Consider the following 144,179-nt stretch of genomic DNA (forward strand, 5'->3'; position numbering starts at 1 on the left):
TCTATTGTAAAGGGCCAATACAGCAAGTAAGACCTGACACTTAACTGCTAAGTGAGGTACTACAGTATCAAACAAAATTATTAAGGACTTTGCTGGGTCTAACAAAACACATGGGCAATTAAGGCTTTTACTAGTAAAAGACTAGCAATAGTTTATTTGATTCATCCCCAGCACAGCAGCCTAACAATGTGTTTGTCCGTTCCAGGGCCTGACAGCTTACAGGACATCGGCTCTCCTGTGCATGAAGATGTGGTTTTGTTCACCCACAGTTCCTCCAAGGAGTCAGCAGCTCATGGGTTGTAGTTAAAAAAGTTTGGGTTGAGGACTTAGATCCCAACAACTGAAAAATGGGATCATTAGAAGAATAAATCAGGAACATTTTGGAAAAAAGGTCACAATATAGAAAGTGCATATATCGCATCATAACTGGATTGCTGGTGATCAGACATGGCATAGCCAGCAATGAAAAACTCAAGGTTTCAGCTGAGAGATCAAGTCTGGAATTAAAATAGAGTTAAATTTAAACTCCAGAGTTCACTGGATGCTGGAGTAAAAGAAAATCCGTCCTATGAATTGAAGCAGCCTAGAAAGAAAGCTAGACTATTTGTTGCCATCATACTGCAAAAGTTCCATACATTCTTGGTGATTTCTTATGGGCATCTCCTCACAGCACTGACTCCTCCTTCTTCACAGCACAGCCAAAAAACTCCAGCTCTCCCCACCATCAGCTAACCCCCCTCTTTTGTAGCACTCAGCTTCTCATTGGACACAGCTGTGGCCTGTTAAGGGCAGGCCTGTTCCTAATCTTTGGTAATTAGTGCAGCTGCAACTCCTCAGGGGTGAGATTGCCTTCTGCACTATCTTTTTCTTCTTACATTCTATCCCTCCACAACTCTTATACTTGGAAAAAAGCGCATCTCTCCACATTTTCATCCTTCAGTCTCTAGCTGAGCACCATTACAAGCAAACAATTCAAACCTGTCACAGCCCCTCAAGCTTTAGAACTTCCAACCTGCTCTAAAACCACACTTGAGCCAAGCCTTTCTTGGAGCTTGCTGGAGCCGCTGATGGGATTCCAGCTCCAAAGTGTCCTTTCTGCCTCCTGCTGGAGCACAAGAGAATTTGAAACATCACAAACTCATTTTCCACATGGAAGATTATTTTCAGATTAATTTTTCTCTTCATGTTTATCCTTAAGGTAGTTTTCCACCCAGAGCTCTGAGGAAGAAAAGGGGGGCAGAGGGTGTGGTGAATTCTGGCTCATGTGCAGCCTACATCAAAAGTTACCAGGGCAACAAACCAGTTCGGAAGCCAAGCTGACAGACCTAACCAAGAGTCTGCTGGGCCCCCTGAAGGAAAAAAAGAAATGACTGAAAGACATCAGAGGAGGGAAAATAAAAAATTAAAGTCCATCCTGTTGTGCTAAGCTGGTCAGAGCATGCCCATTTCATCCTATTTAGGGTGAAAGTGTCTAATATTGTACTTGACTGGAAAAAAAATTATAAAGCAAGGAACTTAATTCAAAAGTTCTGAGCATTTTCCAGGCTTTTCCCCCGAGCCTTGGTGCTGCTGAGGGCCCCTTTTGGGCAGGGCAGGGCACAGGCCAGGGCAGGCAGAGCTGGTGCAGGGATGGCAGCCCCGAGCCGGGCTGGGAGTGCTCCCGCGGCAGCCAGGCACAAACCAAGCGGTTATTGTCACCAAAGTGAGGAAACTGAGCTGAGCAAAACAAGCAGAAGGCCCTGTTCTGTTTGGGCTGTACACTCTGTACGCTGCCACTTGGGAACTTAATTAGCCCACATGCTTCATGCTGCTATCTTTAGTCTGATGGCATACAGCTGTTGTGCTCAGCATCGCTGCCGCTGCCCTTGCCCTGCTCTTGGGGTCCAGAGCAGGAAAGGAGGGATTGCCTCGAGATTAATCCTCTGCCAGCCCTTGCTGGTTGCCTAAAACAAAACATTTTAGGCAAATTGTTTCATTAGCTCATGGGAGTTTTCCAGATGGCCAGGGATGGGGAGGAACCCCACAGTCTCAGGGTGCTGATCACATCACAGGGCCACCCTTCAGAGCCAAAAAAACCCCAAAAGCCAACTCTTTTCAGGGCAGTCTTACCTGCTGGGGTGAGGGGGAAGCATTTTTGAGTCATTGTCAGCATGAGGTGAGGAGAGCTGGTTCTGCTTCCCACCTCTGCTGAGGTACAAGAAAAATGAGCCCTGGACACAAAGTATGAAGGGATATAGATTATTTCAGGATATGGCACTTTTCCAACAGCCTGCCATGGCACACAGTGATCAAGATTGTGCAAGGATTTAGGAATTAAAAAAATACTCCAGGAGATCGTGCTGAGATTGTGGTGATCCATTCATACTAAAATGCAGGAAAAAATACCTTCTGAAGATGCCCAGCTGGCCAATGAAGCCAAAACTGGGGAAAGACTCAGGAATGGGGCATGAGCTCCCACTCCTGGTTGCCTCTGTGTTCAGCACCAGGTTAAGCCTGAGCCCCCCCATTCAACAGCACAGGACAAAGCTGCTCTATGGCCCGAGTTTGCGGAGGGAGGAAGGGAATGCCCCTGTGCTCTGCATCTAATAAATGAAGGTCTTCAAACTCCCTTGGCTGATGTCACTTCTTGCGCAGGGTGCCACAGCCTTGGCCTTTCACTGGGACATTCCTATCTCCCAGCTGGAATGCAGCTGGCATCCCCAGGCCTGGCTGTAACCTCCCAGCTCAGGGAACAGCTAATTTCTCTGAGCAGTTCACAAGTTCCACATTCATCTACTCCCGGGCTTTATCCATATCAGTATCCTCCACCTCCTGCCTCCCCCCATTAGTTTTTGTCTCTTGTAATCATTTTTTTCCTCATATTCCAGAAATCCCTGCTTTGCTACCTTGACAGTGATGTTAATGTCAGGTGCTGCACATCATGCCACACTCATGAGTTTTACATTCCTGTGACATGCCAGACTTTGATACAATTACAGCTTGGCTACATATCTTAATTTATGTTACAATATTGCTGCAGTAGTATCAGAGACAAATGTTTAATTCACAGAAACTCAGTTTCAAACTGCCGTCCCTGAATGCAAACAGCAGACTTCAATATTTTTTCATCAATTTCTTAGTTCATAAAAATCAATTTTTGTAGAGTTTTTACACTGTACATAAAAGACTGTGGCATCAATTAGCCTTAATTCTTTTTTTTTTTTCTTTTTTGGAAACCTCTTTGTAGGAAAATCTCATATTTCAGCAATTTGCATTATCCACACAATCTGCTTTGAAGTTCTAAGTTATGGTAAGAAAAGGATCCACTTATCTGCACATAAAAAATGTTCAAAGCTTATAAATTCCCTGAAACAGATGTACATTATCATTGGATTTGCCTTTCTCTCTTTGCTGTTGCATGGCTAATAGAGTTTCATGTGCCCCCTCACATCCTCCCCATTTAGCATCTTTTCTCTACAGAAGCATGCACCCTACTGTGCCAATCCACACTTCAAAGATTTCTGTCTATCTATTAGAAACAAAGCACAAAGTGAGAACATATGGCCCCTTTTAAATTTCCCACATTTAAGTCAATATCGTTTCTTTTCTCCTTTGGCAAAGAAACATAATAAGGTTTATCTTCTCCCTTCCTAAATCTGCTGGCTCTCTCAAACTGCTTGTGCCAATTCAGCAGTTACTTTGCAGTATCAGACTTGGCAGCACATATGAAAACAAAATCTCTAATTTTTAAATTGCTTTTATTTCTTCAGATCAAGAAGATGCATTTAAATGATGAAAAAGGACAAAATGTAACTGCACACTTTCAGATAAGTGGATTTTAAACCCATGAAAGGGCACAACAGAAAGTCAACAGCAAAAAAATTGTCTTGTTGGAGTTCTTTTCATGGTGACATCTTTCTAAAGTGACTAAAGGGATGGAAGAGTATTGTGGAATGTAAGGGCTTGCTGCACCTGCTTGTCACACGTGCCAGAGCCTCCAGAGAACGCAGTCCTGGGGCTGAGGGGGTGATCAGACACCAGGCAATGACACCAGGCACTGACACCCTCCTGAGGACAAGGGGCAGCCACTGCCTCAATGGCTTTGGCTCCTCAGCTTTCCCTGAGGGTGTCGCAGACATAGTGACCATACCTCTCGTGTGCCAGGAAGAAGCAATTCTGGACCATTCCTCTGGAGTGGCTCCATCCCCACACCCTTGGGGAGGTGAGTGAGAGGGCAGGCAGGACGCTCCTGGTGAGAGCTGCTGTGCAGGGGATTTCCTTTGCAGGCTACAGCAGCAATATCCAAAGGAGCACCGGCTCCAAGTAAAACAAACTTCATTAACTATTGTTAGAAAGATCAGCAGACACATAATATCCTGTGAATGCTGAATTCCTGATTCAGTTATAGCAAAAGGGGCTGCAATGATGATGTTTTTAGCAGAGAAAGGAATTAAAGTCTTGCCCTGCTCCTGAAAACACAATGACTTGCTCTAATTCACAGTTACCAGCTCAAATGACTCCGTGTTTCAGGCTTGTAAGATATCAAGATTGTAATTTTTAAATTATTTTATTTCAGCATCCATTTATTAGACCAGGAAAGTTCTAATAAAAACCTGTCCCTGACCAGTGCAAGCTCTGAGTGTCCCAGGGCCCTGATAACATGAGAGTTTAAATTGAAGGACTTCTGTTGATCCAGTGAAGCTGCACAATATTTCTAGTGAAACCTATGGAGGTCACATGCTCAGAGCCACTGAGGGTTGTGGCCCTAGCAGATGGCACACTCAAACAGCAAGTTATGATTACAGACATCAGAAGTAAAAAATATTCCCTGAAAAGGCTGTAAAGAGACCAGAGGAATGTGAGGCCCACAGTGCTGCCTTATTGCTTCCCTTCATACTTCTGCACTTACTGGAAACTCAGAGTCTCTGTAATTGGGCTTTTCCTCCCCTCCACTCCTCGCAGGGTGAGAGGGTTAATTGCTTTGGACTGAAACATTACAGCTTTTGTACTCCTGCTTCCTACTGGCACATTGAGTATGCAGAGATGCTGAGTGCACACACCAACAGGAGCCCCAGCACTGGGAGCAGGGATGAGAGCAGCCCCAGAGCTCCAGCCATGGGATGAGAGCAGCCCCATCCATGGGATGAGAGCAGTTCCAGACCCACAGCCATGGGATGAGAGCAGCTCCAGAGCTCCAGCCATGGGATGAGAGCAACTCCAGGCCTCCATCCATGGGATGAGAGCAGCTCCAGCCATGGGATGAGAGCAGCTCCAGACCCACAGCCATGGGATGAGAGCAGCTCCAGACCTCCCAGCCCTGGGTATCTGTAGAGCTCCTATCTCTGGCTTTGAAAATCAGCACTGGCCAAGTGAGACCTTAATGCTAATTGCTGTAGCATTTCACTGTTTATCTTAGGCGAACTAGCATTACCAGTCATGGTTGTTAACAACCTCAAGTGGCACTTTATTCATCTATCAACAGCCTTACCCTGTGAACAAGCAAGCAAAGAACTATAAACACCCACTCCAAAGCCACTCTGTAGGTTTAAGCTGAAGCCCAAAGAAAAAAGGCTATTCACAGATCATCAGAGAGCAGACAAAATACAACCTCCAAACCAATGTTTTAATCTACAAAGTTTTATTTGTCTTTTTAAACTTGTAAACCATAAAAAGAGCTTATCAAATATCTGAAATTAGTACAAGAAAAAATGATGAATCATAGCAAACTGCATTTGTAAGGTCCAAATTCCAAGACATGCATGGGGCTCTTCTGCTTCCATTTATGAAGCTGAAAACAAATTTGGCCCAGTTTGTTAGGTGCTTTATTAGAAAATTCACAAAGCCTCAGCATGCTATACTTCGTGAATAGAACAGAATGGGAAGGATTAATGCAAGAATAAGCACTCAGCACCAGACGGATCTGAACCCCAAATCTTCACCCACAAAATACAACACCAAAGGAGTACATACATCCCTTAGCTGGTAGCCATTAGAGGCAGCTTTGTCTCTATGGACTAGGCACTCAAAGGAAGACACACACCCCACCTCACAGACATGTCCTAGAAACCAGAAAGAACAATGCTCACCATTACCACTGTGCCTGCTATTGTTAATGTTTGCCCACTGCCAAATTTATGAAGCCCCTTAACATTATGTCTTCCACATCCTTGAAAATCTTCTGGAACTTTTGACTCTCAGACCCCAGAACACCAGCCTGATGAGACAACCAACAAAGCCTGTCTGTAACTGTTTGTGGTATGAAGATTATCCTGTGTCAGTAGATTTCACAGGCACAGTTAGAACTTAGTGTTTAGAAAAATCAGGACAGATACGGAAACTTTGGGTAACATTTGACCAATTTCTGTGTGATTGTAATCAAAAAGAACTGATGTCACTGTTCAAAATGTGTTCTAAGGAATATCTAAAACATCTGTAGAAACACCTCTGCTTCCAAAACCATTTCCCTCAGCTTGGACAGGGACTTGGGGATCCTTCCTTATTCTGCCACAGCCCCAGTGATTATCTGCACCTTTACTGCCTTGTGCCTCACCCTGCACGCTGGAGATTCACCTCTTAAAGAAAGTCTTTCAAGTTTTCCCAGTGAAAAGCATTCTACAAACTACTGCTGCTGTTTTATGAGCAAAAACTGTACCAGAAGAGATTCATAAAAGCAACATGAATAAGAATTTCTCCATACAGGATTTTCCTGCCTCTGGTGTGTCTCCCCCAGCCCCTCTGTTGGACAGTTCTGTGCTATCCCTACACTTCTCAAATCCTTCCATCCTTCCCTTGCCAGTCTTTCTCCACAGCTCTAACCCTCACAGTAATCTGGTGAATAGTCCTTAAATCCTGGTAGGTTAAACCAAAGAAATTAGAAGACTTCCTCCATGTGACTCCTATCATTTCAGCTCATTTAGGATTGAGTTGTCTAGAAATATATAGAAATATAAAAGCAAATTAAAGCATCATTGAAAACATCATTATTTAATAACTACAATCCAAGCTCCAAATAGGATGCATTTCAACGCATATTGAATAATTTCAATATAATTTGGTTTTCTCTATCTGTTCCTTTTAGACCATTTTAAGCACATTTTAAATGTGCACAGAACAACACAAAACCCCAAAGCAGACCCTTCCAAATCAAATCAACTCAACATCTGTTCAAATATGCAAACAAAATACATTATTATGTCATAAATAGAGGCTGGTTTTGCTGGTAAGTGCATTAGGAAAGATATCTTCTTCCAGAAGCTATTTAGAAAACACATTAAGTTCAATTTTCAGTTTATGGATTTTCAAACATGTTTCTGCTGGTATATTAAAAAAAAAACCAAAACCAAAACCAAAGAAATCTGACAATTAATAGGATGCTGAATAAGACTTGGTTCCCAGCAAAGCCATGAATAAGTCATGTTTGAAAATGTATTTTCAGATCTTGATGAATTGCATCAAGGTAATTAAAGGTGAGACTTGATTAGCTGACATGTTTCCAAACATGAACATTCTTGCCTGTACTCCAGGCAAAAATTATGGTGAATGTTTTTGCAAATTTTCTAGCATGATGAATTTTTCGCAAGTATAATCTAGGCCCAAAGGGGCCCAACTTTCCTGTTAATTGGAATACAAATGAAATCTGTCATTCAGTAATTGAGGTACACGATGACATATGGAGAACAGTATGCATTCATCAGAGCTCTGTGTTTATGTGGCAACTTGTGGGCTGCTGAGCACACACAGTGCTCATCCCTTTAGAGAAAATCACCTCTGTCAGAGTCCATCTTGTTCCACTCACTAACTTCTGCCAGAGGACACACACACTCACACACACACATACATATATATATACACACATATTCACACACAAAGCACACACCTTTAAAGTACTTCTCAGCTGAACATTGCTGTTCTATCCTCACAATGACTAGAGTAGAAAAACCAAAATAGAGGTCACGTATTTGGTGATATATTTGGGGCTGCTCTGCCAGTATGCCAGGAGATTCTGTACCTCATCATCCAAGGGCAGAACTGGGTCTCCATTTCTAACAATGACTAAATGATATGAGGCTGTTTCAAAGACTTTTGCAAGTGCCTTGAGGGCTTCCAATGACATCAGTGTAAAGAGTATTTGCTGCTAATCTTAATTAATTTACCAGCTTGATCTCTTACAGCAAAACTTCCATTTACTATTAGCAAACCCATCAGCAGTAAGATGCAGAAGAAATAAATACTGGAGTTACTGGATGCACATTATGTAGATTTCAAACCCACCTTCCTGGAATGAAATTATAGGCACCCTGCAGCCAGCGGGAACCTGGCAGCCTTGCCAGAGATTTCACTGGGACAGAGATTTTACTTCACAGCCTTAGCTTAGGTTAATTTGTATTGTGAGAAGATCTTAGCAACCTTTCTTTTCAAAACACTGCCCTACCCAGAACTGCAGCTGGTAGAGATGAGCAAAAGTTTTCAATTTAATTTTTTCAGCAAATAGTGCAAACTTCAGGATTGACTTCATTTTGCTGAACTGCCTTATGTAAAAACAGAAGAAGGAAGTGAAAAGTCTGGAGTTTTCATCTGAAATTACTTAATGCCACTCCATTTTCCTTTTCAAAATTAACAATATACTCAACTCTGGTATGTTTTTCTTTGGAAGTAAATGTTTTGATCAACCAGAAACTAAACTCTGTCAAATTTTGATTCAGCTATGGTTTTGAACAACCTAAACCAATATTTTTATTTTTTTTAAGGAAAAGTTTTCAGAATTAATAGCAAGATGAAATATCAGTTACTCAACACAGGTCCAACAGCAGGGGACAAGAAATTTAACTTTGAAACTTGATATTTTAAATATTAGACCAAAGCATACCCAGCCCATACGTAATTTCCTGATCCTGTTCCCAAAAATGTTAATGCAAGCTCTTTCATCAGTGGGATCTGCAAGCACTGACAGCAATTGCAACAGGCCCCTGAAATCCACAACAAGAAGAAAGAAATATACTTTCTGAACTAGTAAAACTTTAATTAACAGGGGGTTCTCTTGGCACAGTTTTTGCTGTTAAATAAATAAAGCATTTAGTCAAAACCATCTATATTTACTATACAAAATACTGAAAAGCAAACATATTTAAAAGGTACAGAAATTTAAGGTTTTGTGAAAAGAAACTGTGCTACATGTTATTCACACTTATAATGCACATAACACAACTGCAACACAGTATTTAGATACTGTATATTCATACATGGCTGGTGTAAGGTTTTCATAAGGGGATGCCATGTTATTAAGATGCATTTGTGTTTCACAGACTGTGAGCAAGGCAGAATTTGTTTTTTGAACGTCCAAATATAATAACCCAAACCAAAGCAACGCCAGGCAGTAACAAATGGTCAGTTGTGTTCCACATCAGAGGCCACCTGGCACAGCCAGCACTGCACACCTCTCACTCAGATGGATTTTGGTAGTGGTGCTGTTTTCTTTCCCACCAAAATATCTTTGGGTGAAGAAGCAGTTTTACCCCTTTGCTGCCCTTTTGTAGAAAACCCCACAATTCTGAAAGCACTCGAGTTTTCCACAATGCTTTCTGGTTTTCAGTAACAATCTGCATTTAAAAAAATTGACAAAGAACAATTTCCACCTCTCAGTCTTTGTGGCATATGCTCTGCTGAAAAGAGAACAGCTTTAATTACTTCTTCAAAGCAAATAGCATGGCATCCCTTCTGAGATGGAATGTACACTGTGTGTTTGCATGCGGTATAATGTAAGTCACTTGAATACATCAGACTTTTTTAACACTATAATATAAATAAGCTTATTCCTTCTACTAGACATATAAATGCCTTTTTTTTTTCTTTTTGCAGTCCATAATTATATATACATTGAAAAAGAATGATACACAAGCAGCAAAAAAAGGCTTAGACTAGAACAACTCAGTGGTAACTAACCAAATTTGTGGCCTTTTCATATTCTCAACACAGAAAATTCTGCATATAAATATTTTTGGACTTTAAGAATTTTAAAATAAACAGAACAGTATAGTTGTCACACAGATCAAACACATTTTAAAAACATTTTGTTAGATTTTACAGAACACGCTGTTGACAGCTAAAAAAAGTAAAATAAAATAAACCAGATTTTTTCAAGGGGACAATAAGTCTAAACATCTGCTGATTCAGGGAGACAAGAGACGGACCTAATTACCATGAAGCAGTGATTCCATTCCAATTCCATGAGAAGGCAAAGCTTCCCCTGTTCTTTACAAGGTGATGTCTCTGTGTTCTCAGAAAGGACGACATCCCCCTAAACCTGGTCAGCAGTAAGGTAAGACCCCATTTTGGACTGATCAAAACTCTAGTCAGAAAACAAAAAATACCCCAATCATAAAGGGCTTATAACAATGTTGGATAGTTACATTTTACAATATATACTATTGACAAAATACCACAACATTAAAAAATAATTAAAACCAAAAGCAAATACATTTATAGAACAATTATGTCTTTATGTAGGAGTTCTCTAATGTTCCAAAAGAAATGTAGGTGTTTTCCAGTCACTTTCTACCTGCAAAATGGTGATCTGTACAAAACCCAACTGAATCTATTTTAAATCTGGGCTCCACAGAAAGCAAAACTTCAATGCACTGACCCTTTTTCTTTTTTTTTCACTTTTCCAATTTTCTTTTGACCTTCAAATTTCTCAGCAACCATTAAGGTCTTGTGAGTGTGGTCTGATTCTCCTTCATGGAATGGAAGCCCTTTGATATGGAAAAAGTAGAAGAATCTAGGAAGATTTTGAATGATATTTTTATACATGTCTCTAAAATGGGAGAAGCACAAATTGATAGGTGCTTGGGAAATTCAAACTGGAGGCACCAAGAAAATGCCATGGCATATGTTTCTAAAAAGTCACTGTTGTGGAAAAAACAAATATAATGTTAATATTCAAACCACAGATTTCTAAAACACAACAAAATGTACCTGAGAGTGTGCATATTTATATATATATATTTATATTTATATTTTATATATATTTGCCAACATTTAAAGTGAGAAAGTATATTTTCCTCAATTCTTTCTCAAAACAAAGAACTGTGGATTTAAACAAAACAAACCCCCCCAATCAACCCCTCTCCTTCTCAAAGCCCCATGAATGATACTTATGGCCCAAGCACTAAAGTCTAGTGCTGCTCTGGAAAGCCCCATTTCACATCCTTCTCTTTTCAAATAGTACCCCAAACAGAGTGGAGAATAAGCAAAATAAAAACCAAAAATAAAAGAAGTATATTTAAATATTACCCAGTATATAACAGACTGTACTTGTGTCAATGAAGAATCTCCAAGAAAATAAAGTGTAAGTCATACAAATGTAGCCCTGTTGACAAGTTTAGCTAATATTTCCTTGCAATTAAGATGATTTGAAAGGATGTGAACACAAACAGGCTACACAAACACAGTATATTAAAATTCCCCCCGTAGCACATTACAATCAATAAAAAGAAAATAAAATCTGAATAATACTAGAGGTAGCAGCTGTTTGTATTTTCCATTATCTGAGTATCTCTGGAGTCCAACCCTTCGAACATTGCTCCCCTGATGAAAGGCTTGTGTGCGATCAGCCGGCGTACAGCAGAGTGGAAAGCTGGATGTCTGCAGGAGTGTTTGAAGTATCTTTCTGAGTACACTGGAAGTAGTACTTGTACAGAAGTGCGTTGACGACCTGTATTAAATCACAGCTCAAAAAGCTATGGCTGTTTGCTGTTTTACAAGCCACTTAAAACAAAAAAAAAAATATCCACAAGGTGTTTGAGTAAGCTATGCGGTTCCACAACATATAAATAGGGTGAGTTTCAAGAGTTCCATATAACCTCTAAAATATATGCTAGCTGAATATTAATGGAGTAATGATAACATTAATAATAGTAATGCCTTAGTTCTGGTATCACAAGAACGCATTTCCTTCATTTGGGATGATTCCTGGAGGGTGTTGGTGGGATCTCTTCTATGTCTGGTAGAAGTGGTGGTAGTGGTGGTGGTGCTCGTGGTGGTGGTGGTGCTCATGTCTTTGTATCATCTGTCCCACTTGGCCTTCATATAAAATGACTGTGGGCAGGTCTCTCACATGCTCCTTTTCCACAACCGTCCCCGGAGACTGGAAGGTTTTGCACATTTGGTGATTCTCCTTCGCCCTCTGCTTATGCTTCTTGTGGATCTGTTGGGACTGCAAGGGAAGGTACGGGAGGGTCTGGCCCACCCGTGCACTTGGGGAAGCCATGGGCAAGGGCACCCCTTGGAAAGGTTTATTCCTAACTGCCCTTCCAGGATGCACAGGGGCGACGTTTTTGCCCTGGGCTTTGGGAGACCTCACAAAGTGCTTGTTGGAGTCCTGGTTCCGGAGCCTCTGCTGGATTTCTGCAATCTTGGCATAGGAACTTTCAGCCAGATTGACGTGGTTTGGATCCACCACTTGAGATTTCCTATGGTGAGCATGGAAGGTCTCAGGCTCATGAGAACGGGATCTAGTTTGATTCACAATTCTGCCTGGTGGGTCATGTTTTTGAGCTGCTGGAGGAGATCCTAGGAAATAACAAGCTGAGTTAGTCATCTAGTATTTCAAAGTTCTAATTAGTAGCATGCAGTTGGCAGGGATAGCATTATCGGCAGAACAAATTTTTCCTAAGGAAGTGAATGCAATTATAGCTGTCTAGTTTAATTACACTTAATAATTCTGGCCAGTAAATAATACACAAATATGAATACCTATCTAGAGAAGGCTGAACACACACTGTATGTGTATGTGTATAAAAATCTTTATGTTACCAACTCTTGGTCATCAAATTAACTGTCAGGGGAATAGTAAAACCCTGGCAGAGGGCAGGGAAATGAAGGAAATCCAAGTCTCTTTGATGTGGGGACTAGAGCCAAAATTCCAGGTACAAACACACATTCTCCTATTTTTGGGTCAGTAGTGAGTATAAAATATGTGCTGGTCTCATCTTGGGAACAACCTCCAACATCCAAAAGTCAATCCTTACCTCACCCGTAGACTAAACTTAATAATTTAGATGTAAAGATTGTTCTCCTAGGCTCAGCTCCAAGTTTAGCTACACAAACAAGTACATCAAAGCAGCCTTGCAGCACATTACCCACTCTGTAGTGATACCACCTTCACCAGTAATTATCTTGCAGTATTCACAGTCCTATTTCTGAGTCACTACAGACAAATCACACAGCTTCACAATTCACTGTCCCTGGCATGGAACATGCAACTGAAGGAACAAAAGATTACGAGGTTACAACATAAATTACCTGGCCCAAACTTTGATGTGTAGTTTTCTATTCCTGCAAGATCCAAATAGTGGTTTCTCCTTTCAATGTTCTCATCAACACAATGACGATAGCACCCACTTTGCTCTGGATTGTTCTCACTCTGGTGGTATCTGTCAGCAGGAAGCAAAATTACCATTCAGCAGAACTTCTTTAAAGTTCTTATCACCATCTGCAAACCAACAACTCATGGACCCTTTGAAGTGACAGGAAGTGCTCACAAAGAAACAACAAACGCTTGAAATGTGGATGACCAGACCTGCTATGACGATGGGCCCAAACTGACTGTTCCTTCCCCTCACATAAATCAACCCTGGTGTTGCAAAGCAAAGGAGGCTTTCCAATTGCATCACATGTGCAAAGGCAAATAAAACCACTCCTAGCATTTATTACTTTCTGTCTTAGGGCCAAATCATTCAACCGATTCTTCAATTAGGACACGCCAAAGAAAATCTGCTGTTTGATTCATGACCATTCCCAGCACTGTGAGGAAGTGCTGGGGTAATCCAGATCAATGTCCATGTGCTCCTGCTTCAGAAAGACAGGCAACAGCACAGGTGTAGCAACCAGAGAGAGCCTGGGAAGAGAAGGTGTTGGCAGGACACTCAGAGGTAACTGCTGCTTTCCAAAATATAATTAATAAGGTCAGATCAGACGCTGGCTTTAGAATCTCAACTCCTTTTCCTGCTCAGCTTTGCAATTTTATTTATAGCAGAACTATTTCCTGAGAATGAATATCTGAAATACCATTCATTTATGAGACAGAAAAAAATCAGGCAGAAGTTTACAGTATTGTAGCCCATAATGCCAAACAATTTTATTCAGCAATTTAAATGAGAAGTCTGCAAAGATGAACAATATTTTCAATATAACAAACAGTATAAGCAGAAAACCCTTGATTAAGTTGCTGTCATTTAGACAATTCAGTCTCCAAGACCATGAGACTGGCTTTGCTATTTCTCTGTGCAAGTGCACTGATGTCAGCCCAACACCAGAATTTGGCCTTGTATCCTACACCAGTTACTAAATATGGGCTCTGTCCTGTATGGTGCCCAGTACTCTGTTTTTAGCCTATTAACACATTTCTAAGTTTCCAGAGGCTGCTGATCCCCTGAGCTTTGGCACAAATGGCTTTCCTGGTCTAGCTTGTACTGTTCAGGGACATTACAGAACTGAGGCCCCTCGTGTCTCTGTCACGCCTGCAGTGTCTTTTATCAAAGTCACAAGACTTGACCTAACTGGAAGATCATTTCTGCTCTACTTTGATAGAGGTAGAGTCTCCTGAATGGAGGAGAGTCTGCCTGGAAAGCAGGTAAGGTTTAAAGATTCTAGTCAGCTTTGAAAAGTGACATGGGCTACTCTCAAAAAATAAAAAAAAAGGAATGTCCAGATATTCTCTACATTTTGGATACCTAACCAACTCAGCACCTTTCCTGTATCAGACACAACTTTATAGGTTGTTACACTTTAGCATGTCAACATAAAAGATCTCTGGGGCTAGAACTTGCCTAACTGCAGTTGCCAGGCATGAATCACCTACACAAACCACTGGAACTTGAACCCATGTGCTAAAGACAATTCACAGTTAACCCAGAAAAAACATCATTGAGTTTGATCCAACACAATTAAGCAACACTGCATACAGCACTGCTCTTGGAAATGAAGCTAACAGGGAACCTGTTATTTTGTTACTGTAATAAATTAAATCTCTCATCAAGACAGAGGAAAAAAATTATGCCAGTAGTGCCACAGCCCTACACTCTAATAACTTTCTTGCATGCAAGATGACGTTCAGCAATATTCATGCAAATACACACAGCAAAGCAATTATCCACTGATGAGAGATGTGCTCAGTGTCAAAGGAACTCCAAGCACTTCTGAGAGCTGCAGTGTCTGGCCCCCAGGCCCTCAGTGCTGCCCTGCAAACACATGGGAGCCCTTGGGCAGCCACCAACCATGCATCGAGGACTGTGTAAAAATGCAGGGCTGTTACTGGGCTTGGGCTTGGTAAGGCTCTGGTTTTAATAAAAAAAGGGCATCTGCTGGAGTGTTTGCGGGGTGGATGGAAGTCCTTTCTAAAATCCCCACGCTGATGTGTCATCCTGATGGCACACAACAACACAGCAGGAAGGGGGAATGGAGCACAGGGCAGAAAAAGCAGGGACAGCCCCTGAGAGCCTCACTCACTGAGAACACAGAGTTTAAGTCAGCCAGGGAGAGCCAGGCTATCTAGCCATGAATCTAGCTACTTATCTAGATACTCATATTAGCCCTACAGGTGAAAACTCCTGCCTGGAGCCTTCAGCAAATGAAAAATCCAACCCATCTATCTCCCAACCTTCAGGACAAAAACATTTCTATCCATTTTATCTTGAATATTAATCACATCTTGCCTAGAATTCCCTAAGTGACTGAACATGTGAAATGTGTGCGCTTCTCACAAGCTCCCATTGCTGCTTTCAAAGGGGAAGCAACTGCATTATATTGTGAGATTCTGACCTGAGCCTCAGCAGCTTTCCTGAGGGTTGTCAGCCTGGGCAGAGTGCACAAACACCCCCGAAACGCACACAGTGTGAACAGCACACTCTTCATCCTGTCTACATTTAGTGGGATCCAACACAAACTGGCAGCTGCTGACCATTGTCTGATGCTGATCTACTCAGCTCAAAACACAGATTTTTCTGGGAGGAAGCCTATCACCAAAGGAAGGAGAAGGACAAACATTTTGGTCCAACTTTTGATACTTCCATGACTGTGGATTTAATTGGAAATGCCTGCTGTTCATAAAAACACTACATTTGCAGAGCCAGGACTTGAAGATGGATAAGAAGGGGACTTCAAACTGAAAAGGGATTTTTGCACTAGATTATCAAACAAAACCAATCTATTGAATTCACACAGGGCAAAACTTTGCTAATGGGCAGAGGGAATCTGCACACCACATCTAGGCCAGCAAGTAAAACCACAGAGTATTCTTCAGTTCATAGAAGATTCTGTGCAGAGTTGCTGACACAACATTAATAGTAATTTTATTCTTCTTTTAATCTGAAATTTGATTGTACTGGGATTTGCTGACTGGGATAACTCACTAGCATTTTTTCTCCATCCAAAAAAGGGAGGTACTGTTCTCTTGTCAGTTTCAATAAGACTGAATGCTCCTTCTCCTGATGAATTTGCTATGTATCCAGACAAATATCCCTAAATCTAAGGAAAGCCAAAAGTTTGTTGTTTTTTTTCTTTTTAAAATTTGCAGCTGAAGAAACAAACATAACTAATGAGTCAATGTCATCGCTGTAACATTTCAGCACACACCTCCCTCTGCCTTATGAGCAGTTTCTGTTATGAAATGTAAAATCCTAAAATATATCAAATACGCACCAGGATGACCTGTTAGCATTCTGCTTGGGTTATGAGCTGGTAACCAAGTTAGCCCATGCAAAGCTTGGCACTATTTGAGTTGATGAGTGAAAAAGATGTGCTGGAAGGAGGACAGAGAAAGGCAGGAGATGGCCTCTAAGGAGTGGAAAAGGTTTTAGGACACTTTTAGCCAAAAAGCTCTGCTATTAACCTCACTTATTTGGAGATGGCATCTAAAAAGACAATTCAGATCCTCCAAAGAGCTCATAGAAAAAGAAAATTCCAGGATTTCTTTTTCTGTTTTGTTTGTTTTAATATAAGTATCCAGCTATGGAATGTGCTCTTAAGTCCACAATGAAAACTTCTGTATTTCTTCTATTTAAAAATAATTTTAAAAAGTAAAACATGCAAGCAAGGAAGGAATGGTTGAGGTTTCCTCAAAGCGCCTGTCAGGAGCCAGGGTTCATTCCCCTTACCTGAGGGAAGCTCTCTGCTTCTTCTCAGAGCTTCTTGCTTCTTCATTAGCTTTGTTTTCAGCTCTGTGCTTGGCACTCTGAAAATCTGCCAGCAGAAAGTACATTATTGTCATACTGCTGTCCTTGCTGATCAGCACAACCAACATTCCACATTCAAACACCTCTGTTTGTGTCAGCAGATCAGATGCAATGCAGCATTTCCTGTAACCTCCCCAGTCCTGCTTTGCCCAAAGGACAGATTTTATTCAGAGGTGGCCTGGACTGCAGGATCTCAGCCAGGGCACTCCATGGGCAGCCCAGGTGGAGCCACACTCACCCTGAGGGCTCAGAGCTGCCCTAATGCACCACAGAGCTCCCCAGCAGTGAGAATTTGCCTGTGTCTGCTCCTGAGAGAGTGATTGTTTTATCAAAATTGAGGTGACCAGGCTTTCCTTTTAGATCTGATGCGTACATTTTCTATTAAATATTATTTTAAATACTTCTAAGTATTTCAATTTATTACTACTCTACCTACTGAAGTAATTATGCTGATACAATTATTATAACAGTGAAGATAAGTTAGATGAGCCATCATGGTACAAACACTCTTATAAGGGCAGACTATGCCAGCACAGAAAATGTACAATTTTTATGCACAGATTATTTAAGTTTCCTTATGCTTAATTGTTTATTTTACCCAGCAGCACTGGTAGCTATGCACTGGCAAGAAACATTTTATACCCCTACAGCTCCTCCCACACAAACCAAGGGCTGCGATATCAGCAGAGATAGAGTGGTGCAAGTCAAGATGTGCCTTGCAGTGCACAAAGACAATTACACTACATTTGGGTTACTGCTGCTTCCAAAAGAAGCCATCCATCAGAAGGGGGAACCCTCATTTGCTAATGAGACTCTGAAAGGAGGGCAGGTACTTTTACAGTCAAGATCATAAAGCAGGCTCATGGGATTTAAAAGACCCACATAATTATTTGCCTTTAAGTATATATGTATTTGTATTAACAAAGCGTAGAGATGGATTTTCAAGGGACTCTGGAAGCTTTTGTATTTTTCCAATGGCTGATTGCACATCCTTACCAGTATGATTTAACAAGATACTCTTTTTCTTCTGGCTGCTGTCTGGTGCCACAGTAAGTTTCACTCTCAGAGTTTTGCTGGAACTAGGAGAATGGTTTACTGATGCATCAACTACCTCATAGATGGTATGAAGCAAGCTGGTAATGTCCTGGAGAAGGATTGAAACACAGAAGAACACAGCACTGTGAAAATGGCATGAAACCCACAGCTCCAATGCTTACAATTGTTTTTGGTTTGGCACTATTAAATGCTGAGCTATCCTCAGAAGTCCCTGAATTAGAAGACTTCAACTTGCACAGTTACAATCAGGAGTGTTACAATCTTCATCAAATGGGTTTATGAATTGGGGCAAAGCAGATAAAACAGTAACAACAGCACAAGATCTGCAGTTTTCCCAAGCTCTGAATCTGCAAAATGGTATTCTGCCTTCTTTTTTCTTCAATTTACACAGAACCCAGGGATAATCATTCATACTCCACTAAAAATTGAGTTAATGTGGCCAATACATCGATCAAAGAAAATCTTGGGCATCACAGTCTTCCTATTTGTTTGGTTTTGTTTTGGTGGGTTTTTTTCACTTGGTATAGTTAAATGGTTGATTATTTAGAGGAAAATCAGTAAGAAAAGTGGCAGAACTGTAAACCTCAGGCTTGGAAAGAAATTATGTCTGTCTGAAAGTCACCCTACCATCTGTGTTTAGGGGTTTAGGTAATTTTGCAAAATTCAACAGTTTTAAACACACATTTTGAACTGCAAATATTATCCACTCAGGCCTTTTACAGAACCTTCTTCACAGATCTCTTTGAAGGCAATGGGATGTGATCAGAGGCTTACATGTCTGGCTATATTGGAAAGAACACCAGCCAATTTTAACAAGGCAATGGTTTTAAACAGGAGAAACACTGTTTGGTAGCTGGTGATGCTCAGAGGTCTCCCAGATTGATTTACTCCAGCCAGGCTCAAACAGGGCACTACCTTAAATTGCCACAATGAAAAAGGGATCTCTTGGCTCACTGCTTTTCCACAAAGGGATTTTACCCAAACTGGTCTTGGGCACCGAACTAAGGCCAAAGCATTCTGATAAATCATTCTGATCATTGCAGGCTATAAAGAGCCCATTGTATGCATATCTGAGAAATCCCCCCTGCTGGTCTTCCTTTTCCTTGATCTATCCTACTACCTAAGCTCTTTCCAGATGCCTGCAAGCACAAAGGAAGTAGCTAAATCACCTTTTATTAAGTATAACTGGTTCTGAGGATTAAGAGTCAGGTCTATAAAAATTCAAAACCTCTACAACTTTTCCTTTGCTCAGGAGTCACACCTGTAACATGGGCAGCTCAAAGTTTAGTATGCCCTAATGGAGCCTCCCACCACTTTAGAAGTCAATACACCACACAGTCCTCATTATGGAACCAGTTTGATGACATAGAAACACTAATTTCTACTCACACAGAATTTCGGGAAATATTGACCTTATGGCCAGGACCAATGATATTATGATGAGTGATTTTCCAGCTCATCATTAGGAAGAATGAATAACTAAATCCTAGAGCGCCCAGTTAACGTGTAACCTCTCTAACTTTTCTGCACTCCAGAGAATTTCTCCAGACCTGTAGGTTCAAGACAATATTCATAAAAAGAGAACAGAATATGAATTTTTTTCTGTCATTGCTGCAAAAATCTGTATGGGCTGTTATCAGTAGCTGCTTTCCATGCTCTTGACAATCCCTGTCTAAAGCTTGAGTGTGGGACAGAATACTCTGTGTCAATCTGGTGGGCACCTCACAGCTCTTTAACGTCTCCATTCTCACATGTCCACCCTAATTTGAAACCTAGCCAGATCTCTAAATGTGGCCAGACAGAGCCACATCCAACAGCCAGCTTGAAGGGCTGAATTTTTATTTCATCTAAGAGGAAAAACCCAGGCAAGCACATAAACAGACAAACAAGCCATATCTGTTATTTTATACACCCTCCGTAAGTCATGTTCCAGGAACATTGTGCTATAATCCCACACTTTGATAAACCTTCTCCTTCAGCAAAACACTTAAGCACAGTATTTACTCTTAAATGGGCTCCATACACGCAGCACATGGGTGAGTGGGGCTTTTCCCACACATTCATGGACAAGTGTTGGTTAGCCAACATGTCATCTTTCCACACAAGGCTGCTATCAAGAGGTTATTATCAACTCTTTCACCCACAATAATCTGCCCTTCTTCCTTTTTTCAGCTATGCCAGATAGTTGTAAAGCCAGATGTTTGTACATCCAGTCTATTTTAGCTTCAAAAACCAAAGACAGAAAATCCCCCACTGCCCTTTTACATGATTTTTTTCAGGGTTGAGGTCTAACTTGCTAACTCACTGACAATCTGCCTCTTGTGTTCTGTGAGGGTCTTTCTCAACAAGCTGCTTGACTCAGCAGTTTAAAAACTACTCCCAAAGGCTTTCAGGGAAGGCAAAATGTGGCATTTGTGTGACACATACTTGGCAAATCACAAATATGGGCACATGCATGTCACATCAGGACAAGTTGCATGTCTCAGCCAAACAGGCCCATATTAACCCAAATTAATGTCCAGGCTGTGAAATGACTGCACAGAGGACTCAGCACCCTTGTGGACTGACACAGTGCTGCCTCTGCATTTTGTTATGTGTTTGAGATGCAGCCCTGAAGTTTCTGCATTCTGGTGCTCACACTGGATGTGTCCCAAGATCAAGGTTAGGGACAGCCATGAGCAACCACTCAGTGCTTATGCTGATCTCCTAAATACTGACAACAATGTTTTCATTACAGGATTCATATACTTGTGGTCCTAATTTGGGGTTGGGAATTTCAGCAAATTGGTAGCTCTGATTTGGTCAAATAAGGCTGCTAGGGTCATTCTGTCTCATGTATACCACGGTCCTGGCTGAGCAGGTACCAGCCTCAACAAGGCAGCCTGAGCCTCCTGTTGCTTCACAATCATTGTTTCACAATGATAACACAAGAATTTCTGAGGCACTGATCTTCTGAGAATGGTCTTTGTCAATGAAATCTGAACTGCCACTAAAATTCCTTTCTCACAGCCCTGTTTTGGCAGCTAATATGGTAATGCTTTCTTGTCAAATTGGTAGCAATAGACCATTGAGGTATATGTTACACATTCTGTATTTTATAGCTACATCTATATTTACCCCAAAAGTATTTTCATCTTCCAGTAGCCTGCCAGCAGAACTTGTTTCCCTTGAAAGCTGTCCCACTGAACATTATCTGTATTTAAATTCATTAAAAACTGCCTAAATCCATTGAGACAGCTGTACCTTCTACACCCCAGCCTGTGCATTTCACCATCCTCAAGAAATTTAGCATCAAAGATCAAGAATAAAACCTAGCTAAATGTTCCTCTTGTCTGATACATAAACCAGCATGGCTCAGAGCCCACCTACCAAAGAATCAAACTTTTATGCACAATGAATGATGAGTTTTACAAATCATGGCATTTTGCAACTGTTTTGCTTTAGACTACTTGGCCCTTCCCCCATAAAAAGTGTATTTTTAGACTACTATATTAAATGGGTAAGGAGAAGCAAGAATGAACAAAAATATTTCTCTCCTTCATAGCAAATGGAATATATTTAGAGGGCAGTATTCTGCATGATTCTAACTTCTGAGGGGCTTCTGGTATGCAGAATTTCTGCTGGGATCTCTAGGTTAATCAAATACAAAAACTGAAACTAGGACATTTTTCCACAGAGAGGAAAACAAATGCTCATTGAGTAGTACCCAAACAGCCAGCACATGCCATACCCAGATTTACTTGTTTTTTGCTTATTGAACACCACAGTTGGTTTTTCCATCCTTTTTTATCAAGCAGCCAATGCAACAAAATATATTGACAAGAGAAAATTTAATATATTGCCTAAAATATTTCCATTTGTTAAGTCCACACATGTATGCTGCTCTCACACATCCATCTGCAGAATACTTTATGGATCTCCAGTAGGAGATTACCAGCAATTTATAATGTTCAGAGAAATTTGTAACATTCAGAGGAACTAATGGGTCTGAAAAAGAATGAGAGCACCAAAGCATTGCTCATTCCTTACAGAACATATGTGAGACTGAGAAAGTCCCTATTCCAAGTATTATTTTCTGGTTTTAAGGAATATTTGTAGTACAGGGATGACCTTATTTTTCCCATATTAGCATAGATTATCATCACAAGACTAGTGAGCAAATTAGGGTTTTTTATAGAAGACACTAACAGATTTTTCCATTAGAATTAATTTAACAGAACGAGACATTTGTACCCAAAAAAAGCCAACCAATAAACAACGTCCAAAAACCCCTAAACTACCAGCCTCCCCTCAGACAAAAAAAACCCCAAAAAACCAAAATACCAAACAAACAAAACAAAAAATACCCCAGAGAACACCCCCTAAACCAAAGAGTTCAATAAAATGGAAAAATTCAGTTTGAGTCTTTGTAGCTTGCCTGAGAGAGAATTCTTTGACTCTCCTTAAAACCAAGACAGAAAGTTATATTTTTTCTTAATATTTCTATCAAACATGAAGTCATAATTTCTAATGACTGAAGTGATAGCCACAGATACAAAGAGGCACTGCTACTCTGTCCATTGGTTTCATTGTTCTTTCTATATCCTGAGTCAGCACAAACACAGTGAAAACCAACAGATTTCAAGATAAGGGTCAGGCTAATAAATGGTTGACCCAAAAAAGCCAATATCCTTCCCCAAGTCAATGACTTGGTGCTGAGCTCTGGATGCAGATATAACCTCAACCCTTTTATTCATCACAGTAAAGGAGTAAAACAATCTAAAAAGGGAAAGAACAAGTCACAAAGGAAACATAAGAGGAAAAACTGGGTATTTAATGTAAGATACAAAGAACAATTTTAGCATTAAAAATGCATGAAGAGAAACATCAATATCAGTTCATTACTTTTCCCTTGGAAAAACATAAATACAAATGTCTCATTTGTACTTTGTTTGTAGTCTGATTTCTACATACAGCAGGATGCTTTTATTGCAACATCAGCTCTGTTTGATCACATACATTTTTGAATCATTCTTATTTGGAACACAAAAGGAACTTCACTTGCTATCTGCTCAAAAGCTGCTCTAGAAGAAATTTCCTTTTTTTTTTTGGTCCTGACAAGCAACTTTTTTTTGTGCTTATTCCTGTGCAGTCACTCACCAAAGAAACTCAATATTACCAGGAAGAACTGGTTACAAAAAAAAAAAAAAAAAAAAAAAAAAGCTAGTGTTTATGAAGCATAATTACATTCAGAGAGCTCAATATAAAACCTCATGGATCAAAACACATTAGTTCAATTATCCAAGTTTCAAGTCCGATTACAAATATTCATGTGAAGATAATTACAGCGCAGCTGTCAGTTCTAAAAAGCCCTGCTGTACATAATGAATTGTCCTCTTATGGCTTATGGAATGAAGGGAAGTGGTATTAGCCAAGTTTTGTAATATACATATTACAGCAGGAAAAGTTATCTCTCACTAAACCAAAAAGGACTGAGAACTGGTCATCTTTATGACAGAAAAAGCAGAAGTTTAATAACATACAGTAATGTTAATTTACAATTTGCCATCCCAGTAATTATGCTTTCATAACGGGTCTATCTCTTCAAGAAGCATGACTAGATGTGAATTTCTAAGGACTATAGAATAAGCCATGCAGACTCTAGGAGGAAATCAAAGCAGCATTAAGTTCTGAAGATGTTGTTAGATCCAGGAGAAATTTCACTAAAATGGAATTTGAATGCTTTAGCAGTGATCTGTCATTCTGTAGAACCCAAGGGAAGTTGTATCAACAAAGTACACACCTTATTTACAATTTTTATACATTTGAATGAAAAAGCCAATTCAATCCATCAGTAAAATTGCTCCCCATCTATGTGTGTCTTACAAACTTAATTAAACACTAGATTCCTTTAGAAACTCTCTGGCCATGAGGTACAATGTTTTAAACACAATGACTTGGAATCAAATGAAATAGATGTGGGTGGGCAAGCTACTTCTTTTCCACTGTCTCACTTTTACAACGTGGTGAAAAGCAAGAATAATGCTACTGACTTCTTTTTGCAAAGCACCTCCAGGTCTACAGGTAAAAACTAACTAAAAAAATCTCTCTGTTAAATCCAGATATAAATCCAGGAGACATTAAAGGGAAATCCTCCAAGAAGGAGAAAAGGTCCATATTAAGCTTTTCTCACCAGAACACTGGACCTTTGTTAAGAAAAGCTGACTGGTTCTGAATGCATTTTCATCAGCTCACTAAAGGGCACTGGTACAGATCTGCCTTTTCCTCAGACTGCCCATTCTGTCCCTGCTCCAGCTATGTACTTCACATACTTTTGACTGAAAACATGTCTCTTATTAATTTTAATTGAAACTATTCAAATGTTTAATGTTCCCCCTGGTTAAGTCATTTGCAGGAACAGGAGCAGAGTTGCTTAGCGAAGGACAGTATCAGGCACACTATGTCTGCCCATCTCCAGGGGCCAAGAGAACAAGAAATTCTATGTCATATTAAGAGACTAAAATTCCTCTTTTGTGGCCAGGATAATCTGTGAGCTGCTATTGTTGGTCATTCTTGCACAAAAAACCCCCTCATAAATTGCACCTGGATTCAACAGAAGATAACCAAGAAGATGGCTTATACAAATGGCCCCGGAACCATTTGCAAACGAAGTGTGTGACATAAAGGGGAATATTTGGAATGGTGCATACTTCTCGTTTCTATCTTTGGTCACATGTAAAGAGCTGAAAATTATCAACCTATTTGGTCCCTTGGTTGAAAGAATTTTTTTTGGCACAGGTTTAAGCCTGAATGTAGTAACCTCCAGACCTCAGAGCAGTATAATATTCAATCCCTGCACAGATTTGGTTTCAGTTAAGCTGTAGTCCGCTCTTGTAGCAGGGAGAGGTAGAATTTGGCTGTAACATATTCTCAAAGTACAGTCAAATTAAGCTCTTTGGTGTACCACATAATCACAAGTAATTATTGTATACATACTTGAAAGCATATTCTCGTTATGTTCAGCACATGGAACCCCCACTGACATTAATGGGAATTCCATGCCTGAATGTAAAAGACACCCATGTTTGTGGGTTTGGGTTTTGTGTGTTTTTCCCCTATTTTTGAGAGTCACAATAATCTTGTAATGAAGACTCAGCCTTGGGTCTTGAAAGACCTGGGTTCAATCTGCCACTAGGTTCTTGTGAGACTTCAAGCAAGTTATTTCATTTTTCTAGTCTCTGTTCCACAAACATTAACAACTACAGTACTACTTCCTCACCTCACCCATCCTTCCTGCCCTCTCTATCTCATCTTCCTATTTGAAACTCTGGACTTAGCCTGCAACTTTTCATCTGCTTGTTCTTGTGCACGAGGGGCACAGATTTCACTTCACTACTCAAAGCACTATCAGAGTAGAGACAATAAAAATAGCCTTGTAATGATGTTCAAATACATGTTAAAAACCCTGAACAACCACCACCTTTGGCAATGTCAAAAGAAATTTGCTTCAGACTTTTTGGTGTCTAAGGCCACTACACTTTTAGTATTTGCCCTATTGCTTTCAAACAGTTTTTAGTAATTGTCACAGGCACCAGCATCAGATCTAAGAGAGAAAAAAGCCTTTGATTTTCAGCTGATTATCTAAAGACATGGGAGTCAGTAAACACACATCGCAAAAATCAATGACAGCAGACGGCATAAATCCCTAGTAAAAGACATCCTTCTAGAAGAAATATTATTAAATTTGGGCAGAAATAGTTCTCAGAAAGATCTATAACCTAATCTATACATCCTCTTATTTGGCTTGAAGACATCCTGATAATAAAAAATACACACAGGTATGCTTTGACAGCCATTCTTTATCCAGAAAACATCATCAGTGTTATTTATACTTGGAGGGAAAAGGCAGAGATCAGCCCAATATTCATAAAAACAATAGAAGAGTATAGTTAGTACTGTTGGAAAGAATGTCAGCAAGCAACCTTGCTATTTGGTTAGCTTAACTCTGAAAAGCAGGAGAGAAGCCAGAACAATATACATTTGCAGGGGTTTATTTTGACAATGTGTTTAGCTGTTCACTTGTTTCAGATATTTTTCCTCCTCAAATGCCAGTACTACTTTTTAAAGGCTGATCTCAGGTATTAAACAACAACCAGCTTAAAAAATGGTACAGTAGATCTGAAAACAGCAAACTACTGGTGGGATTGTTCCTAGGAGGGAAGGGTCCATGGAAACTGCTGTTTAAGTTGGCAGGACACCTCTACTTCATAGTAGAAAAAATGTTCCTGTTATAAAACACTTCTCTCGTCAGCAAGTGCTGCACATAGAGGGGCAGCTGTGCTTTGCTTACCTCACGTGTGACTCTTCCGTTGTTATCAAAGTCATACAGAGTGAAGGTCCATTCTTGCCTGTTATCTTCCTCTACAGACACATCACATTGCAATTCCTAAGAAACATGCAAAGAGCAGCTGATTACCTACAGCAAAAGGCCTGTTTGCAGAGGAGACCCTGTGAGATGCTGCTTTCTTCCTTCCTCCTTCCCTCCCTTGTGGGAGGAAGCTCCCAGGGTATGTCCTGGAGACGTCTCTGTCCACCACAACAAAGAGGTCCCATCATAATCACACAACACTCCTAACCCTCTGGGCTACACCTCAGAGATTTTACATCTTTCTACTACATTGTAGAAAACAGGAAAAGGTACAAGACTGTTCCCTGAAGCTCTTGAAACATGGTAAGAATCCCCACTAAAATGTGAGAAGGAAAACTACACTTAACTCAGGAGGAAGAAGACAACAGAAGCAGAGGTGGCACACCACAGGGCCAGGAGCAAGGATTGATGCAGTGTGGAACAGATCCCCACCAGAGAGACCTGTCCTCAACACAGGTATTTGACAGGAAAAGGTTGTCAGAGTTAGTGCAGTACAACATCACTGAAGCTCCAAAACAGAGCCTGCCTTGGAGCTGGCAAGAACAACCTGGGAGTAGAGCCTGCTCCTTGTTTTAACAATGCTTCTGTTAGTGAGAGTGTGATCTGTGGAAACCTGAAAGAATCAATTTGTTAAAGGGGGAAAAAGTCCCCAAACCAAAACCAAGAACAAAGGATGCACTTTGACTGACTCCAGTCACCTGGGTGCAAATCGTTTGCTGCCTCTCAAGGCCTGTGCAATCAGAATTATCCAGAGCCACAAAAAGGCAAAACAGAGAAGTTACAGTGTAATTAAAATGAAAGTCACTGTATGCAAGTAAAATAAACAGCCCCAAATAGCTTCAGCACGATAGACCTCAAAACACCTGGTTGATCTTCCGACTTGAAACCAATTCCCTGCAGCAGCTATGGGCACCCGTCCCCTGCCGAGTTCAAAGGCAGCTCCTCTCACTCCTCTCAGTCTTAACAAGCCCGGCCCAGAGCTGCCAAGTGCCCCACACTCCGCTGTGGAAACACAGTCTCGTATTACATAAACATTCCTGGCACCTTTAAAAGCCAAATCACTTTCACCTCAGGTTTAGACCCCTTGTCCCAACACTGCGTTTCTGATTCTTTTATACCTTTGAAGCATTTACCAGTCTCTCAGCTCCCAGCTTACACTGCTGGAAAACTTTCATTTGTAGAACAAGGGAAAAAAATATCAATACTTGGTTTCTTGCCACATATTAATACTTCCCTGTCCCACATTGCCTAACATAACATCTTTATGTGAGGATGTGCTCTGCTTAGTTAAGAGCCATGGAAACCTTCCGTGCATTAGTCACGGTGCCTAGAACCAAGTGCTAACCTTTATGGCATGCCAAGAACTACTTGGGAACAAGCACAGACTTTGCTGGTACAGTGGAGCTCCAGCTACTCTGGCACCAACCATGTTGACAGGTGTCCTCCAACGTTCAAATGTCAAGGCACTGTTAATTGCAATTTATCATGCCTTTCCTGTCTGCAAATGTCTGCTACTTGAGGTAGAATATAAAATAGGCCTGGAAAAAGAGTTATAGCTGTGGGGGGAAAAAAAAACAACTAGGAAAAAAGAAAAGTCACCTCCCCAGAAGGCACAAAAGCAACACCTGAACTACCCATGGGAAACCGACCTCCCTCTAATCTGCTTTAAAACAATAAAATATAAAATTGTGCCAGAGTGAGATGGAAAAGAACACTCTAGCCATGCTGCAAGGTGCCTGCATGGTCTTTGAAACATCAACTGAGGAAACACAAAGCTCATTACTCACAGAGGCTGACAGCACCAAAAGGCTGGAGTGCAGAGAAGAATATTTGTGCTATTTTTTGCTGGTGCCAGAATATCTTCCTCCTCACCAAGACAGACAACCTACTAGCTGGGTGACTGCATGTTTCCATACTCACATTAATGAAAACATTCCTACAGAAACAAAATCTGCCAACTGCACACAATGTCTGACAGTTATATGATGTTCTACAGATGCAAGCCTACCAGGAATTAGCCCATAGGACTCATCACCCTCCTCCTTCTGCCATGTGAGCAGATGGGTTTCCTAAGTAGCAGGTCAGGGTTATTTCACTTTGGAGACCTGGGCACTGAAGATCAATCACTGCAGAAGCTGTCACAGGCATTTTTTACATCAGGCAGATTTAACCATATGCAATAGCACATTAAAGTCAATCTAAATATTTGATAATATGGTAGCTGGCCTAATAAATAAAGGGTTAAACTGAAAACTTCCTCTTATGATGCATTTCAGATCCTGCAGAGAAATAACCATCATTTGATTCTCTCCAAACCTGGAAATAAGTGTCACTAATCACCTCATATGGAGCACTGACAGTAAGGCACTGATTTGTGCCACTTCTGCTGCCTCCTGTACCACTACAAACACTGGGAGCAATAAACATGCATCAGATGACACTATTTGGTCCACAGGTTATTTTTCTACCATAATTATGTCAGTACAGTGGAACTTTAAAATACAAAGGACTTACTTCAAATTTCAGTTGCTTCTTGGAACCTGTGCGTGTGTCACTTTCTTTTTCTGCTTTCTTTTCATCTCCACTGCAAACTCCATCTGTCTTCTCTGGAGGCAAAGCCACTGCGAAAAGCATATTTAAGAAAAATGATTATAAGGAAATGTCAAAGCAGGCTCATATTTGCAAATCTGTCTTTATATTTAGGGTGAAATTGATATCAGCACACTTGTATGAGAGGATCATTATACTTGATTTGCTTTTGTGTTCACTACACATCTGGGATAATTTCAGCAGACAATCTACCAACAGCTTTTGGTACACAGCCTCTCCTACAAACATCAGTAGAGTCACAGGAAGTTCAAACACAGTATTATGAGAATATAAAATAGCAGAACTGTTACTGCAAATAAGTTGAATAATTTGCAAAATATTGAAAGTTTTTGACATATTGCAAAAACCCATCACATTCACCAGCAGTGAGTGAAGTAATGAAGCTGAAATAAAGCCCTCATTCTGTTCCAGTTTCACTCTTCAAACACACACAAAGGTTAGTACCTTCCAAGAAGGCAACACTACCTGCCAAATAGGTTAAGCTGCATTTTTTCAATGCATGAAATAGCATATTTCACTCAAGTTTCAAGTTAAAACATCAGGCACTTGCATAAATCAATAGCACTCATAAAGAGCATCAATATTAATATCTCTCACAATATATATCAGATATACAACAGAAAGATATATGCTTCTCATGTGGATTAAAAGACAAAGGTCTAGAACTTAATAGCTGTTCCTTTGGCTTCTGCAGGGGCATTCAGCCTTGCACATGATGAAACCCTACATCTGAAGAAAACTAATCCTATCTTCATTAGCATTATGAAAATATATACAAACTTTTTAACCCTACCCTCAGACTTTTAGACATGATTTTTTACAGATCCACACACCTCTGCTAACATTATGCCCTCACTCCATTACATATAGCAGCAATCCTTTCAACTCCCCAAAACCCAGCAAACCTGCAAAAACACAGGTCCTAAAGTCAGCCTTTTCGTCTACCCAAAGCCTTCATCCCAATGCCATGTTAGGAACAGTTTCTTGGGGATGCCTTTGGCAGCAGCATCTCATTCAGTGCCAGTTCGAACAAGTCAGATTCCTTACAAAAAAGGTGACATGATGATCCCCTCCAGTTCAGGGTGGCCCATTTCAGATTGGGTTTACTGGCTCTCCTGGTGTCCCACACTGCTGAGCTGCCTCCCAACCATTCTCACAGGAAAGCAAGTCACTAACATGCTAGAAGTTAAGATACTTGATTAGCCATTTTCCTGGGCTTACTTTCATGTTTAAAATAGAAAAATTAGCTTCAAGAAACCAACCAACCAACAACACCAATAAAAAACCAAAAGCAAACCACCAAAACACAAACCAAAATAAAACTCTTACAACTCCCATTACCATAGCCACATACTCCCAGAAATTCCAGAAGATTTCTGCCCCAACATTCACATTGTCACACTGCACTACATTTGTTTGTTTAAATTTAACATTATTGTATTACTTTTGTTTGTTTGTTTTCAAAACTGTGGTATGCAATATAAGATGGATGTACAGTAAAGAAAAGGGAATAAATTTGAAATGCAGACCTTGGGAATTTCCTGTCTTGTGATACTTACTGGTGGTTTTGAGGTTATACTAACACCAGCTTCCCAATACATGTAATTTGCATTATACCAATGTGATGGTGTTTATTGTACACATAATGACATGTTGATATGCTTTGATTTCTACTTTAAGTCATGTTAGGATTCCTTACACCAAACATAAGCCTAGTAGGAAGGTCAGACAAAGGAAGACAAAGCTGCTTCACAGCAGTTTCTTCCCTGATTTTTTTAAGCTGGTGTTATTGGTTGAGCAGGGATTGTTTCTTAGGAGGCTTTTGCATAGTGTTTATCACAGGTAAGACAGGTGTTAAAATAAATATTATTTCCAATACATAACTGAAGTATATCTGACAAAGTGCTGTTTGCTTTATACTCACTTTGCCCGTTGAATAAAACTCTACATTCCCAGAAGTTCAAAGCTAAGGTGACAAAAAACCCCCATACAACAAAAGACAACATTTGCTTGTCTACTTCAGTCCACTTTGTTGCTACATTCTAAAATCAACAAGAAATGAAAAAGTAACCTGGGCCTTCATTACAAGGACAGTTATACTGACAGTGGTTCTTCACAGCTATTAGACACACCCCCAGATGTTCAGTGCCTCATCTGCACCAGTGACTGGTTTTCCACAAGCACAATTATAACCTGATTAAAACTTCTGTAAAAGAGGCTTTTGCAATCCCTCCCAGTCCTGCTCTAAGAATGTGAAATAAATGAAAGCCGGGCTGGTATGACCCCTAGCTTCTTTGGGACAGTGAAACATCCACTCCCATTATCACACATTTTTTAAATGTTTAGAAGTACACGAGGGCCATAAGACTTCTACAGTTGTCTTTCTTCTGTTGAGAGTCAGCATCCCAAATGACAATCCCAAATGACAATGGCATGGCAGAGTGCATTGGGCACAGCACTGTGAGGCAGATCCTGCAGGAGGTGGCTGTTCCTGCCCCAGTGTCCTTTGTTGGGTTTTCTGTCAAAACAAAGTTGTCTAACAGAGCATTCCCTCCTTCCCAGCACCACATTCCTGCACTGAGCAGCCACTGGCATTAGAGCACCCAGCAGGTGCCTCAGAGAGGAAGAGCACAGAGTCACCTTATGCTGAAGGAGCAGCCCTTCCTTCCCCTGGCATGGTTAAAAACCTTTCTGGATGTACAGTTTGTGTGTTCAGATAGGAAGCTTTCACTTTAATGTATAATTTATGTAACAGAGGAAAAAATGTGCACTGACAAATTAGTCTTCTCAAAAAACAAGGGTTCAACTATTGGAGAAGGAGGGGATACATCTTGCAGTACACTCCTTGGGAGAGTTTAAATACTGTATGCCAGAAATTATCCTCTTTGAGCCTCACTGACCTTTGATCTGAAGAACTTATTGGCCTTGCTGCTCCAGGGAATTATCCTTTGAAATCAGTTACTCATTTTGGAGCTCAAATGAAACGGGGAAATCTGGTGATCTCATCCTGATGTCAAGTTTCGTTCAGCAAAGAAAAATGAAATCTAACTGAAGAAACTTTAAAGGGCAATACAGAGATACTAAAATAATATTAACAAGAGATCAAATAATGTGTCTGTGCATATATCCCCATATGCCTCATCCAAACCCAATGAACATTTAAAAATACATACTGTTTTGTCTGAGAACAGAAGAAGTGTTTGGTATCTTGCTGCTATACTTAGTTTTGACTATTGACATGCGCTCAATTTCATGAGGGATACAAACACATGCAGAGCCTACTTATAAATAAATGAGAATGTCTGCTTGGGACAGTTAAAACTGGCAGCCTGTAAACAGAGATCCACCAGTGAGCCACATGCCAAGGTTTCAGATATATTCACAATGTGAACTTCCTTTCAGCTCTGCCAATGATATTAAACCAGACCAGACAAGATAGCTATCTCAAAGGACTGTGGAGAATTAATAGACTTGTGTTTCCAAAGTCTAGGCCATCAGAAATAGGTCTGCATACAATACATCATCTGTGCAAAAATACTTACTTACCTCCCTGCTCAGATAACAAGTCCTGACAAAAAGAACGTGCTACATAGACAAATACACAGAGAAACATACCCTTGTTGTGGGAATCCACAACTGGAGGGGGAAAAAATAATATGTATTGCTTCTCATGGGAATAACCATATGCTCTCAAAAACAATGTTCCCTAACAGAATGTTTCATGAATTGAAATATTGCATATGTTTTCTTTATTATGTTCTTTTCTTGTTCATTATTAATGGTCTTGTATTCACTTCTATAACCTTAAGACACTATAAAAATGGGTCTGGACAATATTTGAAATTGGAAAGACAATAAAGGAAAAATATTAACTTGGAAAAATTGTGAAATACCATTCTTTCACGAAAAACAAACTGACTGGCTTAAGTGTATTAGCAGATGTTTCTCTCTACAATTGTTAATTACTACCACCCAATTGCTCATAATTGAAGTGGGGGAGGAAAAGAGTAAGAGAATGAGCACTAGTTTAAAGATATTAAGACTCATCCCAGAAGAATTAAGCCTTTTTTTTAGGGTTTTTTTTATTTTATTTTTTTTTCATTCCTAAGGAAAGGGGGTAATAATTCAAAAGGCTGCTTAGGAATCACCAAAATATCCCAGAAATGAGGTAAACCGATTGCTGCGCTCTGTGTATTGAATGAAGTCAGAATAGTAAGCTTCAGGCAGAAAACAAAATCTTGCTCTTGCCTCCATCCTGCATCTGACAATAAGGGAGAAAAAACAAAACACCAAAATAGAGCTGCAATATAGAGCAATTCCTTAAAACTACTACCAGAAGCAAAGGGACAGAATTACCTGTACATGGGGAAAAGAACAAAAAAACACACACTACAACCTGAGACGTGGGGGGGGAGAAGGATAAAAGTAAAATTTAAAAAATTACATATTAAGACAAGGAGGGAAAGTCATAAGTACTTCTATAATAGTCAAATTGAACTTCATCAGCAGAATTTGACTGGTGGGATTGAGCACCCAAGAGCTGGCCAAGCTCAGTAGTGAAATTCCTATAGACATCAACGGGGTCAGGGCTTCCCTTCCAATTTACAGACCTAGCAGATGCAGCAAGACTTAGAGACTATGAGAACCAAAGGGACAGAAAGAGAATTCATTTCATTGTTTTATCTGAGGTCTCTGATGTCTAAGTTATCTGCCAACATTTTTCTCATTGCAAACATAATAAACATTCATTCATAACTGACATTCCTTACTAACTGCACAACAACCAGAGCAGTAACAACCATCTTTGAAAGTCTAAATTGAGGAGAAGTCCTTTAATTAACAATTACATTCACATTCAGATTTCACTTTTAAGTTCTCCTGGAGGCCATGGATTAGGAAACATCACTCCCATCATTAAGCACACTTTGTTTTATTCCACTGATTTGATTGAAATTTACCCCTGATGGAGATAACTTTGCTTGAGCAGAGGCCCCCTTCTCCAGTGGCAAATGAACACAGGGAGAACGGGATCAGGGAGGAACATTCCTGTTCCACAGCCACCAGAACAAGCCCATAGAAAAACAGGCTCATCCTGGGGCAGTGCCAGAAGCATGTATTTAGCTCTCCCTGACTGAAAGCTGAAGCTGATGAATTAGACACACCCTCCAAAACAACAAAGATCAAGCTGCCTTCTCTGAAACTTGCTGTAGGGAAATTAATTGTCCATTTTACGTCCAGTGGGACAAGTCAAAACCAACTCAGAGGGAGCTGTACTAGCAGTGCCTCCTACCAATGTGGGATGGGTATTTCAACCTGAAAATACGGAGAGAACCCATGTTCTATTTCATGGTTTCTTGTTGACAGTCAGAACACAAATTGAAGACTCAACTGCAAACCATAGGGGAAAAGAAATCACAATGTCACAAGACCTATTGCCAGCACCTGACCAGGAGCAGACAGAGCAGAGGGACAGTGACTCAGACTCAGACCTTGTGACAGCTTAAAAAAAAAAAAGTAAAAAAGAAAACCCAACCAAACCAAACCAAACCCTAACAAAAATAGACAACCAAAATATGTTTTAAATATTCAGGCATGGTTCTAACTGACAAGACGCTACTAGGACAGTGAGGAATGGCTACACTGAAATTCACTCAGAAATTCAGAGAACAGTTTCTCTTCCGAATAATATGTAGTCAAACTCACAGGTCTGTGCAACATCACCTTCCTTAAAGGTTCAATTCCTTTTGCCAATCCAAATAATTTGACATTTCTAAGTAAAAGTACTTCCAAACATTGATGCAGATTCACAGGTTTCTATCTAAGTCTGGCTTTTTTGGTTTGGTCGTTTTGGGGTTTTTTTCCCTATTATGTTGGGGGGGGGGGGGTGCATTTTTTACTATTTCCTTACAAGAAGGGTTTTGTACTAAAGATGCAGATACAAAAGACCATATGGTTTCTTTCTGCTAGCTAGGGTAACTCATACCTGCATAAACACTAAACCTAGATTTCCCACACTCTATTTGGAGTGAGTTTGCTAAAAGGAAGGAGTTTGCTGAATTTTGCCAGATTATGATTCCCTCTTCCAATTAGTTCCCCAGCTGGCTGTATTTCATCAACAGAAACTGCCAGATTAAATGCCTTACTTGACCATCTTCACCCAAAACACTTTCATGTTCAGTTCTCAAGCTTCAAAATACCTTTTGGATGAAGATCAGACAGCACTAAACAGAATTACTAATTAATTAAGCAAAGTTAAATTTTAAACACTGTTTGTTGTGTTAGCCAAAAGCCTGAACAGAACAGTCCTTTTTTTTCCTTCCTCATTGGAGATCAAAGAAGATAATTTCTCATTCCCCACCCCTAGTTAAAAAAAAAAAAAAAGAAGATGAAAGCAGGGAAGAATCTCCATAAGCTTTGGTCAGAATAGCTCAGGATGATACCTGTAGAAGCAAGATTTTGTTTGATCAGTGGACATATCCAAACCCACATGAACAGAATGCAATCTGTTGTATCATTTACATGGTAAGTGTTCCTTAAGTGAAAACTGTCAGTGTCATATGGACCACTTACCACTTCCTTACAGTGCTGTGTGTCCCAGGGCTCTGAATGGGGCTGTGAAGTGTTGAATTCAGCGACTGAACATGGACAGATGGGGACATCAACTGATCACTTGCAACTTAAAAGAAAAAAGATCTCTCTTCTTCTCCTAAGCTGGTCCTACACTGATTTTAGTTAGAAACTGGTAACAATTTTGCTTTTTAAAAATCCATTCTCATTGTAAGTTGCAGACATGCACATTCATATAGAATTTTCTATCTTACATTTCCTTTGCCTTTGTCTCTTTGGATTTTTTCCCCCTGAGATTCACAAGGAAAGGAAAAGAAGAAAAGAACCCAGCCCCTGCATAACCCTTTATTCAAATGAAGACTGAGTAGGTAATGTTATTAATAATGCAGTCTTTGATATTAACTTGCTCCCATCTAACTTGGTTGCTCAATAAGTACAATGTGTTTCCACCACCTTTGCTGTGATAACAGGGCCTCTAAAGGTATCTGAACTGTAATTTTCAATTCCTCAGAATTGCTTCCCATGAGGATGAATGTCACTCTGACCCTCACAGCACTAACCTATTACAGAGAGCAGTGTTGTCGACCTATGTCTGTAACATTATTTTGGTTGTGATGAATTGTTACAGATCTGACAACTCTTTAATAGTTAATAGTTAAAATTCAGTAGCAGGTTCAGTATTCCCATCCTCACAGCCATTCCCATATTACTCTAGGTGGGGGGAGGAGAATGGAGACAGATCCACAAACAAGAGAAAAGCATTACTGTGATTAATATTAGTAGTCCAGCATATACATGTGCACATGTCTCTTTCCCTTTTCATATTTCTGCATGGGTGAGGAATAGTACTGAGATAATACATCACATACTGCTAAACATGCAGAGAAATTTTATCAAGGCTTGACCCAACCACCTGAAGTCTGAAGAGTACACAGGATCTCATCAGAGAAACAATTCCCACAGAGCAAAGGGAGGAATCTGCTCACCATTGAGCCTAAGGACCTCAGCCAGAGATGGAAGCCCGCATACTGCTCAAACACAGAAAAAGAGATGGTTTGGAGCATCATTTGGAACACCCTTGCAGGAGGAGCCAGCCCTTCCTGCTGCTCTAGAGAGCCCAAGTCTTTGCAACTCAAGATTCAGCTTCCCACTCTGAGCCACCCCTCTGGTGGAAGATCCTGTGATATTCCCCTAGACACTGTCACTGTGAATTTACCTTCAGATGTAGCACCTTGGAATCTGGGCAGCAGTAAGATGTGCTAGAGGGGCTGGCAGCTGTCCCTGCAGGGCACAGGAGCTGGCACAGGGCAGCTCCCAGGGAGCAGACTGGTCTGAATCCCATCTGCCAACCATCTCCTACCACACCTGCATGGCTCCACTCTCTTCAAAGCCTCCTTGAAATACCAAAGCAAGGGTCTGCAGCACCACACTTCAGCTTTATGCCTCCACATCCTTAGGATGGACTGTAACTCCCTCCTAAAAATATCTTCCATGCACAGAGTCCAGGGCTGCCTTGGCTTCCCCCAGCAGCTCCCGTGCCAGCACGGAGCCCTGAGTGCAGCCCTGGCTGCCAGGCCCAGAAATGCTCTCCACTCCTCCAGGGCCCTCTCAAAATTCCTTGGGTAGTGGCTCTTTTACTTCTGGATATTTCAGGCTACAATTACTATTCCTTTCCTCTCTTTCTGTTACCTTTACAGTTTTAAATCCTTTTTGGTACAAAGTTGAGAACTCTGGATGACGTATTTTATTGGTAAAAGGACCTGGATTGCTGGATCAGATTTATAAAGCAAGAAAAAACTGATTGCTGGTAGTTTTGGGTTGGTTTTTTTTTTTTTTTTTTGTAGACTGGGGGTTGGGACTTTCCATCTAACAAGAGCAGCTGGACTCCAAGCTCTTTCAAGAGCAGAAATGTTGCTTCAGGTTCATTTCCACAACCCCACAGCGCTGCATTTATTATTTGCTTTTACTCACAAACTAGTTGTGGTTACAAAAAAAAGCTTGTCTTCCAAACAAATGACATTTTATCTCTTGCTCCACAGGAGAATAAGGTTGACTGCTACTTGTGCTTTGAGGTTTGGATATGATTGAGATGAAACATCTGTTAAGAAAAAAGGTGTGGGGGGACTTTTTTCTGCTAAAAATATCATGCCTTTTTTTTTCCACCAAACTTGAAACATGTGATGAAATTCAACTTTTAAAATATAACCCTGGAGCTACTTGAAACTATAAAAGTCTCCTCAGTATCTGAGGCAAGTCAGAATTTCCACTGTTCAAGCTGGGCTTTTATGAAGAGCAGACTTTAGAAAAACCTGTAATCTGTCTAGGTAACAAAGGGCACTTGTTCTGCCTGGTGAGGTAAAACTTTGGGTTTCTGTAGCTACTGCAGCAGAAGTGGAGTTGAAACACACAAAAGCACCCTGATACACACTTTGAATTTGGAACAGCAACTGGCAAAGCAACATGCTTGTCATGGCAATGGCCCCCACAGCTCTCATCCACACAGCCCAGTGCTTGCAAGGCTCAGAGCATTGCTGGGGCTGAACTCGCCCAGCACAGGGCTCAGGCTCTGTCTAACTCTGCATCCATCAGGCAGGCCATCTGTATGGAACAACTGCTCCTAAACTCAGCCCCAGAAATGCAAGAACCATTCAATCCTGTCATAATGTGCATCCACACATGAGACACTCCAGGACATGAAATCCCTGTGGGCAGGAGAGAAAGGCCTCGACAGAATCATGCACAAACAAAAACCCTCTGCAGAAAGAAAGCTACCAAACCCCAGCAAAGGCAGCACTCAAGCTCAGCTGCCTGGCTCTGCCACAGGTCAGTGAAACACAGGAAAACTTAAAACATGAGGAATATTTGGGAGTTCCAGCAGGACATATTGCCTATTAAACGCAGTGTTCAAGGTTTCTAAAAATGAGTGCAGTGTTTCATGTAAAGGCAAGGGATCGGAAACATATATGTTGTCTACTGAAATATCAAAGGCCAAAACTTCTTTCGATTATAAGGGCAAAAAACTGGAATAATTCTAGGAACACCAGCATGAGAGTGTTATCTAGTCCAAAATCTTTGACTGGAAATATGCACTGGCTTCACATGGATTAAAAAAAATAGAAAAAAAGACAGAGTCGCAAGAGAATCAGAGAAGAATGGCATTTTGAATCACTTTTCAAAAATATGTTTAATAAAACCTCCATGAACTGTGGTCAAAGCTACAAGAAAAATAACTGGTAATAATCGTTGCTGGGAAATTAAAAGTAGAAAAGGACCTTTGTTCAAGTAGAATAAATGAAACCACTGGTATTCATCATGTTTCCAGAGAGATTGTTTTTAAACTCCTGACTTGTTCCCATATTTCATTCTTTGTTCTTGGTGGAGGATGTCCTGGGGCAAAGCTGCAGTACATTATTACACTGCTGCCATGTACAGAAATGCAGCTTTATCTGAGCCCACAGACAGGGGCTGCCCTCTGCCAGGTGCAGCCTCTCCCCAGGCACAGCTGAGCTCACCCAGCAGCGCTGGGGCAGGAGGGCCTGGGCAGGGCTGGGCAGGGTTAGCCAGCTGTGCCACAGCTGGAGCAGAGCTGTGCCCAGCCTGCCTCCCCCTGCACTGTGTGACAGTGACCCTGCCCAGCCTGACCAGCAGCCAGTGAGCCCAGAGCACTGCCCAGCCCTTCCCAGCTCCATGGACACACCACTGCCCGGACCTATGGACACACCACTGCCCAGCCCTATGGACACACCACTGCCCAGCCCTTCCCAGCTGCATGGACACACCACTGCCCAGCTGCATGGACACACCACTGCCCAGCCCTTCCCAGCCCTATGGACACACCACTGCCCCAGCCCTATGGACACACCACTGCCCAGCCCTTCCCAGCTCCATGGACACACCACAGACCCCACAGCCCTGGCACCATTTCTCAGCCCTGCTGCAGGGAACCTTCCCTTGAGCTCCACTCACTGAGTGAGCAGCCTGCAGGGAGCTGACAGCCCAACACCCACCAACTTGCCTTGCTCGCCTCTGGGGTGCCAAAGGCAAGCCCAAGAGCTCTCCTGCCTTCTATGACATCTCCCTTTTGGCCTTCCATTCTTCTGCTTCCCAGAGCCTTGATGATCTGGGTCTCACACGCTATGAGAGAAGCAGCTTGAGAGATCTGTAGATATATATTTACCAACAAGTGACTTTTTTGCCTCCTACCAAACTGCTTCATGACTATCCCAGAGCTGAGAGTAAAAGAATATTCTTATTGTTAATTGATTATTTTAAAATGACCATTCAGGAAGAACATTAGCTGCTCCACAGCAGAAGGAAAAGTTGCCAGTCTTAGGTAGATGGAAAGAACATGGAAAACCAATATTATTATAAATACTATGCACATAATATTATTTTAAAGCTTTTCATATTTAAGATATTCATTAAGGATCAACTCTTTGCTTTTTCTGAGGTGTTTGTTCACTTTGCTATTAACATTTGGCTTTCTTCAGCTATCATAAACAATATAGATCACTTGTAAGTTTGGAAGGCTTTCTTGAGCACTGTACTTTGTAATTCTCTTTTTTAAGGGACAGACATGGCTGCAGAAAATCCCAAGTTTCATTCTCAGCCTGCTCCTGAACCAAATATGCAATCTGCCTGTGTTCAATGTAACAACTTTCCAGCTGTGTAGAATGATCCGAACACAGAGATCAATGTGAAACTGCTACTTACAGTAGGTATGATCTTCCCAGCCCAATGCAGAGGACTCTAACCCAGAACACTCTCAAAGCATGGACAAAATACATCATCTATCACAGCCTGTTGGGCAGCACCAGTAGGAGCTGGTGGGTGCCAGCTAAAGAGAGTGACATGCTCCATGCAGGGAACACGGGGAGGAGAGCACATGCTCTGCACACAGCAGCCGCTCAGTGAGGAGGAAAGCTCACCCTCTGAGGTGTCCTAACAGCCCACTTTTCACTGCCTTTCTGTGCTCTGCTTGCCAACATGGGTGGGAGCTGTTAGACACACTGTAAAGGTTCATTTGGAAACACCTGGAGACCACTAACTCATTACACACAGGCCATGGGCAACCCTTGGATGGCAACAGTCTTTCATCACTACTGACCTGGCTGCACTTGAAACAGCAGCTCCAGAAGTAAAAGCTTCTGATCCAAATACCAACCCCCCTCAACTGGAACAGCTAATGTTAAGAAACACTTGTACAATTTTGTATTTTTTTAATTTTTTTTTTAAAGTGCCTCATGCCGTAAGATTTTCCTCCCACTCATGGCAAGCAGCCTACCTGCTTCTTATAATTTCCTGGATCTGTGCACAACCACAGGAAAACTTCTGCTAATCCTACCAGTCTCATGTTCTTTGGTGACTTTTATTCTAACTGCCAAACTAAGCAGTTTTCTCTTGGCACTCTCCCCTGCTCCTTCCTCCCCACACCCCCACGTCCTTTGCTGCTCCTTCCAGCCCACAGTGCCCAGCTTATCAGCCGCCAGCCTCAGCAGGGACCTGCTGCTTGTCACACACTGCTGGCTGCTGCCAGCGGGTCACCCCCTGGCCACAGACATTCCTCAGAGTTGTTCCATGTCATATTGAGTAGTAGGAAAGGATACAGCAGAAACCTCTTGGGAGCTGAAAGAAAATACAGCCAGTGATCAGCAGCCTGAGGTGATCATATAGCATGTACTCATGCACAGCAAAACTATGGTAAGTGCACAGGATTAGCAGCAAGTCCTTAAAATGCAGAGTTCCCATCTAACATCCCAGAAGGCTGACCACAAGAGCACTTTTAAGGTAGAATTATTAACACGCTATTTGCAATGTCAAGGTTAAATAGGTATTCTGTTTAAGAACCTGAGAGGGAAGGGACCATCATTTTCTAAAAAGCACCAAGCCTGCATCAATGGTACCATACAGGTAATAATTGTGGTGCCAACATAAAGAAAATTTGCCTATGTGCAAGATGCAATCTATGCCTTTTCTATAAATACACTGGAATGTCATGTATTTAAAATAGAAAAAATTATTTAAGCATTAGAAAAATAAGAACTATTATAATTGAAAGCATTAACTAGGGAGAGGAATGCCATTTGAAATAACTGCCTTTTATTACCTACTCACAGCTCAGCTTAGAACAATACATTAATTTATTATAGTTAAGAGATTAACAAAGTATGGTAAAAAGTGTCCCCTAGGCAAGTAGAAGATCAGCTAAAACTAACCAAAATGCTTGTTCCAAGTTTTCATTTGCTGACAAGTTTATAAACTTTTTCGGCCCAAGTACCATACCTTATCACTCTTCCTCTGAGCTGACATCCCAACAAATATTCTTCCAATTACTAATTTTAGAGAAAACCTCAGGAACTAAGCCTTCACCAAATCTTTCCTGAATGGAGAGAGAGGAAGGGGAGTAATCTCACACAGCAGCAGCCCCACTGTGGGGTGCACTGGGCAGGGATGCTCCCCCATGCCTCCTCTGCTGCTGCATCCCCTGGAAGCCAACGTGCTCCCATCCCTGGCATGTCTGGGATCAGTGTGGAGGGGGAAGCACGTGCAGCTGGAGGGTCCAGGCAGGCTGTCAGAGCTGGGCAGAAGATCAGCAGCCTTAAACCACCAGTTCATTTTTTGTTATTCGTCCCTTGTTTGCTTATCAGTTCTTATTAAAGTCAAAACTAACCCAGCTCCTCATGCTGGAGCACTGCTAACCACACCTCAGCTCCCACTCAGCCACAGATGCTGGGGAGGAAGACGTGCAGGACAGACTGCACACACCAGTAAAATGGTGGAAAACACATAACAATGTTAAGAATATAATTAATAACTTTTCTGCTTTGCTGAATACAGAATGCTTTAACTACAGGTTTAAAAATCACATAACAGCTTGTAAGTAAGTGAAAAGTGCAACAAGTGGCTCTTGTACAGATCTGCTAGGGTTTTTTTTTCAGCAACAACATGTACTTTGAACTCTGTTGGGGGGGTTTCTAATATTAATAGGCAAGAAGATGACCTGAATAATTCGTCCTTTCTCGTACCAGAACAGAGAACATCTTACATCTAGGGCTTTAGATACATCTGTCTTAGGAAACATATATAAAAACTTGGGTTTGTTGATTCAGGCCAAACTCTGTCAGTACTTTCAGCAGGGCTTTGGATATCATGTTCAGATAAGGCACCAGGAAGGCTTGGATCTTCTCCAGTCTTCTGTTGAGAGAATAATAATCAAGACATCACCCTTGGCTGACAAATGAAACAGGGAACAGATTGCTATCAGTGTAAGAGGCAGCTCCTCTGACAGCTACAGGACTAGATTGATCTCAAGAGATGCAAGATTTCTGATTAAGAGAAATACTTAGGTCATACTTTTCAAGAGAACAGTGACAAGAGAAATCACATTATTGCATAAATAACTGGGACTATAGGTTAGGCATCAAGGTGAAGCTCAAGCCTTCACTGTGAACTCCAAAAGGCAGCTGTATCCCACAGGGCTACAAAGAGCTTGTACTGGGACAAGAAGAAATCACCCCTTTGTACAATCAGTCTGCATCAGAGGACTGCATCAGGAGCTCTTTCCTGAGCTGAACTTTCTGAAGTTTTTAAATGCTCAAGTGATAAGATGGAGAAACCCCAGCTCATTTCAGGAAGACATGGAGTGGTCAAGATAAGAAAGCTGTCCTGGTCTACAGGTTTTAGCTGCAAAAATTTCTAAAAGCATCCAGGGAAAGGAGGTGAAAAAAGTTCTGGAGAACAAGAGCAGGACTCTCGAACAACTCATCAGAAGCTTACTTATGCCTAGGAGAGTTGAGAGAGAATGGGATGTCATTATTAAGCACTCAAATGGCAGATGTCTTTTTGAACCACCTGCTTGTCTCCATGGCAGAAGAGTGACTTGCTGTTAGATCCTGCACTCAATTCCTGCCTGCCACTTTAGCTTCTCCACCTACACAAAATGGGAAACATCTCCTAATGTCTGTGCTAGCTTTCGTGACTTCTTCCAGAGCCAACCCCAGCCACTCAGTTCTGATAACTCATTATTCTAGCTAGGGATGAGGAAGGGAGGACGGGAGCTCCTTTATATGTGAAGGGTGATGAAGCATCTCCTTCCTGCGCAGAAAGTGGGGGACAAGGAAGTTTGAGCACGAGACACTCCTACACAGCCACAGCAGATTGCACAAGCACTCCAAGTCTGCCAAGTGGAAGGCTCTGAAATGCACTTGGAAATCACCTGGAATGCAAGATGTGAACAAATTCACTGAAGAATCTATATCCAGCATGCCCAACTGTTGTGTTATTAATGAAAGAGGAAGAAGGAAAACAGAACAAGAGTAATATGAGACTGAGGCTTCCACTGGTGTCTCTTATCTAAGGAATCAGTCTCTCAACTGACCACGTAAGAGAAAATCCAGAAATTTCAATTTAGCGACTTGCCCAGCAGCAGAATCAAAGGCAGGTGGTGGCTGTAACAGACAATGCTGGTCAAACCGTTTCTCTCTGCACAGCACTCAATAACAGAGTTGCTGCTATTGAGTTCTAACCTCTTGTCATGCAGCAACATTGAGTCAACAATCCGCTCTCATGGCTTAATGCTTTTGATGTTTACTTTGTTCTTTGTATAGTTCAAAAGAAAGCACTAATGCACCAGTCCTCTTACCAAATACAATCTTAATCCCAGAATCCCGAGCCTTTTGCTGTTGGCCAGTTAAGTCTGTTAAGACGAAAGGATTTGATCAAGCTTTACATAACAACACAGAAGTTAAATCCAGCAAAGAGAGTTCTTTTTATCTGTACTGCTCAGACAGCTAAGAGAGGGGGAAAAAAAGGAAAGGGAAGGAAAAAAAAAGGTAATGAACTTGGCTATGTAAAACAAAATAAGGAATTCAATTATTTCTCTTATTGCCACTTTGCCTTTTCAGTGAGAGTCTTTTAAAGAACTCAGATTTATTCTCCAATAAAGTTCCTGAGAGAGAAGGCTCTAACGTTCTCCTAAACCAGAACTGTGGAACTTGCTGTGCTTTTTGTGCAAATCTGAGAAATGTTTCCTTTTCATCCCTACCATGAATTTATGAAGACAGAATATAGCTCACTGATGCATGGTATTTGCCATCGTCCTCCCTGAGCTTAGTCCAACCAACCATTTCCTGGGTTACAGATCCCTGTCTGTGAAGCTGTTGGTGATTTTGATGTTATCTCATGACACATGAGCATATATTCATGAAGCACATGTGTTACATCAGTACATACATGAAGATCATGAGGCAGCAAAATAGAGGCAGGACAACTACTTTAGATGGAAAGATCAATCTATGTTTTAGAATATTAATTACATTTTCCCGCAGAAACATTTCTATGCAGAGAAGAGGTACCACAGTTGCCATCTTGTACCTAAGAATTCAATCTGTGCCCTATGAAAGATCTCATATCTGTTTCAGCTTTACTTTATCTAATATCACAATTCTGTGCTAGTACTAGCACAATCATGAAAGTATGATGCAAGTACAAAGTTACACAAAAAGGATGCTTCAACACAATGATTGTTGTGTTATCTGATAATTATAAGATTTTCTATATCTGAATGAAACAGGAAGTGGTTAACACTGTCCCCAGCATGGAAAGCACAGCCGGAGATCTGAGAGCAGAAGGGATGAGGAGCAAGCCTTGACAACTTGCATGCATTGCCTGAGCACAGGGTGGGAACAGTCATCTCCCTCCCAGCTGGAAAGATGCCACAGAACAGCTCTTCCATGGTGACAGCACACAAAGGATCGACCACTGCTGGTATCTAAATCTGGTCTTCACTACCCAGCTACCTCGTAACAAAGGAGACTCATCAAAAGTAATCATGTGAAACTGCTGAAAGACTGAAATTACAGTTACCTAAAAGGCTTTACATTCTAATAAAAAGAATCTTGCTGCTGACTAGTTCAAAAATATTACATATTGAACATTATGTTTGCTATGCAAGATAATGCCACACAATAAAGAAAAATAATTAGAGGCAAGGAAAGATAGAATGAGACAAAGAAAATGGAATTATTCACCTTGCTGACATTTAATATCCTGTCTGAAGTAGTTTCTTCTATCATTCTAAAATTAAAATCCTACCCTATGTCCTAGTAAGGGAAGATTGGAAAACTGTGGTGAAGTTAAATACAAAACCACTCAACAAACACTGTCTCCATCATGGCAAGTATAGTTTGCCTTTGTGATTAACAGTAGCTTACAAGCACCAGCCAAAATTCCTGTTATGGCACATATGAGACATGCAGTCTTTGTAAACTACAGAGATAAGAGAAACTTGTAATCCAAGAATCACAGTGCATTAACACATTGCACAGGTAAGGAACTGGAAGGCAGACATTCCTAACAGAGAATCTTTCATGTTATACAAAAGCTTCTAATACCAGAAACAAATGATTGGATTATAAAAGTATAGAAATTTCCAGCTTAAGCTTGACATGGTTCATTGCCCTAAATAAACTGGGCATACCGTTTCCAGTACTGTATAATATAAATCCAGCACTCAGCCCATGCAACCTCTTGTTACACTAGAGAGTTTCTGAAGTGTCATTTCCTTGAAAGGAATGAGCAACAATTTAATCTCCTGCACTCAGAACCCCCACTTGTCCCAGAAGCTCAAGGTACCCTGGATATGTTCCCTGGCAGAATGCAGCATTCACACTCACAGGCACCAATGTCCTTCCCAGCACAACAGTGATTCCATCTCAACTGCCTGACCACAGAGGAGGAGATGAGATGGGAAGAGAAACTGTCTGAGGCAATAATGACTCCATTCATATTCCAGAAAAATGTGTTGAGTAAGAGTCTCCAGTCCTTACTAGAAATTAACGTGGGAGTTTCTAAGGCTGGTGGTTTGTGCAAGCCAGAAGGGAGTGCAGTGTCCCACACAATCAGAGCCAACAGTTTCACTCATCTGCCACCTCTGCCAGGGACAGTGACATCCATCACTCCTACAATGCCAGGAGAAGTACCTGGAGATAATGGTGAGACCCTGAATAAAAACACTTGGTCCCTCTGATTCAGCTGGGTGACTTTTACCAACACAACAGTAGCAGATACCCTATTTCCATCTTAACAGTTTTTTTCAGGCAAACGACACATTGGTAGATCAAGAACTGCACACTAAATATATGCATTCTTACACTTATTTATTCACTATCTTATTCCAATACTCCTTTATATTAACCAAAAAATGTAGTTCTTTAAATACCTTCTAGATGAAAGTGTTCATCACCAATAGTGTCTCTGTAGCCTTCCCCAGATAAATCCTGTTTAAAACAAAACAGAACAAATTAACTACAAATACACTACACAGGAAGTGTTGAGGTGTTAAAAATACGTATTTATTATTGCCAGAATTAATTTATAACATGAATGAGAACACAGAAACTGTTTTCCAGGAAAGTCAGTCACCTTATTAGTGGTAGTCAATGCATTTGCTGCTATTTTACAATGCTCTGGACATACTTCTGGACAAAAATTTGGTGAAGATGAATTGACTACACAGGGGAAAGAAAAAAAAAGGATCATATTTAAATAATTTTATAAAGTAATCTTTAGTCTTTCAATGTCCTTTCAATCAAGCAAGATTAAAAAACTCCAAATGGAAATGATAAAGGAGAAATAAGTCCTTCACTACCCACAGAGGAATGTCATCACTTGGTTCCACCAACAAACAGAAAACTTCCATATGCCAGAGGTCACCCAAGAAAAGCAGATAACAGATTCTGACAAGCTGCCTGAGCCTTCAGCTCTGAAATTAATGGAATTCTGTCAACCCCAGTATGTCTAGAACAATACAGAAGCAGATGCCATAGATATGCAGACAGACTTATCTCAGACCCAAAAACCATCTCTCCAGTGGTGCTGATGCAGTTACAAAGGGCATCAGTGGGATATGGAGCTAATCCCAGTTACAAACACTCTGAAGAGCATTCTCACTCTCCTATTAGCAAACCCTTCCAGCTCCATCACCCAGCCCAGCTAAACCACAAGCACTGGCAGCTCTCCTCACATCCTCACTGCTCCCAGCCATTCCCAAGCTTTGGCAGCACCACTGTCACCGACCTTACACTGCACTCCAGCTCCCTGGATTCTCCCCAAACACCCTCTGCCTCTGATAAAGTTATGGTGACAAAGAAGGATATGGGGCTAAAAAACTGGCATGCTGCACTCACAGCCATTCCAGCTGCATCTGCAAAAACAGAGCGGCAGCACAGAGCCAGAACTCTCAGTATCAACCTGTGGGATGGAAGCTGACCTTGGAGAGCTTTTAGCAGAAGATAAGGATAAGGGAGCAACCTGTGAAAATTAATGTCTGGTTGGATTCATTAGCTTTATTGTTAAAGAATTTGATCATGATAAAGGCAGTTCACCTCTTTTTCTTGAAAAAGCTGGCAGAAGTTCTTCACCTTCCACATGCCCAAATGTTATCCTTTGAGATTAGTTATAACAGAGTAACTAAGCCACAAAAGCATATCTTAGGAATTCTTCAGTATCAGTTTCTGCAGCAGCATGTTAAAAATTAGATTTCACTAACAATACTGGGATACCTAGCCCAGGAACCATGAAAATACTGCCTCTTCACAGTCACATCCCCTGAAGTAAAGTTAGACCTTGCAGGAGAAATGTCTCTGAGAAAGGCTGGCAAACTGGCCTGAATGCTGGGATACAGCACAGCACAATGGTGCTATAAAAGCTGACATTCTGGATTTATCTTTCCATGTAGAAAATCACAAAAAACCTATTTTGTTCCAGTACAAAACTCTCTTTTTCTGGGCATGTGCTGATTAATATCAATCATTACCTTAAAAAGTATGGAAGGAACAAACAGAATGAAAAGAATACACAAAATGTTGGCATGATACACATTGCTGCAAGATGATGATCTTTTCAGGACCACCTAAAAGTTAGTACACATTTATTTGTTTGATCAAATTCCCCCATGTCACAATTTTCCATGAAGCTGTGAGAGCATACCTTGCCTGCTCCCATAGGTAACGACACACAGAAGTGACTCTGCTCTCCCACAATGCTAAATACTGAATAACTGTTTCATTTGGGGTTTTCTTGTGTTGGAATTCCCACTCTCCTTGGGGGGAAAAAACTATTTTCTGTATTTCTGATCAGCAACTATGCAATGGGTAGGTACTTGTGGTGTATCTCTGAGAACACCATCAGATGGTAGCTTTCACCTCCTAAAATTTTAGCTAGGCAAGCATTGCATCTGGGTATCAAACACTGCCTGTTAAAATGCCATTAATCTCACGCTCTACAAAACTCACAAGTCATTAATTGTTGTGATTTTTCATATGTCAAAAGACATCACTTTAAAACAAGCATACATTTGTTGATGAAAAATGCACTATCAAGTAACTCAAAGGAAAACAGTGGAAGACAGGGAGTGTAAAACAGCAGAGTGAAGCATTAATATTCATTACACTAGCTGCCTTATTTCCTCACTTTTAATCATTACATGGGTCTTAAGCAAATATGTTTTATATTCCTGTCTAGTTTCACTCCTTCTCTAGCTCCTAGTTATTTAAGTTAAAGTAGTAACTTAATGCAAGCAAATTTCCACTAAGTGTTTCTGCCTTAAACCAAATTATTATAAATTAACACATTCTAAAAAGTGTTTTTCATGCTGTTGAACCATAATATAACTGCTAGACAGCACATAAATTGACAATCCATCCTGAAACTGATGAGAGCATCGTTTGAACAGTTAGTGACACCTTTAAGCAGACTTCCTCAGCTCCCATTCAAAGGTATTCCTCTGTGGAAGATTCTGACATGTATTATCTTTGATAGACAGACATGTATCTGAGAAGGGTGTGGGCAACTCTTAAGATTTTACAGTGAAAAAAATGCAGGAGAAAAAAAATATATACTCATTCATCTTATCATCATTAACTTTTCTGTCAAAAAAACTGCAAGAGAGTTACCTGAGTATTTTTAGCACCACTGAGACAGATGTTGCATAAACATCTATCTCACCTGGATAAACACCAAAATGCACCTGCCTGAAAAAAGGTTTCTGGGCAGGGTATGTAAACTCACACAACAGAAAAACATAAAAGCTGAGCAAATATCAGAGAAAACAATTCTGACTGCAGCTCATCCTGCATAATATTCTCCCAATGACCCACACAAATTCCCTTGGAGTAGGTAAAACAGTGCATCTGCTCCCAGCAACCCAAATTCATAACATGGGCTGGAGTGAAAGAAAAGGGCCAGTGGGTAAAACAGAACCCACAGCTCAAGAAGCTCCAGTGGGAAGCAATCAAGCAATCACTACAGGGAACACACTGAAGTGTGTTCAAGCACAAGGAGGACACAGGCCAGAGGGGATGAAAAAGCAGGAACAGCTCTGCATTCAGCCAGGCTCTGCCACAGGGCCCTCAGCACCCACCAGGGCAGGAGCAGAGCCCAAACAGCAACAACATTTGGGTCTCAGGCAGCTGTATATCACTGTCCTGACACAGTGCTTTAAATCACTGCACTGCCTTCTCAAACTGCAACACTGAGTCATGAAACAACCAAAACCAGATGTACCCTGTGAAATACTACACAAATGAGGTCAGCGAGCACTTGAAAGAATAAAGAAAAGAAACATTTACACAGAAGGATTATTCCAGCATGCCATGGCTATGGGTTGCTGGACAGGAACCCATCTACAGTAAGTGTTCCTACCTCACCAGGAGTTTCCCAGATAAAGAAGTTGGCCATTGCTGGCTATCCACACAGCTCAGTGAATGACTAAGATTCAGGCTCAAACATGTGCTTCACAGCCCAGAACAGCTGCCTGGCCTGGCTAGAAAGGACCTTGTGCCCCATCCATCCCACTCTGATAGGTGCTGCTGTACCCAGCTCAGATTTAAGAGTGTGGGGGTGGAAAGAAGAGTTAATTAGTGCAACTCCCTCAGAAATGTTGCTGAGTATATACGTACATGAGGAGAAAAAACACCTTTAAAAGCTCCCACACCCCAGGGCTTCTATTCAGCTGGGTACAAGTCCAGCAATCATCACTCACTTCCCACCTTTGCTGTACAATCAGACATCAATGAATTCTAACTCGATGGAAATTTTAATTTTTATAACCTCAGCTTCAGCCCTAACTGCCCTGTGCAGTCTTCTCTCACAAGTCTCTGGAGACAAAGGCCAGGCACTCACTCTGGGGCTTCCAGCTGTTGATCTCCTTCTCACCAGCCATCTGAAAATGCTGCAAATGTCAAATACTGACCCTTCATTCTGCCTACATCACCTTTGCTGGCTCCCTTTCTGCTTCCACCTTGAGGGTAAGCTCCTTGACTGCACCTTCCAGGCTCTGCACAGGCATATTTGCAGTCACATCCCCCAGTCCCGCCTCCTGGTCCCTACATCCAAGGTTGCTCCAACCTTGCTCTGCACTATTACCCCCTCCCTGCCCTGGCTCTGCCTTTCCATGTCACCCCCACAACACCCAGCACATTTATGGCACATGAGAGCCAAAGCTCCTGATAGCAACCAGAGGGTGTATTTCAGCAGCCTGTGCCTGACCTAACACAGTGCTCAACACAGTTTGGCTCCAGTGTTAAGTACAGACAGATACATCCATACATGTATTACATATTTCAAAGGATAACCTTTGATTTAAGAGGGTTATCATGATAGCAAGCACATTTTTAAAGCCTGGGCCCCCTTCTCCTTGTATTACATCTCAAGTCAATATTGCATTAATTAACATTTTTCTAAAAGGTGTTGCTCTTGTCAAGTGGAAACAAGTTGCTTTACCTCTCTCCTTCTCCAAACACCTCATTAAAATATCTTGATTTAGCCTTAAGATACTGAATTTTCCACATTTTTGGCAGAAAATATGCACATATTTCCTGTTAATGAAGTTTTTGTCGAGGAATCATATATACTTTTTTTTTTGCACAACACATGCAGAATGACAAATCATCATCAACCAAAAACCTTTCCCCCCTGTTTTTAACCATCTGACTGAAACATGGGGTTTTCTCTCTTTATTCTCATATTGATGCAATAAAGTTTTGGAATGAGTGAAGTTGAAGAAATGCATTTCACAACAAGACTGCAAGAGACAAGATCTGTGGTAATTCTAATGTGCTGTGTAGATTTGAAATGGTTTTAAAGTCATTGCCAACAAGAATGCTGTGTCACCTATGCACAAAATTCTTGATGTAGAAAAAACAATCCCAAGAAATAGAGGCTCAAGAGAATGAGGGTGCCCTTTGGCCTTTCAACCAAACCACTGAGGGCCTGCCAGGTGCCAAGTGGCCGTTCTGAATGTTTCAGTCTCACTTGCAGGAGTTTCCAAAATAAATCTGATTTTCATACAGCAAGTCCTTAACAGACTGTGAAAATGTGAAAACCTCATCTATTGAAGATGCTTCAGGAAACCCATCCAAATCTCAAAGCACACATTATTATTGTACTTTATTTTCAGTCTTGTCCAGACTTGAACAGAAAGAGGAAAAAGACTTTTGAAAAACAGTTGATGGAAAGAACCTTGTTCCTCTTTGGGTATCTGAAATTTCCCATGGACTAGAAACACAGCCATGTGTGAATATGATCAGCTCAAGCCAGGCCTCAGCACTAGGAAGCCTACTCACACCTCAAAAAATGGTGTAGTTTCTTTATCACTACTTTATTATTTATCTTATTTATTTATCTAATGTAAGTGGAAGCAGATACTCAGTTATCCTGAGGTCATCATTCTTTAAATACAGGTTTACAGCCAGGCTTAAAACTTGAAAATGAAATAAATAAGGAAATAAACAAATAAACTGCTCACAGTCAGACATGTGGAGAGGATATTGTGCCAGGCCAGCAGCTTCCATGCACAGGTACCCATGCAGTCAAACATACATGAAAGTAGGTATTTATGGACACAATTTTATGCAATCACTACTTACAGGCAAAAGAGAAGAATGTGTTTTGGGCATGCATCTGGCTCTCTTGGCATTTGGAAATGAAGACTTCATTGTAATATTCTCTTTCAAAAACGCTTGAAGATCCCCCTCATAAGCTTTTTCACATAAACCACACACTCCTGTATTACAGTATTCTATTTAGGACAAGAGCTTCCTTTCCTTCTCTGTTCATAAGTAATCTATAAAACCAGGGCCCTACACAGATAAAAGTAGATATGCCAAACCTCACTATAATGAAAATTGAAACCAGGCGAATCCATGTAAGAATTAAACACATGCCATACAGAAAAACACTATAGAGCAATACATGTTTATGCCTTGTTTTAAGCCTAATATTATTCTTCTACAGCACATTTCCCTTTTTCTTCTGCAATCATGAGGTCTTACTTTTTTGAAGTTTGCCATTCTGGATAATTTAATAATAAAGATAATTCACTAGGATGCAACATTCTGTAGAGAATGCATAAACCATCTCACACATGAAGAAGTCAAGGTGACTCTACTTTTTAGATCACATTGAAATACACGCTGCAATTGCAATAATGTAGATTGTTCAGCAGAAGAAGCAAGCTCAACTTGTATAATGTTTTCTTTCTCTGAAATAAGAACCTGTGCTTTGTCATTACAGAAAGGTTTTTCTTCCTTCACCATGCATTGAAGCTTCTCTCAGATAAAATTACTTCACCATATAACCACAGCAGGTAGAGTTCTTAAGAAAACAGACTTTTCCTCTAAGATCTGTGACAGATGATTTTGGATGGGTTTAACTGCTGTGGCTTAGGATTTTACAGCCTTTATCTGCCTTGTTGGCCTCTGTGCCCAGAGTTATGGTCCTCCTAACAGAGAGAGCAGGACGCAATGGGTGATACCAAAATTCATCCCTTGGGACCTTAGCATAAAGATCACACTAATCTACCAGCTCCAAAAATAAAATGGTGAAACACAAATGCCTTCGGTTTGGCTGCCTCTGTTCTCTGGGAGCAGTAACTCCCAGCCACAATAACATGGCAACACTGCTTGAAATCACACATCTGTGTCCACCAATTTGACAGAATTGGCACTCCTGCAGTTTCACCTCAGAGAAGTCACCTGTAGAGCAATTCCAGCTGCTGGTAAAATACTGTGGTGATAAAGACAGGATGGCAAAAAATATCCACTGTTAAACTCCAGTCACAAAGGATCATGGACTATTAGAGGCTTATGAGGCAGAAAACATCCCCAATACCTTTCTATCCCTATTACAGGCCCTCACATGGTACCAGGAGCAGTTCCTGTATGATACACTTTCAAGGAGAGCCCATTCATAGGAATGTGAACACGAGGCTGTCGAGGAAGTGGACATGGACAGCAGATGGACACTTGCACAAAAGCCTTCATGGTGGCCACAATGAGAAAGGAAACAGGGTACTTTTTGTTCCAGGTTGCTAGCACCATGCAGCTGAACTTCTTTTGCCCAAAACAAACATGTGGACCAGGCTTTCCAACAGGATGTAACCCAAATCCTTTCTTCATATTTCTAATCTATTTCTTTTCACCAGCCTGTGGAAATCTGGTAGTGACAACAATGAAACATGCTCTTTGCAAGTACCTTTGTCACCTCTGTTGTAGTGGGCAAATGAGCATCCTTTTTCAGAGGTCAGTCACTGCAGCCTGCACCCAACAAAGGCTACCTGCCTGCTCATTTAATTCATTAATTCATTTAACTATATAAAAATATATATAGAAAAAAAAAAGACCAAAAATAATAGCTTAAAATACCACAAACTTTTATCCAATGTATGTTAAGACCTGTAGACATTCAGAAGATTCATTCAGGGTACACTTTTATTTGTTTATTATTCTAGTTTCAAGACAGAACATTACTATTTTTATGCTGTTTTAATGCTAGATTTTATGGATATTTATAAACCCCTGCTAGGTGTTTGCAAAGTGACATCTTCCATTAACATTATTATTGGAATTCTGTAACTATTAAGGCTTCTAATTTTTAAGGTGACAGGATAAAACACAGTTTTTCAAGGACTTCTGCCAGATAAGAGACCATATAATTGAGAGCAACTGTTAGAACAGATGTACAGAATCAGCAGTTAAACTTTCCTACTGAAGGGTCCAGCCATCTTCAACTAAAAAAGAACATCAGTCTTTGAGATTAAATAGAGCTGAAACAAGAAATGACTGCTTTTTGCTATATTTAAATTCACTTTGAAGCTACTTCAGAAGAATAAATGAACTCACTCCACAGATTCAGCTATTTACCTTACTTCATTCTAACTATCCTCTAATCTCCTTGCTGATTGGAAAATCAATTGTCCCCAAGATCTCATCTTCAACATAGATTATACTGAGGAACATGTCTAAGGACATGAATGAAAGAAGACAAATCCTCATTTCCCTTCCAGCCTGGAGAAGCTCAATGATTTCTCTAAATTGCTTATTTTGGGCTTTTTTACCACAGCAGACAGATGGGTGTAGCTGTGTAATAAATCTGATTTTCTGTTCAACCTCCTTTCATGATAGATTTGGTTACCAAAAAACTCTTTAAGAAACAGACTGAAGTGCACTGAGGTGATTGTATCCAGGCATGCACTGGGAAGCAGGCTTGTAGAAAATGGCTACAGAGCTTGGGGACAGAATAACTTGCTGGTTTACAATGTGATCACCAAGTTCAGTGGTCATTACAGCTTTACATACTGCATTCTGAGCCTTTCTTGTGAGAATAGCCTGTGTCTTCCTCTAAGGCTCAGGTTTTCATACAGCACAAGGGCTTAAGGCTCCCCTAGAATGATAATCAATGCTCCTCTATTATGTTTATAGCTCTAAGGCTTTTCCTGCTAATGGATGACGTGTATTTATGCAGCTGGAGGAAACCTGGATTCAATAACTGCTCCACCACAGACTCACTGTGTGGTGTAGGGTAAATCACTTAAATCTCTCTGTGCCTTCGTTTTTCAACTGTAAAGCGGAATTCTTGATGCCCACCTTTGCAAAGAGCTCTGAATCCTCAGGATGAAAACATTCCCTGCTAAATAATATTACCTTGTTAGGAAGCACAGGTGTGTGACCCTGGACACATATGCTAATGTTGAGCCATAAATCTGTCAACAGGAGGTGCTGGCAAAACAGATGGTTCACATTCCTTTTTAAACCACCTCTTTGTCCCAAGAGCCCAGGTATGTCAACTAATCATTTTATAACTGGCTGGGGTTTTAATGGGCCAGGAAGTCCCAGCAAAGCACAATGCCATCAACATTAAGGCTAAAAACAGAGCTGACAAGAGGAAAAGACAGACATGGAGGTTTCTTTTCTACTCTGCAGCCTGGCATGTAGGACAAGCAATGTGAGGCTCTGAAGAAAAAGATAAAATAAAAAACAGAACCTATCTCCACACATTCCTGTAAGCAGTCCAGCATCTGTGACCATGCCTGACTGGTGACTGATGCTGAATACATGAAAACAGACACATGTTTTTTAATTACAGGCAATAAAAAACCACAGATCCACACCGTTTAAAAACCTGATTTAGATGAACAATTGCATGCTGATTCACAAAGATGTCAGGAGGATTACACCCAAATAAAAAGTTCCCTTCCAAACATTTTCTTTTTAACTCAAGAGTTGCCTCTATTATTAGAAATTCCAATTCCCTATCTCACTTGCTAAAAATTGAGCATATGGCATTTTCCTTGAAAATGTTACTGTAGCAACAAGGGCTGGGGCAGGATTTGGGCTGCGGGCCAGGCAGGTGGGTGACAGAGGGTGCTTGGGCTGGTGGAGCAGGGCAAGGCAGCAGGCAGGGCAGGCAAGGCAACGGGCAGGGCAGGCAGAAACAGCAGGCACCCCAAAGAAGGCAGGGCAGGCAGGGGAAAGCAGGCAGTAAGAGCAGGCAGTAAGAGCAGGCAGGGCAGAGCAGGCAGTAAGAACAGGCAGGGCAATAAGAGCAGGCAGCCCAAAGCAGGCAGGGCAGTAAGAACAGGCAGGGCAGTAAGAGCAGGCAGCCCAAAGCAGGCAGGGCAGGCAGCTGTGCAGGCCCGTCTGCCACGCACATTCCCATAAATGGAATGGCAGGGCCAGCGGCCCACATCAAAGCATGGAGTTTAGCAGATTTCCCCTTCCCCTCCCCCTGAGTCTTTGAGACGGAGACTTCATACTCCAGAATTTAATATCTTTTTCCTCCCTCCCCCCATCAGCCCCTTTGTCTGTGTCTCTGTTCTCTAAGAGCTAACAGATGTTGATGCCATATAGTTTCAAAGAAAACTTTTGATGCCCACATAACTCATTACAACTAATATATTCCAAGAATGCTTGTAGCTCAGGAAACACTGGGGTGAAAAAACAGAGGAGAGGGGGCAAATGGCTACACTGAGTAAGCCTTGAGAGAAAATAAATAGTTCACTTCAAAGTCATCAGGGAATTCTTTAACAAGCTCTTTCTTCCGCAAAACACAGAACAAATTCAGCTGAGCCTAGAATTCCCAAAGGAAAAAAATAAGCCCAAACCCCATACAAATGGCAAAGCAGGGAAGCATCTGAGAGGTCGCCCGGCTGGCCCAACAACAAAGTGCAGCATTCTCAAGGTTCACTATTCCCAAGCAACCTGCACTGTGCCAGGGCACAAAAGCACCGCTGAAAAGCAGAGACTGTCAACAATAACAATACAGAGAGCCCTAGAAAAGCTAACCCTGTCCCTCTGCACGGAATGAATGCAGATGGCAACGAGATTGCTCAGTTCATGGAGCACTGTAAATCAGCCTTAAACACATGAGGAGGATGTGTCATGAATGTCACACCTAAAAACAAGAAACATCCCCTCATTTAGCAGCAGGTGATTGCATTTTTCAGGGCAGGCAGGTTCTGAGCTGTTTTCTAGGATTACATCTAGGATACAACCCTCCATAAATTTTGCTAGCAGGTCTCCTCCTCTCCTCTGCTGCTTCAGCACACAGCTGCATCCTCCCCTCTGTTTGGTGAGAAGCCCCCCAGGAGTCACCAGGGGTTGGTAGGGAGAGGGGTTGAGAAAAGGGGGGAGGGCGAGAATGCGATTACATCAATTTCCACAGCAGGGGGATCAGATTGCATCATTGTACACAACTTGGGGCCCACTCTTTTATCCCTGATGCAGGCAAATTTCCCATTGAAATCAGTGGGAGACTCGTCTGTGCGGGGACTGCAGGATCACGTGTTCTGTGATCACAGAATTAAAAAGCAGTAGGAAGCCACACCTGGCAGCACCTCTCTCAGCGGTTCTCTGCCCTCCACCGGGATGGATATCAAATCACAACAAACAAAAATATAACACCAATGTTAAATCCCTTCTCCCCTCATATACAAACTCCTAAAAATCCACCACTGCAGTTACTGTATAAAAGTCTGTATAAAGTTCCTGCCACTGTACTGAAGATTTCACACAAAGCAAGTAACAATGGTAAAGAAAAACATCAGGGGGAGGCATACATTGACATCTCTCATCTAACAACTAGAAAGCAAAGAGTTTTAAAGGTTTTAGACAAGCAGGTGTATTCTGCTGCTTGTTTTTCTTTCAGGGGTTTAGTTGGAAGAGGAGAAACAAAGACAGCCCTACTGCAGCAGCAACAACCCATGGTCTCTTTCTGAACCATTCAAATACAAAAGCACAATATGCGAAACATTACTTTTTCACTGCTGCTCGCTTGCAAGCACCACACTGCATCCACTCACATCTGCATGAAAATTTTCCTTGTAGCAGCTCAATACTCTCCCCAGTTTAGCTGCTGCTACTCCCATTCACATCTTCTTTGCAAAATAATTATCCCTCAAACACACTGGCAAACAGCTTAGGAAAGCCAGAACTAAAGTCCTTTATCAGATTTGTTGAGGATCAAATGTAGTTCCTTGTAAAATGATTCCTTATTATCTCTCCTGCCTCACTGTTTGGGGATAGGTCATTTCCTCTAGGGAGTCAGAAGGAAGGCATCCTCAAGCCTTGTGGCTTTGTAAGTTAAATTCTGTATTACTGAGGTCATCCACCACATTGCAGAGCATTAGGAAGCTTCATCAGAAAAGCAGGGAGTAGAGCTGCTCAGGTAACTCAAATCTAATCCGTGACTGAGTGGGGCCAAGGTGGAAAACATCGGAAGTAGACAGGGGATGGCACAGAAATACCAAACACTACTGAGCCCTTAGGGAACCAGAAGATTTGGAATTGTATGCCATAAATTCAAACCCTTATTGAGCTCTCAAAATAATGCACCTTTAAAAGGCCTGGTTTTAGTTTCAGCTCAGCCCTATCATGACTATTTTGTGACAGCAAAATAATTTGGCTTTTAGGATGAAAAAAATAGCAATTAATAATTAGAAGGAAAATACCTCACCCAGACCAAAAACTTAGTATCTGTTACTTTTACTGGCTGTGGTTTTGTCATCTGAGCTGAGCAGAATGATGCCCAGAGACATCCAAAGACTTTGGAAAGGCATTTGAGGCTGGTTTTCACCAGGGAAAATGTGTGGTTTTCAGATTGGGTGTGTTGGAGAGTGTAGGTTTTGTTTGTTGCATTATAACAACAGAAAAAAAGATGAATTTTGCCAAATAGTAAGTTTTATCTCAAGAAACACTGATAGAAAAACATAATGGAGCGTCACAACTATGGACAGTTCTTGTCCTCAAACAAAGGAATTGAACTTGCAGTGACCCAGCCAAGCCTGGGTAGCTGAAGCACTGAGGGAGGTAATATTTATAGGACCTCTTTCAAAGGCTTTTTTTGCCTTCTTCCCCTATTTCCATTAACAAGAATTACTTAGCAGCACTGCATTGCTCAGCCATTCCCCTTGAGCAGCACACTCTGGCAGGGAGCACAGCCTGCTCCTCACGGTGCTAGACACACCAAGGCTCCCCAGCCCAGGGGAGCACACCCAAAAAGGCACATGGGGGCTCAGTTTTTACCTCCTGCAGGTGCTTGCAGTGGAGCAGATCCCACTGAGCTTCCTGCAGTGACCAAGCCCAGAGAAAGGCGCGTGCCCAGGTCTTGGGCAGCAAAGCTGAGTCATTCAGGCCAGGGCTCACAGGTACTCCAAGACCAACCCGCAGTGACAGGGCTGTGACCCCAGGCACCATGTTATGTGTGATTTCAGACACAGTGAGGGTCCCTGACAAAAAGCTGGCCTTGGCATCAGACCCCACACAAAATGGGAGAGGCCAAAGCCAGCGCTGTGAGAAGCCAGTCAAACCAAGGATATGGGATGTTGTCAAAAGCCATGAGAGCACCATTTCCATGCTCTGAGCACATCAGCAGGGCTTGCAAATCCTCAGTGAGCTCCCCTTGGAAAAGTACACCTCCCTTACACAGGTGGCATAGGAAACACTGCTCTGTGACTAGCACAAAACACCTGGACAAAAGTGGAGTCACTTGGGATCACAACAGACATTTCCTCTTCCCATAGAGGGTGGGAGAAAGCTGAAAGAGAAACTTCAGTTTCAGTACTTTCCGTACTTCAGTTTCATCACCAATCCACAAAGCCCTCAGCATGTGACTGTGACAGAAACTGGAGTTTAAACCGTCTCATCAGGTTACCATCCCACCCTTCTTTTTTAAACCAATTTAACTCCATCTTTGTGGCACGGTTTTGTACTCATTTGCTATGATTTATAACATCTTATTTAAACACAAAGGCCCGTGGAAATCCTTTACAATGTTTTTACAATTTTTAATGTTTTCCATGAGGACCAGACACATTTGGGAGGGGAGGGAGGAAGGATGACAACCCAATTCAGATTAGATGAAGAGAGCAGGCTTGACTGGCCCCATGCACCTAATAAAGGGACAGCAACATTTTAAAATTCACATTTACCCAGAAAAGTTTTACCTAGTCTAATGTAAACACCAGAAAGGCATTAAAGGAAGAAGAAAGTCCCAGCATTTCCAGACAGTTCATTTTGACTTTAGATTCAATTCAAGCCTGGTGGTGCTTTTAATGTGCTCCAGTAAGAAAGGCACAAAAAGAGGAGTGGTGCAAATAATCATGAAAATAAAGGAAAATAACAAGGAGACTTTACTACCCAAGCTACCTTCATTTAAAATTTTAAATATAAATTAAGGGAAATATTCCATCACAGTCATTACTGGCATCTCAGTTGATATTATTTTCATGTCAAATGCTTTTTAATGCTGCTAATTTTTAATAGATTGTATTTAAAGAATGAAATATAATTAACACAAACAAATCTTTCTCACTAGGCACAACTCTTAATTTCAGTCAGAAAAGTCTGTCAGGCAGCCCAGATTGCATCAAGAGCTTCATGAGCTCACGACACACCAGCAGCAGAGCACAAACTGCAGCCCAAGCTGTCCTGGCAGGACATGCAAACCTTGATTTTGATCCCAGTTTTGCCCTAGTTTCACATTTCTGTAACTGCAGCAGAACAAAATCAGAGTGGCTGGAAATAAAATTGTGCCTTCACTGGACATTAAAGACCAACTTGTTTTTTAGTCAGTTATAGCATCAATATCAACATCAATGTAAATATTTTAACTTAAATTGAAAACTTAATATTTCTTCCACAAGCAAAATATTAAGAACTCTGGCCTAGAGAAAGATAAAAGGAGCCAATCTCCCCTTTAAATTACCAAGCAAGCCTGGGCTTTGACTCCTTTTTCAATGGGAAGTCAAAACGTCTGACTCCAATCAGTTTGTATAAACCAGCTTTTGTTTTTCCTTTTACCCAAATGACTCCACTCTTAAGGATTTATTGTAACTGGATTGCTTTTCTACCCAGCAGGGAGCTGTAGCACTAGCAAAGCTGTTCCACACAGTAGGTTTTCCGCTGATTGAATTTCTAGACTTTCAGCTCTTCGGAAATGTTTGCTCTTGTACAAGCTGTCAGAGGGAAATTGCGTGCAGTCGATTTTGTCTCAGCTAAAGCCAGGCGGGGTTCCATATGCAGCAGCCAATGTGAAATTGAAAGAAGGAGGATCAATCAAATTGCAAAGGAAAAAAGGTCTCAGCACAAACAAAACAAAACAAAAAAAAAAAAAAAACCCAAAGAAACAAACCATACAACAAAAAAAAGGGAGGAAAGCAGAGAAGAATGAAAACCATTCCTTCAAATAGGTGCATTAAAAAGAACCAGCAACATCCTTTATAAAAGGAAAGCTTTTATTTAAAAATCACTAAAATGAGGGCTAGGAGCCATGTGAAGAAGTTGTTCCATTAACCATGCACAAAGCCAACACGGTTACACTGCTCCCACTCCAAGCTGCTGTCTAATCCTTCATCCCTGGAGCAGCCCACCCTACCAGCAGTGCCCCAGCTGTCAGCAGCACAGGCACAGCTCAGACACAGATACTCTGCTGCACGGGCTGCTGGCTCTGTGCAGGCAGGAACACGCACTGGGAAGATGCAGGAAGCCACTGGAAGCATCTCAGCTTCCATGTGTGTGTCACAGACCATGGATGGTGATTTAACCAAATGGATTTTTCAGGCACCACGTTCTCTCTCAGGACTTTACAAAGACACCAAAGGCACCTCCCCTCCAAGTGGATCATTGCCATGCTCCTGCCACACACAGGGTCTCATGGTGCCAACTGCTGTCTGCACCTGAGGTTTTGTTCTGTGGAAATACAATAACTGACAGGGCCAGAAGTGCACTTGGGGGCCAACACAACCGAGTAAATCAAAAGCAACAAGCAGAGATTAACATATTTGTATTAAAGGTCTCAAAATCTGAGTATAAGCAGCACTTGCCTGTGGTCTGCTCTGCAGTAGCTTATATTTCTAACTCAACTGCAAGGACAAATTTTAGTTCTAACTGCATTGCAGGGAACAGAAATGTTTTTAGGCATAAGGCAATACTTCCAAATGACACAGTAACCCATGAATGTGACAACATAGGTAAGCATTGGTCTGGGAGCCTCTGCCCTGCCAGCAGTGGGCAGATAAGCCTCACAATATTTAAGCAGACCATAACAGAATCAGGAGTGGTTGCACTGACACCAGGCACACCATCTTGCCTCTCTGCTGAGGTTTGTGTTGTGACAACCCTGTGTTAGAAAAGTTGTGTCAACTCTTTTATCTTTTAAGAAATATTTACATCTAGTGGGTCACTCTTTTTTGACATACATCAATCAAAAAGCCATACAACAGGGGTTTGGTTTTAAATTACTGACTTTACTGTAAAATACTTTTAAGTCCTATTCCCTTGCACTGCTCTGGACTTATCCTCATGTCTAAGTTCAGTAAGTAGCCAGGCAGTATCCCTACTGTCTGCAAGGACAGTCATTCTACCTTTTAAATATATAATGGGGAAAAGCACCTTGCAAAAGATCTTTCTTAGAGCATCCCAAGTGTCTGCAGCAGTGACTGGTAAAGAGCCTCAGTGACGGTGCAAAAAGGCACCTTCAGTTTACTGTGCACTGTCTCTCCTCAGAAGACACTACACAGTGAGACAGGATGACATCTATCATAAAACAAATAATAATAATGAGGATTTTTGCAACAACTCTTCCCCAGTCAGCTGCCTTCCATTAACAGTGGTTTTCTCTCTCAGTTCCTCCCTTATTTCACCTGTTAAGTGTAGCTCAGTGATTTTCCTGCTGGGAGTCTGTTCAGACATGCTTTCCCAACTCAGCACACTGACAACCTGACATTTGTGCTCCTAATCAACAGTGCACCTCGACAAAGGCCTGATGATGAAAGGAAATATCCTGGCTCCAAAGTCTTCTAGGGGGCCACGTGCCTGACGAAGGCATTTGCACCACTATTTACACCATATTTAATGAACCTCATTACTGAGTCAGTTGTCTGCTCATGTTAGTCACTGAAGAGTTTCCTCATTTTTTCTTTACCTCTTGGGAGGCTACAGTTCCTCTTCAACCATAAAGGAAAGTATTGCAAACAGAAAAGAAAGAGGGCAGTGAGCAAGAAATTCCTGATGCACAAGAAGGAAGCACAAGGCTGCAAATGACCAGAAACTTTGATCAGTCTGTCCTCCTGATACTATTAAAATTTACTCCAGATGTCCCAGGCACTACTGCTAACAGTGCCCCAGCCCAGAGCTGTAGCCATGTACAATAGCTGAACAAAGCATTGCCTTAAGATAAAAATTCACTCATAAATCCCAACAACAGTTATAGAAAGGTTATTGTTCTCCAGTGAGGATACACTGCCATTTTCAACTAAATGCAGATTTGATTCAGACTCACACAAAATTTAAGATTCAATACTGCAAATGCACAACCTTCAGTGTTCTATGGGAAAACCAGAACAAGGACTGGTTAATTCTTCCCATACAGTCTGAGGATGCTCTGACTGCATGACAGACTTTTTACTTCATTATCAATTTCTACCAAGTTTTCTATTGCACAATTTAGTTTGAGGGCACATGGCTGCACAAAGTGTGAAGAATTGTTCTGGAGCTCACAAATATAACTGAAGCAAGTCTGGTCAACAATTGTCCCTAGCCAACTGCTTAATTCTTTAGATCTATGCCACTTCCAGGTCCTAAAACCAGAGAACAGTATCTGAACTATCTATCAAAGGTAGTGTTCTTCACTCCAACAGCCTTAAGCATTCTACAGACTTTGCTCTATTTACCTGCTTTGTATAAAAGCCTGCCTTGCTCTCTTGCTTCTAAAAGAAAAAGTTATGAGAGAGAAAGAGAAATGACTGAGTGAAGTAAGAGGGCAGCTGGGGACTTTGGAAAAGGAAGAGCACAGTTTGGAAACTCACAGCTCACCTCCACATTCTCCCAGATGAGACATCAACAGTCTTACCACACTAACTCACCTGAGCATTGCAACGGAAAATACAAAATTCCTCAAAATGTTAGAACAGAAATTTGAATGTATAAGTCTACTCTGATGTGCGCAAATATACAAAATACATGTTGTGGATTTGCAACATCTCCCATTTAAGTAAATGAAGCTTTGTCATTAATTTTCATGGAAGGAGACTTTATTTCCAATGCTTTGCATAGGCCAGCTGCAGGTTAATGCCCTAGACCATATGTCATGCCTTGCACATCTCACTTTAGAGTACAATTGTCTTTCATTCCAAACAAACTGCTGCCAATCTGCCTTTATTTGCTTCAACTATCACCTTACAGTTACTACTGGAGACTACCAACTGACTGTTTTTGAAGGAGCAAGGCAGCTTCACACAGACCCAGGATAATGACAACAGAAGAAGATAAAGTAAGAAATCTAGAAGAAGTTAAATGTTTTTTTTAAATTATTGCTATTTTTAAAAACACAAAAAACATTGAGGATGGAAGAAGTTAAGAGGCAAGGCTTAAAAACGCATGATGACTGGAAAACAGATGCAGAGAAGAAATTAAATGCACCCAGTAATGGAAACTTTCACACAGGCACTGAAGCTTACTCAAATGAATAGTTCTTTTGAAACTAACTTGATTCCTTAAAGGAGTAAATTTAAATTTGTTGGATCAATCATCTAAAATGAATGCTTAAAATAAATGGAAGAAAGATATAAGATATCAGAATACCAGTACTGTATCACACTAATACTAATCATCCCTCATTAGAAACAAACTTCAAGGTGGTACAAGAAGCCTAAATGGCAATATAGGCAAGATTTAGAAGTGATGATAGAAACACGGCTAAGGTATAGAATAGCACATGCAGTGAAAAGGGAATTATCAGAAAGACTGAAGCAAAAAGGGAAGCCAGCAAGGACTACAGCAGGAAGGAAGATGGGATGTATGTACATGAAGAATAAGCCCAGATGATTTATTCCTGATTTATTCAGGGCCACAACCTGCAAACATTTGTCACCTGATGAAAAGAATAAAGCCATGGCCATTACTGTGAATTTCAGTAGCCTGGGTCTAACTCTTAAGGATATTCCTAGATGTGGAGTTGCAGGGGCATTCCTTCAAAATGTGCACACACATGAGCATCTGCAGGGTTTGATCATTAGCTCACAGCCATTTCTGAGTTCCAAATTTCTTCAATATGGTTCCAACAGCCACAGCCTTATCCAAGTGAGAATGAACTGCTGGGAGTGTGACAAAATGTGGTGCAATGCAGAGACAGATATCCAGTGGAGACTAATATTTCCAAGAAATTACGAACAAATTCTACTGCTCATCTGACAGAAAAGAGATGGCTGCTGGCTGACACCAGAGAGCACTCACAACACTGCCCTAGTACGAAAAATTTCTGTGGCATGTAAATGGCATTTCCTCAGATCATGTATATGTAAAGTATAGGTTAGGTATCAACACCTAGTACATAAATGAAACTGCTTCAAATAAAAACAAAACAAATTAGCTAGAATTCAACAGAAAAAAAATTGGATATGAAGAAAATAATTCCATGGATGATGTCTTTCAGTAAAGCTCTTCTACAACCTTATATTATGGAAAGAGAGGCAGATGAATTATGAATTCTCTGTCAAATTTCTCTGAACAAATTTCTGCCAAGGGTGTCACCCTGCTAACAGCGTGGGCAGCTGACAGTGCAGGTCCTCACCCAGGCTGCCCTGCGCTGTCAGCAGTACCTGAGCACCCATCAAAGCAATGCCCAAAGATCCTCATGAGCTGTTCTCACATCAGTGTTTCAGTACAGACCTCACCCCTGAATGTGGTAGAAAAGCAGAAACTGTCTCCAGGGACATAACTCAAACATAATAATCCATAACAGGGATGCTAGAAAACAAAAAAAGACCTGGGGAGTGGGAAAAGCGCAGACAGGCTAGAAAAACACATATAATAGAAGTAAAGGCCCTGAAAGTCACATCAAGTTGATGGAAAAATGAACTGCTCTGATGTTGATGGTAATCCCACAGTATTTCCAGGCTCTCCAGGCCAAAGGAGAAACCCCAGCAGCTTCAGTTACAGGAGTGTCCCTAAAACTTCACCTGTTGCAGGCTGTGCAAACAAGATACAGAGGTTTGGAGAGCACAGGAACAGAACTTTACACAATTTTCTGCTCCATTTGAATCGATGGATACTGGAGACTCAAATGCTGCCGGGAAGCCCTTGGGGAAGACTGTTAATATGTGACAAGCTTTTGACTTTGGGAAACCTGAACACAACCTGTCTTAGATCACAAAACACAGGCTGTGGGATAGTTCTGGTACACCAGATTAAAAATCCTCTGCCCTAGGATGGGCTGAGGTGTTTCATATACACTGGCAGTATATGGATTTCACACTGAAATTAAAATTACTAAACCCAAAGCATTTTAGCTCAAGTTCATCTGCTTTTATGACAAATAACTCTGGATACCCAGTACTTGTCCATTGTAATGTGGCACCAGAGTCCCTGTTAACAGCTTATTTTTGTGAACCTCTTACACAATGCCTGCAAAGAAAACTTTGCAGCTTCTGAGCCTGTTATGGGTTGGGTACTCCTTTGCATCCTGACTGAATCCTGAATGCACCAAATAAAGTTCCATTTATTTTAGCTAGGGATATTTCCATAGGCCTGTTTTGATAGGCAAAGCTCTTTCCCCTCTACTTTAGAGTCTTTTCTGTTAAAGAGTAACAAATTCAAAAGTTTTAAAAATTAATAAATAAATGGAGCAGGAAACTATCATAGCTTCAAAATCTTACTTTCTGGATAGAATTTAGGACAATATTAACAAATACAATTTGCACCAGACTTTAAAGCCCACATACCAATGATCACATACATACACAGATTCACGCTGTGAATTCTCTTACAAATTTGCAGGAGGTAACACACAAAAGCTTGTTTAGAGACCTCTGCTCTTTTTTGGTTTTGGTCACTGTGTTTATTTTTGTTATACCCTTGCACACAGAGCCTGAGCTCTCCCCTGGCAGTGTGCATTCTGCTCATCTCACGGAAGCAGGAGGGGAATTGGAGGAGAACAAGCTTCCCAAGTGCACACAGAGCATGTCACCTCACCAGGACACTCTGTGGCCAGGGCTGCACTCAAGCCTTCTGCTCACAGCCCAAGACAGGTAGGTCTGTCACCTGGACATGTGAAACTGCACTGCCAGCAGATGCAGCTCCTTTGAACAGTCTGAGTGCAGGGTAACCAGGCTGTCACAGCCCTCCCTGCCTGCTCGACCAGGGCAAGAGTGAAACACAGCCAAGGAAAGAGCACGGTTCAAAGGCTGAGCCTCAGAGCAAATGCTAACAAAAAAAAAAAAAAAAAAAAAAAGGAAAAGGAAAAATAAGAACAAAGAAATCTTAAGCTGGTTTGTCTTTTTCAATTTACACAACTGTAAACAAATTCAGAGGTTTATTAGTTTATAATGTTTTTTGTGGTCATGTAATTCAAATGCGAGCTTTGATTTAAGAAATGGAATTTGGCAAGAAAGGAGTTTCAAGGCAGCCTACTCACTTTCCCATTAAGAAGATTAAAAAAGAATTCAAAATATTTAACTTTGGGTAATAAGGTCTGTATTTGTGTAGCAACTAATCTTGTGCTCATGCACATCCCAATTTGGTACTGCACTTGCTTAACTTGAAGCAAGTAAGTAATCTCACTGACTTCCCACATTCTTCAGGAAACACTAAGTGCTTTGCTGAAATGGGGCCATGATCAGATTTAAACAGTGTCCTGTAATGAGGATTTACTCATTAGGAAAAAAAAGAAAAGCCACTCAGCCTGTTAAAAGCCAGCCATTCACCTTAACCAGCAACTTTTTATCTAATTTTGCTTTTAAATAAAGCTATCCTTCATTCAAGGGCAGAATCCGCTGAGAGTTATTTTAAACAGAAGATTTCAAGTTCAGCTAAATCTGGGAAAAATCAGAGCCTGGACCCTGAGCTGTATCCGGACTCGCAGTGCCTATACGTAGAAGGCAGCACCAAAAATCCCCTGGTGTACCACAGCCACTTGGGCATTCAGCCTTAACTCTGAATGTGCTGGTTTGCTTCTGCAATCCAACAGGCAACATCCATATTTTCTGGCCAAGCTCTTTTCAGTTATGATTTTTTCCAGATTTCAGTCGTTACTTGAATGCGAAAGGAATTGAATTCAAACCTTAATGCTACAATAGGCTCTAATTGTATATACCACATATTTTAAACACTAATCCTTCTCAAGAGCAGCAACTGAGAAATAGCCTCACTTGGCCTTGAAAATACAGAATGTTGCTAGGAATAAGGAAAAAATTTACGGAAGAAATACCATGTACTTCCCCATCTCCAACTCAAAGATAAGGCCTTTGTTTTACACTGTGAATACCCATGATTTCATTTAAAAGCAGGTTTAGGTCTTTATCACAATTACTATTATTTTGCTATTACTTTAGCAGCGCCTTCTTGCAGGTGTTACTGCAGAAAATATCTTTATTTCACAGAAAGTTACCTAGAGAAAAAATTACTTTATCCCACATACACACATAGCAATGACCATCCATTTAGCTGTTTAAAAAAACATCAGCCAAGCCACAGAAGCTGCAGTTTTTATAGCCAGTACAGATTTAATTTTCCCAGTGGAAGAGGGGGAAGTTTTTCCTGAGCAGGTACATCTGCACGCTCCAGAGAGGCTGCTTGGCCTTGCTCCCACAGCACTACTGTGGATGGGCTTGTCTGCAAAAGGAAGCTCTGCTGGATTTAAACAGGAGGCTTAGTTTTAAACAGAGTTCAAGTGCAAAAAGCCACATGGACATTTATTTCATGTGGTTTATTTTTATTTGGCTTAATTGATTCTGAATCATTTAAAGCCAAATAAAAAAGATAGCCAGAATCCTTAATGCCCACAATAGAGTCTTCACCATTCAATCCCAATTAAAGTAGCAGTTTATTTAAACTAAAGTTGTTGTGTACAGACAAGGCCAAAGCTAATCAAGTGTTGTCTCATCACAATCTCAGCAAACAGCCTGAGCACAGATAATAGCAACCTCTGCTTCCTGCCACAGCAGCTAGCAATGAGGGAGGAAGGCTCTTCAGTCCAGAGGAAGACCAGTTTGGACTATACAGGGAAGAGGGGCTTCCTGCTGGATGGGCTGGCAAATCTATTTCTGTGCCAGAGAAACAATCCCTTCAACGTCCCTCCAGTGTGTTGTCGAACCTGACCTGTGTGAAATTTGAGAATGGATATAAATCAAAGGGAGAAAAAGTAATAAAAAGCTCCCGGCAGACTTGATGACATGTTGATAATGTTCTCGTACTGGAGTCAGGGTGACACCAGCCCAGAGATGATATATAGAACTAAGCCCACATACCGACGATTTACTGGCCTAACGACAGTTTTCATTGATCAGAGGCCAACAATTACTGGATTCCTTCCCACTGCCTATTTCAGTATCAGGCTCTGGCGTGCAATCAAAACACTAGCCCTGCTTCTCCACAGTTCATGTGCCAACTTTGCAGTGGATGCTCAAGCCAAGCAAGAATGATATGCAAATCTGGCAGGTGTTTGGGGCATACCAGTGCTGCTCAAAAGCCCAGCCATAAAAAAGGAAGCGGCAGACAGGCCAGGGGAGTCCCGATCTGCTCCAGAAGGGCTGCAGGCTCTGCACAGCACACAGTAAACAGGTCCCAGAAACTGGAGACATGGCTTTCAGGCAGCAACAGAAAAGCTCAATTATTTTATCTCAGTATAAACAAAGCACATTCTTTATATCCCCTCCAGATAGTCTAAAGGCCTCTCTTGCCACTGCAGCTTATTTCAAAAAGAACAAGAACTTACAAACAAATAGAGCATCCGGTGCTGGTACCAATCACATAACATTCCTTTGTATTTTGTTTTGCTTTGTGTCTTGAAGTAGGGAACCAGTAGAAAGAGATTTCTTTCCCAAGTGTATGGAAAATAGATGTGTCAAACTGAATTAATATCTGCAATAGCACATTTAAATGGCCATGATTAAGCTGCTGGAACGAGATGAATCAAAGCGGGAAAGGTGCTGGCAAAGAAATATTTTTCCAGTATATTACTGTCTCTTACAGACAGGCAAGTGCATGTAATTTGTCTTGGTCTATCAGGATTTACCTATCTGTCCCACAGTTTGCATGGGGGAATGCTGCAAATTTCCAAAACCTTCTATACACCTTCTTTGGAACCCAAAGAAAAGTTGGGAGAGGTTCCAAAGAAGCAACTCCTGCAAAAAGATGTAATTTCCTTACCATAAAACTCATGAAACATACACATTTAGAAACTACACAGGAACTCAGACTGATACTACAGTATCTTTGTACAACACTTCATACAACACTTGCTTAAAAAACATGCCACTAAATACTTTCCATCTCTCTTGATCTTCTATCCTCTTTCTCTTTTCCTTAAATCTGATTTGGCCAAGTTTTTCAACAGAAGCAAAAGGAGCTCAAGAGTTCAGAAAGGGAATTACTGTTTTAGGAACACAGACAATGAAAAAAATATCTTCTTAAGAACAAATGTCTTTTGAAAAAAGTTACTTTCGGCAATTTCATGAGACATCAGAGTTGACTACTTTTAAGGGAAATACAGGCAAAAAGACAATGTGAGTTTGAAGAAACTCAGAAGATTTGAGGTTTTCTATGTTTCAATAATATCTGTATAAAATGAAGCTACCATCAGAAATATTGTCAACATCTCAGGAGAATAACAACCACCACCCAGGTTAATCTGAAATTTGCATAGTTTCAACCATATGTTCTTTTTCTTTAAGAAAAAAATGATATAACACACTTAAAATATTTAATCCTCTTCTGCAAAAGGGAAAAGGGTGTAACTACAAAGAAAAAATTGAGCAGCTGGGTATTCAGAAGATGTTACTAGCATATACTCTGAAAAGAAAGGGAGTTTTCCTCTATTCAATCTTCCCAAAAGTAAAACTTCTAAGAAGAGAGTCTAGGAGGTTTCAACATTAGAAGATTTTTATAGAGAGAATTAACTTCTGTATGAATATTTTGCACAAAGGAAGACCCCCTCAAAGTAGATGAGCCTGACAGCCTTTATGTGCTGCCCTCCTCAATAGTGGCCATAAAGCTCTTCCTTGCTGCCTCCATCTAACTCCACTTCCTATGGCATTTTATCCTCCATGCCTATTCACTCCCGAAATGTGACAGTAACCGCAGTTACTGGCACTGCAGCCATGCCTACACAGGGAGCCCCTCACTCTGAGCACTGCACTGAGCCTGTGAGTGCTGGCCAGGCTCCTGGCTGTCCCTGTGCAAGGACTCCTTGGCATCCCACAGGAATCACACCTGAGTCAGCACCACCCTGCCCCAACTGCGCTTGATTATCACAGGGGGGAATAACCAGGCTCTCTAAAGACAAGCCACAGGCAGAGCAGCTCAAGTACCAAAAATACATTTATTTTTTTGCCCAATGCAGACAGGTTGTTGGAAACAGCTTCTCTATCTTTTGCCTTCTAAAAGATTAAATAGAGAATGAACAAAAGAGAAGCAGAGCTGAGGAACATGCTTTTGTTTTCCTTCTTATGAAAGGGAAAAGAATTTACTTGAAGGTCCCCATGGAATAAATACTTCTTTCAGTCTCTTTTCCATTCAGTTTCAGTATTCAACTGGATCCTCTCTCCTGCAACTGCTGAAACCAACCATCTTTAGTAATTCCATATCTCTATTGTCTTTATTTTTTCATTCTTGGACAGGGATTATTTCAACAGCACATTTCAGTATGGAATGAGAAGGTGGCACTGCTAAACATTTTCTATGAGAAATTGATGTGCATTAATCTGAGCCCAAAAATTAAAGGGAAGCCCATGTGAAAGGTTGGATCTGCCTGCCTGCATCACACATCTCTTGGGAGGAAATACAGCACACAGCTCACTGAGAGGAGTGCCCCCATTGTGTTATGGGTGTTTGAATTCATTCTCAGCATATTCTGACTATGTACCCAGAGGCCATAGCAAGTTTATTGAAATAAGTTTTCCCCCACCCATTTCATATCACTGTTCTTTCCTTCTCTCACTAGTATTTCGACAGTCTGGTGTTCATCAGCATGCCCTCCTGGTCAGGCAGGCATCTGTTTCAGCTTCAAGTGGTCTGTGGGGAAAATCAAAGCTTTTAAGTTCAAAGAGGCCAAATTATCACCTGAAGAGGGTCCCCAGACCAGAACATCTGTACACAGTAAGTAGGTGTGTTTCTAAATATCAGATTTTTGGAGATGAAATAATCTACAAATGCAAAGGTGAAAGATTTCTTCACATTACTTACTTCAAATAGCAACCCTACAAATCCAGGTTAAAACTTTCTTTTCAGGTAAAGCTCTTTCCCAAGGGACTGCTTTATGTACATGTCACCCCTAAGCTGTTCACTATAAACCAAATGCAATGACAGGGCCAAATGTCATTATATCAACTTATTTTTATCTCTGTACAGAGATAATATTATGGTAAACAATCAACCTTCTCTTTCTCAGTTGCTGAAGGTGCCATACTCACAGAAGGGCACTGTCTCTGACAGTTTTTCAGGGCCTCCTATGTTGGATTTGTTTGCTGCATTTGATTGATCTTTGGTGAATTTGGGTTATGACAGCGAACTGTTGTAAAGCATTGTGTTGAAATGAGGCCAACAATGAGTTTATTTTGCACCTTTCATGACACATGAATGATTTACAATTTTCTCCTAAGCAGCAGGAGATTGTTTGATGCCGTTCCAAACTGCCCTGGACAGTAACTGCTCACACTTCTGAAATGTAAGAGTGCTGCAGAAGCTACCAGAAGCTCTGGCATTGCCTACAGACAAAGGCAGGTGTGAGGACATCCTGCTCAGCAGCACTCTGTCCAAAAGTGGAAGGCTGGGTTAAGTGTACAGTCAGGCAAAGGAACTTCGTGTTGATCACAGAGATCAAAACTTCCTCAGTAGGACTCCCATCCCTTCACTCAGGGCTTCTTGTTGGCTGGTGCAAGGTAAATTTTTTCAGCTTGAATTCAAAGGATGGGTTACCTAGTGAAAACCCCAAAAAGTATTTGTCAGCCTTCAGAAGTTCCTGCATCTTTATTATGGCTAATCTTTCCCATTTCTGCTCTTCCCCACATTTTCTATCTCTCATTTCAAATATCACCACATCAGCTTTTCTTTTTCTGGACAGTTGGGAAGATTGTGTTTATGTACAGAAGTCAACATACATCAAAACATTCCTACATGCCAAAACTGACTCACTTAAAATGGGTGCCTAAACTGAGAAACACAAGAAATAAATTTGCAGAATTAAACTTTAAGTAATTTACCACACCAGTTGCTCTAACTTCATCTTCATCATGCTCCCTTTCAGCTGATACCAATAATTTGCAATAATACAAGTGAAATGAAAAATAGGTCTGTGTGAAATGGTAGCAAAAATAAAACTAAAAGGAAAGAAAGATGAAACGTGGAGTCATGGTGCACTGTGCATGTAGGATCATTTAATTTTCTATTTCCCTAAGTGAAGGTTGCACAGGGCTGATCTCTGCAAGTAGCTGTGAAGTAAAAAAGCAATTTTCAAGTATTTCTGCTCTGTCCAAGTAATAACTGAGTAAAAGGGATCTAAACCCCTTCTTGATCACAATTTGACAACATCTGACAGAACAAGTTTCTCTACACTGCTATACTGAAAAAATAGAAATCAAAGCAATTCTCCTCTTAACTAAGAGCCCACACCACCAGACAGTGCAGCAGGGAGATCTGGATCCGCTGCACCCTACCTGCCCAAATGGAATTTCTTCCCTTTATTAATCTCTCTGGCAAGTGCTGGGGCTGCCACTATATTTAGCCAGCTCATGCAGGACTGGCTCCTGCTGTCTTCAAAAGGCATATCAGGTGCTGATGCCTATTTTTAAACAGGACATCTAAACTTCCCAAGTGTGGCGACCCATGAGTTTGGACATTCTGCTTTTAATCAAGTGAGTTAATTAACTACAGGGCTCTAAAGGAAAAAAAGGCATCAAAGAGGAAGAGCAGGCTACAATAAAGCAACTCAAGATCTGAGCGATAGGAGCTCCTCCTACTTCAAGCACAACTATTCAGGGAAGGAATTCTTTTCCCCTCCCCTTATCTCTGCCACTGAAATACAGGCAAGGCTTCTTCCTTCCTGCAAGAGGCTGACATCATCTTTTGTTCAAGAAAGTCTCTAGCACTGGTACTACTCACTCTCAAATGGAAAACTATTCTACAGACAAAATTTTGCCCCTAAATACCTTGCCACCAGGAGGATACAAAGAAAGTATTGAGATCCATGACTGAAAGTAACTACAAACTGCTTTACACACATTGGGAGAACCTTCTAAAACAAGCATGAGAACCAGCTATGGTATGAGCAGTGATGGCAAGTGATAGCTTGGTACAGAATGCAAGGGGGTTGAAAAACTTTAAGGCATTTTCATGAGAGATAAAGTATGTCAAGCAAAAGCTAAAGAATTTGAGAGAACCAATGAGAGAACCCAGGATTTCTTATAACCTCATCTACTTTGTAACCTTCAGCCAATAATCCTTCCACAGCAAAGTGGCAGGGTTATTACTTCTTCCTTATGTTAATTATACATATGGTGAAAAAGATATCCAATATTTTCAACCATTCTGAGAACTAAAAAAAAAACAACAAAACCCCTAAACAAAAAACCACAAACTGAAACAGCTTATCATTGTTATTATTTACACAGATACACACGTCTCACCTCTAACCCAGTGGAGCTGTTATTTTGAGCTGTGCTGCTGGGGAAAATGCAAGGATTTTCTGTCTGTTCAATGTAAAAGGCAGATAGAAAGAGATATGGGATAAGTCAGAGTTTAACCCAAAGTTGAGAAGTACTGCAAATGCTTATCCAGTTCTGTGACACAGAGGCAAACACTGAAAACACAGAGAACACGATGATCAATGGACAAAAACCCCCTATCTGCAGAAAAGATGCACCCACTGTTGATAATGGGTGTCATGTTCTGCTTCTGCAAAGATAAGTCCTTGGTCCTCTGTTTTCTCTCCCTCTGACATGTGTACACACAAACACACTGTCCCTTAAACACCACACTTAACAAAGTGCAACAGAGGCCAAGCTTCACAGGCAAAGGGTCCTAAATCTACCCCTTTTCAGATAGATGAGATTAATGTTTTCGTGTCAGCCTGCTGACATTCCAATTTGCTCTCCAGCTTAAAGGTCTTCCTTAAAGCAATGAATAAAGAAAGGACAATCAGCAGCTTTCCATTCTCCTTTTTTTTTGTCATCTGCTCCTCTCCATTCATACATATACATGTCCTCCCCCAGATTTTTACCACAGCATTTCTTTTGTTAAGTTTCTCCCTTCTCAGCCATTGGACATGGTTAGGTTTTCTTTTCCCCTGAGAGACAGTGACAGTTTTGGACACAGTGACTTGCAGGACACAGAGTGGACATGAGTCTACCCATGGAAACCTGATCTACCTCCTCTGGTTAAAATAGCACAACTAACTGTAAAATTTCAAAGCAGCTAGACACTGAGCAGCTAATCCTACCTTACTTACCTCCTGCTATATATTCAAAAATAACAGCGTTCTCCATGCTCCAAGAAAATTCTCACCCCAGGTCTATAAATACAGCAGTGCCCGAGGAGCGGCCGGAGCGCGGCCGGCACATCACACAGCCCTGCTCACGCGGCTTCCCAGAAACAGCCCCAGCTCCAAACTGACCTCACTGCAGCTCCTGCTGCTCGCCATTGATGAAAGGAGACAGCATGGCTGGCTCAGATGTCAACATTTACCTTGTAGACATCTAAAGTTAGCTGAGCTGAACTGAGCCCCAGACATGACAAGGAGTGCAGGGAACTGCACAGTGCCTCTGCAGCTGCGATGAGGGGTGCTGGTAAAGACAAAGGGTAACCAGAAATTAAACACAGGTTCTGCATGGGAGTACTATAAAATCTGGACATCTTCCTGTGCCCATTTTATTTAAATAAGATGACAAAACTGTTGTCAAATCAGAAATGGAGATCCTATCTGTAGAAGGTGAAAGTCTTAGAATAAAGAAAACTATGGCAATTTATCTGAGTAGGTACTGCAGATTTTGTCTGCAGCTTCTCTGAGATTTAAAACTTTTCTAGCTTAGTCATAGGTCACAAAACTCTTCTTCATAGCTCAAGTCAGTAGCAAATCCAGAACACTTTTCTGTAGTGTGTCATATGCAGCACATTTTTCTCATTTGTTGTTAAAGACAACATTTGTGCCTTCAGTACCCTCTTTCTTTGCTCTGCTGTTTTTCCCACTTATTCTCATTCCTAACCTTGAATGGCAATTTTGAAAGCAAATCACAGCATTACTTTCATTACTGCTTTATTCAATATGCTTATTTGCTTAAAAAATGCTCATAACATCCCCATTGCAATGAGGGCTGATTCCCCCAAACAGCTCTTGCTGATATTATTGTATGCTTAGTTTGTTTAATAACCTAGTCCTCAGATACAAGTCATCAAGTCATTTTGGTCAGCCTCATTTCTGAACAATCCAGTCAGCTGTTTCAACAATGTGCTTCTACTTCTCATCTCCAAGGTGAATTAACTTCATTGGGAAGCAGAGTATTGTTAACAGCATCTGCTGTGGTTAAATTAAAGAGAGTCCAACTCTCTCACTGTTTCACAAACACCGAGCCATTTTTTGAGCTAACTAGATTATTGAAAATTTGTTATATAATTTAGGAAGAAAAAAAATAATAGAAGCAAAATAAAATAAAATAACTCTCACTCCTATCTGGTAAGAAACATGTTCAGACACTACATGTTTTCTGCCATATGCTGGGCTTGCAGTAGGAAAACAGACTTTAGAGGCTTCCCCACCATTCACCATGTCCTATAAAAACTAAAACTAAACAGCCTTTCCCATCCATCCCTCAAACTGATCTAAGCAGTCATTTACACCAGTCCCAGGGAAGGGATTAAAAACTGTGAATTTTCAAAGGAGGGTGAACTCACACACATCTGGTAACCTGTGGAACTCTTTCAGCCCAAATTTCTTCTGGCTGACAGCTCTCCTTAACATTCATGATAATCATTCATGGATCTGATTTAAAAGAGAACAGTTTCCTCTGACAAATTTGGTCATGGGAGAAGGCTGCAACAGGCAAATCTACACCTCTATTTGGCAGAAGTTCTTTCTAACTCAAAATCATTTAAAAAACCATTTTTTATCAACTTGGGTGCTTTTTCATTGTGTCAATCATTCAAGCCATCAGATGACCTCTTAAAAAATTAATAAGGAGACCACCATATATGTTAAAGGCAAATTCTGAAAAACACCAAAGAAAATATTTTTCCTATGTATTTATAAAATGTAGGGCAACTTTGTATACAAGTATCAAATTTAAGGGAAACTGAAGCAGGTACAATCCTGAGCTCTCAGCTCAGATGTCATTTAGGAGATGGACTCCTGGAAAACTTTGCCCTTTGGATAAATGTGTGGCCTCTTGCACTGGTAGTTGTGATTCTTTCATGTGATATCAGATGGTCCATGAGCAGGTTTGGACAGTCAGCCCCAGTTAAACCTCAGGAAAGTGAGAATGGGTTTTTAAGCAAGGGCCAGCTTGTATTTGGTTAGCAGGTTTTTAAAAGCATGTGTGTAAAAGGATACTGCTGCAAAGGAAGTAGCCCAGCTTCAACTCCCATTAACCCTTGACAGGTATGACTTAGCTGAAATCTCACACCTTCCCTGGTTTAGCTCTAAGTGCTCAGATATGTACATAGATAATTCTCAAATTCCCAGGGTTTATAGCTCCCAGCTCCATCTAATGAAGAAACATCCTCACAGTGTTTATTTTTTGAATGCACTAGCAAGCCTCCCTACTCTCAAGTCTCTGAATGCCCATTTCAGCCAGCTACCAATTCATGTCACACTGTAATGAGCATGAAATTGAACTGTAAACCACACTTGGCCAAATTAGTATTAACAGAGGCAGGGGAAGTAAAACAGGAATAAGGGAAACCCAGTTCACAGCTGTGCAGATCATAACTAAAGTGCCACATGCAAGAACAAGATTACATTTTCTAACAAATTCCACAGAGATTAAGTCATCAAAATAACCATCCTCCCTACCAGAATTAATTCCACTAAACAAATCTGATATATACAAAAGGAAGTCTACTTCCTCTAAAATGGAACCTATGATAGGTTTGAGAATAGCTGTAATGGCCAAAACCAGAGAACTTTATTACCATAGTAATGCAGTTGATTACACAATTAAGCAAACTTTGAAATTATCAGTTGCATTTTGGAAATGTCTAAAAATCCAAGTATTCACTCATAAACACAAGTGGAAGACTTATTCTGCCATACACAGTCTTAGGAGGTGAGGGACATTAAAGTAAACACTGTATTGGAGAAAAAGATCCAAAGGAAATTAAACTACTTATTTCCAGTCACAGAAGGATTCAATAGAGAATTGAAAATAGTGTGGAAGTCCTTCCATCCCATCTCCTGAATGATGGCCCTGAGGCTGTACATAATTACAGAAGTATAATAAAATGTTCCATGTAATACTTGCTTTGTCATCCTTCTTGAATTGAAACAGACACAATGCCAGGCAGTTTTAGCAGTATGCAAAGAAAAGTGAAATTTTTATTCTTTCCCACATCTCTATATTGGATATTTCTCGCCTCTAAGGAAGAGGGAGAAAAGGCAGACTCAGGTGCAGCTTTGGTGTGCTGGAGCAAAAACCTCTTATGGTAAAATTTTAAAAGGACACAGAAGAAATTTTGCTGTTTTACAGAGACCAAGACATGGAGAGAAAGAACAGTCAGAGAAGAGGAAGAGAAAAATGAATGTCCAAGACATGCTGAGGTTAGAAGCTGAGCTGGAGAAAAGAAAGTGACAAGAGACAAAAAATGAAAATATTGATTAAAAGACTTAATATGGCTAAGCAAAAGCAAAATATTAGTCCATGGCTTTAGGAGAGCTCTTCTTAATACTGGGCTCTCAAGAGAACTCCAGGGAAGCTTCTCCTTTTCTCTGGCACATTGATCAGTGCCATGCCAATACCCCAGGCTGCACTGAGCAGTCAGGAATGAGGAGGCTCCCAGGAACTGAGCAGGTGGGGACACCTGGACACAGTGCTGGAGGCAATGTCTCACTGCAGGGCAGGGAAGGAGCAGGAGCATGAAAAGCCTGGGGAAACATGCCCAGCTCCAGCTCATTCTCTCCCCATGGAAGTGGCAGCTCCCCTCAGTCTGATGGTGTACACTGACCTGCTCTGAGCACAATTATAACCACTCAAAGAATATCTTCTTTGCCAACAGCACCGTTCTAATCATCCACACCATTCTAATCATCCACACCACTCAGTTTCAGGCTATCATGTCAAATAATATTTAGACACAATTATTATTAGTAATAATAATCTCACACCAAATTAATGTGAGGTTTTGCCTCAACATGAACATCACCCCTTAGGATCAATAACTAGAGAAAGTAAAGTATTCAATGACCATATTTTACACAAAACATAGATCTGCTGGTGCATTTGCTTTTGCTATCCATCAGGTGCTAATCTTTGACAGGACAAGAGGAATGGTTCATTGCCTCCAAGAGCTGCATTCTCATCCCAAGGCAATATCCAATAAATACAACAATACATATGTTAAGCAAACATCTCTTTTGTCAGAGGACAAGTGCTATTCTTGTGTTTGGTCTTACATTAACCAAGTTCTATTCATCCTTAAAACCTCTTTGCCCCTCAAAAAGTATCACATATTATTAATAGCAAAGATGTAAGTAAAGATCAGACTTGCTACATGACAAATTAAACCCACAAGACATTATCCTCTTTTTGATGTTCAACCTGGGGTATGTGAAGAGAAAAAACAATGCAACGTGAAATCGATAAACTTTATGTGCAATATTGTTTCTCAGTGCTACCATTTTAGATGAAGAAAACGTGCAAAACCAGACAATCAGCTCACAGGATGAGAGCTGAGATATTTCTGATTTCTGCAGTCTCAGAAGCAACAACTCTTCCTGGACACATAATAAATGAAAGGGTTCAAAATCTGGGCAGTAACAGAAGCCTCAAAGAGCTTCAGACTGCTAACTCCCTGGGGTAGTCTGCCAAGCCAGCTGAGGGAATGGTGTGGTTTCTCCTTGGTAAAAAAGAAAACCAAAATTTGAGTAGAACATGCCACAGTCCCAACAAGTGCTGTCAAGAGAAACAACACGAAGAAAGAGCTGAAAACTGAAATGCTGCTGGTGCTTGGGCTGAGTTCTTGCCTCAGGAAGAACTGGTAGGACTGTGACTCACATGGAGGGAAGTGAACAGGCGAGTTAACAGGTTACACTTGAGCCAGGTGTGAAGGCAAATACCATCACTGGACATGACCAAAGGCTCTCCAAGAGCTGATCAGTCTCAGTTGCCACTGTTTAGATAAAACAAGGCCATGGCTATGGTTTCCTAGAAGAGCAGCTTCTAAAGTTCATTTCCCACCAGTCCAGGGACTCAACAACAGAGAGAAAGCTCACTCATCACACACACAGAAACACAGGTGAACACCCCATGACAGGCAATGGCCTCTCAGCATCTCCCAGGGTGGGATCGCCACACAGAGGTGCTGGGCACCATTTGCTGCCACACATTTGCTGTGGCAAACCAAGTGAGGTGAGGTTCTGCTCTTCCCTGTCCACTTCCCATCTGGAAGCCTGCCCCCAGCTCCCTGCAGGTGCTGAACCACTGCATGACCAGCAGCTGCAGCCCCAGCAGAGCCACCCAATCCCTGGGCTGCCACTCCAGCAGCTTCTCGCTCCACAAGAAAACAGAAAGATGACAAATAAAAAATGAGAAGTAGAGGGGAAAAGAATGATCTGGGGAAAGGCAGATACAGAGGGAACAAAAATAATAATCAGGAATAAGACATGCTGCACAACAACAAGGAAAGAAAATAAGTTCAGAAGGCACAGAGGGGGATGAAAACCTTAGAGTACACAAGAGCTGAAAAGGAAGACAAACAGCAACAAGTATCTTCTGCTACACAGGGCTCTCTATAGAGAAAAAAAGGGGGAAAAGTTTGCCTCTATTTAGAATTAACTATTTCCCTTCAACTCCACAGCACATCAGCTTCCAAGTTCCTGAGTCAGTTTTCTCTCTCCCTGTCTGTACAGGGCAGTTTTCTCTCTCCCTGTCTGTACCGGGCAGTTTTCTCTCCCTGTGTGTGTGGGGTTCAGCCACCTGCACCCCGGGTGCTGCAGGGAGCAGCTGCCTCCGGTGGGAATGGCCAGGGGCTGGCCCTTGCAGAGGGGCTTTCACCGGGTATCACAGCAGGAACTGTCACAGCCCATTGCACAGACCTCAGATACAACAAAACAGAGTATTCATTTCTATTCTAAAGAAATTGCCATGTTCATTTGGACATGCCCATTAAGGCTTAGAAAAAAATAAATTTGAGCAACTGCCAAATTTAAAGCCTTTTGCTTGATAATATTTTTTTCCCCCAAGTAGCATAATGGGCCTAATCCATATTGTGGGCAAGTATCCTGTAAAATTTAATTAAAAGCCCAAAGCTGGTAAACAAAGTGATATTATGACACCAGAAATATAACAGTTTTGAGAGGTTTCAATGTAACTCAAGTCACAGGTGGTTCACAGTCCATGAACCCCTTTGCAGTAACTACCTACTGTACTTTTTTGTATATGTTACACACTGGAGCTTAGTGCCCCCTAAACGTTTCCTGGAAGAGGAGATGAAATAATTATCTTGGTATACTTAGCCTTCACTAAACAAAAAAATATTTCCATTTCCACCCTTTGGGATTTCATACGCCCTGAAGTTTGATGGTTAAAAGTGCCGTACTAAGTACTAAGACAGATCATAAAAAAGGTTCAGGCTTTTCTCCAGGGAAATGTTATGCTGTGATCTCACTGTTTTCCCAGATAAATTTCATTGCATTGTTTCTTTTGCAGCAGTTTTAGACCCATGTGAATGCCATAGCCAATACCAGATGTGCCTCCACGCACTTGCAAGAGAGCTCTGAACAAAGAAAATCCAGGAGAGCTGGAGTTCTGCTTAATGAGAACAGCCCTGGGACAAAGCTTTAATAGTTTAACTAAAATTACATTCAAAACTTAATTAGCAGAAGCTCTGAACTCACAAGCCGTGGCCCATGAGTTCTAATACACTAATTAGCTAAGACACCCTTTAAAGCCAAGTGCAGCTAAACCTTCTTGAGGAGCTGTCACGTGAGCCCTTGGATCTGAGGCAACATTTGTGCTGCACATGGCAAGTTCAGCATTGTTCCACCACAGAGCTGCTGCACTCACAGTCACTGCAGTCCCAATTACCCTGGGTAACAAACAAACTATAAAATGTTCATAGCACACAGTCCTATACACCAGGAAAGATCAAAGCCAACTTTAAACATGGGCTGTGAGCAACCTGGTCCAGTGAAGGTGCCCTGCCTGTGGCAGAGGGTTGGAACTGGACTGTCATTAGAGACCCTTAAAGCCCAAACCATTCTGCGATGATCCCACAACTTACCTACAGGAATGTGAGCCAAAAAACTTGGACAGCTGGACAAGTATTTTTAAAACTTCAGAAAAATTACATCTTAAAGAAGGACAAAAACATTAGAAATAAAGATTTGTTTCAAGCATGTAAAAAGCTGATGTTTCAGCAATTTTGAATAAAATGTCACATTTTTAAAAAATAACTTTGGTGACACAGTCTGTCTATTTTGACAGATTACATTGTCTGGGAAATAAAATTCACCACAAGATCCCAAACCAGTTCTGGGATATCCCACTCTCTTTAGCAACATTATTTAAGCAAGATTGCTGATTTCAGTAGAAAATTTGGTTGAGTCCAGATTTTGGCATGTGAAGAAGCATCACAGATATTGCAGAACCTCACAAGGAATAGATACAAAGTTTTTTTCCTATAAAATTTTCCCTTTGAAACTAACCCTGAAAAAGGTTAAAATACCTTTTTGTTATGTTGTGTTTCACATAAACATTGTATTTCAGCTGTTACCATTTCCACACCATGGAAGTTTTCATCATGCCTTACACAGTGGAGAATGGGAAAGAGTAAGTTTAATTTAGGGACATCAGGGCAATTTGTATTTATCAAGGAGACTATCCTGCAGTCTTAAAGAAAAAGAACAAAAGGAAATTTTACACTCCCCTGACAGATTTCCAGCCAGTGAAATCCACAGTGCTTAATTTATTTACTTTTAAAGGACAAACAGAGACATTGCCAGGATTTGGATCTCTTATGCCAGGGCATTTCAGAGGTTGAAACCTGATGCTTCTAACAACCAGTCATTAGTTTTCTTTCTCTGAGACCTTATTTTTCCTGCTAAAAAGGTGTTTCTACCTTTCAAGATAACTAACTTAAGCTAAAATTAGACATAGTTTGCTACCCAATGGTTAAGAAAAGAGGAACATTTCCAACAGGAAAACTGGGAAACCTTCTCTTTCCCTGCCCCCCAAAGCAATCCAAACCCCTGCAGCATTATTGGGTTATTTTATTTTAATGGATCTTGGTCAGTTTATAAATGTGCCTATATGGCTGGCTGTAATCACAGGGGATAACCTGGAAAAACCAGAGGATTACTCCATTTTGCCTCATTTTTTCTAATGCACACGTGACACTCAAGGTAGAGACTGAATGTTTTTAAATATCTGGCAAACCAGACAGAGCCACCCCTGGCTGGGGCTGACCTTGTGTAGCCAACCCCCAGGCACAGCTGGAGCTCCTTGTACAGCACCTTGTGTTTGCAGTGCTCCCACCCTGAGACAGCACACAACCCAGACCTCTGAGTCCTAAAAATATTCTTCTGCTGGAGTGATGCCCACTGCCATCACTCAGATTTGACAGACAATACAAACGAGCAGACTTTGACTAGGGACAAAGCACAGTGTGCTGTAGGAAACCCACAGACAGGTCTGAAAACTGGGCCCTGGTAATGAACCTGACCACAGACACTTTGGGTCTACTCAACACAGGGAACAACTCTCACCCACCCCAGTGTAGACACTGGGCATTCACTCTGCTTTCACCAAACACTGCTCAGAGTGGCAGGAAAACATCAAATATTACACATTGCAACAGCTCTGTCACATGGTGACTCTGTTTTACATGTGGGACTGCATAAAACTCACATTGACACAAATCCATAGCTAATAGCTATTAGGGTGCTTACTATCTACATGAAGTGTCCTTCTTTTCAGCTTTATATTATGTACATGAGATCCACAAAACATCAAGGGAAATCTTAACAGGAGTGCAGAAAAACTTGCTCCCAACAGGTTGAAACCAATAACAAAATAAAAAAAGAGAGAGGAGTACATCAAAGTACAGTATTTAGTTCTGCTTGTATGTGTAAAGCACTAAGTCTTCCCTTGAGGATACAGAGTTGTGATGTTTGCTCCTGCACTGTGCTGCCTCCCTTAAACCCATAGAAAGAGTTCAGGCCTCATGATAACTTTGCAACTGCTGATCCAGTAAGCTGCTTAAAAAGACTCTTGATCTCTCAAAGCAAATTTTTTACTTCCAGTTTCAAGTTACATTCCCTATTTCAAGTGACTAAAAAAAGAAGAATTAAGGGGAAATTTTTTTTTTAAATGAAGAAAAATTAAAATGAGACATGCAAGCTTTCCATAGAAATCAGCCAGGAAGAATTCAGCCATAGCCACTGTTCACATTTCAGTCCAGACTGTTCAAGGTAATAGGCTGGCAGGGAAATGAGGTTAATCTTCCCCCTTCCTCCTGTAAGTAAATGTAGAAAGGAGTCTAGCTGGATCTGCAACACAAAAATGAGTTTCCATTGCATCCACAGCAGTGACTGCTGCTCTGCAGTTGTAAGGAAATGCTTCATGTCACATGGCCAGCAAGAGAAACCCATGGAGAAAGAAAACTCATGAGGTTCATCATCCTGCCTCCCTTCCAAATCCTCTTTAGTCCCCAAGGAGAGATAATGCAATCTCAAATTGGGTTAGATTTTCCATGGACTGTCAGGACAGCCTGTCCCAGCCAAGAGGGCACTGTGCAGAGCAGAGCTCTCAGGAGCCCAGGCTGGGGCAGCATCCAGGCACCTCTCTGGCTGCAAATGTACCCTGGCTTCCTTCTCTTTCAGAAAGTAATTCACAGAAATGAAGACATTCACCAGAAAGACACCTAAGGTAGTTTTCCTCTTTTCACGTTAAGTTTGCAATGAATTTCCCACAGATGGAAAAAATCTGATCTTGTGCCCTAAATCTCCAGTTTGTAGAACTGTTTGCCCTGTAAACTGTCATGAACAAATTAAATGCAAAGTGAATTTATCAGGAGCATTTATTTCTAGTAAGAATCTGGGGAAAAAAACAAACAAGCAAACAAAAAACAAACCAACAAACTCTTAGACGATCATTAAGACACTAGAAATGCATATTCTGCATACTAAACATGCAGAACAGTCTCTGTGCTTTATTTCTACTTGTGAAGCAAGGCAGGTTGAATTACAGAATCCTCTCAAATTCAAGTATTCCTGTCCATCCCAGGTGAACAATGAATGAGCTGCTCTGTAACAATGATGCACTCAAAGGCCCTGTAGCAGTTTTATTTATACAATTTAGACTTCACTTTAGTTACTTTCAATGAGACAGGGTTCAAACAACACCACTTCTTATTGCCAACTATCTCATTCCTGCACATTATTTGACTAGCAGCACTGCTTCCTAATAACCATATTTGCTTCTTAATTAATGCAACTGGAGTTTGCAAAAATTGCACAAGTTGTATGAACAAGGATGAGGCATAAAGGCCTCAGGCACACTGAAACAAATCTCTCCTTTTCACACATTCACTCTCAAAGTGTAAACATGAAAAAATATTTGGCTTATTTTCACTTTATTTAGGCCACACAAGACCAGGAGGTGGCAACATTTGGATACTACTCTCATGCTGAAATCTTGAGCATCTGGGAGAAAAAAAAATACTATAAATAAAATATATAGATGATTGAAGTAAATGGGGACTGCACATATGAATCCAAGAAGCTTATTTGGCCCATAGAATGGAAAACCAGCATCAGCTAAAACCACAACAGAAATGGATATAATTTGTCAGGTCCAAATGCAAGAATACAAATGGAAATGACAGAGACAGAGCACTAAAACCTCAAAGAGGATCTGCAATAGACATCAAAATACTTACAGAAATTACAGAGAAACACACTTGAAAATAAATGAGGACAAGCCTGTTAATACAATTAGTTCCTCCAGTGCAGGAAAGGCAAAATAGAGTCCGGAAGTCAGGATGTGGGGGAAAAAGGAGATTTATCACAAGTAGCATGCCTCTGTTTACAAGAAAAACCCCAAAACCAGTTAACTACTGCCACCTCTTTCCTCCCTAACCAGCACATGCCCTCACCAGGAGCAGTTTATTATCCAGGAGGATATGATGCCAGGTAGTTTAACTGCTGATGTCCCTGTGATTGTGACAGCCGAGTGCTTTTATGCAAAATATGACTTAAAAATCACACAGTATGTGGAATGAATCAATAATTGAGCAAATCTGCTCTCTCATGAACAGATTTCAGATTCCTGTGTGAGGCAAAGCATAAGCAGAGTCCTTGGGCAATCAGACAATACAGCACTGAACTTTATGCAGGAAGGCTTGCTCTTGGATTACATTTCTGAAAACAGTGGTTGGCAGAAACGAACATATCTGTCTTCTTGCCAGAGCTTGATGAGCTCCTGTTGGAGAAAAGGATGCCCCTGCAAAAACCAGGCAGAATTAGGCTTTTCTGGGAAATGGAGGTATAGGGAGTGACCACTTTAGAGTTTGTGTTTTCAAGTGCCTTGCCAACACTAAAGTCTCAAGATAAGTACTGTTTCACTTCAGTAATGCCTAGCAATTATTCTCCTCCATCTGGATCTCAGAATATCTCTGGATACAAGATGACAGTGGCTGCCCACCCCTCTCCAGTCTATCAAAGAGCCTTTCTATTCCATGACTCTCAACTCTGATGCACACAGTACATCAGGCTCAGCCCCTCTTTCAAGAAGACATTCTTACAGGTATCAGGGCTCTCCTTTTTCTTCTGTAAGGGCCTCTGATCTAGAAAGGAAGAAATTTGCTGGGATTTATATTCCCCTTCTGTTCTTCTGAAGCTTTTGGTATTCTGTCTTTATCCTTCATGTCTGATATTTGAATCTCACTGTTCTGACAGACACATCATTTCCCTCCTTACAAGTGCTTCTGTTACTCTTTCGACTCCGAACTGATCATCGTTCTGATTTAAATGCAACAGTTCAGTTAACAAGTTGTCTAAAAAGATAATCAAGACTCCTTTTCCTACATTTCCTTGTCACTTGCTAGCCTGTAATACTCAAGGGCTTCTATTCCAAAATCTCTTTGAATTACAGCTCCTCATTCACTTCTAGAAGACTCAAGGTTGGATTAAACTTCTTATATTGCTCCTGTTACAATCTTAAAAGGACTCTTTTTGTGTCTTGCATTACTTTCTTTCCATTCTTCATGTACTTCTTTGTCATTTGCACTTCAGTAGCCCTCGGAGGTCCTGACGAAACTGTCAGAAGAGGTTTGCACATTACAGCTCTGGAATAGAGGGGCTCTGCCCCAGGAGTTAGAGATGGAAAGAAACAGAGAAAGGATCATTATCTTTGTGGGAAGGACGAACAAGCGAAATACAGACACAAGACTTGCCCAAGCTTACAAGGAAGTCTCTGTAAGACAGAGAGGCCAGATCTCCTAGAGCTCAAAGGCTCCCTATCTCCTCTCTCTGATATTCTCTTTCCCAGGCCACTTGTGCCTATCTGAACTATTCAAATATGAAAGACCAACACATAAATAACTGTCATCTGACTTTTGCAGTCTCCAAAATCGGTTTTTCCAAGTGCCAAAGATGGAGTTGCAGCAGACCAAAAGCAATTGGTTTTGAAAAATGAGTGAAAGGAGTAAACTGGAATGGATGATCCCCGTTTCCACTCAGCAGCACCTCAAGGTACTGAATGGACAAAAATGACAGTCCAAGAGATTTGATATTACATGAAGCAAACACATGCTTTGAAGAACAGAACATAACATCACTTCAAAGATGAGATGATAATTTTTCACAAAAATACATTTATTGCTGAATGCCTTATATTAAAAAAAAAAAAAAAAAAAAATTCTACAAGAACCCCAGCCTGGAGCATATAATGGTTTATGCAACAAATACTTGTGAAATGCCTACTTAAAAAGTTAAACCCCCTGGAGGGCTTGTGAATCTTTTACTTGTAATATACCCCTGGAGGATTTTATTTTGTATCCGCCTAGCCTAAAGTTAAAGAGCACTTTTTGAACATGTTTGCTTTACTTGAAGCTAAAATCTGGGTTACTTGGGGGAGGGCAATGGAGAGTCTAATAAATCTTACAATATACTTCTTGGCAAGAAAACTACTTACTGGTGTCATGAAGAAACAACTTTACTGCTCTCTAAAGAAATATTGGTTTCAGAAGTTACTATTGTATTCAAGACACATGGAAGCTACATTAAATCAAGTTGTGAAATATACTTTGGAATATGTGTTTTAAAAAAAGTTAAATCTTAAAACAGATTCTGACATATTAAAAACAGGAGGAAAAAAAAGGGGAAAAAGGAAAGTTTCTAAGGCTTCCATAAATTTTGAAGGAGGAAGTTTAAAACTTGGGTGTTCCTCTCCATAAGTCACATTCCACAAAGAAACAGCTTGATTTTATGTATATAGTTTTACCATTCAAACTTCAGTGAGGTTTTTTTTAAGCTTCTATTTTCACCATTAAAAACTGTGTATTTCTAAGCAGAGGAAACATGAAGAGGGAGCCCACTTGCTCTGAGAATACCAGCTAGAATATGTTTTCTTACTCATATTTGAGAAAGTGCCATAACTCTTGGCTCACAATGCTCCCAGTTACTTTCTTCCCTAAACACTGCATTCACAAATGGATCAGCTAATTAATCTAGACATAATTAATTAAGGCCACCAGCAGCAGCAGAACAAAATTGCTTTGCCAGTTGCCCATGCATCTGGATGTCCTCCCATATGCTGCCCAGAGGAAAAAATTGAGAAGCCTAATCTTTACAGAAAATCAACTGTAAAAACACTAAAGTGAATTTAGACCCTTTGAAAGAAAGCAGATTGAGTAGTCAATTTATCCTCTGAACAGGCTCAGCTCAGACAAGAGCAAGGTGCCATGTTCAATTCTGTACTTGAGGGACCATTACTACAAAGGAAACAAGTTGAATTCAAAGTCCCTCAATTTCTGTGCTTTCTTTTTGAAGATGACTACAGGAATTTGAAATGAGAGCAGGTGCCACAATTGTCCTCCTGTGGCATAGCTGGTAGACTGTTAACAAAAAATGTTTTCTTGGAAGTATTTGCAGCCAGGACTAGCTTCTAGTTCTCCTTCCTCACATGATTTATTCTGGGCTAAAGAAGCTAACTCAGTAAAATCAAGACAATAATTAAAATTTAAAAATCGTCTACATAGGAGTTAGACTGATGCTTGCAGTGTGTATTTCTTAATTCCAAACTGCACTTCTTTCCCAAGCCTGGATATAGCAGATATGGCCTAAGCCACATCACACAACTTTTGTCTTGTTAATCCTCTGTTGAATGCAGAGTGTAATTGTGAAATTATGGTCAGTTATACCAAGTTTGTGGGGGTTTGTTTGTTTTTTTAAGAATGTGATGCTAATGATACAGTGAATTACTACTTCAGCTGCTAAGATGAAGCCACTTGTAGGCCAGAACTGGAACGGACAGCTCCTAAAAAGTGCAGAACAATATTGCAAGTCACCATCCTTTTCCTAAATGTGAATTCAAAATTCTGTTGGACATTTTCAACGTATACTTTCCATACAGCAAAGACTCTTTAAGGTGGAAACTTGTTTCCCAATTTAGCCTTATCTTTTGCTTCCTCCCTCACCATTCCTATGGCACTGTGGGCAACAAAAAAGAAGAGGGTTAAAACGAAAAAAATACAAAAAAACAAATCTTCAACACCTCAATGTATGCCTTTCAAAACGTCTCAATTCTGATGCATCTGAGTATTAAGCTCCATCACTGGCTACTGGTAATTGAAATTAAGCAAGCAGCGTATTTTCAAAGCTTCCAATTCCAAAATAAACTTTATTGGAAACCTCAAAGTAATTGTCTCAACTCTGCAAATTAGAATTAATATTTAATGTTACACTGCTACCACCACAAAAGGCCTACATCTCTTGATAAAGACACTGATGTATCTTAAAACATCCTGGGAGGTTGAAGCTGAAATATTGCAAGAGAAGCTGGCTTGGATCTAGGTTTCAAAAATGACAAAAAAATTATCAACCTTCAGTTCTTAACTGCCTAACATTAGTCTTCAAAGTTAAAAGGGGGATTAGAAACAACACTAAGTAAAGCAAAAAAATACCAGACATGTTGGATTTCCAGTACAGTCCAATTTTATCTCCTAATTATTTAAAATGCAAGCTGCCAAGTGCACCAACCATTATGACAACAAAAATCTGATCCAACTTTGCAACAACAAAAAAATGTTTATCAGAGAGGTCTAAACCACAGACTCATTTTGTAAACTTGGAGGCAATTCCAGAGCTAGTGCCATACATCTCAAAGGAAAAGATAAACCTTCACTCACATTTTTATGTAACAACAAATGGATCAGCGGTCTCCATGCAAAAAAAAAAATTAAAATCCTTCACAGTTGAAGCCACAAGACTTCAACAACAACTCGTTCTTATCAGGGATATTTCCACTAACATAAGTGCAAGTAAAACTCTTGGCAGAAGCGTCCTGGATCGTGCGTGTCGAGAGCAGGGAGTGAGGAACAAAGCTGGCTCTCTGAACACGCACTTGCTCCTCACAAGAAAGGAAACGCTCTGCCTGCTTCAGGAAGGGTCTTCCAGGGCTTTGTCCCCTTCCAAATCATCTCTGATTTCCAAAAACTTTACACAGAAATTGAAGCCAAATGGCACCTGAGAGCTATAGGCTGAACAGTGAACTGAAGACTTAAACAGCTTGTGTGAGAACGAGTCGCAGGCAAACTCATTTATAGCGGGAGGAAAATTTCACGTTCTTGCCCGCCCCTCACATTTTTTTCAAATGCTTCTGGAGGACGAGCTGGCTCAGCAGATCAGAAAGGAAAATGATGTCTTTCAATAACAGGCTGCTGTTCCAAATTCAGCCCAGTCCAATGGTGGCTGAAAGCTATTATCCAACAGGTGGCCAATGTTGAATGAAATCAAGATTTCACTTCCAGTTTCTGTTAAGTGCCTTCAACACACAACTGGCAGTTTGAGCAGACAGGTCAAGCCCTGGCTCCCCAGGCTGTGACCAAGGTGTGCTGTCAGGGCAGGACAGTGGCTTACACCTGTTTTGTGGAAAAGGGCTTCATTTAACCAGTGCTGTTAAACAGGAATCATGAGTGAGCTTGTGTTTTTAAAAGAGGAGAATTTTACTTACAAGAGTTTTGCCTGATTAATCCCAGCAATGGGATATATGTCTAGTGTGTTTACACTATATAAATTATTATTGCCTCAAATTAAACTCGAAACAACTCTTAAATTTTGTTTAAAGCTAGTAGCTGTAGGACCTTGCCATCTGATACAACTCTGCTATCATGGTTTATGGAGCAAATGACTAAGCTATGAAATTTTACTGGATGGACCTCAGCAAAGTGCTTCAGGCTAGTTTCTCAACATTAGGACATGTGAGAGTATGGCTACATGGCAGGCATTCCACAGTAATAGCTCGTGTCAACACTTCTGCTGGGGTAAATAAAGGCATAAGCTGCCTCAAATTACCTTCTATTTACTGTGGGGTCTAGGGGAATGCAGACACAACTCCATGGAGCAGCCAGTTATTGGTATCTCCACTACCTGACTCACACAGAGACCATCTGCCCAAAACTGCAACCAAACTCTCAGAGCAGCCTCCAAAGCACTTGCTCCTGAGATCTCCCCCCAGCCAGGCACAGTTTGCCACATGGATAAGAGGGGATGAGGGGGTTTCACCTCTCCCAGCACCCCATTCCCTTCTTTGCCTGGTTGCCAAACATCTTCAGTGCAAACAACCTATTTAAGGTCCCTCTGACAATGGCTGTCCCTATAGGCTTAAAGGGCATGGCAAACCACCATCCAAAAGAACAGTCCCTAGGAGAAACCAAATAATTAGTAACATGTTTTGATACAGAAAGGTGCAGAGAACATGGCCTTCCCTTTCAAGGCACACAAAGGAAAAACCTTGGAAAAGCAGGGAACTAGATATTCTTTTCTCAGCAATATTTAGTCTAACTCAGCCTCTACCTACAATCACTTCTGCACTGAAAGAAATACAGTGTGTAAACTTTTTAACATTTTCTTTCTTTTATATCCTACCAGTGTCTTCTCTCAAGAGTATTCAAAAAAGCTGGAAAAGGGCAACATCTCAGGTGACTCTACAGTAGGAACTGTCTTCTGCACCACAAGATTAAAATTCACTATTTCCAAAGCTGTGTTTTCACTTGTGTGTTATTGGTGACAATGTTATTGATGACCCAGTAACAAAGAGAATAAACCCCACATTGTCAAGACTGTGACTACATATATATGCACACATTCAAGAAAAAGAAGGCAAATTTAAAACAAGTATTTCAATAATAAGTGAGTGTTACAAAATGGTATTTTTCCTCCTAAATGCATGGATAAAGAACCTTTTGCTAGTCTCTGAATTTGCCTTTCACAGCTACATCATCAAGCAACGTCTTACCCAATAAAAATATTTCTGCAGAATTTAATAACTACATCCATAGCACCTTGTCTGAGATTCAAAAGCTTTGGAAATTAAAATATGGCAAGAGCAGAATTTATGACAACTCTGTGAAGTAATGTCTATGCATACCCTCCCCCTTAATGTCATGATTAATTTACTGTTAGGACTATATTGTAACAAACTTATTTTTAAGTTACTGGTTCTCCCTCGAAACAATGCCCACCCACAAAAGCCAAGCTGTTAGTCCCTGTTCCTGCTGAGCTGTTTTCTGCCTACTGAGCGATGGAAACCAGAATAAAAGTCAACAATTCTCAGATGTGTTAAAAGCGTCAAGCTCTTTGCAGCACTCCCCATAAGCCATAAGCAAATGTGATACTGCAAAATGGCTTGTCATCACCCTCTTCCTGCCCTTCCCAACACATATATTCCTCATGAAGGGATCTTTTCTCTCCAACAGCACCTTTGAGATACTGAAACCTTACTGCTCTAGGATAGGAAATAGCAGGCAAAGATGTCTGCTCCTACACAAACAATTCTATTTATGAACTGAAAACAACTTCCAGGGTCGGCATTTCCAATATATTTATTATTTCAAGGATCATTAATCTTTTTAAAGGACAGAGCTCTGAGTTATAACTAACTGCTGTCAGCATAAACTGCTAAAGCCATGCCTAAAGTAACAACACTTCTATGTCGAACGGTATCATGCAAAATATATTCATTGAAAGGGGAAAAAATCCCATACATCTCAATTTTGCTGGCATAGATACACACAGTTATTCTATATTTTCAGTAGAAGAAAGAGAAATGGACAGAGTTCAATGAACTGAACTTTGAAGACCCTTTTCCATTACATACTTCAGAAAGTTAAGAGATGTAAACTGCAGCTTTAACAATTCTGAGTGGAACTAAAATCTGCACCACTTTCCAATAATTATTACACATTCAAACAGACTGCTACTGCCATATCTTTACACCCAATTTTTCCCAAGTCCTACTGTTATTCCTCATCATTCTCCTTCACAGATCTGAGTAACCTTTTTTTCAGGCATCAAACAATATAGACTAAATTCTCATTCAGTCTCTAATTCAGTATTTACTGGCATGTTTACACATGGAAACAGATTGCAATAGGTATTCCAGAAAAGCTGCTCTGCAAACACTCTGTATCACAATAAAAGTCTGCACAAGTAAGCACATTAATTACTGACAAATAAAAGCACTTTTCATTCTTTCTATGTCCATAACAAAGAGTCTTATCAGCTTCCCTACATAAACAAGCAGTAAATAATCTGCCCTTTCAGTCTTCTCAGTTCAACCACCCTTAGCTCTTCTGTGAACTACTTCACGCTTGCCCATTATCTTTTTGGTTTTGTTTTGGTTTTTTTCTGGGAACAAAAAGATATTACAATGGTGGCAGACAATCACAAATTGCACACTGCCTGTGCACACCACCAGCCTTGGTCTGCCTCAGCATCCACACTGAAGTACAGCCCAGTGTGCATCCCTACACACACTGGTACCCACAGATCTCATAGGGCCAAGGTGAGCATTTGCAAACTCCACAAGGAACGAGGGGGAGGGCAGAGTAACATGGATCTAACTTTTGATCCACGCCAGTTTCTGAAGAAGTGATGTCCCCTGCCTTACTCCAAAAGGAACAGCAAGTAACAACTCAGTCAGGGTTGTAGCCTGCACTCATTGAGATTTCCTACTGACTTTCAGTAATTCCCTAATGGGGGGTGCAAAGAGTCCACAAAAGGAAAATGATTTCTCCAAAGGTCACATTCAAATGATTCTAAACGAGTGATTACTTTCAATTCTGACCTCTTTGGTATCAATTGGAACTTGGCCTGAGAAAATGGTTTCGGGACTCTGCCCACTGGTTTGTTTGTACAGTGGCACAGGAAATATGTAAATAGATTAAATTTACAACAAAGTGCCAAGCATTTGAGATCGCTGGTTCTGTAATATTCTCTGCTACATGATTATAACAGCCAGAGGCTGACTCTAGGCAGTCAGCACTAAAGCCCCTCTGAAAACAGACACCCTGCAGGGCCCATGGACTCTCTGCCCACCATCCCAGCACTATCACACGTGTTCACACATTATCAGCCTCTGCTCAGAGCAAGGCCAGTCTGAAATTACACTGAGTGTCACACACTAGGCTACAGACACAATGGGTGACAGCACAGGGAAAAGCATCTTCTGTGCCCGGCTGATTTGTCCTGTTCACTTTTGGGTATGGGATTCTCACTGCCATTCATAAAGCATGTCTTCTGAAGAGAATTCTGATTTAATTCCTAACCTCCCCCTCTACAAACACATCACTGAGTCAGACCCAGTTTAACAGATCTGAGCAGGCAACTTAGAGTTTCTTAGTGTTCCTCTTCCCTGTCTGAAGTTCTCCAAAACCAAGGATGTTCATGTTTAGTTTAACCCTTTACCATCTAACGATTAATTTCAATTACTCGAGCAATGAAATATATCAGACTATCAAACTGAAACAAAGAAAGAAAAGCTTTCTTAAGAAGATAGCATGACAGGACATTTACTTTCTTCTCTATAAGAACAAACAAGTTTTCACTTCAAGAGAATATACGAGAGAAGTACTATTTTTAACAGACAATTAATGGTACATTTTCTGCTCTACAAGACTAGTTGTCCTTTTTTGTCTGAATATTCAGAATTTGCCTAGTAAAAGAGAGGATCTGACTGCAGCAGAAAGAAATCTTTCTAAAACAAAGACTTGCTGAAAAAGTGAGACTTGCACTACTAGCAGAGAACATCTCTCAAGCCACATGGGTGAATTTTAACATTTATATCCCTGCTAACTAGACACAGGCTCAAACCAAAAACCACAAATATGGTGAAAGTCTGAAAGCAGATCTGAATTTTATAACTCACACCCCAACTCCTCTCTTAACAATGGCTGGAAAATGCTTTTAGAATCTCCTACAATATTTGTTCCATACACAGGAAATGAGTTTAATAGTACATCTTGGGGGATTAGCTTTGTTTAGCTGTCCAAACCTTTGATTCAAAGTCTGTAGATAGTATTGCTTTAGTTGCTACACAGAAATAGACATATTTCCTGATGGGATGCCTCCCTTGCTCACATGGTCATTCACCTTAATCCGTGTTAACTTTATAGGATGCTACAGTGCACATATCAGTGGCTGCAAAGGAAGTCCCTTATACAAGTTTCTTGGCCTCCCTGTGTTCACAGCATGAAAATGGTGAAGATAAATATACTGCTGAAGCATGGGAATTGGGAATTTGGATAAAAAATATTACATTCTTGCACAGGAATTCCTCATTTCTAGACAACATAAAGCAGCTCCTGAGGATGAATTTACTGCTTTTCTGCTTCAGCATAGTGGGCTGTATTATGACCCTGTAATCCACTGTGAGCAAGGCAGCAGCAGAGAGCTGCACTGCCCTGGAGCTGTCTGAGAGATGACTGTGATTCACTGAATCACAGTTTCCTTTCCAATTTCCACTCTGCCTCAAGTAACACAGCCAGCACTGCCTCTGCACTGTCCTCTTCCCTCAATGATTCTGCTCATGAGCTGGGCTATGCTCCACTGTCTTTCCACTCAAAACCAGGCAAGTAAGGAAGTAGGAGATTTGAGGAGAAATTCTTTAAGCTCCAGAAATATGCACATGCTACACATATTTTATGTTAGCCATCTGTACAGTGGAGCAAGGTGTGGTTATTCAGTAGATACGGTGTGTACCTGCCTCAAGTCTTAGTTTGGTGTGCTAGACAAGACATGATTGCAAAGGATTCCTGGCGTTCCACACCAAATGCACACCCTGCTAGTTAGACCACCACATGGCTTTGTTTCTCCCCCAAGACTTAGTTTCTGAAGAATGTAGCATTTAAATCAAGCTAGAAGAAAGGCAACAGCTGTTAAAATAGAAGCATCTAACACATTTTGAGGCCTGAGGAACTGGGAGGGAAAGGAAGCACAGGGCAAGGACTGAGAAAGTGTGATCTGTGAGCCATAGGTGGCTAAGACAGCTTTCAGTGTCCAAAGGGAGAGGGGGAAAAACCCTGAAAACAACAATAAAAACACACAGACTAAGAACCTTGATTCCAGCCAGACTGACCAAATTCTCCAAAACCACAGAGCTCCTAGATTAAAACCATCCTTACAATTCAATATTCAGAGAAATCATCCTTAAATACATAATAATAGGGATTGAGATGCCATAAAATCCTCTTTAGACAGGCAGAATATTCCTGAATTCTCTCCATATTTACAAGGAGTGGGGAGCAGGGAAGCTCCAGACTGGGATGTGCCTGACTGCAACATGCAGCTCTGGAGCTGTGCTCACTGCTGCCAGGCTGACAGGACAAGGAGTGACTCTTCAGCACCATATATTTAGCTGTGCTCTCTATTGTTTAAAGGAACAAATTACATTCGCAGCAGAGAATTTAGCAGGACCAACTAAAAAGCTTGGGAGTACCCATCACTAACCATCAGTCACTAACCATCAGTCACCATCAGGCCTTTTAAACATGACCGTGGGTGATGCATCGCAGACAGCACCAAAGCAGGAGGGAAGAGGTGTTAATTAACCTGTAAACCTGCCCCACTTTGTGCTCCACACAGCACAAAGGGCCGCCGGATTGGAGGCATAGTTCACCCTCATTATAAGGCTCTCCGTTACAAAGCCAGTGCAAAGAAAAGCCTACTGCTTTGACTCACCATCCCACTTCAGTTCTTTGTAAACATTTTGACATGCATTTCACTCATGTACAAACTCTGCTGCTCCAGAGAATAACCTTCAAGAGAGGGTAATTTTATTGTTCAAGCAAACGCCAGAAAAACTTCATCTCCTTGCAAAGCTTCCAGTCGAACTGGTGCACCAGAGCCTGTCCTCGGTCGAATTTGAACAAACCTTTTCCTTCCCAATTTAGTTATGTCTGTGTAATCTGTTTCATTTAGTAACAGTGGTGGAAGTCTGGCATTCTCCTCATGCTGTATTTATACCTATTCTAGTTACACACATGCCATCCCTACATTCCTATTAATCTTGCCCTGATTTTATATGCATCACCAAGAGCAAGCTAAAGCAAAAAGCAGGAAGTCCACATCAGTTGTATGCACAAATCCTTGGACAGGCCTCCATGAGAGTGGAGATTGAGCTCATACACGAAAGACACATCCCTCTCACCACCTTCTACACCCTTGTCCAAAGTCTCATCAGCACGACTGAGAAGTAAAATATCTTTTCTCTCTGTATGTCAGAACTGCTTTGATTAAGAAAAACTTTTTAGAATTAGACTTCTTGAGCCACTGGATTGTAACAAGAGCTGGACAGTTCAGAAAGGCCCCTTTCAGAAACATTTTAGGAAGATTACTGTAGATCAAAAGAAACAATGTAAGAGGTTGGGCTATTTTGCAAGGGGAGATTATATAAACTTCAAGGAGAATTCAAACATTCTTTTTCATTCTTACTTTGCTCAGGAAAGTAGGTGATAAATACCTGGCTTGTTCATAAAAACATAGCAATTAATTAAGAGTACAGCTGACACTGAAGTTCTTAATGAACTATAAATATTTCTCTGATGGAGAATGTGGGAAAAAGTGGATAAAATCAGTAGGTTCTAGGAGAAGACAAATGAGACTAAATGAGTTTAGCTATTTTGGGTGAAGAGTGTATCTCTGTGAAGATATGAACAACCTTAGAAAAGATAGACACTTGAAGCTAGGATCTGGACTAGAATGCATGGCCCCTGGATCTCACTCCTAAACCATAAATTCAGAGTTTCAGAGAGCAGGCAGCACCACAGCAGTGGCTATCCATCCCTGGCCACCCACATCACAAACGCCTCCCAGCCCCACATCCCAGCCCAGACCAGCCTGCTAATCTCAGATGACTTCAAAGCCTACCTGCCTTGCAATCCAGGGAGCTTAAGAAAGCTGTGTTTAACCTATTACCCCACCTCCTTAAGTACCACAGGGCTGACATCCTAGCCATGAAAATCCCAACCACTAAGCAGAGACCCAAGGGGCATCACCAGCAGCCCCGTTAGGAGAGGCCCGTGCTGTTATCAGAGCCTGTGTCTGAACCACAGACAGCTTTAACCCCAGGGATGTTTCTGCCACACAAACCTGAATATAAAACATGGTCCAGCTCCACGTGCAAATGGATAACTCTGAGAAGTGCTGCACTAGAACATGCAGTTCCCAGCAGACTGAGCTACTAGAAATTTCAGTCCCAAGAAAATACAAAAAATTATTTTATGATTGAAACAAAAAGGGGCATAGCCCAGATATCCCATCTGTACTGGCTGTACTTCTGATGTGCCCATTCTCACCTCCTCCCCTTAACAACCAAGTCAATGATTTTGTTATATTTGCATGTTTGCATGTTGTTTGCATGTTATATGCCTGCAAATTGAACTAATTTCGACTGTGTCCTCAATACCCTGATTTTGCCTTCCCATCCATTACCAAGCCTGTTTACATAAGCTGAAGATGCACTCCCTCCTCTGTCCACTTGCTTCTTTACGGCCTCCCTTCAGAGGAGAGGTCAAGCCTTTCCTCTCACCAGCCCTCTCTCATCTTCTTTCTTAGGAGAACATTTTCACCCAGTCAGAGGGGATTGCATTTTGCTCTTTCCTGTTTGATGCATTGCTTGTGAGACAGGATCAAATGAGATTGAAGGCCCAGAAAGCCCCATGCTGTGTACCTTGCATAAAATGTACTTTCTCCTACACTAGAAAAAGGCTTACATGACATATATTTTTTATAAATATATATCTTGAAATTTTGAAAGTAGGCAAAAAACATTATAATATCATAAGGTGGCAAGGAATACAAAAGAAGAAAAAAAAATCCACAGTGAATAGAATCCTTTTTTATAAAAAAGAAAACTATGCTTAACACAAACTCCTTCATGAATTCTCTTTATACTTCCAGCGACACAAATTCACCATTCTGCTGACACTGTTGCTGACGCTACTGAAAAAGTCACCCAAGATGGTTCATTTTAAAATAAAATTTTACAAGGAGACAAAATGGGGATTTGTAATGGAACATTTCCTTCCACTTAATCGCTGCATCATTACTGAGATGGTATAAAGTCCATTTGGTCTTTTAATTGATTTAATGATGAACATATAATATTTTGGGGATAACTCCCACAAAGACATCCAATTAAAGGAGAAAAATCTTAAATTATAGTTGCCCAAAACAATCCTCCCCTAATTTACTTAATGCCAACAAAGAAGAGATCCCTGAAGTGAATTCTGTGTTTTTAATACTGCTATCAATTTTAATATTACCTTCACTCATTTCAAGTCACTGAGCAATTCTTAAGTATTTACAATCATCAGTCAAACAAGGAACCATTTCAGCTCTTTGACCTTAGAATCATGAGGTATAAACTTTCAACTTCCATAGGGAAGATATTTTTAAAACGAAGAGTGCATTTCCCAGAATAATGATGCTCTAATACTAAACAGCAGCTCAGTTATTTTGTGTTAAGAAACCAAAGCCCTTCTTACACAATTTCAAAGCAGCAGCTGTGACTTTGAAACTAGGAACTCATTCTGGCCACCTGCTTTAAAACCAGCCAAAATAAACGTGGTGGGATGGTTCCTGTTGATAGCCATGGGATGGCAGGGCAGCACAGGTTATTTGCTGCCAGGGCTCAGGTCCCAGACATCACTAACTTCTCCAGGATTTCATCTGGATGAAGACTTTGGGATCAAGCTGCATCTGAAAGCTGGATTAATTATTAAGTGCTAGTTTGCAGTCCTGTTACTCAAGAGGAGCAAACCTTCATTGCACAGCTGAGATATATTGTTCACGGCATGCCATTCACAGTGTGGTGTTTTACTCCCACAGCAGATGATACTTCTTAATCCCTTGCCAAACAGAAAGCATTACGGTCTGGCTTACAAGGTATTGGTTTCTTTGAAGAAAGAGTTTGTTTTGCTACTGTGTGTTTTTTGTTGGTTTTGGGTTTTTTTTTAATAACTCAAACACATCAATAATAGCAGTAATGGTAAACTATGAATTATTACTTTGAATCCTCAAACTAGCCTACTTCTTCTAGACCTACTAAATGCAAAAAAACATTGCAAAAAATAGTGTCCACCAGTGCAACTTAGGTGAACACTAACTAAACCTTCCCAGATCCACAACCACAGCAAATGTAGCAGAGTGTACCTCAGAAGATATTTCAGGGCCTAATCCTGCTCTCAGCAGAATCAACAGAGAGTTACTGAACTTCCATAGCAAAAGGATTTGGCCTACAAAATCTCAGCCATTTCTAATTCTCACTGCTAAAAAGCAAATGTGGTCCCCCTCAAAAAACTCCACTACAAAGTACTACAGAAGGAAAAGAAACCTTAAATATTTAAAAACATACAAACATGTTCCTAAAAGTTTAATTTAATATAACATTGTTAAAGAACGAGAGAACAAAAGAAAAAAAAAAATCAGGTCATTCACAAGTGTCCTAAGTTCTTTCTGCTTTCTACCCCTCTGTGCCATGCTTTCCCCCTTGCACTCTCCTTGTGCAGGGGCACATTTCAGACAAAGCAGCCACTGTAACACTCACAGTGCCCAGGTGGGAACACGCTCTTCTCCTTATGGCCAGCAAGGGACACACGCTTTGATCTTCAAGGAAAAGACTCTGGATGGTGCAACTCAAAAGGCTGCTGCAAGTTTATTTCTTGGTTTTTTTCCTTCCCTATAAATTATCCCTCCTTTTGATATCTATTCTTGCTCTTGAAAAAAAAATAAAAATACACACATCAAGTTAAGATGAAAACTGCCCACACGACAAGTTTGTGTTTACAAGCTTAAGAGCAAGTTTCACTTGAACACAGGTCAATGCCTCTTTAAGAAAACATCACATACCAAAAAAATCACACATGGTTAGAACACATCATGAGCAGAGAGGAATTGTGGACTCAGTCTGTGAGGCACCGAGCCAGCCTGAGAAGCCCTTTGAAGTTAGAAAAACATCCTCTGGTCAGAGCACATTTGTGAAGCCGTGGGACAGGCGCTTTAAACAACATTCACTCGAGATCACCTGCGGTGTGCCAGCGGATTGGCGCCTGGGCAACTTCAACAACGTAACCCTTTCTACTCCACCAAGATCACTCACTCCAAAATCCCTCCTATCAACAGCACAGTGGCAAACTGCGTGGCAAAGCATGCACCTTTCCCTCTCTGTACAGCTCAGGCAGGCAGTTCCAGCAGAAGTTTGGGAAAACCCAGCCACAAGCAGACCTTGGTCAGCAGAAGAAAGGCCACTGTCCCTGGCCACAGCAGTGCTGACACAGAGGGAAGGCATCACCCTGCAAAGCTGCACAAGGCACAACAGAGTCAGGAACGCACCAGGCATGACACAGAACACTGCTCATCACCCTTGGCAGGAGAAGGAACATGCTCAGCTGTGGAAGGCTAAGTCCAGGTAACACAAGGGGTTTTTCCAAGTCCAGGTAACACAAGGGGTTTTTCCTCTCCCACCAACACACAGATAAGGCTGAACATCAGAAGACATTTCTAGCAAGGCAGCTCCCTCTGCCCAGCTCTGCCATCAGCTACTAGCACCCAGCTCCCTAGCAGCAGTGAGATGTGCCAGCCCAGTTTAAAGCACATCCACCCCCTGATCTGGCACTCTCAGGCTGGAGTGCCGCTCAGAAGAGTCTCTAACTGAAGGCAGCAGTGGCTGCCCAGTCCTCACCCTGCTGGATACTGGAATTGATGTGCAGTAGCAGATCAGCTTGACTAGAGCCCATGTCCATTGAGACAGTGGAAGGAGCAAGCCTCACCCTGCCTTTGGACAGGGTTCCTGCTGCTATCAGGAGGCACTCAGACTGCACACCAGGCCAGGACTCTTTCCTTCCTTAACACATACCTCTAAAGGCACATCATTAGCATTTTTCTCATCTAACCATTCTGCTCTTCTGTGTTTGACAAGCTTTCCTACTTTCCCCAGTGGTGGTGAAATTCCCCTCATTTTTGAGGAGGCAGGACTGCCAGTGCTGCCATCAGAAACACATGAGGAGGGTCAGATTACCCTGGCAGAGCTAATAAGGGACCTCACAGCCCTTCTGCTTCTCCCACAGGACATTACCCATTGTCTGTTATTCAATTACTGACAAATCTAGGGGGCTTCCCACTGCAGTGCCTTTGCTTTCTGTCTTTCCAAAATGGGGAAAATCAGAGGTGGTCACAGATTAAAGGCCGATTGTTTTAGCAGAGGTTTGTTCTGTATTTGAACACATGTATGTTAAATGAATAAGCACAAACACCTGCATGCTGCAGTCTAGCTGGTCCCTCCTGGATAGCAGCAAATGCCCAAGGACACAGAGCTACTTCAATGTGCCTTACTTTTGAATTTCAGTACAGAGTTCTCACAACTTTTCTTTTTCTCCTATATGGCATTAAAAAAAAAAAAAAAGAAATCAAACACTCATCTGGAAAAGAGTGCCATGGTAAGGCTGATGACCAAATTCCAGTGAAGTCTATATAGCATCAGTGAATACAATACTTCCTTTCCAAATGCTATGGGGTTTTTTTTCTTTCTTTTTTGTTACACTTCACCACATTGCAGTCTGAGAGCAACTGTCTTTCAAAGTAAAGCCCTGTACAATAGCTTTCACAGGAAGAGATCTCATTTACTTCTTTATGCCGTGCATTAGTCCAGAGTTAAAGATTTTGTGTGCTTCCTATTAGTCATAAATAAATGATTGAAAACACCCTTAGAGTAGAAGAAAAAAAAAAAGAGATGTGGTTCAATACTTTAACAAACCAACCTAATTAGATAAAAAAACACCTTCATACAATAAAAATGTGGCATTTTAATGGGTATTAAGCAGAGCTGTGGGAATAGCCTCTTTCAAAACATGCTTTTTAAACCTATCTGGAAAATTACATTGCTAATTACAAATGGGAATTTAAGTGGCAGTACAGCTGGGAAAAACTTTTGTGAACCTGTCATAAAATAATCAGATAAACTTCATCTGCAGGGGAAAATACACTGCCATTACACCAGCAATGTAGCTGCCAGATTAAAAGAATATTAGTCTCGTGAACCTTCCCTCATCTTCCACTGATGTGGCAGAGAACCCAATACAAAACCACTAAAACCAATGAGAAGCTTCCCCTCTATTACAGCAGGACTTTTGCATAAAGCATCACAGAAATAATGCAGGATTTTTAAAAAATATAGAAACAGTCTTACTTGACTGCACCGAGTTAGTTAAAAATATACATTTAAATGTAAATTATTTATGGGATTTGAAAAAACTCCTTTTACCTATAAATCCACATCAGGAACAAGACCTTGCACATAAGCTTTGCATAAATAAGAGTGGCTTTAACTGAGATAACCTATGAAGTTTATCCTCAAAATAAAATTAAATATTCAGGATGGCTAAATGAGGCACAGTTTTTCCATGGGAAAAAATATCAAAGTATTATTTATTTTCCTGTAGGTACTTGTTTTGAAAAGACCTTCCTCCCCACCTGGCCTTCTGCTAAAAGCCACAATCTACATTTAAACAGTGTGTACGCTTTAGAAAATTATCAACCATCTTTTTTTTACAGCAGGAGCTTATGAAATTATTTGATCCACTTTTCATATAGAACGTCTATGGCTGACCATAAATAGGCAGGCTCCCAGTATAAACTTACCAGGAGTACATCAAAGACCTTCCTCTAGGATCAGACGATTGATTTCTTCAATGCTTTTTAGAATTTCTTCCAGGATATTTTGGGTTATTGCCTTAGACCTTTGCTCAGCTGGAATGACAGATATTCTGTTTGCTGGACTGTGATGTTCTCTCTTTACAGGGGAATGACTGTCCGTAGTGTATACACACGTACACTACATGAACAGAGAGAGACTTGGAGAGTTCACAGGCAAAATTATTATTTATTGTTTCAAAAAGAGCAGTTTATTACAGCAACACTGATACAGGCTTAACCACAGCATCTTACGCAATACAGAGACTGCTTGTTATTCTGTGAGCTCAGGGCAGGGACTCTGCTCTGAGAAATCCCCACTCCCCCAAACAGGCATTTGTTCTTCCTATTCACACAAGGCACAAGGCTTAGCCTTACAGCTACTACCCTCTTTACCCAACTCTCTTGAAACTAACTGTCCTGGAAGTATGAAAGATTTTTAAGATAGGACAAGAAGCAGCTTAGTCCTTACCTACCACTATCAAATCTTTGGGGAATCAGACAGCAAACTATCTCCGAGGGCAATGTGACACACTACCCACCGTTCTCCTTCCTCCCCCAAGACAAATCTGTCACCTCCGTACCACTCATCATCCGCATCAGAGTGTGGATCAAAAGATCCGAGGCTGCTCCCAAATCCCATTTCTCCTGCAAGATGGTACTTTGTTCTGTCACTTCCCTACTGAGTCTATCCCCTTATTTTATGCCTCACAGCATGTGTGGCTGCACCCCAAGATCAAACACCCATGCATGATTTTCTTTCACAGATCTTGAATCACAATGTTATACTTTAATAGGAACCTCAATATACTTAATCCCTTTAAAGCTGCCACAGTAATGCCCCCAAATGCATTAAATTCCACCCTAATCGCAAAACACAAAGTATTTCTCTGGGTGGACAGTGCACAGACTGTTCTGACCACATGCCAATCCACCTCTGAGCTAAAGCAACATACACTGCCCGCATTTGTTAGTCAGAAGTCCAAGGATACATGGCTAAAAATTCCAGACACCTGAAATGTCCTATGCTGCAAATTTTGCTTGAAACATAGCTAAACATTTAAGGGAGGATCTCACATTCTCAAGCCATTCTCATTGCAAATGACACAAAGAAACAAGAGCCACTGAGCCTGCATTTAAATCCAAACCCACTCAAACTGAAAGCAAGGCTGGTAGATGCCCCCTCTCAAGGTGTAATTGAGACACCCAGCCATCAGTCAACTCAATGAGTTTCAGAGTCCACTGAATTCTCAGACTAAGGAGGGTTAATGGACAAAATTACCAAATTATTGGAGCATTGACAAAAGGCTGAAAAACTGCTTGCCTGATAAGTCTTGTTGACAAGTATTAAGCTTTATTAATAGCCCTATGTTTAAGGAACAACTACCTTCTATGTACATTTGGCAGGGACCTTGGTTTGAACCAAGGAACCACAGGGTCTGCTGCTCCCCTGCTGAGGGGTTGGTCACTGCTGGGACCCTTTAGATGTATTTTTACAGGGCTCTTCTTGGCCATTGAGGAACTTCTCAGGCACTGATAGCATTTCAGTCTCCTGTGGCCACTGTCTGGTCATCAGAGGAGCAAAAAGATTTATACCAGCAGAAGTTTTACAGACCAAAACAATAGGACCATTTATTGCTCTATAATATACAGTAGGCCAAACCACAGAATTGCAGAGTGGCTCAGGCTGGAAGGGACCGCATCATCTGGGTCATCTGCTCCAGCAGGACCATCCCTGGGCACAGGTCACAGGATTGTGTCCAGAAGGTTCTTGAATCTCTCCAGTGAAGGGAGACTCCACAGCCTCTTGGACAGCCTGATGCAGGGTTTGGTCACTGCACAAGTTCTTCCTCATGTTCAGGTGGAAATTTCTGTGCATCAGTTTCTTCCAGTTGTTTCTTCTCCTATTACTTAGCACAACCAAGCAGAGCCTGGCTCCAGCCTCTTGACACCCTCCCTCCAGATACTGATAGTGATGAGGGCCTCTCTCAGCCACCTTTTCTGAAAGTGCTACAGGACCACTCCAAAAGACACTGCAGCACTCCTTAAACAATTAAATTCTGTATGGCTAAACCACAAGTACTCCTGAGGTACGATGGGCACCTCTCAGGTGATGTGAGACACATCACAAAACAAAGAGATTTGGGAATCCAGCTGAACACTTGCTTACAGACAAAAGCCTGTTGGAAAGCCAAGTCCCACGGCAAGTTATTAAACAGTGGACAGCAAGTTACAAGGCAACAAAAAACATGCCATATTGCTCTGATGACAATAAATCCAGAAGCCTACAGAAAGTGAATGTCCTGTACAACAGATCCCCTTGCAGAGACACCAGGGGAGCAGTGGCTGAAGGTACACAAACCATTTCCCCTTTCTCTTAGCTTACACTAAAAGCCAACACAGCCCTTTCACCACAGCTAACACCACTGGCTTTCCACTACTGCAATGAGAAACGTCATGAGATATTGCAATAGAAACACGCTTTGCTGGCTCAAAAGTCAGACACAATGAAGATTTTGCATTTGGAACTTTGTTCATAATTCCTGAATGCAATACAGTCCAACTCAGTCTCATAACTGTAGTTACTCTGTAGGAGTAAATACAGGCTTAGTTTTGCTGCCAATGTTGGCAGATATGACTAAATAAATTCACAGAGAAAGTATATTTGACCTTTCCTTCACATTAATTTTTTTAACTAAAACTTTACTTCATTTTCCATGAAAAGGTTTTAAACTATGTGATATTTATAGATAACTCTCAAGTATTCAAAGTAACTGGGATATGAAGAAAAATTAGTTCCATTAAAAAAAGAAACAACCAAAAAACAACTTCACGTATTTCATATGTCTGAACATCTACCATTTGCTTTCCAACCAAGGTTTGATGCTGACATTCACGAAGCAAAATCCGTCTGCAAGGATTTCTATAAAGGCCAACATCTGCAGCACTGGGAGCAATGTTCCATTCTGATTTAAATATCATTGCTGAACAATTATTTCCCCAACTTTGGAAAAACTAACTCCTACAAAGTTTCAGTACTCAAGAGACTTCTCTTTCCTCTGTTCATAACTCAACTCAAAAGAAACCGTAAAAGTCAACTGAGATGATCTTCTGAAGGGTGCATACAAATAGCTACTTACTGAGCTGCTCCTGGGTCTTATTACAGATCCCAAAACCTACAGAAAACCCTTCTGTTAATGAATGCTACTGTAAAGAACATTCCCCTGTGTCAACTATCATGTGCTCTAAACAACCCTTTTTTATTATAACTAAAGTTTTAGTGTGAAGTCTGGACTGCATTATTTACATTTAAGATACTAAAGAATATAACAAATTGTTGTTACTTTTCATCCCAGATTACAGAAGAGAATACACTCCACAACCAAGGCCTTCTCATTCAGAAGAACTAAAGTTTCACTAAGCCAACAGGAACTATCAGGAGCTCAAGAGACACAGATGAGGACTTGACCCAGCTACTACAGAGAATATGTTTTCTTCTTACAAATACCAACCTAAGTAACTCCACTTTGGCGGGGGTGGGAGAAGGAGGGTTGTTAGAGATCAAAAAAAGAGTTCCTTTAATGAGATTGTTTGCAGAAACTTCATGGGCCATTTGGCTTTCCAATCAACATGCCAAATTAAAAGTGCACCACATTAAATCTGAAACACCTATAAAACAAGCCCTGATGAAATACAGACAGTCTTCCATCTACCTCCTCCATATGGCTCAGGCAAAGTCAACTTTTAATTTCATAACACAAAATATTTAATTTATGCTTTTCTTCATATGTCAATTTAACCTCTGGCACATAGCTTTGAAACCATATAAGGATGCCTAACACTTTCCATATGGCAACTGAATTGTGGCTTTTAATTGCACCAACTGGTATCATTCAAGGATAATTCCCCTGGAATCCAGCTTTCTGCTACAGTATTGGCCAATTCACTAATCTCATCACCATGGCACTAATACTTGCAGAGACTCTTTGATTGTTAATATTCATATTATAATTTTCCCAAACCAGAGCTGTCAAGATATACTATGTACACCACTAATTAAATTATCTTGGTTTGTTGGCACCAAATTTCAACACTAAATAAGATTCTGCTTTTCTCTCCCTCAATACAAAGTTTGGTAATTTTATTTTAAATGCCATAGACAATATTTTTGTGTACTAAAATACTTTTTAGTCATACCAATATCAAGAACTGCTGGGCCTGTTGTTTATTTTCATCTTCAGAGTCAATAAAAATAATTATTTATATAGTACTGACATTAATGGACTTGAAAACATTTCAGTTAAAAAAAATCACTTCAAGCAATCACTCGAGATAACATCCAAGGAAACTTTCATTGCTCTTGTCACCATACCAGTAAGAAGGCAGACTTTCAAATGTCACTTTACCCACTAAATGACCCCAAAGTAGTGCTACAATTAAATCCTGTATTTCAATGGCCTTTAAGCCATACCATGTACATAACACCAAAAAAAAATCCCATTTCTGTTTATTATTTTCATTTTGGATGAATGACCTACAGCTGTGTCTTCTGTAAGGCGATGTATTTTTAATATGCACACACACACACAATTTAACAGTGGGGGACTAGGAAGGGCTTCTTTTTTAATTTAAGATTGATCATACTAGAGGAGCAGTGAAGTTGACACTGGTGTTGTCTCCTCTCAGCCATGCAAGGAATGCCCATTAATGTCACTGGCAGTTACAGGCACAGAACAAATGGAGAACAAGCCCCACCTCTGAAGGACTGATGCGCCTCAGAATTTCATACTGTGTCAGTCCCAAACCAGATACTCAACTCTAATTAATATCAATTAGGGTTGAACATGGGGATCACTAGTACTCACAAGCTCAGTGGAAGTGGTAAGCTAAAGTCATTTCTATTTTACCTAAAATGATTACCTACAATGTTGTTCACTGACAGTTGGTTTGAAACCTAATTAAAAATAGGATATTTTTTCCATTCCCAAGCACAGATGTCAATGAGACGCACAAGAACCTGGTAAAATTTCTTATGGCTTTGAAGATAAAAGTAAATGGAACTAAGCAAATGTCATATTTAATATTCCCCCCTCTAGCATAGAACCATTTCTCAGTTAAATAAATAAATACATGAATATTTGCAAACAATGTTGATTTCCAAAAATAGTTTGTAAAAGTAAACACACTGAATAAATTTAAGCGTAAGAATTATACAGGATAATCCACAGTATCAGAAAAACCTTTCTGGATACAAGTTAACTCATTCATAAAGCAGCAAAAGAAGCGTATTCAGTTGCTAGCAGATTTACAGCCTCAGTGGTTTCAATTAGCTTTGAAACCAGAAGATGATTCTGGACCTCATACTTTTCATGGATGCAACAGAATTCCTTTTTCCTTTAATCCCCCACGATGTGGAAGCTGCAGGCCAGCAGAGTCATTAAAACCCTTGGAGCAGAGCAGCCCCTGCCGGGCGGGTGGCAATGCTTTAATGAGCGCGGAGCTCCCACCCAGCTCAGCGCCCACCACACCACATCCCTGCCCACGCCTGCACCCGACCATCCACCAGCAGAGCCCTCCCAGAGCACTTCTGGCAACAGCTGGACGCTAATCACTGCCCTATCAGTGAATTGGAGGGGAGAGACAGAGGGATAGGACACGACAGGGACAACACATCAGCTGAGGGAAGTCTTCTCTGAGAAACTCTCAGAAGGAGTCGTATCATGGAACTCTCCTTGAGTGAAGTGATGTAAAGACCTCCCCTACACAACAATTGTAAATTCAATCATTCTAGAGAGGACTACAAATGAAACTTTACTGCTTTCCTGTATTAGTTACTCATTCCTCTTGTAAAATACTGCATGAATTGCCTGAACTTCAGTGTCATCTCCCCTGGATGACTAACTTTAGCAGAACAATTCACTGTCTGTTCTTGAGAGAAACAGACTTCCAACTACAACCAGGACAGGGCTTTTGGCTTGCAGACAGTAAAATAAATCAAACTGTACTATCACATCCAAGTTTTGATTAAAATTATTCAAATTTTGAATTTTCAGTCTTGGGAGTTCTTCAGGCTAGGTGCTCTCCTCTCCCATCAACAGATCTTTGAAAGTTAACTGAATTTCACCAAATTCAGGCCCTACATACTAACAAAACCATCATCAACAAAGCTCTGGTTAACAATTCCTACTAGGAAAATTACTTCTAGGACCATTATTTTTTTAACACAGCTGTATGTTTCTGTGAATGCAGGTATTTTCATCAGTGTCTGATCTAGCTCTTTCTGCCATAAGTCACAAACACGGTAACCTGGGATCTTTTTTGGGGGGGAAAACACTGTGTTTTACTGAGAAATCACAGTTTCAGCTGTAGCACAATAAAACTGTACCATTCCACAGAGCTTTGCAAGCTTATTGAACATTTTAGGATGAATTTTGAAGCAGTAAGGAGAAGATTCAAGTGCAGTAAGGTATATTAAAGTGCAACACTAGTACGCTATTGGGGACTACACCACTGTCCCACACGACCCCGTGACTAACCATTAGCAGAAGAAACTACTATTTGTACATCTTGAGGAGACCAAAGAACCAAGAGGTTAGGCTACAATTCCCTTTGTATCTTGGTATAATTATACAAGAGATCAAAGAGATCTCAGAAGAGAAGCAGCCATGCAGCCTCAGTTATGGAGTCAATAGCTGTGACTCCGTAATCCTTGTCAAAATGACTGTACATATGGCACATCTGGTTCCAATGTAGGATTAGAAATGCATCCTTACATATTCCAAAAGTTCGTATTTTAAAGGAACTTTAATGTAGCTGTCTCAGTGTGCCTGTGACAGGATGACAATTAAACTAAATCAACAAGCAGGCTATACACGCACACAGATACTACCTATACATTAGGCAACAAATGGCAAATATTTTTGAACATTCAGAAACATCTCAATAAGTATGACAGTAAAAGGCCTCATGGGAACGGTGCTTTTAAACACACTTAAACCTATTTACAGTTTTATAATGTACTAAAACTGTAGACTAATATTTAGTTAATGGCTTGCTAATTGCTGAGCCATCAAGAGGAGGACTTCCTCTTGAGTAAGAGGGGAAATACTGTTCTACTGTCATTCCAGCTGAGCAGACCTCACCAACTGAAGAGGGTTGTGAATAGAAAGGACCTTTGACAAAATATATTTTCTTCTTTTCAGAAAGCAAATCACCCTTGTGGAAGAAAATACATTTCACAAACTAAAGTCAAAGTTTTCAGCTTTAACTCTTTATATTAAATCTTTGTTTAGTTTGATGAGTTGGGCTTCTTTTCTAGAAAACATACATGTGAAAGGTAGAACATACGTAAAAAACGTGACTTACAAAAACTGGGATAATTAGAAAATAATTAAAAACAGGTGCTCTTACTCTTTGCATCTGTATCATAGTACATACTCTTGTTAATGAGAACTTCTTTCTTTGAACATATTGTTTCCTAGTAAAGCACAATAAATATCACTTCAACCAATCATACCTGCAAGTTGAAGGTGATTATATTCATCAGTTACAACAAATCAATGTCTTACCCCTTTGTCTTTACTTCTAGTGACTCTCACACAATTTATGCTCCTCAAAATACAATACTGGTGGAATATGAAATGTCATCATTAGCTTTTCCCATACTACACATCTTCTACTCACTTACACATCCCACCTAAAATGAAGCATTCTTGACTTGCAAGTGAATTTTTCCTGAGACACAAGAAGTCCAGGCTTCTGACAATACAACTGGTAGCTGACAAAGCAAAGAGCCTGCAGGAGGTTTGGTGGCCCTGGCTCCGCTTGTGCTTTCAAAGCCACACTGCTTGCTGGGAAGCACAGATTCCAATCTCCCCATCTCTCAGGTTACCTTTCCAGTGATGAAACTTTCAGGGCTTGATCCAAAGTCAATGGAAGTCTTTCAGTAAACATCAATAAGCTCTGGATCACACCCTGAAACACTATGAGGACCATATCTAAGTAATGTTAAGTCTGTTTACCTCCCATCATGCCTCTTTGTTTAAAGAGACAACATTAAAAATAAATAAAAGAAAACGGCAACTGAAATGTTTCCTCCAGCCCAGCTTTACAAGGAGGACTGAAGGGAAGAGAAGGGGTGGAAAGTGACCAGTGAGACAGCCGGGACAAGCAACTGGCACAGCAACTCTGGTGGGGAAAGTCAGCCTCACGTTATTAGCAAAGAGCAAATAAATAACAGTAACTCTTCGGGGACTTCTCCTTGACTGCCAAAATGTCACAGGCAAACTTGTGCACTAATCAGGGCTCACAAGCTATCGCACACTGGCTGGGTGCTGGGCTTTCCCCAGAGATTGTTTGTTCCTGTTTGTGAAAGGTTTTGTTCTAATCTTGCTGCCCAGACACCAGCAGTCAGGTTCCCTTACTCCTCTGGCTTTTGTACCCTCACCAAGTTTGCTCTGCAGCTTCTAACTTCATCAAAGGACTGAAGGAAACCACCCACGGGGCAGCGCCTCGGAGCAACATTAGGGCAAAGAAAACCTTCCTTTGCACAACCGCCCCTTGGGAGGGAAAGAGGGATGTAGAAAGAGCTTTTGCCTTTCAGTATTTCAAAGGGAAGGGGCGGGGGGGCAGCGAGGAAGCTGACATACCCTGGCGCTGGAGAGCCTGCACACGGCGCGGTGCTGGCAGCCGTGCTGGAGTCCCGAGCTGCTGCCGCCGCTGCTGCTGCCCCCGGAGTATTTCTGCTTCACCATCCAGTCCTCCAGCCCTCTGCGAGCCAGAGAGGCGTTCACCGCAAAACTATCACCTAGAAAAGAGGAGACAATGCCGCCGCTGAGCCGCCCGCAGAGCCCGCCCGACCCCCGCGGCCATCCCGGGCTGGGGCTGGGGCTGGAGCCGGGACTGGCACCGGGGCTGAAGCCCGGACTGGCACCGGGGCTGGGGCTGGCAGCGGGGCTGGGAGGGGGCGGCCGCGCAGACAGCAAAGCGCGGCGGAAAGTTGAGGGGAGAGGGCAGGGGGCCGGGGGCAGCCGGCCGGACCGGGGGAAGGCGTTCAAAGTTACTAACAGAGAGGAGTCATCCCTACCTTCTGGACTTTCTCTGGGTTTACAAACGGCAGCTAGGCAGATCCGGAGGAAAGTGTGTGAGGGAAATAATAAAGGAAGATCGTTAGACACCAGTATAAAATCACAGCAACAAACCGAGTAAAATCCGAATAAAGGGAAGGGGCTAAGGAAGTAGCAAGTGAAAGGAACTAACCATGTTTCGAATGAAGTTTCCCCATCTCTCTGCATTGATCTGCAATTACGATTCATTTGACTGTTTTCAGTAGGGTCAGGTTCGCTTGTTGTTATTTTTTGTAGATATATAAAATCCCAGCGTGTTTAGAAATCCATGTGCGCCGCTTCTCCCTGCTAACACACGAGCGAGCTCAAATCTCAGCTCCTCTCCTGCAGCACGGTCCGGCGTCCCCCTCTCCGCTCCAGCCTTCCTCCTCTCTCCTCTCTTTCCCAAAGACAGAGGCGGTTACAAAAGACCTTACTTCACCCACCGGGGAACATGATTGACACCTCATTGAGATTAGACCACTTGCAGGCAGCCTCCGCCTTCCCATTGGGCCGCGGCGGCAGATGAAAGGGGCGAGTGAGCCTTTTGGAGGCTCAAAAAGGAAAAAGGAAAAAAAAAAAAAAAAAAAAAAGAAGAAGAAGAAGAAAGAAAAAGGAGCAGCCGGGGCGCGTTTCACTTCCAGCCAGGCACGGGCGGCGGGGCCGGCCCCGCTCCGCGCAGCCCCGGGGGCTCCGGGCGGACAAGGCGCCCGCTGCCCCCCGGCCCGGCCCGGCCCGGCTCGGCCCGGCTCGGCCCCGCCGCCAGCGCCGCCCTCCGCAGCCGCCGAGCCCCGCGGGCCGCGCCCCCGAGCAGCGGCCGGACCCGGCACGGGCCGGCCCCGGGCTCCGCTCGGGCCGCGCCGCCGCCCGCGGGGCTCCGGGCACCCCGCACGCCGCTGAGCCCCTCCGCTCCCCGCTCCGCCGATCTGGATCGCGGAGGAAGCCAGCGTGTCTGGAAAAGCAGTTGTTTTGCTGACTTGGTCGTGCAAATTGTTTTTCACGGGCATCCCTTCGCACACAAGTGGTCCTAATGAAGTAACTGTTAATGCCAAAATGCAGCTCTCGAGGTCAGGTCCGGAACCCTTTCTGAGTGATTCTAAATGGTGCAGCAGGAGGACAAAGTCTCTCTCAGCTTTTTTTCATTATTAGTTAAGTAGATGAGATTTACAAAGAATCTCCCCTACTTCTCCAAATTATGAATGGTGTGGGTTTTACATAGAGCATAAACTAAAGGGAAACTTGCTGTTTCATAAAGATAGTTCTCACAGTCATTAAAATTTTGCTTTCTTCCTCTGGCTGGTCATTATATTTCTGTTTATGAAAATCACATCTCCCTGGAGATCCTTGTAGTTCAACTAGGAGAGATAAAAGGGAGTACGTAGTAGATTCAGAACAAGAAAAAATGAAGACTTCTGAGAATTTAACTCAAGAAACTACTAGTCAAACTATGTAGGGTTTGACCCAGATGGGCCTGGTCCAAAAAACTTCAAGGCCACATCTGTGCTTTCAAATCCATATGTTTCAAGCACAGGGAGGAAGGAGTTAGACTAGGGAGCTCATCTGAAAAAAGATTCAAAGCATATGTAGTAACACTTCTGCAGGGAATTGGGACCGGGAGAGGAGGGTCAGGCTTGGAGCTCATTTTTAGAAGGAATTCCAAAGCACATGGATGTGGTGAAGGTCTGGTATGAAACAACTGCACAGCACAGCCAATGCAATGCCATTAAATGAACCGTTTCAACCCAAATTGTTTTTTGGATGATTGCAAAGTCGTTTCTCACATTATTCCAACTATTTATCTGTCTAGAAAAGAAAGCCCTTGCATTGTGAAATGCAGCCATTGCAACAGCATCGTTGCTTGTCAAATAGCTAATAACATGCATTTTTTGTGAATTTCTTTTTTATGTATTTTAATAATGTGTTTGGCCCATTTTTTATATTTGTATTTTGGTGACATATTTGTTCCTTTGAAGATTGTCTCTTGTTTTGGGGAGGTCAAAGAGGGGAAGAAAATTACTTAGATGAAGCCAGTTCATTGGGACATGAGCTTCACTTCGACTGTGAAAACTTGTAAAAATTTTCTGATTCATATGAAGAAATTCTAAATACTAATACCTCAGGTTGGCATAAGCACAAGTACCCTTTAAAACTTCATCAGCAAATATTTTATTTGGAATATCACTTATCTTCACTGTTTATGACAAATAGAGAACAGCTTAGCATAAGTGACCCCAAATGGGATGGGCCTATCCATTCATCTTGTGAGATGGTGCTCACATTCAGCTCTTGGGAATAAAACAAGGCCTTAGAAATGTCTCAAGTTCAGCAGGTCTGCTGAAGTGGGCAGGGGAAGAAGCCCTGGCTTTCTTTCACAGCAGATTACAGAGGTCCACTTGTGTTGAGGAACTTGTGTTCAGAACACAGCCACTCTTGTGCACAACTGCCTTCGCATACGCAACATTTGTTAGAGTTTAAAGCAAGCCCTTTCTCATTACAGTCAATGACATACCCTGCAGAACCAGCACAGGAGAGCAAATCTGACAAAAGAATCCCAAATGTCAGTAGCTGACTCCATGTACAATGGATTCATGCCTTGCTTGGGCACAGGACTAACACAATAACAACTGGTGACGTTACTCTGGGTATGAATCACAACTGCAGCTAATTCTTCCTCCACCTGGGAGAAAGTTTTAGCTACTCTCAAAGTGACAAATCTTGCGATTCTCAGCATGGTTTTGCTCAGACATCAAATTCCGGTTGATTTCAGGAGAATTTAGCATGGTATAACAACTAAACTGGAACTTCAAGGTTTGATTCAGTATATAATGATCCTCAATCTACAGAGACCTCAAGGCACACAAAGATTTTTGGTTTTCCTTCCGTGGGGCCAGAAGTGTGTTAAGTAGTGACGTCTAATAAAATATGAGAGTCGAGTACACCATTCACAGAACAGTACTAATGATTAAAGGATCTCCAACCCAGTGACCTCAGTGGAATTCTTAAAGTTCGAAAGCTATGAGATAGAGTATTATTCATTGCCCTTTCATTAGGGCTGACTACACTCCACTTTTTCAGAAGATGGAAAACCCTTTTGAACCTTGCTATACTATAAAGCAGTCGATGATATGAAGTGCTTCTTAGCCAAGGAGCAAGTGAATAAGACCATTCTAGGAATTCATTGACAATATTCAATAGCATCGCAAAATTAATGACAATAGTTGCAATAGCAAGAGTTACCTGATAGATGAAAGCACCACACTGATTTTCCTGTCTGGGTAGTGGTAAGATACTGCTTTCCAGTTCTTCTTCTTTATCTCCTTCCTTTTCTTGCGCTCTCCTGCCATGTTCCCTCCAGCTGGAGATGAAAGAAGGCTGGTATTGGCCTCCCACAGTCTCAGGTGGGTGCTGTTCTCTTCCACCTGGAAGTGGCATGCTGGTCATGCTACACCACCTCCAGAATAAGTGAGGGTTGATACGTGTTTTTCAAAGTTGAAAAGCCCCATGTAATTCTTAAAAAAAACCCAAAACCAAAGGCACACAGAAGCAGTAAAGTGGAAACTGTGTGGTTCCTCCTCTGCATTAAACAATCCATATTGAACAGAAGTGTTTTAAGAAAATGTTGCTCAGTTGTGAAGGAAAAACATATATGTGCTCTCAGCAGCATTGACAGGGACAATGGATCATATGTATGCTCTTAATATTTCCAGGATGCCGCTGATACAGAATTTTTAACCTCATCACTCTCAGAATCACAGATGGTCGTCACAAACCACACTCAGCCTCCATTTCAACCACGTTCCAACCAAATCTCTTTTAGTCCATCAACAAAGAATTACCCACAGCAATGATACCTCTCCAACAATTGCCTCAATCACTACCCTGCTGATGCATTTAGGGCCACAAACCGTTTTATGAACATTTAAATTTTGGTTTGGTGACCACATGAGTGCTTTGCCTGCTCATTCCCAACACATAAATCAGATGCCTGTGACCAGACACTGTTTTAGCTTTTGGGCCTTTGTCCTTGTACCTCTGGTCTTGGCAGTTTTTTCAGCACTTTTGCCTTAGGCATTTTTGCAATCAGGCATGTTAGCACCTCCTGGCTTTAGCAACTTTGCAGCCTTTGCTTATTGCCTCAAAGCTTTGGCATGAGTCTGCACTGTGGCATCCTTTCAACTCCAAACATACTTGCTTCACAGGTTTTCCTTGGGTTTTTCTTGGATGTCAGCAACTGCCCTGACCCTAGAGGGGGAAGAAAGACTGATCAGCAAGTTCAAACAGTGTCTGTGCAGCAGAAAGATGTCTATCACAAATGAGTACATTCACTACATCACCTGCCAAATATTGCACATGCTCAGGCACCATGAGAAATTTTTCCAGGCCTTCTTCAAGATTACTCCTATAAATCTTCTGAGAGCCTGTGAAGATTGGAGAAAACCCTGGCAAACTTTGTAGTCCCAGACTGTAAGACCACTGTGTCTCCATACTCCAGTGGATATAGTTTCCATGATTGAAGTAATTTCTCTTTCTCTTCTCTTCAGAGCCAAGAACACCCATCAGATAGAGATGGATGTTGAGTTTAAGGGCTGGTAGTTCAGGGTGACAAGTGCTGATTTGGTAGATGAGCTGTTTTCCACAACCACCAGTAGACACCCAGTTGTCCTTTGTACTGCCCCCACTAAAATACTCCTTTTCAGGTGGTACCACCTCTTCTTTCCATTGTATTCAGGAAAATGAGTCTTAGAAGTCCTAAAACAGAAGAATCCACGATGATGAGTATAAAGGTTCATGCTAGGTTAAGTTTTGTTTTCTCCGTCTATTACTCTGAAAGTCCTCATCAGCAACTGCCCTCAGTGAAGGCCTGAGTTTAGAAATGCTTTGATTTGTGAATTCCTAGTTGTCACCTGTTATGTCCTGCAAGTTCTCTCTCAAAGACCTTTGCATAGCTAATTTAGTAATCCAAATTTCAGCTCACCAGAAAAGTAGAAAGGTGAAAAAGTCAGTTGAGATTCCTTCTACCATGTATCTCTCTATAGCTGAGGAACCCGGGCCAGGGCTTTTTCAGACATTTAGAAGCAATTGGCTTTTTCAGTATATTTTAGTGGGTGTTGGATCTAGAATCTGTTTGCTTGGAATCTGATTGCAGATTCTCCAGAAGAAATTCAAAGATCATACAAAATTAGCAGGATTTTTTCTGTCATCATTTCCCCGAGGTAAATGCTATTCCTATCCAAATAAAATGAACTTACACTTTATTTACTAATCAAAAACCATGGATGTCTCCCATAGAAGGGAATCATTGAGATATTTTAAAGTGTGATTTTTCTGAGTTTTCTTTTTCCAGTGGATATTTTGCTGAGATGAAATTTGCTAACAATTGTAACAATATGCAGAGAAAGAGGAAAAAACTTTTTTCCACATCATGTGTAGTGTACTACACATAAAAAGAAAAAAAAGCAAAGTAGAAAGTACTGCCATGACTTCAATAATCAGAATCTTTCCTTTAGCATCTAAGAAATGACAAGTAAAAAAGTTTTAATATAGGAGAGGATTTTTATTTGCATTTCTTAACAATAAGGATGGTTTATACTCCACCTGGTGTCTTTTCTCACATCATCTTTTATGGGCTTCTCTCAGTGACAAGTACCTTTGTACAAAGGTTTCCTCCCCCCTCTCCCCCTTCTCTGGTTCTAACTCTCTAGCAGGCTTCAGCATACAAACACAATGGGAGCATTGAAAGGAAGACAGTGGGACACCTCCTTTGATCTTGTGTTCTAATAACTTGTGTATGTTTGTGTCCAAAAACAATGTTCCAAGGCTGTGAGGACTGCTGCTGCCGAAAAGAATACTCATCGCAGGGGCGGTGGAATAGTTAAACTGTATTCAGGAGAGTAAAGTACTGGCCAATAACGTAAACAACAGACTGTAAACTGCACTAAAACGCTTTGATGACTGAAGAGAGCCCCACTCCACAGCTGACAACACAGACATCATAGTTCTGTTCAAAGCATGGCACCGAGGGTCACCATTAAATCATACAATTCCCTATTACTTTTCATATCCATTCTAGAGGATACTCACTGCACATGGACAAAAGAAACATGTCTTGCATTAAAGCAAATGGCTACTGTCAGATAAGCCAGCTGAGCTCCTCCACTCTGCTGCTACTTGCTCAATGTTGTTGGGGTTTTTTGAACTGTAAGAAGCTGAATTTCTGTTTTCATTTTTCATTTTGTAACTCACTGGTGCTTTTCTTTCTGAAAAAAGGAAGAATTATTGCTGGGAAAACAATGGGCATGGGAACAAAGTAGGACCAGTCAGACCTTACACACAAAGCACACTGCTTGTGTAGAAGTCACTTCTGACAAAGTGGCGACCCACAGCAAGGGGTGGAGGAAGGAGAAAGTTGCTTGATCACTGTCTCATTATTTATGGGGTGGTAAAGTCTTATACTGTCACATGTTGACAAATCCATGATCTTTGGGAAGAAAATGTAAGAATCAGGATCTGCACCTATACTTTGTATTTAGGTTCCCTCTCTGGAGTATTTTCGGCATATTTGAAACTACAGACATTGACAGTCACCCAGGCCTGATTTCCAATATGATAGCATTTGCAAAACTCTCATGAAACGTGAAAGGTTTGAATTCAATGTATGGTGGTTCAGCACAGCACTTCTATGTTAGTTTTGCTGGTTTTTTTTAAATAAACATAAAGTTTATTGAAGTTCTGTTGCTATAGTAAACACGGTTGGTGCTGTGCTTACAAATAAGTAAGTGTAAGAAGTGTTAACTTAATAAATATCTGAAAAGGATGAAAAATGTTAATAAAACTACCTTTTAAGCTCTGCATGAATTATAACGATCCCAAAGTGTTTTGGCAAACCCTTATAACCATATCGTACTGGGAAAGAAAACTTTAAAAACTGTGCCTGGACCACCATGTCACTGTACAAATCTGGCTCCAGTAACTTGCCACAAGTATTTTGTCATTCTACAAGAAACTTGGCTATAAAAAAATGCCTTCTTTTGAACTTTAAGATTCAGCAGAACAAGCAATCAGGTTTTTTACATGTTGTTTACACATGGAGAATGATGTATCATGTTCCTGCTGTTTTTCCCACAGGTACCCTGTGCACACCCAGGAGTGGTGTTGGTACAAAGCCTGTGATGCAGCAGGAATACAGGGGCTGGCACAGGTGAGGGGCTGAGGCACAGAAACTGCCCTTCTGCATTTCCCTGTGTGAGTTTCTGCTCTGCAGCACCCAGCAGAGCCCAGCCGCCTGTAGCCCACAGACCATCTTGGGGATGAATTACCCTGAGTACAACAGAAAGATCCAAGCTGTGAACTGCTGAGCACGGTGCTGGCTCAGTGCTCAGCCTTTGTGCAGCTTACCAAGGCTGTGGAATCAGAAGCAGACGCGTTTCAGGCTCAGACCCAGGGAGATGCAGGCACACAGCAGGAGCACAGAGTGTGTCAGCACTGCCCAGCACAGCACACGCACGCTCCGGGTGACGAGACATGGACAGAACCCCGTGTGCAAGGAATTCCTTGCATGGAAAACAGAAATCACTAAAGCAGTTCAACTGTATTGAGGCCACCAGCACAGCACACATAGCTTGATCTAAATTGTCCTTGCTGCTTACCTATATTCTCTAAACTTTGCTGTGGAAAACAGATCTGTTTTCAAAATTAAGTTTTTTCTTACAAGGTGCATCCAAAGGAACCACAAAACTGACTCATATAGATAAGACACTATCTTAAATGAACTAAAAATGAAAGTCTACTTCACTTCTACAAAGAAACTTCTGAAGGACTGGCAGATGGACAGATACAAAACGACCAAGTAAACTCTGAACATTTAATTTACACTTCTTGGCTTTTCTTTTTATCATTAAAAAAAATTTAAATTATTTTCTTTTATCAGTGTTACAAGACTCTACCAAACACACACTGCACATTGATTTAATTTGTGTTCTCAATACACGGCCTCTGCAACATTTTGTTATGGTATTAATGACATAATTATTGCATTCAGATAGGCTGCATTAGTTGAATGAAGATAACCCATGGAGATCCACTTTGCTGCTCTGTTCTACTTTCTGTGTCCTTTTACATTGTGCATTTTCAAATACATGACAGAAGCTACAGGAATTCTGGGATTTGCATAAAACTAACAAGCCCTCAATTCTTCTGCTGGCATTCATAATTTTGCCATGGTGGTTTTGAACTAGTGCCAGACCACGTCCAACCAAGGCAGCATTTCTGCCAGCATCCCTGCAAACGCAGGGTGCATCATAGCAGCCTTTCCCTTTTGCCTCTCTTCTGGCAGCCAAAGGGCAGACAAGGGAAAGAACTCAGGCACATAAACCACACACCTTGTACTTCCTCACAGCCTCCCTTACAGAGGGCTCTTGCAATGTCTTAAAAGAATCTTTCCCTATAAGACTCCTTCAGTATCATGAGGCAGGTATGGGACTGTGGCTGGGTCACTGCTGCTTATACCACATTCACATAATAAGAGAACAGTGTCTTATTTATTAATCCAAATTTAGATTTTAAAAAATACAAATTCCTGAACATATACTAGGTAGAATTTATCTTCCTCTACAGTCAATGGAGAGAAATGTGTGATTCATGTGACCTATTTTATATGTCTCTATGAAGTTGAAATGAATCATCTTCTAAAAGTACCTATTAGGACATGATTTGTCTCATCTTAATATAGACATTTAAAATAGGTCAGATGAACAGGTTATTCCCCTCCCTTGGCTATAAGAGGAGACCAGGTGACCAGATCAAGTGAAGATATTGTAGATAGCTAAAGTTGAGATGCATTCCACTTTGTGCATATGGAGCAAGATTTTAAGGTTCTTTTTCCTCCTGGTCTCAAAGGGAGAGGTGACTTTCCTTTTTTTTAAACACAAAAAGACTACTCCTGCTTGCTATGCACTGTAAAACACTCAGGAGATCAGAGGGAACAAAATGCTACTATGCTGGACAAGGTTCAATTAGGATGTACAAAAGCATGAGAGATCTCAGCTCAGACACCATACTGAACACAGCCACTGTGTGAGTTACAGGTGTGTTAGGGCCATTCTTGTCTGTGTAGTTGTGGGTCTCTGGAATGTTTCAAGGAGTGTTTTCTGTTTCTGCAAGGAGTTAGAATGTCAGCACAAGAAGTTTCTTACTACTTCGGTCCTAGGGCTTGCACTAATCAGCCCTCTTATGTAGAAATATACTGTCCAGAAAAAGGCTGTGACCAGATCAGCCATTCCCACCAAGCTGAAACAGACAAACACATGCACGAGCAGCTCTGCAATCTCTGCTCCTCTGGTACTCCTAGCCAACTAATCAGTGGGAGTACTGTGGCTTACACAGGATCAAGGAAAGTTTGGGCAAACCAACATAAGGGAAATCCAGTGACAGTTTCTAAATGCAGAGAAATCATTTCAGACTCAAGAATTCCCCGAATAACAAGTTGTGAGAGATTGAGAGATGATTGAGTGGAAGTATCATGATATGTTAACCCTATTATATTCTTCCCCAGGCATCTGCTTTGGTCACTGTTAGAGACCAGTGCCCTGTTCAGCAATTCTTGATCTGCCTACCACAAAAAAATTAAAGTGGATCATGAGTGTTTCAGACCAACTGAAGACGTTCAATTAGTGTAGTCCCCATAGAAGAGAGGAAGAAAATTCTTGCACCAAGTTCAACTAAGCCACTAAGCTGGTCTGGAGGCTCCATACTGATTTCAAGAGACCCATGAGGTACTATTCAGTCTCTTCATGTCTGAGTAGCTGTACAATAATATCCACATTATTAAAATAAAATCTTGTTTCATAAGACAGTTTCCTCATATGTTCTGAGTATTTCCTACTGAGAGTGGGAAGGCATTAATAAAACTGGATTTAAAATTCTACAAATCAGCATAAATCTCTATGGAAAAAGAATATACTTCAGCTCTTCCCTGCTGTTGGATTATTGTTGAATACCCTATGGTTCTCCACAAATTCTTTTCTGTAGCACAAACCAGTGAGACGGATAATAGAACTTTTGTTTATAAATTCTATATTCTCTTTACTATAGCGTCTAATATTTTAATAGCTCATCTTTCACACAATGGAATCATACTCAGAATTATGGCACCCTGGCAAATAGTTAAGGAGTTTAAGTGTATCAGTCTTAAATCAGGCCAAACAGGACTAACAGCCTAAAGCTGACATAGGCCCCCCTGGTCATGAACCAAGAGGTTTAGCAGTGTTGGTTCCTGTATTGGTTCCTTGGGTACTGCACTGGGGCTGCCTCCAGCCGATCACAAGGCTCCAAGCCCAGCAGGTCAGCCAAGGTTCAGCCCACCTGCCTGTGCCTCCATCCAGACCCTCCTCCATCCTCTGTCAGCAAGGATGATACTGTGCTAGACAGTGTCAGAAGTTGTACTGAAGTCAAGATGAACAATGTCCTCTGCAACATCCACCTTTCTTACAGAAAGGTTTGCCGGGCATTATTTCCCCCCTTCATAATCAATGCTGAGCACTCCCAGTCACCTTCTGTCCTAAGTGGGCTTGGAAGTGGGTCCCAGGGCATTTGTTCCATTGCCTGCCCTGGGATGAGGGTAAAGCTGACTGGTTTGTAACTCTCAGGTTCTCTCTTTTGTCCTCCTTGAAGGTATGTGTCACATTTGCTTTGTTTCAGAAAGCCTTTCCCAGTAGGGGTGACCTTTCACTGATAGCTGAGAGTGGCCTCTCAGAGATATCAGCCAGCTCCCCCATGAGTGCATCCCATCAGTTCCCATGGATTGGTACATCCAGCTTCTTGGAGCACCCCCTAACCTGACATTTTTTCCCTGAGGGTGAGTCTTCACTGCTTCAGGCTTTCTCACTGGCCCCATGAACCTGGGCTAGCTGGAGGCTGGTTTTGCCAGGAGAGAAGGAGCTGAGGAGCTCAGTAGCACCTTGGCACCTTGGCCTTCTCTGTGTCCTTGTCACCAACCCCCTCCTCATTCAGCAGCAGACCCACATTTTACCTGTGATACACTTGCAGAACCCCTGTCTGTTGCCCTTCCCAGGCCTGGCCTAATGAGACATCAGCTGGCCTCTGACTTTTCCAGCCCCAACCCCACATTTGCCTGGGATGGTGGAGTTTGCAGTGTGGAACACTGAAGTTTGTGTCTAGAGCCAATCTCAAATTCAATGTACCAGCCCCAGAACTAAACATGAAATAGTCTTTTGTGTACAAACTGGCAGGAGACTGATTTTGCAAGGAGCACAAACTATCCCAGCCATCCATAATTTTCACTTCAGTAATTAAAAGAATCCAGATGTCATTCTCCGTATTCATTTAAAGAAAATTAGACAAAAGTAAATATTATAAGCAAATAAAAGAGTTTCAAACTGTTACAATGGTCCAAGCCTTTCTCATGGTTACAGCTGGGATCAGAGCTGTGCAGAAAGTAGGTTTTCTGCTATGTTGGAAATTCCATAATTTCTTTTTTCATTCTAAATGAGGAAAAAACTATTTATTTTCATACATTTTTTAACATTCTTTTTAGGTTTAAACTGATGGTTCTGATTTTTATGCTTTTCTTATTACAAAAGAGTTTGTCTTCTTAATTTTAAACAATGGGCTAAAAATCTACTTTACAAGGTCATAATGTTCTATTCCAAAAATATGAAGAACTTCTGTTTCAAGTCTATTCAAATATTCTGCTCCAGTATTTTAATACATAGAGCATTGTCAAAAGTGAAGCATTTATATGGATTGCCATTTTGCAATGAAGAGCAGGTCCACAATAAATTTTCTGACCAGTTTCCAATTTGAAATGTGAGAGAATACAGAGACTATGCTTACAAGTTGCTTTGTATCTTCAATGGTATTACTTATCCCTTTCATCTTCTAGGAGCAAGGATGACTCAGAAAAACATGATCAAAAAATTCAGGTCCTAAATATAACAAATATAGTAATTATTTATAATTTTAATCTTATTTTAAAGGTTTAAGATATCTTCTGAAAAAAACATTTTCCAATTCTGATTAATCTGACTCTTTATTGACCTAGGTTCATCTTCCCAGGGATTTTAGTGAGGAAGATATACTTTCATTTCAGAAATTCAGTGTCTCTATTTCAGTTTTGCTGTAAAGGAAGAACATTTATTTCTGTCAGCTTCTTTTACAGCCATACTGCAGGGTGCCTCTGATTATGCTAAACATTTGGGCCAGTTAAAGCCAGTTAGCTTTATTTTATGTGTTTTTATACAGCAGATTTTTACATTTCCTTTGTTAGGACACCAGGGCTTTTTCACCACATGAGATGCAAAAATTAATAATACTTTGTTTTGCCAATCCTGAGTTAACAGTCACAACATACAGCATCCAGCCTGACCCTGAACAAAAACTCTGGGCCCGTCAGATATTCCAAATAGTACAGACATAATCCTATTAAAAAGATAAAACAATATAAGAGAAAACAAAGCAAAAGGAATCTTAAGTATGTATATTCCTCTTTAGGCTTCACAACTGAGCAGTCCCTCTGAAGCCATCACATTTCATTACAGTGGATCTTTCTGGTCCAGCCCTGTGCATAGAAAAGGCAGCTGCATATCCTTGAGTTCTTTCCAGCCTGCATTCGGCACAGATTTCGAGTATAGGATGAGTATCTGACCTTTAAAAAAATCTTAAATTCAGAATATATAAAACAGGCTGCTTAGCCATTCTTCTTATTTCTAAAGGAGATTAAATGCAGTTGAAGAAACTACACTGCATTCAGAAACTGGACCCTTTGGAAGAAAGGGTGACATTTTCTCAGAAAGAAAAAGTCCACAGACTAGGACTTTTCAACTGTTTCAGTATAAAAGAGCCAAATATAAAGAACAGGAAACCATTCTGTACTTTCAGAATAATGTGAAAAAGACAACCCAAGAGAGCTTTAATACCTGAAATGCTCTTAAATCCTAAAGAAAGACTTTTTGTAATACTATATCAAAAGGGGAAAGGGAAATAGCCCAACACAGTGCTTTCCTTTTTTCAGCATGATATGGATGTGGAAAGTATGTTAATTCCCGTATTCTCAAAGGAAAACAAATAGCATAAACAGACAGACAGGAGAGGAAGAGAGCAGTATGTTTAAAATAATAGAGAAACCCACCACTCATTTAAGCTGTTAGCTCTGGGAAGGCTCAGGCTGTGTGTCCAATCACAGGACCTACAGTTTATGTCAAGGCTTGTTTCAGATGCATTCTGCACCAACTCCACCAAACACAAACACAATTAGAGCATTCAGCATCAGACAGTAGGAGATCCCCTTTGATGTTGGGATAAAATGAGGATATGCATGGTTTTGTCCAAAATGACAACCATCCCAGGTTTACTAATGGGTATCTAATAGAAAAAGAGAACTTTATGATGCTCATTAATTACCAAACTGTCATGTGCTTCTGGCAGAAAGAAAGTAATCCTCTTCTCCAGATTAGACAGCCACCACAAAGGACTTCAAAGAACTTTCAGTCCCCTCCCCTGAGAGCTGCCTTGCATAAACCTCACAGCACTAACCGTGCAAATTAAAAGAAGGGAGCAGTTGACAAACCCTTCCTGATACATGCGCAGTCTATTGCTGTTGGCAGTTCAGACACGAGCCCTTATTCTGCTGGCAGATGTGCACATTCCCTGCACAGAAAATGTTCTCTAAAATTCACACAAAACTTTACAAATGATCAGTAAACAATGCTCTCCATTCTTGCTTTCAAACCCGGAGATATTTGTGCTGAAGATCCTTTGGCAGTAATAAAAATTCTTTTTTAAGAACATGAAAATGTAGAAGAAATACAGCTGAAAGTCTAGTTCTCAGAAATTTTCCTCAGATGCTGTTCTTAATAAGGAGCAGCTAAAATATGCCTTTTTCTGGCAATTTGCCACAATGGGTATAAAGGGCTACAGAAATCATCCAATATGAGAATGGATGTGTGAGGGAGCATGAAGCACTTACAGTGATTCTCCTAGTTTAAATGGTCAGACATTTATGGAGTTGGAGATTTTGCCTTCAGCACAAATTCCTTCCCTTGCTCTTACATTTATATAAACTCTTTCCATGTAGCTTTTTTATTTTTCCTAGAGACTGAACTACAGACTTCAAAGTAGGCAGTACATTTCACATATTTATGATTGTCACCCAAATACATGTATTTATGGTTGTTTTCACAAAGGTCTGAAACAGTGATAAAGTCTGAATTGTCTATCAGGAGGAGTGAGGGGACAGGTACTTGAGATATTTGGATGGATTCCAGATGACAGGATTGTGTTCCCCAACATATTTGCCTTTTGTTTTCTTTATTTACTCATGTAGATTCTAATCACTTTACTGACAAGGTGAAAGACAATGAGCCCCATTATGATTTAGAATTTGAATATCCTTATTCAAAGCATCCCAAGCAGCATTTGGTTAAAGCTCTGTGCCTTGGTCTTGCTGGACAGATCAAATATTTAAAACGTGCCCAACAAATTTTATTTTTAAAAAATTAATTTAAATTTTAATTCAAATAAGGTTTTTCTCCAACCAATTTGACAGACATTTTATGACAATGATTGCCAAAAGCATACTGCTGCCCAAAATAGGAGTGGCTTTTTGTTTACTAAGAACATAGAAGTCCAGGGGAAGCAGTGTTGAGTGAGAAGAAGTACTGAAATAAATAATCATGGGGACCGTCAAAAACTGTTCCTTTGTTCATACCACTTTTCAAACAGCACTTTTCGGTACATCCTGGTGAACCTGTTCCAAACCCTAAACACTTTGAAAGAGTCCCTCCTTCCCAAGTAATGTGTGTACTACTTCTCAGTTTGATTTTTAAACAGCAACAACATGCCCAGGAGAAAATAGGTTTAATTTTCCTTTTTTTTTTTTCTATAAATGAGTGATTTAAATCCTTGAAAGCTCTAGGGTTCCATCAGAAACATGATGTATGCTGAACATGACCAACCTAGGTCACAGCTACATATGTAAAATATTAAATGAGGCTGGCTGACATTTGTTATTCAACCTTCTCAGTGAAAAAAAATCATCTTTCAGAGAGTAAACCCCACGAATATTTCAACCTAAATTAAAATTTCATAGTAGAGAAATGTCAAGAACTTAGAAAATATGAGCACAAAACTGGAGAAAATGGAGTTTTTTCTGAGAATTCTTTCTCTTTTCACCTTCTATTGATTGTCTCTGAGGATGAAAAGCACATTTCCTGTTGTTTCTACAGTTAAACACTTCATTATTGTTTTTACTCACTAAACATGTGTTTTCTGGAGTATTCTTTTTCTATACTAGTAACTACTAAGGGCCTCAACATTTCTGAATTACCATGGGCAGAACCTTGACTTTCTTATGAGCTCTCCAAAAAGAGCATTTAGAATGGACCCAGTTATGCACAACAAAATAAAAATGTAATATTTGAATGTGAGGCGGTCTGTGTTTGGTCAGGCACAGAGAAGCTGCCTGGCAGGTGCCAGCCCCAGCTCTCCACCATGGGAACCAGCAAGTGTCCCTACACTGAGGGAAGGACAAGCACTGCTCACACTGAGAAGTCAAATGAAACATGATTTCAACCACTAAAATAGCACCATTGTATTGTGCGCTTGATGCCACTACCTGTTGCTTTCTCTGGTGTGAAATCACCAAAAATTATTTTAAATTATTATTAAAGACAAACCAAGTATTTGATTAGTTTGCAAGTTAGCTAAAGATGACTAGAGCTGTAGGTTGAACAGCCACAGGATTTTCTTTTCTACCCCTTTTTAGAGGTTATCCACTACAGCTGAAAATCCAGTGCTCATCCTCACTTTGTACTTGCAATTCAGCTGATGCAAAAAAGCAGGACATAATCTTTGACACAACATCCTCTGTTAAGAACATCCTCCTCCTCCACCTTCTTCTCCAAAGATAGCTAAGAAACTGTAGTTTCTTCAGCACAAATTCAAAACACTGCCCTGTACCAGCCTCTCTGAAGAAAATTAACTCTACCCCAGCTGAAACCAGCACAGAAACAGAGTCAGGAGTGAGGCACTCCCAGCTCAGTGTCACAGGCACCCATTTCTGAGGCAAGTTCTCTCCTGGGAGGTGAACAGAACTGATGCATTCATACTCCTTCCCCTGCCAGGCATTCATCTGTGATTTTTGTCTCAATAAAAGCAAAATCACAATTCCTGAATGGATATATTTCTGAGGACACACCAGCTTCCAAGACATGCCCACAAAAATGTGGCTCCTTTTGTTGTCTGTTTTCTCTAGTGAATTTCAGTGGAGAACTCTTGTTCCAAAATTCCCTGGTTGGCATCAGACAAATAAGTAATTCTCCTGAATATGAGATAATTTCCATTAGTTTTCCTCTGGTTAAGTCACAGTTCAAAGAAAAGAAGTCCTGGGAAAATTTTGGAATAAGATGATCCTTGCAGGCAGAAGTTGCATTGGTTTCAATCAAAAATGCATTCACAGAGGAGTTTGTACTGAATTTTTGTGCTGCATTTTCAAACACGTGAAAGAAGCAGTGAAAGAACAAATGAAGAAAGCTAAAAGAAACCCAAGGCAAACAGACAGCATGATCTGAGAAGAGATAAGAAAAAGAGTTTTAGGGTAGAGGGCTGGAGGGACAAAGGCCTGGGTCTGTGGGTGCTGTTATTAATCCCAGCTATGCTCAGGGAAACAGGGCTCTGCATATTCCTTGTGACCAAACAGATTTGTCCCAGAGAAAACAATTCACTCCATAGCCAACTTCTCCTCCTAACAGAAACAAGCTAAAATTGGCAAGCCCCTTAGGTCAAAAAGAGATTAGTGGTGTTAGCAATGAGATCTGAAGTGTAAGAACAGAAATTTCAAGTTGTTGTTCCTGCTCAGCCAAAGTGCAAGCTCTGGCATTTTTTCAGTTCAATGTCAAACTCAAATGAATGGCTCACAGGACAGTCAGAAAGGGCAGGAAGGTTTAGCAGTCACCTAGTCTGATCTAGCACCAGTGATGGTCCAAAATTTTTTCCCCTCCAATCATTCCAATCCAGGAGCAGCCCCTGATATGCTGGAACCAGCCAGCATGGGCCAGAACTGGCCACAGCATCACTAAGATGTACAAGTCAGGAGGGACTAAAAAGACCCCACTTGAACTGGCAAACGACATGAGGAAATTTGTATTTTTGGCATTTTCAAGAACTCATAAGGTCTTCCAGGATAAACAGGCAAGGAACCAGTTTATACACACTCAGATGCATCTGGACTTGCAGATCAAGATCAGGGGAGAAAAGAAGCAACAGTCATTCAGGAGGCTGTGGATTTGCTGATAGAACCTGACCCTTTCCATCTTCCTCTCAGCAGTGAACTTCACAGGAAGACAACTGGAGCTGAAAAAGATGCCAGCTGATTGATAATTGTGAGCTGAGACAGCACAAGTGGGAGCCTGATCCTGGGAAAGCAGAAGTCTGAGGTGTTTTGAGATGTTTCTGTGCAATTTCTACAGCAATCAATTCAGTTGGTAGAAAAAGAGTAAAAGGGAACAACTGAAACATTAAATGAAGTAATTAAACCTCCTGGCATGAAAAGCTTTCCCCTAAAAAGAACTGGCCAAGTCCCCAGATGATCACAGACACACAGAAGTTTAAAGGGTGTAGGAAGCTGATTTGTGAAATTGCCAGAAAGTGAAAACTTCAACGTACTTTGGATGGGAAGGAAGAACCCTTATAGTGGTCAGCAAACTGTAATTGGGAAGTTGTAGGAGTTCATTCATCCCTTCCACACACATAAGATAATGCACACATAAAGACTGCTCCTTTTCTAGTCTGCCCATAAGTTAAGTTTTTACAGAGCCCAGTGATGGAGGCTGAGCCTGTAACAGAACTATGAGTGGTGCTTTGGAACAGGAAATGCTCATGTTCCACAGTGCTCTACCTCCTGGCTATAGATTTTAGTTCAGTAGGACATTTCTACTTGAATTTTCAAGAGAACAAATTTATGATCTGGGGAAACCATGTATTGCTGCCTTAGCTTTATAGGTTTAACAAAAACAGGCTTGCATATAGGGATGGCAATAATGCTTTGTCCATTATTACTGTACTGAAAAATCAGCAAATGCTCTCCCAACCAGAGCAACTACCAGGTAAAGACATCCAAACAAAAGTACATTAGACAAAAACCAGATGGCCCCTTGTGCCTCTGTTAACTCCTGTTAATATGCCTGAAAGAACTGGGTCATCAAAAGCACGACTACACCCAGAATTTATACAACTGACAAAGTTCCCACTTCATTGACTGGAACAATGGATTTGTTCTTTCAGTAATAGCCTACAGGGTGCTGAAATACTTACCTGAGAGGGATGCTGTATTGGAACAGAATGTCACAGTGAAATCATCTGGTAAATGAAGCACTCCAGTATGCAGCTTTTCTTCAGATAGTCATGCTTAATGCTTTTTCCATCACAGAAGAAAATCCTGGTGTTTCAAATTGAAATAAAGATGTGGGATATGGAACAATGTACAAATTACTACTGGGCCTTTTAAGAGACAGAATTACTCTGGCTGAAGCTGTTGCTATTATGAGTCTCTAAGCTGCAAGCTGACAAATATCCATGTTGTGTCTTAGTTTACACAACCCTGATCATGGGTTTTTCTAAATGACCAACAATTAATATTTCATGCAATCTTTTTTTTTTAAGCCATTTGTTCATTCTATTGTGTGATTACGAAACAAAGACACCTACAGCAAATATAAGGTAAGGGGTCCTTTCACAAAGGAAAGCAGATATCAATTCTAAACCTCTACAAACAAATGCAGAGTGGAAATGCACCTGATTTGCTAGCCCCATATCTAAAGCAAACATTTCTAGGACACTTTAACAGTTTTGTATCTTTAAGACAAGCACTTACACAGTTCAGACATGAAAACGTTGCTGTGATATGGGGCCTCTGTCAAGGGGCTAACACCTCACAATATGTGGCCTCTATCAAGGGGCTAACACCTCACTTGCTTTACAGACAAGTAACCTCCCTTTCCTCCTCCATTTCCTTCTTATTTTCAAAGCCTTCCCAAAAGTTTTAGCCATATGAAGTGATAGCAATGATTCAGAGATACAATTCTTTAGGTCCTGTTTTCATCACAGGAAGAAAACCCACGTGCTAAGCCTAATTAAAGAATTAAAGCCTAACAAATCCCTTTTAAAACAGTTCACACTACCCATGCAATATTCATTTTCCTGTTACAATACCATCTTGCCCTGCCTGAATTTACTGTATTCCTTAAAAACATCTATTAATCTTAAAGAATTGCTTATAATTATTCCAAATAGCTTCAGCTAGCAAAATATAGAGCATGAGCTCATCTTTCCATTGAGCATGATGGAAAGAAAGGGAAAACCAGTTGGAGGTAAACGGTAAAAAAGAGTTATCTGTACTAATGAACTGTGCTGTAAAATAATCTTAGTTGACTGTACAACAGTCTTACTCAGAAGCAGGCCTAAACAAATTCTGAAGTTATGTGGAAGGGATTGTTGGAGTTGCCTAACCTAGTTAAGAGGTTAGAATGTGTTGGGTGAAGGTTCTGTACTGGATTCAGGTATAACATGCTTGGGATGAAGCAATGAACAGATTCACAGCAGTAATGCTGATTGGAATCCAGGTGTTTATCATGAGGGTCACATGTCAAAGTAGGGCCATTGAACCAATGGAAAGTGTTAGATCATGATCAGATAGCAGATACTTTCATAACAGAGATCTCTGGTTAATAAGGCTCCTCACGCAGGTCACTAAATGGGTGATGGGAAATAAGTTAGTCATGCTTACCCAAAGTGTTAACCATAGAAATGCTTCCATAAAATCAGAAATTACCCATCTATTGCTGGATGCTCCCCAGTTTGAAAGCATTGCACCAAGCATGCAAAATGCTGATACCCACAAAGCACTCCAGATGAGTCTGGTGTACCCAGCCATTGACAGCCCATAACTGTGGGGGCATAATAGCTGATCTTGAGAGGATGATCAGAGCAAATAAACTTGTTGCCCGATTATATTTGATGATATAAAGTTAACAAATTGGAAAAATAGCTCTATTTACTCTGAAGGCTCTTCTGGGGGTGTTTGTATCTTGAAAATAATCCCAATGTTAATGCAAAATTGTGAGTTCATTTGCTATTTAAAAAATAATCAGTATAATAGCTGTTAAGAAGATTTATCTGATGATCCTGTTGAGGGTCAGAACAGCTTATCTGTTCTGAGAACTGTAAAGATAATATTAAGCATGCAAAGGAGCAGCTATAGAGCTAGACAAAGCTGCTCAGTAAATCAAAAGGCTCCCCTGCTATGTTACACAGCACACAAACAGCTTCAGCTCCAGCTCTGCACACACTGACAGCTACTTACATGAATTTTAACACTAGGACACAACATTAAAATGATATTTTCCGAGCAGTATTTTTCCTATTCTGCTGTCCTCTACTCTCTGGCAGCCTTCTCTGAGTGACTAACTTCCACACATGAGAGAGGCAGAGAAGGCAGAAATGCTGGTGCACTCTGACAATGAGCACTGGAAGCTGGAGCTGGCTCCTTGGGCTGTGGAAGAGCTCAGAGCTTCGCTGGTACAGGAAAGGTCCATGCCAAGGTGAATGTGCACAGCGCACATAAAGCCTAAAGCCAGCTACAAAATAAAACTCCAATTTAACCCTCCTCTTGAAATCTCAAGATGCACATCACAAATAAACACTTAGATATGGAGAACATACACTTCAAACCAGAAGTTCTCCTCGTGCCTCTAAAGTAGCAATGTCAAGTTTCAGCTTTGTGAGCTGATAACCCAGTTAAGGATACAACTAGCAGTTCAACAACTGCTCAGCTGTGTCATTTTCTGACCAGCTTCTCTTTTTCTACTCTAGAGTAAACACAGATGACAAGGCCAAATATGTAGAATGCAGACACACAAAAAACCCCAAACAACAAATCAAAACAAAACCAGTGGCTCCATACCCACAGGGGAGAGCCCAGTCTGTTCTCTTGCAACCAATGTTGGTTACAAGAGAAATTCCTGTGAAGGCAAATTTCTGTGAGAGAGAAGTTGTGCACAGCACAGCTCTGCCAGGCTGGGCAGGGAGGGTGAGCATTACTGGGGTCACTTCTCACACAGGAAATGAGGGACAAAGGGATCAATTGCTCATTGGAAAGAGAATTAAATCAACCAGAAATTAGCAATGAGGGACGGAGCAGATGTAGCACATTAAGACTGATGGTGTTGTTCTGGTGATTTAAGTACAGATTGCAGTATCTAAGACTTTAAAAATAAAAAGTTTATGAACTAAAGTACTGCAAATAGATTTCTGTACTTTGTGAGCTACAATAAGGTGATGACCCATGTCAAAGAAAACAAATTCTAACATTTAGACTGTATTGAAATGAAACATTCCTTTCAAGTAAACACCTCTGTAATAATCCTAGATTATACATACTTGGATAAAGACAATTGAAAAAAAAAAAATCCGAGAGTAAAATATTTCAGGGGTGAACAATATTAAGGGAACATTTTGGGTTCTGCAAGCCATACTGCCGCTTTAAGACTAAAAACAAATGAACAAAAAATTTGATGGGGTTTCTCCCCATGGAGAAATATGTTTTGAGATCTGCATTTTTGCAGAACCTTGAGTAGCAATGGGGTTCTCTCTCAGCAAAGCAGAGTTCATCCAGCTGCCTAATGAGGCAAGAGTGAGTGCTGAGATGGAGCATTGGCAGGCAGGACAGGCTCCTCAGTTTGGTAGTCAAGGAAGAGAAGGCATAGTGAAAGGAAAAGGAATTTAGTTTCAATGTTTGTGAAGAGACAAGGCAAGGAAAGTAATGAAAAGGTCCCAATCTCTTCCTGGTAGGCTTACTGAAGTCTTATTTTTGCAAGTATATGTAGTTAGATATCACTTGATTTATACAGTGTCATAAAGTGTTATTACTTATAAGTCACAGAGACGTCTCCTCAGCTGGGGGATCCCCAGCTGTGTGGGTCAAAGGACACAGGCTCTGGATTGATGATCCTGAGTCCTGTACAAAGAGGAAAACCAGGAGATGTAATTGCCATCTCAATTACAAAGTCTGGATCTAACCCCAGGGAGGAATAGAGCAGTGCACAGAAGCTGAAGCTGGAAAACTCCCTAGATTTTTTTGTTTTTTCACTGACCCTAACAACTTCTTTAAAGAAGGAATTTCATCAACTTGTGCAAGACACTGAAGGGACAGAAGGGGTATAGTTCCTGCAATAGCAGTGATTTGGACATACTGCCAAGTTCATTGCTGTCTGATAATCACAGGTTTGTTTATTAATCTTGATTGGAATGAACTCTGGAGATCATCTAGTCCAAACCTCTGTAACTTTTCTATCTGTTCAGAATTTCCTTTGGTGCAAATTGTGACCACAGCCTTTCACTGTGCATCTCCAGGAGAAGTCTCATGAGTATTTAGGGCCTGCAGCACTTTGTCAAGTGAATGATTCAGTGTCATGTTTCTGAGAATTACAAGCTGCTAAGGGAAGAACCAGGCATGCAGAGATTAACTCCATCATCCTTCCTGATTCCAGCTAGTGGAAATTTAGCCCAAGTCTGCAGCCCAGCAGTGATGCTTAATTAGGTATAGATTTCTGGAATCTATTTGGTTTCCACTAAATTCCATCTAGTGGAAAGTGCTGCAGTTGACTTGTAAATTATGAAAAAGTGCTTTCTTCACTTGAAGTGAAGCAAATCGAACTCTCCCAGTTTTAGCAATATTTTATTGGAAGCAAGTGAGACTAAGATGCATGGCTTCTCTGGATGATTTATGCAATTTCAGTGGCAATGGATCTCAAGGATGTTTTCAAACTTTAGAGTTCAGGGAAACTGTTGAGATAGCAAATGTTAACACCCTCTGAGAATTTCTCTGCATAATAAAGTTTACCATCAGGACTATCACAATGAAGTTTTTCCTCTAGACTTTTAGTAGTGTAATTTCTCATGTTAAGATACTCCAAAATAGGCCAGCTCACCCAGGATTTGCAGCAATATAGATATCATAATATATTATAGATTGACTGGTAAATCTATACATGTACATAAAGATTGACTGCAACAATGCAAAGAAAGAAATAAATTTGGAAATAGAGATTTATTTTTCCCTTAAAGGACAAGCTCTTGCCCACTGGTAAGATCAAAGGCAAATTGCAAAGATATTACCAAGAAAAACATAGCTGTGTCAGTCCAAACCACCAATCACTTTAAAATCTTCTATGGTTTCTTCTATATTAATGTTGAAAGCACCGCTGGTCAGAATGATGAACCTGAAAACTGAAAAACTCTCCTCTTAAAGTGATGCCTTTACTTATGCTGACTTTATTGCTGTGGTTTCCCTCCCTCCAGTCTGATGCCACCATCTGTCCATTGCTTTCCAAGAGTTCAAGTATAGTTATAGTGAAAGAACAATAATTAGACCTTAGTTGAAATACCAGGTGTAATACCAGCTTAGTATGTTCCAAAAAAAAAGAGTCTGTACTGACTGTTCATGCTGGTGCTGAACTGTCTCTTTGCAGCTTTTTCAATTTTTCCTTCTGTAGACTTTCCAATAAATGCCTTTAAAGCTCACTACTGTGATCCCTACCCACCACTTTTGTTTCAGTGTTGAGTCATTCTATTTAAGTCCCTTTGTAGCAGCAAACTGCCCTTTGTATAAACTGAACCTAGTTAAGAATTCCCTTTTGCTGCGAATCCGACTGGAATTCTTGGCGGTACACAATGGCATACACCATAGCAGGGTGTTTGCTCCAGTATTTCACTCAAAAGCACTGGGCTTTGTTCTGATTTACACACTTCAGATAACATCAGAATCAGGCCAACAGCTTCTGCCAAAAGAGCATACAAACTGAAAGGCAGAGAAGATAAAACAGACTCACTCCAAGAGATTCAGAGAATGAAAGTAGCATAAAGCTTTTTAACTTTTTCTGTTTTGGCTGGGAGTGATGCTAGCCTGTGTGGAGCATCCATAGGCCCTGTGAAAGCAGAGAGCTCTACAGAGGTATTACAGAGGAAAGTAAAAAGAAAAATGAACTGGTAAAAAATAGAATTAAAACTTTAATATGTTGCCCTGCTTCAAAGAAGGTTGCTTTGTTCGTACTGCATGGTGCAATCACACTCAGATTTTTAGAGACCTCAGGACTACCCTCTTTGTAAGGAAACATTAAGAGTCTAGAGAACAGTTCATTACTGTTGCATCTGTCCTTCTGACACATATCTTCCCCTTGCTAATTGACCATTCAGGAACTAAAGCAAGATGCATTCATGGCTTGCAGTGCAGTCTGGTTCCAAGCACAGCTGCAAGGTGACTGGAGGCAGCTTCCCTCCCAGCTTGCCCTTGCAGGTACAGGAACAGTGACCTGCAGGCAGCACGTTGGGCTCTTGCCCTGTGGCATCCTGAACTCAGCAACTCCCATCCTGAAGAATGCTCCCCCTGCCCCATCCAGCTCTGTTTTGCTTTTACCCTCCATATGTTCTGTCACAGCACAAGGCCAAAAAGGCAGCTTTGTTGCCCTTTCTTATCAGGGCTTGGCCTGCCACCAGTTCATAGTGAAAACCTCATGCCCATGTCAAGAATCTGTCTCAGCCCAAACTCTGTACTTCAGAGAGGCACAAGAAACCCTAACATCTGTGCACATTACACAGCAACAGTAAATCAGTTCTGAGATCATAAGCTTTGTCTGATATTAAAAGAAAGGAAAATAAAAGGCTGGACTTGGAGCAGCAAACACCGTACAGGTGCTAAAATGTGCCTGGTATTTTAACATGGACCCAAGCTATTGTTCATAAGTCTGGATGAACCAGACAAAAGCAAACCATGCATGCTACAAAACAGGCTGCCAAGAGATAGCACAAGCCAACTCTCCCCAAATATGTGAATGCTCTAAGTCAAAAGTGCAGCTGGGCTAATAGTCATTGGGAAAGCAAGCATGAGTCACAGGGTTCAGTAGGCTTTAGCAACTCTTCATGTCACAGTGCAGACATAATCTCACAATCTCACTCTGCAGTTCCTGGACAGCTGGAGAAGGACTTTGGAGAGAAACATGTTGTGCTTTCTTTCAAAAATCCAGGGCCCTACTCCTTTGATGCATCTCTCCAGCAATTCAAGGAATCAGGCCTTGGTTCCCAGTGTCAGAGCTGTTGCAAACACGCTGTGTCTGCACTGCAGGACAAGGGCACACTACACTGGGACCTGGGGGCACATAAGGGGAGCACTCCTGCTCCAAATGAACACACAGCAGAGGCACATCATCCTACAGAACTGCAGACCCTGACTGCGATGCTCCTACCACCAGGACTGAGAGGTACATCAGAATTCTCATGTTCCACAGTGGGGCACAGATTTAGTAAAATAAATTTTAAAATTACATCTTATTTAGGTTCATATGCTATTTATGTCTTCCTATCTTCCTTCATATCCTACTGTGTCTCAAAATTGTGTTTTACTTCTTTGCTTTCACCAAGAAATGAAAGTTCTGTGTGTCTCAAAATAAGTAGATTTACTCTATTGCAGACTGATGGAGAATGTATAGACGTTACTTTTTCCCATACCTCCCAGATGGCTTATTTCTCCAAGTGCAGAACACATATTGTTTTCAAAGCAACAGGTATTAGATGACATAAAGCATGCCAAGTTTCATGAACACCTAAGCTTGTTTAAAAAATAAGATTTGGATTATACTCCTACATTAGAAATTGCTCATTAAAGTTAGTATTTGTTTATTTTTGGTAATTATGTTAATCCTGAACTATTTTTGTGGTATTCATTGAAACTGATTTCAATGAAATGTTTGCTAAACTATAGTACATCTTTCTGTATGAATCTATTGCGCAGTTAGTTTTCTAATTTTCACAAAAAGGATTAAAACTTTATAGAGTCTCATTGGTAATCTTAAAGCAACTCTGAATGACACAAGTCATTGATCAATCACCTCACAGTGACTTATGGGAGAGGCCACTGTCATCTCATACTGTTCATATGTGAATAAGTTTGTAAGTTTAACTTACAAAGTTTTGAAGTTCAACCCCAGATAAATTTAACTGCTTTTTAGAGAAGGTATTGGGTTTGTTTTGGTTTGGTTTTCAAACATAAGCAGTGCTCCACTGCCAGAAAACAGGCCCCTGGGTATTTTGCCTTCACTGTGTCCTCCATCAGTTAAGATTTTGATAAACCTACTTTACAGGGGCTAAAATGTTGGGTTTTTCCAAACGTGCCTGATATAAATAAGCCAAAGTGTTTTGGAGAGGAATCCAGAAGTATTTAATCAGGCAAAACTTCCATTGATTTCCATGGGAGTCTTGTCAGAGTAAGAACTGAGTTAAGACTTCAAGACTTGGCACATTATCAATCCCAGCAAATGGGCGAGAGCTGATGCCTAACGCATGTTCTAGGGAGGAAACTACTTGGCTCAGGGACCAGATTTAAAACATCACATACTGTAGTTTAAGCCCTGTAAGAAGTGAGAAGAACAAAGCTTAAGTTAGTCTCTAAACACCCAAGTCAGAGTTCAAATACAGTGCAAATATTCTTTACATATCTCAGCATGTCTAGTGGCACGCTTACTGTAAAAGGCAAGAGCAATGGATATAAGGGAGCAGGTCTTAATGGGAAATGAGCCCCCAGAGGAGCCACCACAATGCACCTTTTTCACAGGCTATTGATAAGTAGATAACTCATGATTATGGTACAACAATGTTAGTTAAGAAACACTATTAACATAAGGGATACAGTATTTCATATAGTTATTTTAGAGACTCTTTTTATTCCTGAATTTCTTCAAACAGCAATCTCTTTTTTATCCTGTTTTGCATTGTGGGGGAGCCTGAAATATCACATCCTCACAACCAAAGGCAAAAGCCAAGAAAAAGAGAGATGAAGGAGTTTACTATACAGCCTTTCCTAAATCCTAACACACATAACTCTGAATGTGTCCAGCAGATTGTGTTTAACACTGCACCAGCTTGCCTTATAAAGGCACATTTTTCAGCATACTTCAATAATAAAAATGAGTGTAACAAATGAAGTAAGTTGTTCAGGAATGGCATTTCTAGCTCAGTCACTTTGTCTGATCCATCATGGGTGGCACTTCATTAATGTGCCTGATGTTGCAGATTAGATCAATGGCTGGCAATTAACTGGGGGCTTTCTCTGATCTGCAACAGATTCAGAAACTGCCAAAATTCCCTTTGCAGGAGGCACAGTACATCCCCTTCCCAAGCTCCCTCCTCCAGGATACTGCTCCAATGGAGGACAGGGCTACAGGCCGTGAGAGCTCTGTTGTTTTGAAGTATTTCCTGGAGATTTAGAAATTCCATCTCTCCTGTAAGGAATATCTTACTAGTAGAACATTTAAGCATGACAACTGTGTGCATTAATACAAAGTGCTAACACATAGGCCTGCATTCAGAGTATATTTGGGACAATACAGAGAGACACAGGGGCAGAAACAGATTTCAAAGTACTGCTGACCAGGTGCTGGCAAATGAAAAACAGGTGTTGTCTAGAGCTGTTTCTAAGCAAACATAAAAATCTGAATTGCACTCAAAACAGGAAAGATTTTCTACTTTATTTCTGGTTGATTTGACTGACTTTTTAGTAAGCATACTGCTTTTTTTTTTTTTTTTTTTTTTTTTTTTTTTTTTTTTTTGTAAAAAAACCTTTTCTGCACAAGCATTTCCCTTTAATTGAAATGCCTTCCCCCCTCATTTAAGACTTAAATGATGACCTTAGCAAGAGGGGGGAATTGTATACAGATCCTTTATACGAATTCTTTTGGGGAAGAAAGTTGACACTGTAATGTGTCACAGCATGTGGACTGGACAAACACATCCAGCATATACTAAGATGCATCTTAACCATCAAATCATATCCTAAGAAGCTCAGTGCAGCTTACCTTAGGCCAGCTTACCTTACTTAGAATTCTTAATGGCACACAGGCTTCTCACATTTTTCCTGAAAGTAACACAGAGTCTCACAATTCATACATTTTAAACAATTGCTTTTCTTTCCCCTTTTTTAACCTGGTGACAGTCTCTATGGGAGAGGAGAATTCACTAGATAAAAAAAGAGAAGAAAATACTTTCTGAGCATGACCAGTGTATACAGTCAACAACATCCTGGCCTCTACCAAAAGCTGTGCAAGGTTCAGGTCAGACATCAGGAGGAATTTTTTCACTGAATGGGTGGTTAAGCATTGGAACAGACTGCCCAGGGAAGGGGTGGAGTCACTGTGCCTGGAAGTGCTCAAGGAGCAACAGGACATGGCATTTAGTGCAAAGTGCCTTTGGTTCAATCTTGAACTCCGTGATCTTGGAGTTCTTTTCCAGCTTTAATGATTCTGTGGTATCCACTGAGGTCTAAAGAAACTGCACAAGCTTAAACAACTTTCACCACTTCCATTACAAATTCCATGACCTAAAATGCTTTTCAAAATTCATACAGACAGATATAAATTTGAATGCATTATGACATTTCTTGCACTTACAAAGGATATGGCCATCTCATTTTTAACTCTGTCTGGAACAAAAATTTGACAGTTATAAATAGTCTTCACTTGCCCATGAAAAATATTCATCCTCTAATAATGACACAGAATTCACCATTTCTTCCACAGCCTGAAGCTCAACTGCTTTCACTCTACACAACTCCACACTTCTGTATTGTAAGCTTCAACACTGTCCTGCCACCTCTCACACTGAAACTTTTGAGGGGAAGAGAATTAGCTAGAAATAGGTGTGGAAGAGGAGATGCAAACAGTGAGTAAAGACAGCTGGGGCAGTGAAAGGCTTCATAGTACAGATAGGCAATAACACCTGCATTTCTTTGGAGACTCTCTAAGTACTCAGCAACCACAGTGAACATTCTGGCTGAAATCACTCTGCCCAGAGGCATCTTGGTGGGGATATGTAGTCAATTTAGTGCTAAAAATCTCAGAAGGCAGAGGATAAGTAATACTGAAATCTGATGATTTCTGCAAGTACCCCATGTGATTCCAGAGCTCTTGCTCTGAGGCAGCTGGAATTTTACACAGTGGCCTCTGGGCACCCAGTTTTGAACAAGTCATGGATGTTCTCCAACACACATCATAGTGTGTCAACACTAATCTTAGGGAAAAAAGACAACAACTGTGATTTCTGCAACGTTAGAATTGCTACCTTATTGCTATCTCTATTTATACACATAAAATGTTCACCCTGAGCTCAAGATTACTCATTGGTAATGAGTGGAATATTTAATGTTCCTTAATTTCAGTTGGACTTTTCAGGCTTAGCTACACTGGAGCCTAGAAATTTGTCTTTCTGAGCCAGGCATCACAGCCATGGCAATTCAGGTATTACAGATTTCAGCAACACTGCAGGGAAACATCTCTGTTCAAAGACAGCCTTGGCTAGGTGGCAGCTCTCCATTCTTTCCACCCCCCAGTCTCATTTATCTTGCAGGGTTGGAGCCTTCTCCTGTGGAGGCTTACTGGTGTACATAGTGCTCATGTTCCAGGGAATACATGATCTCAAGATCACTCTTCTAGCTAGGAAACATCATATGCCAATATTTTCATAAAATGGACTTGTGATTCTCCTGTAGCTAGACAACTGAAAGACTCTGCCTCCTGAAATGAAGCCAATTCCAAAGAATGAAACAAGGTAGGTCTGTCTAAAAATAAATAAATACAATTACAAAGATTAAAGTTTCTAGAGGCATTACTCACTCAGCCTACCTAGATATCACCTGACACAGAAACAGATGTACCAACATAAATTCTTCTTCACCTGATTTTCTTATTAAAAATACAGCAGCTGGTGAGGACAATGGTGCTAAATGCACTACTGGAATTTCCTGTTTGTAGTGGGAGGAACTGCTCTGAAATTTAAACACACACTTACAAATATGTGCCCTTCATATAGCTCTGTCAGGGGATGTTACCATTCCCCTGCTGCTGTCACATCTTTTAGTTCCAACAGCTTCATACTGACACATCCTATCCAAACTTTGCTATACAA

At 40.9% G+C, this 144,179-nt stretch overlaps 1 protein-coding gene across 1 annotated transcript; it reads right to left on the reverse strand.

Moving 5' to 3' along the window:
* Window positions 1-5,665: 5,665 nt before the first annotated feature.
* NKD1 (NKD inhibitor of WNT signaling pathway 1) lies at window positions 5,666-114,719 on the reverse strand. The gene is made up of 10 exons (XM_064723269.1): window positions 114,319-114,719; window positions 114,146-114,178; window positions 113,709-113,866; window positions 47,066-47,123; window positions 29,185-29,291; window positions 26,593-26,688; window positions 18,204-18,351; window positions 17,130-17,214; window positions 13,279-13,409; window positions 5,666-12,546 (listed from the first exon to the last, which is right to left on the reverse strand). The coding sequence occupies exons 1-10, from the start codon at window positions 114,341-114,343 to the stop codon at window positions 11,972-11,974; spliced, it is 1,416 nt and encodes a 471-aa protein (XP_064579339.1). The 5' UTR covers window positions 114,344-114,719; the 3' UTR covers window positions 5,666-11,971.
* Window positions 114,720-144,179: the final 29,460 nt, after the last annotated feature.

The sequence above is a fragment of the Zonotrichia leucophrys genome, chromosome 11 (genome assembly GCF_028769735.1).
Source record: "Zonotrichia leucophrys gambelii isolate GWCS_2022_RI chromosome 11, RI_Zleu_2.0, whole genome shotgun sequence".
Taxonomy (NCBI): Eukaryota; Metazoa; Chordata; class Aves; order Passeriformes; family Passerellidae; genus Zonotrichia; species Zonotrichia leucophrys.

Bases quoted from the DNA above. Each gene is read 5' to 3' on its own strand.
- NKD1 (XM_064723269.1), bottom strand. From the start codon at position 114,343: ATGGGGAAACTTCATTCGAAACATG. The intron at 47,124-113,708 runs GTATGTCAGCTT...TGTTTTAAACAG, and splicing joins GCAGGCTCTCCAGCGCCAGG to GATTTATCTGGGGAAGGCTA. The intron at 12,547-13,278 runs GTAATTTATGTT...GTTATTTCCTAG, and splicing joins CACATCAAAGTTTGGGCCAG to GATCTCCTCCAGCAGCTCAA.